The following is a 144,179-nucleotide window of genomic DNA, read 5'->3' on the forward strand; positions in this document are numbered from 1 at the left end:
CAGGAGCACACGGAGAAAACTGCCACAAGTTTTCTTTGATATCCTAAAAATACAAAAAAAATTAATAAAAAATTAAAAATAAACACAAAAAAAATTCAAACGTTCTGGCTTGTACTAGAACTCTATCTTTGCTCTTCAATGAGAAGTTCACAAGCTAGCAGAATGTTTGAATTTTTTTGTTTTTTATTTTTTATTTTTATTCATTTTTTTTTGTATTTTTATGATATCAAAGAAAACTTGTGGCGGTTTTCTCCGTGTGCTCCTGATTATTCTTATGAATATTTTGATGGATCATCCGTGTGCTTGCGATCATTCCTGCAGTTTCGGTCAAAGGTAAAGGTCACACCCATCCAAGATGGCCACCGTGACGTCGCAATTATAGATGGCGGACCGTGAGAAATCTGAGAAGCACTAGCAGGAAGGACGAACTTTTTTCTCCTTGCGATCGATAGTGAGCGTTCCGCATCCCGAATTAATGAAATAGATATTATTTACCTGGAAGCAACACGAGGCGACATCTGTTGACGACAGCCAGAACTACTTGCATCAATTTGCTTTGCATTAGATAACTTAACTCTCGCTGATGAAATATTTCAAAAACTCTATTTAAGAAATGGTTCCAATTGGAGAAAACTGACAGTTTGTATCTAACATTAGTCACCGAAGCTGCCATGGATCGTGGTTTATCTGCAGCTGAATCGGAAGGAAGCCGCTGTAGATACTGTGGCAAGGATTTTGCCATGAGAAGGAATGCTAGACGTCATGAGAAGAATGATTGTGCTAGAAATCCACTACGCAACATGTTAAGCTGTAATCGATGTAGCAGGTTGTTAACACGAATTGACGGCTTAAAAAGACATGGTAGAACATGTAAAGTCAAGACTACTTACGGCATAGAGGACACCGATGGAACCACTAGATTAAAGAAGAGTGATCTGCAATACGACAATAATTTTCCTTGTCCTGAGCGTGAATGTATTAGCTCACCCGATCGTGAGGAAGAACATAAATTGAAGGATGCTAATAGCTTCGGGAAGACTTAAACTAATGGAAGTATCAACACCGTGAAAAGTGAGAATACATTTAAGCCTATATTCTGTAGATCCTCCATTCTTTGTAAAAATGATGGACTCCTAAAATGGAAGCATGAAGACGATAAAGACACTTCGACATCATCGATAGCGAATTCATACGGTAATCTGGGTGAAGAGGATGTCTTTTACAGTGACTGTTACAGTGACTCTGAGGCTCTTGACAAAGGCATAGACTGTGATAAAGCACCTAGAGCTGGCAAGATCGAAGAATGTGGCGATGTCCTGAGACCGAAACGATGGAAACGTCGTGTTATAATAAATAAACCTGATAATGCTTATTATGATCACTGGGACGATTGTGATATTAACAGTATTTATAATAAACAAGCAAGTAAGATGGTGGTAGAAGAGATTGATTACACATCATGGAATGATCCAAACATATTGGTTGACCGGCTAAGACTTCTACATGGCTCGCTTTGTGCAGGAAACTATTCATGCATCAAAGAATTATCCTTCATACTCAAAGAACTGAGGAAAGCTGGCTACATACAATAATGGCTTCTTTTACTTGTAATTGTGTTATGTTGAGAAGTAATTAAATATTGAAAGTAAAAATTTAATGTTTTTATTTCTTGTATTCTGATTTCCAACTAAGCCTGTGTGTTTCCGCTACTGTATGTGTGATCATTCCGTTTCCTGTGTGTACTGTGTGTATACGTTTCGTTTCCTGTGTGTACTGTGTGTACGTTTCGTTTCCTGTGTGTACTGTGTGTAAGTTCCGTTTCCTGTTTGTACTGTGTGTACGTTCCGTTTCCTGTGTGTATACGTTTCGTTTCCTGTGTGTACTGTGTGTACGTTCCGTTTCCTGTGTGTACTGTGTGTACGTTCTGTTTCCTGTGTGTACTGTGTATACGTTCTGTTTCCTGTGTGTACTGTGTGTACGATCCGTTTCCTGTGTGTACTGTGTGTACGTTCCGTTTCCTGTGTGTACTGTTTGATCAATACATTTATTTCATGTAAACTGCATGTATTGTGCGTACATTGCGTACATTACGTGTTGGAGCTGATGGAGCTGTTGGAGCACTTGCAGCTAATGGACAATTGAAGCATAGGAGCAAAATGTAGATGGATCCGATGACGTGAATTGTAGCTCTTGGAGCCTGGCGTATATTGGAGAGATCGAATTATATTTTTTTTTCTATCAAATGATCCTCTTTTTTAATTTGTAGATTTGACTCTAGTATTATTGTAAATGGTTCTTGATTTGACTAGCGTATTATTCCATACGCTGCATGTATATAAGCGAGTCCTAGACAGCAGGTCGTTTAGTTTGTTACTGACGTCGGCGGCGTAAGGATCGTCTAGTTTGTTTTTTCTGGTGCATAAGTCGTGTAATTGCCTGTCCTTGAGACTTCGATGGCATCTTTACCGACTTTAACGTCGAACTCGGAGGTTGTACCATCATCTACGGGAACCTTTACGACAGCTACGACGGAGAAGGTGCAGATCCCGTTGGCAACGCCGATGACAACACTGGAGGAGACTTCATCAGACGCGATACCACCAGCAGAAGAGACTTTAATGCCGGTAGTGCTGGCTGTGCAGGAAAACTCGACGAACTTCGTTTCGCCCTCGATGGAGGCTTCAATGGATGCCGAATCGACAACAACTAACGAACATTGGTGCTGTTACTGTGACAAGATTTTCTCAAACAGCAGCAATGTTCGACGACACGAGAGGAGCGAATGTGCCAAGAACCTATATCGTAAAATGTTTGTTTGTGAGAAATGTCATAAGCAGTTTGCCAGAAAAGATAATATGAAAACGCACATGAAGGCATGCAAAGGTCCTGCTGTGCGGCAGAAAGTAAAGGTTTCGGCGCAACAACGATGCATCGATTTGCATTAGAGTATGCCTGGAAATGGTACTACTGTTGCAACGCCTGTAACTGGATCAGGTCTGAAAGGCTCGTCTTCATCATCATGGTATCCTTGCAGCTACTGTAATACGTCGTTCGCATTTTCCCATGATGCACGAAGACATGAGCGGAGCAAATGCACGAAGAATCCTTCTCGAATGAAGTTTCGCTGTGATGAGTGCCTTAAATGGTTTACACGAATTGACAGTTTTCGACATCATGCGAAAAAATGTAAAAGTGGAGTCTGTGCTCCTGCTGAACTACCTGCCGACATTTCGGCTTCTCGCTTAAATTGGAGACTCGTGAGCGTACAAGCAAAAATACAGATGTGCAGAAACCGATTGCTATGACGTCTGAACATGAAAATAAACCTAAGACTGTGTTCGGTGCATTACAAGTAAACGATAATGGCTTCTACTTGGCACAGTCTGCATTTTGTGGAACGTTGAGAGACTATTATTATCTAAATACGTTCGGTGAGTCGAAGGATATTTGTTCTTTCCTTGATGATATTAGACAGGACATAATCATTCAGCTTACTGATGACGTAGCAACAAACGGTACATTAAAATATAACTTGTGGTTGGACTGGCTATATGGAAAGCCCTATCCGTAAGATGACAAAGTGAAGAAGTGTGCATTCAAGACATCGGCTGCAGTAATTTACAGTTCTGACGATGTGAAGCAAACTGTTAAAAACGGTATCCAGAAACTCTGTCAAGAAGAGGAGAACTATGTCAGTAAAGGTTCTGGTTGGACTCTGTCTAGTATAAACCGATTGGAGCTAAGAATTAGTCATTTCAAACCGATGCGGAACTAAATGATTGATTATAAATGTGCTGGCTTTCGTAAGTGATCCTGTAGTAGAATAGAAATTATGTAATAAATATTTTGTTTGTAAAAGAACTTGTGGTGTTTAATTCCTCGAACCTGTTACTATTATGTTAAATTGATGTTATATTTAATTTTTTTCATCGTCCAGAATCGTACCAAGGGCCTAAGTCGATCTAATTAATCAGTACATTGATTGGAAATTTATTTAATGATTTCTGAACTTTTTCCTGAATCTCTAGCATTAAAATTATGAATTTCCAAGATGGTGGTGTTGATGGTTTATAGGATGATGGTGTCAGTAGAGGTTTTAAAGTCTCTTTAAGAATGTTGAACATGGTATAGTGAAATTATTATTTTTTTACATCAAATTAAACATTATTGCATCGATCGGGTATAGAACCGAGGACAGGAGCGGTTCGAATCAATATGTAAATTAATGAGTGATTTATTTAATGAATTTTGGAATTTTTCCCGAATTTATAGCTAAATAATTATGGATTTTCAAGATGGCCGCTAAATGACAAGATGGCGGAGGCACCTCGGTAATAAATGTTTACTGCACTCTAGCGGGTAAGAATTAAACTAACATGGCGTCAGCTCACTTTAGCCGACGATACAATTATGATGGCTTCCAGCAGACGAAGACAAGATGGCTGACATGACATCATACTAGTTGACCTTGTTATTGGTGGTGGTAGGTTAGTCTGTAGGTGACTTCCGTGGTGGAAGGATCGGTCGTCATATTTTTTTTTTCGCCCTTACCGGGTTCGAACCGAGGACTCTGAACTCCGTGTCGTAAAAGTATGTTTTTTAAATATTTTTTTATAAAATTTTATTAATTGAATTTTTATTAATTTAAAAATTTTTTGATTTCATTAAAATCGGATATTAAATTTAAAGATGGCGGGCGTAACGGAAATTGCAACGGTGACGTCATAATCCTATAAATGGCTTAACTGAGGCTGTAGACATGGATGCTTAAGCCAGTTTTAGTAATTTTCAGCCGCTGGGATTTTTGAGGACTAAAACGGGAATTTTTCCCTCGAAAACGGGAATTTTTCCCTCGAAAACGGGAATTTTTTTCTTAAAACGGGAAATTTTGAGTCATTTTCAGTCATTTTTGAGGAATTTTGAGGAATTTTTGCCGTCGTGACGTCACAAATCCAAGATGGCGGTCGGCTCCACAGGCTCCACAGCCTGAATCCTGTTTCATAACATACTATCCTATACTACTCGCAACCAAGCCATTTTCATCTTTCATTCTGCTTCCAGTCGTATCATCATTAAATTTATTAATACACATTCAGGTAATTAACCTTCTTCGATTTGTTCTCTTCGAAGCCCTGGACACTTTAATTTATTGACAATCCCTATTTCTCAATTTACAAGCCGGTCTGAGAACGATATATTTCGCCTTACCATGACACAGAATTCTCTAGTTATTGAGATCTTTTGGACCGAAAATGTTTTGTGGCTTTTTTCTATAAGTGGCTATTTTACGAGACTCGTCTACAGCGTTAATGTGTATACTCCACATGTTTTCGCATATGCTGCTGTCATGGAATCAATGTAAGCATTCACTTTTTCCACAGTTTGATAGATTCGAACTGCATCTCAGTCAGAAAACTCCCCTGTTAAAGATATTCTGCGACGTTCATTTAGTATTGGCATCTGATTGATAGTTAATTAACAAAATTATTTAACAAATCATTTAATTCACTATCGCTTCGTTGGCGCATATTTATAGTCCGCTCGGAAAATGAAACTTATGCTACAAATTAATTCTGTTGCAAAAAATATGGTTGTATAAACATCAATTATCTTTGACAGGAGGCAGTTCCATAATGTCATCAAAAAATAAGATGTTAACTCCGCCAATAGATAATTCTCAAATTCTCGTAGGAAACCATTGAAATTTCGTCAAAGAATAGCCAATATATATGGAACCACTTGCGTCTCTCTTATTGAATCTTCTGTCCAAACAAACGATATATTGTCATGGTAATGTCTTTTTCGATAGGAAGTAAGTAGTATGTAAATGGCGGACCGGGCACAGGGTTCAGGGTGAGATGCGAGGTGGCGACCGAGCTTTGACGTCACATCCATCTCTGACGTCACGGCGGCCAGTTTGGACTCCAAAATTTCTCAAATTTACTCAAAAATGACTCAAAATGACTCAAACATTCCTTTTTTGAGGAAAAAAAAAATTCGTTTTCTTACTCAAAAATTCAAAAATTAGGAATTCGTAAAACCTCAAAAAACTTTACCTTAGAAGGAACACAAATTCGTAAAATATGCTTATGCATCAATGTCTACAGCCTCCGATAACCCTCTGATGTCATCTAGGATTATGACGTCACCGTTGCAAATTACGTTACGGTCGCCATCTTGAAATTTTTTATTTATTATCCGTTTTTAATGAAAAAATTCTAAAATTCATAAACAAATTAAATATTCAAAATTTAAATAAATATTATTAAAACAACGCACTTAAGCTATGAAGCTCGGGGTCATTGGTTCGAATACAGCAATTAAAAAAATATACGTAATTAATTTTATTCAAGGTTACATTTAATAAGTGAATTTCTGCTACTAAATCAGCACTTACAATAATTTTATCAGGTGGAATCAAAAAATGAATCATTACTCAGTCAAATTTTAAGCTCTGAGACATCTGAGAAATACTAACAGGAATGACGAACTTCCTTCTCCTTGGTGTCTAGCGAAGACATCCTTCTTTTGCGAACGTTAGAGAGCATCCTGCATCCCACATAAAAAAAAATTAATAATATTTACCTTCAAGCAACACGTGGCGTCATATGTTGACAATAATTGGGACTACTTACAACAAGTTTTTTTGCATGAGATAAATTAACTCTCGCAGCTGAATGGAGTCCACGTCTGTTAGAGCCAAGTAGTCTCGTAGCCACGTAGCCTTGTGTCCTGGAAGTCTAGTAGTCCTGTAGCCTCGTAGCCACGTAGTATTTTGAGATTTTATGAATTCCTGATTTTTGAATTTTTTCTCGAAACGGAAATTTTTGAGTCATTTTGAGTTATTTTTGAGAAATTAAGAGGAATTTTGGAGTCCAAAATGGCCGCCGTGACGTGAGAGATGGATTTGACGTCAGAGCTTGGTTGGAACCTCGCACCTCACCCTGAACCCTGTGCCCGGTCCGTTATTTACATACTTACTAATGAAGTAAAAATACGGAATTAAGAGTCTTGCCAAATATATGTCGCGAAGCAACTCCGTCATAAATTAAACTTCCACATTTTTGGTTTGAGAAATACATGTGGCTAATTCATGTGGTACAGTAGCAACTCCCGCCGTATTAAATAAGTTTGAGGTGTAACATAACGTTTTAATAGTATTTGAGCATCAATTGATCGAAAATAATTCTGATGGAAAATCAACACGCCGTAGCATCTTTATATATATATATATTTCTTGTGTGCGTGTGTATGTCACTGAACTCCTCCTAGACGGCTGGACCGATTTTGATGAAATTTTGTGTGTGAGTTCACGGGGATTCGAGGATGGTTTAGATTCACAATTGGATATTTTATCTCGATTCTGAGTTAAGAAAAACTAAAAAAAAACACGCTTTAAAAGCAAAAATTGCAACGCATTATTAGAAGCCATTAAGTTTTGCTATTGTAAGGAACTAAGTAGAGTAAGAAAAAAATAAAGATCCTGACAGTTTATAGCGTCGCCATATTTGTTTCAATTTCAATACCCTTTTTGTATATTACAATTTAAATTGCAGAAAAAAAATCATGTTTCATAGCCACACAAATAGTGAGGATGGTTTAGATTCACAATTGGATATTTTATCTCGATTCTGAGTTAATAAAAACTAAAAAAACACGCTTTAAAAGCAAAAATTGCAACGCATTATTAGAAGCCATTAAGTTTTGCTATTGTAAGGAACTAAGTAGAGAGTAAGAAAAAAATAAAGATCCTGACAGTTTATAGTGTCGCCATATTTGTTTCAATTTTCAATACCCTTTTTGTATATTACAATTTAAATTGCAGAAAAAAATCATGTTTCATAGCCACACAAATAGTGAGTGTGTGTCATTTCTCTATGTCCACGAGGTCTCGCCGCGTCAATTTTCTCCTTGGAGCGAACCCGTCCGCTTAATTAAATAAACAGCTTTTATCGTTGAATGATTTCATGATTTATTTAATGAAAATATGCTCTCATAAAAAAATTAGTTAGATAGACATTCAATAGGTGTCTTTCTCTCACACACTCTCTCTCTCTGAAATGTATGTAGCTTGCTCGCGGGTCAGTAATGCAGACAATCTTTACATTCTAGCTCGAGACGGAAAAAACAGTAAATGTGGTTTACAAAGACATTTTAAGAAGTGTCTTCCCGTCATTACATTTGAAAGTAGAAACATATTTACTCAAAATTTAGGTAGTAACATATTTTTATTGCAAAGACTGAAATAGAGGTGAGAAAAATTATCATTTGTGAACATAAGAAAACCACTACAACTGTATCAACTGTTATGTTATAATGTTTAAATTTCTAAATGGTGCAAGATAATACAAAATTCCATGCGGAAAAAGTCGTGGGCAACAGATACGTATAGTTATAGGTGTGGGGCTATGCATGCTGATTTTTCATATACTGCATGGATGCGAACATGTAAGAATAATCTATCTTACTATAATCAAACAGTACTTTTTCTGTCTGTCTGTACGCGATTTTGATGAAATTTTGTGTGTGAGTTCACGGGAATTCGAGGATGGTTTAGATTCACAATTGGATATTTTATCTCGATTCTGAGTTAAGAAAAACTAAAAATACACGCTTTAAAAGCAAAAAAACTAAGCATTGTTGATAATTAGCCTCCATGGCAACGGGCTTTTGCATTGTTGTTGCCTTCTGCATAACCATGGGAAAGGTTTTTGGTAACGGCAGTGGCGTGCCCAAGAGGAGGGGTATGTATAATGAGAAGATACAAAATGTCCAGCGTAGAAATACTTACCGCCATATCCATATCTCACAAAAAGTACATTTGGGCAGGACAATGTCTGTCGGGTTCGCTAGAAAGATATATAGAGAGATAGAGATATAAATAGAAAGATAGAGAGAGTTATAGAGATATACATAGAGAGATAGAGAATTAGAGAGATGAAGAGAGATGCTTAGTATATGTTTAAAAAATTACAAAAAAAATTGATTGAGGCATTGCAACGCATGCCGGGCATTATCTAGTATTAAGTAAATTTTTGCATACGCACATGATACATCTGCAAAATCTTTAATGGCTCTTCGAAATTGTTCGTTTCTTAATATATGTCATGAACGGTAGGCTATTCATCTTAAATTTTGTAATCGACTGTCCCTTTATTCAGATGTTTCATTAAGCATCCTCTGTGAGGAATAATAACGTAATGCGCATAATTGTTGTGATCGCTGTTTGTCAGATTTTTTGGCTAGCCACACATGAATCAAATTTAAACGATTAAAACGTTCTTCTTCTGTTCCATAAGAAAATCGCTCGAATTTGACTAACATATGTCGATGAGCAACGGTGTTGAAAATCTAAAATTGTTAAATTATTACGCATCATGGTAAAGCGATGATCTCGATATTCTTGACTTTCGTTTCTTTATTTATTTAACACATAAACTCTCATACCCAACAATCTATATTCCTGCTCTTGTGTAATATCATTCTTATATCTTTAAATATTTATGTTTCTATTTTTGTGTTTCCATCTTTTATCTTCAGTTTAAACTAGCCGTTGTTTCCTCATTAGATTAGTGTATTTAAAAGGGCTACCCATTACTAAAAATGGTTTTAAAAAAAAGACTACAAAATACACATATGTATCTAATTGAAGTTCACTAAAAAGCAAAAAATAAATCTTTCACGCCAAATTAAAATTATTTTTTTTCCATTTATTGCAATTAGGAACTTATTGTTTAGTATGCAATTGTTAGGTAATTGTTTTATAATTTTGAAGTCGGTGCCTAGTATAACATAAAAAAAATTGTCTGTAAAGTCGGTTTACGGACGATAGTTTAACGTGACAACGTCATAACAAAACATTGATGAAATGATTGCATACTTTTATGAATAAAATTGAATCATTTTTATTTTAATAATAAAAGAATAAATACTTGAAATTATACTAGTAATCAGATTTTTAAAATGCACGAATAATGAACCTTTATTGCCCAAATTGTTGTTGTAATAAGCAATGAAAACCACATTAACTTTTCACTTCAGTTTATAAACAGTCGACGAAACAGTTCACGTGTAGATGACTTGTAATTAATTTTAAAAACTGGCGTTTAGCTATAAAGTTAAAAAAAAAATTATGAACAAGTTTTCTTATAAAAAACTGTAATCAAATATCTATCATCAATTATATGAATCACCATAATTTTTTATTCAATTGTAACATAACCTATTATTACTGCACTCGCCGACAGCGTAAAAAAACACAGCGTAACGGAACAATGAGCGTAACGGAACAATGTGCGTAATGGGACACTTTTTCGTGCGTGCAGCCGGCGTTTTCGATTTATTAGACGTTTTCACGTCAAAAAAAAGAGATTTTGTAACTTAATACACGTGATAGAAGTCAAACATCCCTGGTATTTCATACCTCAACTAATTATGTTTACTAATGATCTTCATATTTCTTTGGCCAAATACCTGTTCTCTTCCCTGTTCGCGTTAGAAAATTTACGCAAAAATGTTTCACGAAAATCTTTCATTAAATATCGGCATTTAAATTTTAATCTCATTGTACCCAAATATGTTTCAATTCAAAAGTACACTATAATTGTTATTGATAGTCACTAAATTTAAATTACTTTTTAAAATCATCTTTAATGCTAGTTAGGAAAGAACTTTCCCTGGGATCACAGTGGTTGTTAAGATTTCCAGACAGTGTCCCGTAATTAGCTCTGTAGTCGTTCAGTTAAGTTTGTATTTATGTTGGTTGTGTGTGTTTGTGATAAATAATGGATGCTATACCTAATGTTACGAAGTTAAAATTGAGAGTTAGTTTTTCAATTTTTTTTCTCATTACTGTTGAAAGTTAATCTTTTCTCTTGTTCGTGGCGCGGTTTCCCTCAGGCGCAGGTTGTGCAACATCAGCGAAGGCAGGTGGGTCTCCGCTGGGCTGGGAGGAATGCAAGCCTAGCGCGTGTTTGCCTTGCGTTTCAGCCCGGCCAGCTGACGTGCTGTTATGCTACCGGGCTGAGGAAATCCTGCGCAAGCCTAGCTTGCCTTTCTTTCGAGACCGGCTGAGGACGCATTTTCTGCGCACCCCTTCTGCGCATGCGACCGTCTGCTCCGCGAGTGTCGCAATCTGGCGGACGGGTTTGTGACTACGTGTGCATCTCAGTTGCCGCTGCGCCGCCGCCGGGCGGCCGGGTTAGTTTTGATAAACTTTTCGTGTTTGAAAACTTCACGTAAAACTTCACTTCAGGAAGTTTTCTCGTAGGAGTTTTTGGGACAAGGAATTTGTTTATAAGGGGCTCGAAATGTAACCTCGGGGCCGTAATCCCGAGACAGACTGCCCTGCTGCCCGGCCGCGTGGTAAACGATGATTTCTGGTGAGTGAAATGGCGTCCTGATGGCGTCTATGAAGGGTCAGGCATTTTTCACGAAAAAATCTAAACTCCTATTAGACTGCATCAAGGTATACCCACACCATCAGTTACCTTCTTCTGATTGGCGGCCGTCTGTGGGAGAAGTCGTTGCCTTAAAGAAACTCACACAATCATAAATAAAGACAAAGCTACGGTGTTTTAACTTTCAGGTAGTTTTGGAATCTTTTCGCGAAAAGTGCATGCTCCTACGTCTACGTCTTAGTTTTCCGCACAACGTGGCGTTCATAAATGTTAAATTTAATTTGTGCTCTGAATTTTTCCTTAAACAGTGTTGTTAACGTAACTTTTGAAAATGTCACCTTTAAAACTTTTAAGTTTAGTTAGTACTTAACTTTAATGGATCTCTATATTTTTTGATGTTGTGAACTCTATTTAGTTGTTCAGTCTCCTCATGGTGTTTCATTAAAATCTAGATAGTTAAATTTGGAATTGAAACCACCAAATCTGTTGCAAACTTCTTTATTACTTTAAGGAGAATAAATGTTCAGAATAAATTCACAATGAAAGTGCAGAATAAATAATGTCCTTACAGAGTCGAGATGGTGCAAAAACAACTGAAGTAGTAAATTAAAATTGTAATTTAATAATAACTTCAGTATTGTAAACTTTTGTTTTGATCGTAAGAAAACCACGTATTTCTTAGAATGTTGGTTAACTTACTCACGATGGTCTTGTGTAGTTTCCCTGATATGTGTATTTAATTAGTAAGGTGTGATAGTAATTTCAGCGCCCAGTGGTGAAAATTATTGTTTTGCTTGTACGGGCTGGTTAAAATGTTAATTTAAGAGGTGTATTAGTAGATTTTTTGTGATGAGGCCCTATTTATTTATTTTGTAGCAGGGAGGCTACTGATTATTCGGGAGGGGCAGGTAGGCTATTCTAGAATAAACAATAGGTCTACTGTTGCACACTATTTATTTACCCCGTCGAGTGCGCTAACAAATATGCATTTGTCTACAGCGCACAACAGCTTGCTGGTACTGAAAGGTAGACTGTAACTGGGTCTTCTTTCTTCCTCGCCCGCCTGCAGCGCCGCATGTGGAAGGGATGATAATACCCTTGGCATCCGAGCTAACAGGACTCCTGGAAGGTGCGCTGCATTCTAGCCCAGGGGTGTACACACACACCGACGGAACAACTCTTGCTGATAGCCGCGTGGTGGGCGTAGCGCGGTAGATGTGTTCGCGATGTACCACCACATATTTATGAGTTTTTTTAGGTTCTATTAATTTAGTGTTACGGTTGTTTGTGGATTGGAAATTATTTTAGTGACATGTTTCTTTACAGTATCCCTAATTCAGTGTTCTGGTACAAATATGCTCTTTTTACACGCTTTATATTAGCTTCACCTGTATGTTTGTTTGTATGTTTGTAACTGACTCCTTTGGGTGCGATTTTGACCCACTTTAAACGGCCAGATTTCATTCAAACTTTGTAGATTTATCGAGGACCGATGACAATACACTAATTTGATAAGATTATTCCATTAATCAATTTTCAAAATAAATTTTTTGTCAATTTATATAATTGGTAAAATGAAGCAAAGACGTATTTGTAAAGAAAACAATTTCGCTCATGTGCGAACTCTTTTCTTTCAGTTTGTCTTTGGCGCGATATAAACAAAGCCTACTAAATATTGTGACATTTAATTAAATGAAAAGTGAGAGTGGGTTATGATTATTGTGAACAATATACTTTCTTGAAGAGAATATTATCTATATTTTTAAAAATATGAAAAGAAAAAAAAAACCTAAAATAAGGGCTTTAAATGTTGTTTCTTTCGTTAAATAGAGAAATACAATTACGTCTGTGTTTCATTTTACCAATTAACCAATAGTGAAACATTAGTATAAAACATTTTCTGCAAATATTTCACGAAACATGGAAAAATTGAAGTTTGATTTTGCTGTGAAACCAACAGCAGATGGGAAATCAAACAACTTAATCCATAACCTCAATAGCTACACCCGATGGGCAGATTTTTGAAATTCCACTCGAACACCAACCTACAAATCTACACCAAGCAGTTACAAATACTCCAAACTATGCCAAGGTCAGTAACTCATTAAATAAAAGACATCAAACACGGAAAATATTGATAAGTTTTACAGATGATATATCAAAAACATATTTGGATAGAGAGCAAAGCTTACAGTTTAAGGAATTTTACCTGGAAGAAATTGAGGAAATAATTTTTAAAATAAGCTTAAAACAATAATAAATGAAAAATACTAGTATTATTGTGAAAAAGGCGTGGGGCGCTTTGTATCATATTTATCGTACATCGAGCGCCTGATGGTAGAGCAGCCGACATGTTATCGGAAGGCTCTGGGTTCGAATCCCAGTCCGGTCTATCCGAATTTTTCTCACATATTGTATACACTCTCATTGAGCAGGTCCTTTCCTCATCCTTTCTCAATCCTTATCCTTCCCAAAATTCCTGTTACGTAAATGTGGAACGCTTCACGTACGTAATAATTAATCCGTAACTCCCATCCTTTCCTGCATCACAGCATTAATTTCGTACAGTATGTAAGACTGGTCGATATCACTTGTTCGTCAATAACCTTATACCATTAAGTCCTACTGTAGCCTATATATTGATAACGTTTAAATTTTTGAATGGCTTCTAAAATCGAGATTTGACTAACAATACAGCTGTACACATGAATAATTTGTAAAATAATTACAGTTACTTATAGTTATCACGGAATTAATAGTAGATTAGAACAAATAACAGTTTAAAAAAATTAAACAACACGCTTTTATAAGTAAACAAAACTTAAAAGTAAAAAATTAACAAGAGTTTAAAAAACTAAAAAAACACGCTATTATAGAAAATCCAACTAAGAAATAGAAAATAAATTTTAATAAATTTAATTTAAAAATAGTGTAAAATAAAAAAAGTATTTTATTAAAAAAAAAGCATGGGGTGCTTTTAAAGATATTATCAACATGATAATCTTTCTACTCATATATGTCAGTAAAATAATTATAACTATTGACACCATGCACCCCACGGTTTTTTTAAAATAAAATACATTTTTATTATTTAACACTATTTTTAAATCAAATTTATTAAAATTTATTTTCTATTTTTTAGTTGGATTTTCTATAAAAGCGTGTTTTTTTAGTTTATTAAACTCTTATTTATTTTTTAATTATTATTTTTTAGTCAGTGTTACAAGAATCATAGCCTATCATACCCCCTTTTATTAAATTGAGTTGTGATAATAAATTTTGTTATAGCCTACTATGCACCGACTTCAAAATTATAAAACAAGTAATAATTACTTAATAAACAATAATCTTAAGTGAAAGTGGCTACGATATTTTTACATGTTTAAAAGAGATTTATGTTATAGTACTTAGCACACGCAATAATAAATGTGTAAGCTGGAAAAATATTTTAGATTTGACTTCTTATCAATACCGAAATATTACTGAAAAAAACGTATAAGTATAAATTAAATTAAAACACTTTTTGCACGGCCACATTGAAAAATAAAATTGATCAACACTTTAACTATATTTAGTTTACGAAGGGTTAAATTTTTGTTTTAAATAAAATTTATGTTTCATTAAACAGCAATGGCAAAATTTCAAGAGAAAATGTACATAAACTAGTATATGGTGTGATCTAGTGTTTATTTGCCACACTATTTATTATCATTGTGTGAATAAAATGTTTGGAAATTAAACAAGTAAAGGTATACTTAATATTAGCTTGGCCCAATATGAGGTTGCGTGCAGGAGGAAATATATAAAAAAACATCATGGTACTTAAGAAAACAGACATAGTTGTACTTAAATACTCAGCACATAAAAGCATGTGACACATTTTCAAAGCAAACTACAGCCATATAGTTCTTGAAACTAAACATAAGTTTATTAGGCCTAGATAGAGTTGCCAATACGACGGGCACATGAAATATCAATATTCTTTATCTTCAGAAATAAATTCAATTAAATTGCCAACAAACTCAGTTCAATAGAATATTTAAAACGGCATCTAAGGACTTCTGGCCTTGGGTGTGCTTATCTGTTTATTTCCAATGTTTGTTTATAAATGATCTAGACGTATATTTCTGAGAAAGCAATGTTAAAATATTAGCTCAAGGCTTCAAGTATAATTTCAATCACTTAGCATCCACGGGGTACGATACATAGTACTTTAATAAAGGTAGTGATACTAAAATTTGTGTTAACAGTTTCTGAATAGGTGTACCTGGAAGGATGATGCAATGGACCCACCTTATATCACTCGTAATTAGTCGTAGAAAGAGATAATACGTCAAACTTTGCGTGTTTCTCGCGATGAAAACACTTACACTAAGTAAGTGCCGACATACACTTTTAGTGCAAATTTATACTTTCGTCAGTTACAGCTGACGCGTAATCTGGTTCTTACTTAGAGGGAACTAACCGACTTTACTTTAACATTCCAAGAACCATCATGGTTGGTGCATACCAACCCCTTCAAACTTCAAATTGCCGCGCCACCAAAGCATCGACCAATCACATAATGGAATTCAATAATGTTTGTAAAACTCTTAAACAGTCATAAAATTCATAACATATTGTTAATAATATAATTAATATTTGAGCCAAACATCAGGAAATAAATAACTTATAGTGTTAGCAGCAGTATAAAATATGTTATTGCTCACATGTAAACAAACAAAATATTTTAATGGCTGGTTGCCTTAGCGACGGTAAAAATTAAAATGATTAATATAGTTTTAGTATTCTGAATACTGTTTAAGTACTTTTAATATAATACGAATCTCGGACACGGAATTTAACGCAGAATTCATAAAAAATATTGCCTTTATTGATTAATAAACAGGTAAAAAAAAAATATTCGCTTTTTAAACACCAGAATTTCTAGATGCGAATCACAACAAAATTTCCGGGCCCAACGCTTGAATTCGCTGCCTGAATCGTCAAAGTTCCTTTCCACCATCAAAGACAGAGAGCAGAGCAGAACGAAAAATCCGGAAATTTATATATATTAGAAAGGTCTCCGATAAAACCCCATTTTGGACCTGTTTTCGAGAAGAAATTTTACTTAAGTACTGCATATCTTGTTAAATATACCTAACCAGTTAAAACTATTAAGTTTCCGCACATGTTCAAATATACGCTTCTATGGAATTACTAAAGTATTCGCCTGAAACATTTAAAAACTCATATTCTACAATAAGTATATGTTTCTATATTATTTTTTTTATCAAACGACTGGAATGAATCCATAAATACTTCCTAAAAAAACTTTCAACTTACTACGCCCTGATTCAACATCTTACATAAAATTTGTATTAAAATAATTTAAAAACGTTTTTCTGTTACGAGATTTATGCCATGTCCCTTAAGGTTTAACAATCGCGCTCTACCGCCTTTCTTCTAAGCCTGTTTTAGAAATTAGAATGAAAATATCTGTAATTACCTTGTGTAACCAGTTTTAATAAGTTTTTAAAACATGGGATTACCTTTACCTATGAATAATTCAGTTTACCAAATATATTTCAGGGTTGTTTCAATATGAGAATTTTTTATTTGACACACCAATTCTTTTGGTTTCGTAAGAAATTTTTACGAAATTGCCTATATATGGGTTTATGTTACTACACGTGGGCACGCCATCTTTGCATCACAATTTAGTTTATAGACTTCCTTTTCATTTTAACGAAATTACTCATACTAAATGCCATATACTTAGCGATAAGGTTTTCACACATAAAACATAGTGTCAACTGTTTGCATAACTAAGAAACTGAATTAATATTTTTTCTTATACACCACTTTTTGGTGCAAGAAAGTTACGTCATGTATTAATTCTATGATATTTAATGTAATGTACCATTAGAAATATAAATTATGGTTTATTATTCATTTTTAAATATATTTAGCTATATAAAATAAAATTATTAATTTAAACTAAAATTTGGATTTTTCTTTCAAATTTGAGTTTTTACTTGTAATTTTTCATCAAAAGATTCTACAACAATTCCTTTATAAATAAAATCCGCATATTGAATATCATAGAAATCCACTTTTGCTATCCCTGATATAAGGGAATTAAATTAGCAATTTATAGTTTCGCTAGAAACACGCTGTTCCAATTCCTCCACGCAAGCAAGCCCATGGGAAACACAATTTTTTTCCCCGCCGAAGTACACTCAAAGCCGCAGGAATGTAGCGGATTGCTTCCGGAAATCAGCGACGCCGAGCAGATGTAATTAAAGCAACCACACCGAACTCTCGGAGGGCCAAAGTTTGGACAAACTAATTACGTTAAAGCCACAGCTCTTCCCGGTCGTAGCCGACACCGAGTCTGTCATGCTACCGTAGTCGCAACCTATCCCACAGAAGCACAGCGAAGATAGCGCCGCATATGCTAATATCCCATCGGATAGATCTTGTTAGGATTTAACAATATCTTTCTTTTCAACTATTTAAATGTATTCATGTGTATCAAAAAGGGCGTTAAAGAGTTTAAAACATCGATATTAGAAATAATTTATTGCTTTTTTAAATAATATAAACACATGAGACGATTTTTGATTATGATTACCTTGCAAAAATTTATAATTTAACTAACTAAAACACAACATTTTTCCCACTTTGAATTAAAAAATATAACATTATAAGTGACCATGCTAAACACTTCTTAATTTCATTATTAAAATATAAACTGCATCAAAAACAACTCGTAAGACATTTAGGATTTTTTATTATTGAATGTAATACAAGTTATGTTTACCAAATGAACGAATTTATTTGGATTTAAAAAAAGTAAATTTTTATTACATTACTGAAAATATTACATAAAAGCATGATTTTAATGTACGTTTGTATTTTATGGTAGTAAAAATGTCACAAAATTGGCAGATATTGTTCCTAAATATAGACTCAATCATAAAAATCAAAATTAATTGTTTATAAAATAATTTTATGTTATTTTAAGGAACACAAATCTCAGATTTTAACACTTCAAAGTTTTCAATAGATAGTTAATGTTCTGCGTTCTTTGAATGGTTCTTGCTATAGAAATGATTGAGTTAAGATGTTTGTTTGGGCATTTGCTATTGCTGGTTACACTGTGTGTAATAAAAAAATCTTAAGGAACAAAACATAAAAAATACAAAAAAATATGAAATAAAAACACATATAAAACCGTTTAAATATGCCGATGTCAAGAAATAAAAATCATAAGCACCACAGAAAAATTTGTAAAGGGGGGGGGGTTCGATAAAAAAAACATTACAGCACAGCCAGACGAAGTGTGCTAACACGACGAATGCCCTCTAGGATAGACTCCACAATTCCCTACGTATTCGGGCAAATGCCACATGCGCATTAGCTAATTAACTTCTGAGATCTGTCAACGAGAATTCTTCCGTTTCGAAACTTTTTTGGTTGAAGGTTTTTCACTGGCTCAAAGTCCTTAACAAAAACTGTGAGCAAATTACAGAAGTAATATGAAGGTACAGCTGTTTGGATCCTAGCATAGCGCGAAACGAATCCGCAAATTTTTCCGGTCTCTATCGGTTAGCAACCAGGAGAGTAAATAAATGCAAAAAACGACCGTGGACAACATAGTGTCGAACATAGGAACTTTACGATCATACCAAACATATAAAATGGACAACACAGCGACAACACAAAGAAGCGTAGGCGAACCCGGCGATGTGACAAAACATATATCCTGAACACCACAACGATGACAGGCACAGGCAAACACAATATGTTTCCTAAGACAACAGTTGCGACGTTTCGGGAACTAAGATCGGTTTCCCTCATAACGCACAAACAGACTGGTAGAGGACACTGTCGCCGATCCATCATACAACCATCCGGGGCATTTAGTGTGTGCGAGACGTGAAACCGAGGTTTCTATAACTCACTTGGTGCATAGTAATGCAGGTTTACCCCACAGTATTGTTAGAATCACTTGGATCAACAGGCGGGGTGCGTGTCTTGTGGGATAGGTTCGGCACACGGGCTTGTGTGTGCGCTGGCTTGTAGTGTAATGCTAGAAAAGTTACGTGTACCTGTAGTCGGCGGGGGAGAGAAGCTCCTCAACAGTTAGATCGGCTAACTGGCGTGATGCGGAGTCGTGATGGTGAGCTTTAGAGGCTTGTAAGTTTGTGGGAATTTCAAGTGACCAAAATTTAACTCGGGTGTGGCGTGTAGTGTAAAGCTGTGCGAGCTGCTCCAACGAGACCCCTATAACACAGGACAGGCATGGGTAGTTCGCCCATATGTGCATGTCACGGGTGACTCAGGCCGACACACGCTCAGGCATATAGACGACATTTTTTTTTTTTTTTTTTTTACTTGTTTGCTTGAATCCCTGAGCCTTCACTTGTGAAGAGTGCCGCCCAGAGATCCTTTGCAGTTTTGCTATGGAGTACCTAGTCCACTGGACTTTTACCTCCTGCCTATGGGTTGAATTTAATTACTTAGACTTGATTAATCTAACAATGGCATTTGCCAGCTTGCATTTGTTGGTTTACTCCTCGTGACAGAACTCCACTCCTTGAATGGAGGCTGCCACGAGTCCCTATACATATACTCTTATTTATTTAACCCAGTCTTTTTATTAAAGTTTTGCTTTATTTAACTTTTTTTTTGTGATTTTGCTTTATTACTTATTATTATTTACCCGATATGTTTACACCAATTTGGTGTGAGTTGCCCTGTCGTATGCTAACTTATTTCTAGTTTGGTTTGGAGTACATGCATAATAGATTTAATAACTTGTCCTATGCCTACCCCCCCCCCCCCGCCAAGGTAATCATTCGCCTAGAAGGGGCTTCCCTACTGGAATTTAATGGCAGCGTCATGACATACATTTTGAATTTCTCTGGGTTCACTCTATATATTGAGGGGCAGCTGCTTCCTTATGAATTACCCTACTAGGATTTTCTTGGCTTACTGGGGTGTTGTTTGTTCAATCTCCTTGATTTGATTTGTGTTTTGATTTCCTATTCTAATATTTCCTGTTAACCTGGAGGTTGTCACCTTTTTCTAGGTTCCCGGCAGGCCCCTCCGGCTAGCGTGGCGCTTGAGGGTGAAACTCACCACCGGCACTGGCCCTGCCGGGCAGTCCCTTACTTGGGTTATTTCCCCCAGGTCGCCCTTGATCTGCGTTGTGTGTCTAGTTTAGTGTGTTCTTGTCTCTATTGCTGTATACCCCCAATCTACGGACAGCAGGGTTTGGATGACCTTGTGTTTTCATGTAGAAGTTTTTTCTTCCTGCTTCTATCATTTCATTTATTGTTTGTATTTTAGCTTTTTGATGGAGTTCTTGATTTGTTGTTCCTCTCTTGCTTTGAAGTATGACTCTGAGGTATTTGTTTTGGGTTACTTGTAGAGGCGGAATGTGGTACTTTGCTGCCTTTCCCCATACCTCTGACCCATACATCATAGCAGTTCTTATGATGGCTGTATATAATAGTAGTTTAGTCTTCAGTTTGATGTTGCTTGACTTTATCAGTGGATATATCTTCCTCATTTTTCCTCTGGCTGCTAGTGCTGCTGTCTTTAGGTGGTGTTGCCATCTTAATTTTGAATCTAGGTATACTCCTAGGTATTTTGTTTCCTTTACTATTGGAACTGTTTTTTTGTACAGTTTAATTTGTTTGGTGTTAGGGGCTTTTCGCCTTGTGCATTCTATGATAGCACTTTTTGTGGGGTTAACTTTGTTAGCCCACATTTCCCAGTACTCTTCTAATTTCTTTATGTGTCTTTGTACCAGCATTCTTGCAAATGAGGTGCTTTTGTCTTTTGCATATAGGACCGTGTCATCAACATATATGGTGATGTTGGTGCCCTCTTCTTTCGGGATGTCTCTAGTGTAGAATGCATATAGGAAAGGTGAAAGAGCTCCGTCTTGTGGGACCCCTGCCTGGATGTTTCTACTTGCTGATTTCTGCCCTTCTAGCACTACGACACTGGAACACAGGTGGTATTTATACCTTCGATCTCTCTCTTTGTTTGGCCAATGACAGACGAGCAGCCCTCTGATTGGCTGTGCACCTGAGAGCTAATGTTATTGGTTGGTGTCTTGCTGCTAAGGTAGATGGTTGACTATAAGTATTTGTGGTTACTTAGTTTCAGTCTTAATTTAAGTTTACTATGTTTATTTTTTAAATTGAATGCATTGTTGACTGACAACATTCCTATTGCTGACAATAAATGCTTTTTCTTTTATTTTCCTTTTTATTGGTCGTTTTTCCTTTATGTGTAGAGGAGCATTGTCCCAAAGTAGTTTATGACGGTAGTCCCAGGCATGTTCGTCAAGTCTGGAGTTTTGTGTTTCACCCATCTTTATATTGTTTTTTGTTCTTTAATATGCGTTGCAAGGGCTCGGCCAGTTTCTCCTATGTATGTGCATTCTTATTCACAGGCTATCAGATAAACACAGTTCTGACATAGAAAATTATCTTAAATGATTTTCTCTGTTGATCATGATGGAATTTGCCATGAAAACTGTTCTTAGTTCACGTTTGTACCCCAATCGTCTTATTTTTTCAGTAATGCTACAAAACCAATTGGTTTTTCAGAAGAATATTGTTGAATGTTGACTGTGGGTGGTCGTAGCCATGTTGTTTTAGATTCCAGATGGATAGCTTGGAGTTCATCTTCTAAGTGATTTTGTTTATCACTAACTAATTTTTCGTCAAAGAATATTACCCCAGCTCGGACAATAATAGAGTTAATAATGTCTGTTGCAGTACTTGTTGGTTAGTTATAGTTGAAGTTCAGGTATTGGTCTATATGTGTCGGTTACTTTTAAACCTTATTGGTGGTTTTACTTTTTTCTCTGTAGACTAGAACATCTAGGGAAGGAAGGATTCCTTCGGTTTCTGTTTTCCATGTGAACTGCATAGAAGGCCAGAGTGAAATAATGCAATTGGAAAACTCCTCTGACTTTTCGGGTTCATTTTGCGAGACAATAAGAGTGTCGTCAGCATAGCGAAGCAAGATTTTAGGTGAGTTGTTAATTGTGTTTAATGCTTCCTGCTCGAAACTTTCCATAAAATAATGGACATAAAAGTAGAGCATGAAGAACCCATTGCCGTTACATCTGTTTGTTTGTAGCATTTTTATTTGAATTGGGAATACATTGTGGTAACACAAACGGAGATATGATTGATGAGAAACAATTATATTAATTATAATTATATGTTTTATATTATGTAATTATATAATTAAATATATAGTAAAATAATTTTAGCAATTTAAGTTTGATTTAATCCTCCAATAGCTCTATAAATAACTGATAAAACTATTGCACTGTCCCATTTAATTACAATTGTATGGATAATTTTTAACATTAAAATAATTTAGCAGTGATAAATTTACGACTTGGAATATATGTTATATGTATTTTTATACCTAAGTTAGTATATGATGACTTGTGTAACTTAAATATCCCGTTAAAATGAATTTGGAAGACTGGTGGATCTTTTAGTTTCATAAGGCTGAACAAAAAGGGCGTGATTTCGTCTAGATATAGCTTAGTACCTCTATGTTTATTTAACTCTTAATTAATTTCACATTAAAATTATAACATTTGATGAATTAATCGACAACTATATTAAAATTATTAAATCATACTAAAATATATTAAAATTACATAATTTTAAGAATGGGCCAGCCCTAATTAGAAAATTATCATTTTGTTTCATTCGACATAATTAAAACAAAATCAGAAACATTAAACATGTTAAGTTTTACAATCTCAGCATTACCGCTTAGAGCGATTAAAGTCCCGGAAGAAAATTTTTCTGGTGTTTCTATCATTTCAACTCCGCGATCGAATGGTTATTCTGAATACATAAAAACCTGGAGGACTGGAGGTTTGACGTTTGCTGGGCGAAGTTAAGCTGTTAACATGGCGTCTGGGCGCCTTAATCGTCCTTTTTGCTGGAGGGAGGACTCGAGGGTGGTGTTGTTAGGTGCGCATCCGGAACTTGGACCCTGTCTAAGAACTAGCCTGAATAAAACACTTTTAGAACTAGTTCACAGACAGTTAGCAAAATAGGCTGAAAATGACCACTAAAACGATGATAGTCGGACAATAACGTTTGTCAAAAACTCACCCTAGAGGGAGATGGCTTCTAGTGTCAGCCAGGGTGCGGAGATCGCGAACACATGGTTGTGGAAGTTTCCATAATTTAAAATGATTAATGAAGCATGACTATTTCTACGAGGTGACTAATTATTAATTACAAAAAAGCTGTAGGGACCTCTTCCGTTGCCTAGCTGAGTACATTTTTGTACAACGATCGGAGTAAAGTCTTGTTGTGCGGAATACCGGCGATACGGTGTGGTCTGTCTGCACACGCGGTGCGAAATATCTTCGGGGCGGAAAAGTCTCGTAATTAAAACGACGAAGTCAATCAAAAAAAGGGGGAGAATTCGGCTTCTGGTAGCGAAAGGTACCGAAGATTTCCGAGGGGGTGGTCAATAAATACTGATTTCGATATCTCGAAGTTGGTGGTACTGGCCGATGTCAGCACGACCTACTGAGAGGTGTCCGAAACAAGGAGAGATCGACTCGCGTATCTCTCGCACGAGATGAATAGAGCTTATGGAGGGAACTAGTGCAGCGCTCTGGTGGTTTGAAATGAACTACGGGGCACTGTATGTTGCGTGAGGCGCCCGGGGGTAGGCGTTTAGCGGGAGTTCAAACACCTAGGGGAAATACCTCGCAAATATGCCACGACAGGGCAGAGGCGGTACATTCGCAGACCGATAGACGTCAAATGTATTCAGCCCTGGGTTGATTACCGGCCAGTGAACTGGGGCTGGTTCCATTGAAAGGCTGGAGTGATGTGGTGGGGTGTAAACTGCCGTGCTGTGAGAACTAAGCCAGAGACGTGCCGAAACGTAAGTTAAGACGACCCGCGGGTGTGCCTGAAATCGCTCGCGTAAGGCTGGCTCTCAGAACCTAGCTGCTCTAATAGCTTGCTGGACATAGCACTTCTTGTCACGGCTCGGAGGAGAATTACAGGTGACGGCCGTGCGTCAAAGCGAGAATAAGGCGAGCACACAGTCTGACTTACACTGGGTCGGCAAAATAAGATTTAGTGCTGGGAAAAGATTGGGGAGACTGGCTTGACAAAGATTAAACGGGAGTGTACAGAGAGCGGAAAAAGTTTAAGATTTGTAGCTGCAAATATTACTGTCAAAATTATTAATTTTTAAATTTCAAATTTAGAATTGTGCCAAAAATACTCATTGGCCGCACATTTGTACTCATCCAATTACATAAAAACTGTTTTTAATAAACTAAGAACTGTATGTTACAGAAAACTAGACTACTAACATTAACTTTTATGTTGCTTAAAATTTCTTGCATGTTACAAATAAATATCACACCAAATGTATTTTTCAGGTATTGCTATCACATATAATATACAGAATATAAAAATTTCTTACTTTGACTGATTCTAAGGTAGCACTTACTTTGGATAACGTTTTTACTTACAAAAAAACTGTTTCACGTCAAAAGAAAAACTTAACTTCATATCGTAATTAAATGAAATACGAAAATGTAGATATCACAGCAGTAGTGTGTAAATGGAGGTACTGGCACAGGCGTTAAGCAGTGGATTGTGATTGTCGGTCCACCATATTGGATTGTGACGTCACAATGGCCATCTTGGATGAGCGTAATGGGACACATCGTAACGGGACACAGCGTTACGGGACAAGTAGATAACGGCGGTCATCATCGATACGCCATCTTTAAATCAAGCGCCCCACTCATTATGATGAAATTTTCGTCTCTGTCGCCATATTGATTTCTTCTGTTCCGCTGGAGGCCGCCATCTAGGATACCGTCTACTTTGTTTCTGTTGTTTGTTCCTAGATAGCTCCAGCGTCGCTCTTGATTGTTTTCTGTTCCACTGGAGGCCGCCATCTTGGATACCGTCGACTTTGTTTCTGTTGTTTGTTCCTAGATAGCGCCAGCGGCGCTCTTGATTTTTTTTCCTGTTCCACTGGAGACCGCCATCTTGGATACCGTCGACTTTGTTTCTGTTGTTTGTTCCTAGATAGGGCCAGCGTCGCTCTGTCTCATCACATAATGTCGATGTTCCATTACCTACCATAGCTATTATGATCCTTATCGACATATTAAATTTAAATTTTTATGCAAAATACATTGGAAGCGCTGTGATTCGAACCAGCGCAGCTCTGATCGCTAGGTTGGAAAACATACGCCTCTAACCGCTCGGCTATCGAGACATTTACCAGAAAAAAATAACATGCATATTCAAACTTGAATTTTTTTTTAATTTTAAGAAATAATAGCACTACCTGTTCGAGACAGAACCGCCATCTTGGATTATGAGGTCAGCGTTGCAATTCCGTTACGAACGCAATCTTTAAAATCTGCAATTTCTATGTTAGAAAATCGGGAAATTATTTTAAAATCAAAAAAATAAAAATAAAAGAATTGAATAGTAAAAATTTAATAAAATAGGTTTTGTTTCGTCCAGCCGTCTCGGTTGAGTACAATGCCATCCTTACAATTTACGTTACGACCGCCATATTAGATACTATTAATGTTGCAATCATCGTTATGGTCACCATCTTAAAATATTTTTATGTTAAAAAATCGGGAAAAATTCCACAATTCATCAAAAAGTTAACTTATAAGAATACTGATTGATTAAATCGATTTCCGTCCTTGGTTCAAATCCGCTAAGAGCAAAAAAAAAATCAACAAATCTTTCCTACACAGAAGCCACCTACAGACTGACCTACCACCAATACCAAGGTATACATCGTCAGCTGGTATGACGTCATGTCCGCCATCTTGTCTTCGTCCGCTAGAGACCGTCATGTTGTTTTCGTATGCTACAGTGTGCTAGCAACATGTTAGTATAATTTTCTGTTCACCATACCTTTAACTTCGTCTGTTGGCATTGAACTTTGACATTAACCTTTAACTTTAACCTTGACCTTGAACTTAACCTTGACCTTGAACTTTGACATTGACCTTGAACTTTGACCTTGACCTTGAACTTTGACCTTGACCTTGAAATTTGTCCTTGGCCTTGAAATTTGACTTTGTCCTTGACGACCATCATAGATCTGACATTTTATGTTCAGTATATTTAACCAGGAGCTACTGCCTGCTAGTGGTCATTGCCACCATCTTGTTTTCGTCTGCTGGAGGACACCATCTTGTGTGTACTCGTCTTACCATCATGCTAGTTTTATTCTAACCTGGTACAGTGCAGTAATTATTATTACTGAGGTGCCCGCCACCTTAAAATTTGGGCGCCATCTGGAAATTATGTAATTATTTAGCTAGAAATGCGGGAAATATCCCAAAAGTCTTCGAAAATATCAATTATTAATATACAAATTGAATCAATGGATTCCTGTCCACGGTTCGATTCTTGACCAGTGATAGTTGTAACTATTTATTAAATAAATTTTAGGTTCTGTTTTCTATTACCTTTCGCGGAGTTTATTAATTATTTACTCTACGAAAATCAACTCAAGACAATATTCCTGACCAACGAATTAAATACAATGCCGATTAGCCTAACATGAAAGTCTAATTTTTCATTAATCTAAATAACATATAAGCCGTTCATGTTCAAAGTCACACATGCAGGCCAATTGTCTTCAGACCATGAGGCCGAGTCATGTCAATATCAGACGTATAGGCTAGTCATTTCAGTACTGCATGACCTTCTCCGTCGTAACCTAATTATATTGAATAAGCCCATCGTGATTATTTTTAGACATACTTAAAGTCCTAGTGACCTTGAAAAATATTTTAGTAACACCAAGAGGTTTTGAACTAGTAAATATTCAGTCACTACAAATTGTACTACGCACAAATAACAAAAAGGAAGCACTGTCCACGAAATGGCAGCACATTTGGAAGCTCTGACAACGAAAAGGCAGCACATTTAGAAGCACCGACAACGCAAAGGCAGTACCATCAACGAAAAGGCAGCACATTTGGAAGCACCGACAACGAAAAGGCAGCACCGTCAACGAAAATGCAGCACATTTAGAAGCACCACCAATGAAAAGGCAGCTCCTTTGAAAGCACCGCCATCGAAAAGGCAGCTCATTTGGAAGCACCGTCAACGAATAGGCAGCACATTTGGAAGCACCGTCAACGAAAAGGCAGCACATTTGGAAGCACCGTCATCGAAAAGGCAGCACAACTGGAAGCACCGACAACGAAAAGGCAGCACATTTGGAAGCACCGTCAACGAAAAAGCAGCACCATCAACGAAAAGGCAGCACTTTTGGAAGTACCGACAAGGAAAAGGCAGCACCGTCAACGAAAATGCAGCACATTTAGAAGCCCCACCAACGAAAATGCAGCTCATTTGGAAGCACCGCCAACGAAAAGGCAGCTCATTTGGTAGCACCGTCAACGAAAAGGCAGTACATTTGAAAGCACCGTCAACGAAAAGGCAGCCCCGTCAACGAAAAGGCAACACATTTGGAAGCACCACCAACGAAAAGGCAGCTCATTTGGAAGCACCGCCAACGAAAAGGCAGCTCATTTGGAAGCACCGTCAATGAAAAGGCAGCACATTTGGGAAGCACCGCCACCGAAAAGGCAGCACATTTGGAAGCACTGTCAACGAAAAGGCAGCACATTTGGATGCACCGCCAACGAAAAGGCTGCACCGTCAACGAAAAAACAGCTTAATTGGAGTAACCGACAACGAAAAGGCAGCACCATCACCGAAAAAGAAGCACATTTGGAAGCACAAGTTAGGAGAACTTAGTCTTAGTTAGAAATCAGAATACAAGAAATAAATACATTAAATTTTTATAATTGTAATTATTTATTTCTTTGCATTATACAAATGCAAGTAAAACAAGCCATTTTTGTATGTAGCCAGCTTTTCTCAGTTCTTTGAGTATGAAGGATATTTCTTTGATGCACGAATAGTTTCCTGCACAAAGCCAGCCATGTAGAAGTCTTAGCCGGTCAACCAATATGTTTGGATCTTTCCATGATGTGTAATCAATCTCTTCTACCACCATCTTATTTGCTTGTTTATTATATTATGATCTCTGGTGTCTTCCGTTTTAACACCAACCTCAGGGTAACTTTCACTATCGAGACAGTGATCATCACAAGTTTGATCCGATATATTTAATATATCACGATGTTTCCATCGTTTCGGTCTCACGACACCGCCACAGTCTTAGATCTTGCCTGCTTTAATTGCTTCATCACAGTCTATGCCTTTGTCAACAGCCTCAGCTTCGCTGTAGCTATCAATGTAGAAGGCAACATATTCACCCAGATTACCGTAAGAATTTGATGTCGATGATTTCGAAGTGTCTTCATCGTCTTCATGCTTCCTTTTTAGGAGTCCATTATTTTTTCAAAGTAGGAAAGATCTACTTGAATTTTGCTGGAATGTATTCTCACTTTTTACGTTAAGAATTCTACCATTTTCTTCATTCTTCCATAAATCATGAACGTCCTTCATTTTAAGTTCTTTGTCGAGATCGGAAGAGCCGCGAACATAATCTCTCCCAATACAAGGAAAATTATTGCCGGAAGGCAGATCACTCTTCCTTAGCCTAGTAGAGGCATCGTTGTCCTCTAGCTTGAACGCAGGCTTGCGAGCCGCGCAAGCGACTTGCTACATCGAACACAACTTATCATATTACGTAGTGGATTTTTAACACAGTCATTCTTCTCGTGTGTTCTTCCATTCTTTCTCAAGATAAATTCTTTGCTGCAAAACTTACACCTGTGTCCTTTCGAGACAGCAACAGACAACGAATAAGGATTCATATTATTTACTGAGACTATTGTCAGATGCAAACTGAATGAATTAAATTAGATACATTACTTCAATAGATTTTTTTTAATATTTCATCAGCAAGAATTAAGTTACCTCATACAAAAGAAATTGCTACATGTGGTCTTGATTATTAGCATGAGATGTCGCCACGTGTTGTGTTAAGTCATAATTTATTTAGTTCTTTTATGTGGTATGCGGAATGCTCACTAACGATCGCAAAACAAGGATGGCTTTGCTAGACATCAAGGAGAAGGAAGTTCGTCTTGCATGTTAGTGCTCCACGGATGTCTTATGGCATATTATTTGACTGAGTAATGGATGCTTAATTTATTTCCACCTGGTAAAAAAAATTGCAAGTGCTGATTTAGTAACAGAAATTCTCGAATTACTCTAAATAACATGTCATGGCTCATTAGGTAAAAAATCCATTATGCAGAGAACGGTTTCTCAGAATAGACAGAAGCACTTGAAGAAACCAAAGGAATAATCAGGAGTACACGGAGAATACCATCATAATATTGACAAAAATAATAGGGATAAATATACTGAACATAAAATGTCGGATCTATGATGGTCGTCAAGGACAAAGTCAAATTTCAAGGCCAAGGACAAATTTCAAGGTCAAGGTCAAAGTTCAAGGTCAAGGTCAAAGTTCAAGGTCAAGAACAAAGTTCTAGGTCAAGGTCAAAATTCAAGGTAAAGGTCAAATTTCAAGGACAAGGTCAAAGTTCAAGGTAAAAATCAAATGCAAGGTCAAGGTTAAAGTTCAAGGTCAAGGTCAAAGTTCAAGGTTAATGCCAAAGTTCAATACCAACAGACGAGATTAAAGGTATGGTGTACAGAAAATTATACTAACATGTCGCTAGCACACTCTAGCAGACGAAAACAAGATGACGGTCTCCAGCGGACGAAGACAAGATGGCGAACATGACGTCATACCAGCTGACGATGTATACCTTGGTATTGGTGGTAGGTCAGTCTGTAGGTCGCTTCTGTGTAGGAAAGTTCTGTTATTTTTTTTTTGCTCTTAGCGGATTCTAACCAAGGACGGAAATCGATCTAATCAATCAGTATTCTAATAAGTTAACTTTTTGATGAATTTTGGAATTTTTCCCGATTTTCTAACATAAAAATTACGAGTTTTCAAAATGGCATCTAAATTTCAAGATGGCGACCATAGCGATTATTGCAACATTAATAGGATCCAATATGGCGGTCGTAACATAAAGTGTAAGGATGGCATCGTACTCAACCGAGATGGCTGGATGATACGAACATGCATCATTTATATAATCCAAGATGGCGACTGTAACGAACAGTGCAACAGTGGTTTTTAAGTAATATTTTATTAAATTTTTATTATTCAATTCGATTACTTAATTTTTTTTATGATTTTTAACTTTTTTCCCGATTTTCTAACATATAAAATTGCGGATTTTAAATATTGCGGGCGTAACGGAAATTGCAACGGTGACCTCATAATCCGAGATAGCAGTTCTGTCTCGAACAGGTAGTGCTATTATTACTTAAAATTAAAAAAAAAAAATCAAGTCCGAATATGCATGTATTTTTTTTATATACCTTATTTAATTCTCAGTCTGGTAAATGTCTCGATAGCCGAGCGGTTAAAGGCGTATGTTTTCCAACCTAGCGATCAGAGCTGTGCTGGTTCGAATCACAGCGCTTCCAATGTATTTTGCATAAAAAATTAAATTTAATATGTCGATAAGGATCATAATAGCTACGGTAGGTAATGGAACATCGACATGTGATGAGTCAGAGCGACGCTGGCTCTATCTAGGAACAAAAACAGAAACAAAGTCGACGGTATCCAAGATGGCGGCCTCCAGTGGAACAGAAATAAAATCAAGAGCACCGCTGGCGCTATCTAGGAACAAACAACAGAAACAAAGTCGACGGTATCCAAGATGGCGGCCTCCAGTGGAACAGAAACAAATCAAGAGCGACGCTGGCGCTATCTAGGAACAAACAACAGAAACAAAGTAGACGGTATCCAAGATGGCGGCCTCCAGCGGAACTGAAAAAAATCAATATGGCGACAGAGACGAAAATTTCATCATAATGAGTGGGCCGCTCGATTTAAAGATTGTGGATCCAAGTTGACCGCCGTTATCTACTTGTCCCGTTATTCTGTGTCCCGTTACGCTGTGTCCCGTTCGCTCATCCAAGATGGCCTTCGTGTCGTCACAATCCAAGATGGCGGACCGACAGTCACAATCCACCGCCTGACGCCTGTGCCAGTACCGACATTTACACACTACTCACAGCGTATTTTTTTTTTAAAAAATGTAATAACAACCATGTTCTACCAAATATACTCAACCTTAATTAATGCTTTAACTACATTGGTAAACTCCTTTACCAATGTCACTGCACGGCCTTGTTGCATTGACCGTACCTATATCAGGGCCACCACTAGTTGTGAAAGCACTAGCACCGGCAGCGAACTATCGTTCCGTTTTATTAATCATTTACAAATTTTCTTTCCAGCTTAAACAAACGGTATTCAGTGCTCAGGGTGTTTACATATAATTCACAAACCGCTCAATGTTTCTGAAATGTGACTGCAAACAAACATAATTGAAGAGCAATTGCACTTCTCTGAGCACAAATTTAATTTCATTATTTTGTTTCAGAGATTATTTTTGGACAGTGAACAAAGTTTGAATGCGTGTCACGTTCGTTTTTAGACGTAAAGATTTTTGTACAGAATATTATCAGAAAAATTGGGACAAGCAGAGACCATTTACATGTAACATCCTAACATAAAATCATAAGGTAATCTCTTAAAGTCACATATAGGCGAGTAACCGTTACAAAGACTGCAGGTTTATTTGATGACTGTCACGTAGAGTCGACCTTATCGTCACAGCGATTTTAGACCTCGCCAGCCTAGCCAGGTAAAGGGATATCGCGGTAAATATACAGAAACGGCATTTAAAGCAAAGTAATTAAAAAAAACAACTAAAATTCGGTCATGGGGACTGTCGACAGAAGCAAAAACTTAAAATTTTGTTTTTAAATGTGTAATAGGAAATCATTTCTACGTCAAATGTACGCCAGAAAATGATTTTGGTATTAAATCACTAACATGTCGGTAATGCGAACCCATAAGTTTTGCCCCTACCATTAATAACTTTAAAACTAGAAGAAATGCAGTTTTTTTATTGAAAGAATAAAAAATTATTAACTAAAATCAACAAATAATAATAATCAAAATTTTCTCTAATAAAGCAATTACATGACATTTGAAGAAATTCACATCCTAAATAGATTTAAAAAAAAAGATGAAACATAACCTCAACTTAACGACCTAAAAACATCCAATACTCGCAATATGTACCACACAATAACTTTAAAATTTCCTTGGAAAATAAAGATAAAATTAAAAACTTGTGTCTTTAAAATATAATAAATTAAGTTTTATCCTTGAAATATAAAAAAATTAACACGTCACGTAACCATGTCGATGACGACTTACATTAATTTACTCCCTATCCAAACCTTCGTATAGAAGTTTTCACTTCAAAAAAGAAATCATGATCAAGCGAAAGGAGACCTGGACGACAAGAGACCTATGCAAAAGGCAACAACCGAGCGACTAGCGCTGTCCAGCAGATGGGCGAGTCTGCGAGAGGCTCAGCGCTATCAAGGGCCCGGGGCTTGTCGCAGCGCATGGTGAATTATGTATGCGGAGAGGCGGCGCCATTACCTGCCGGGCGCTCTCAACAGGTGCGCGCAGCCCGCCTCCCACGTACCTGCTGCTGGTGCGTCCCATCGGGGACAGGGTGCAGCCGAGTCAGCAGGCAAGCCGGCCACTGGCTTTACTCTCAAACTAGATACATTTTGCTCATTTGAACAGCATGCCTCAAAAAATGTTTCTTTAAAACAAAATAAAAATCACTATTAAAGTCTACATTGCACCAGAACCAACGTTTGACTTTAAAGTAGTTTTTTAAATGTAATATTAGTTAAAATTTTACATTTTAAAGATAAAAATTTTAATATAATAACTTTATAGATTTAAGGGTTATATATAAATAGGCCTATGTATGTTTTTTTAAGTAAGCTACAAATTTTTAACGAATTCAACACCTACTGGAGTGATAAAGGGATAAAAATGGTTTTCGCATAATGGTAAATTTTTTACGCTAATCAAGAAATATATGTTGAGTAAAAATAATAAATACACCCAAATAACCAAATAAAATTTTACAGTTTTACGAATTTAATCCTCTAATAGGTGAAAAAGGTGAATATATTTTTTAATAGTTTACTAATGATATTTCCGAAGCTAACGAAGCAAAAAAAAATGTATTGGTTACACTTATTTAAATTCATTGGGAAGTAATGAATTAACTAACTTGTTATAATATTTAATTACTTTCTTAAAATAGATTAAAGGGGCAAATGAAATACGAAAATAATTTCAATCAATCAATAGACAGTTTTATGTGGTAGCTAAATTGTTTTTAACGATTTTTAGAACTGTCCGTATTTTTAAGGAAATATTTTTAAATTTCAAATAACAGCCAAAATTACATTAGCAGCTTACTGGCGGTTAATAAATGGCAAAATTTAGCAACTTATAAGACCTTTTAAACATATTAAATTATTTAAATATGTTTCGGTGGTACTTTTGCCACCGCAACGTTTACCCGTCCTTCCCGAGATTGTATCTTTTTAACCCCGCTTACCACCCGTCATACAACCAAGCATTTCCAGTTGCATAACTATTAGAGAAAGATGTGCTGCGCTAGTATGAGACCGGGTCATGTACTCGAGTAATGTGACCAGCAAGTATTCCGTTGCGATATTTGGCATGTGACTCCTCTAGTAAGATATGATGGGCAAGTCTAGCGCAATGTATTTCTTATGGGACTACGACTTGATGGCTTGATGGATTGTTGGCTTCTCAAACGTCAGGATTCGGTCAATTTTAGGCGTGTTCGCTTCTTAATGACTACGGTCAGGAAGTCGGCGGCAATTTTAGATGACTCCGCATACACCATCTTGGAATTCACAAAACTTGAAAATTTGTAATTATTTAGCTAGAAATTAAAAAAAAATTCTAAAAATCATCAAAAAATTCCCTTTTTAAAATGAAAATATTGATTATATTGGTTTTTGTCCTTACTTAATACTTGCTCATGTGCCGGAAATTAGGCATTTCGTCACCTTTTTTTAATTTTTGTTCTATAATTTTAAAATTTTGGGATTTCTTATTTTTTTTAATTTATCTGGTTGTTAATGGGGATGATTTACTTTTTGTTAGGCTGGTGAACGCCACGGATTTAAACTTTGTGCCAGTGGACCGAAGCCCCTTCCCAGGGGGCCAATCTGATATTTTGCTGTCTAATGTGGACATGGTCAGCCCGGTTGAAATTCCTCTCGCCTGCAGTCACGTCCCGAGTTTGTAATTTTAATTCCCTGCATGACCAAAACTGCTTTGAGCAGCTCCTGGGCTGCAAGCTGCTACCTTGCAGAGGCCTGCTGAGAACAGCATGTCTCGTCACGAAGCAGTCTCCAGTGGAGCTGCGTTCCCACCTTAGTGGCTATTTCTGCCCCCCCCCCTTCCTCACTCTCCACCCCACTTTAGTTCTGAGAAATCAAGCTAGGAGCAGTGACCGGACGGGACGATGACCTGATGCAAAACCTTCTCCCTGGTCCGACAGACACATCCCCGACATCTAGCGGAGGAAAATGTAACCGCGGGCCTGGTCGCCAGCGTGCAGAGCTTACCCTCATGACACCTGGTAGCAAGTCAGCTCACCACCTTAAGTAGTTCCCCCTTACGCCGCTAGAAAGCAGCGTCGCGGTGCCATAAGGCACTATGCTTTCTTCTCGCGGCCTGTAGAACTCGATTGTTCGTTGCCTTTGTTTCGGTCCGGTAGAGAGCGCGCATATCGTTTTCTTGTCACGCCCGCCTCGGACTCCTTCGGAAATCTTCGGCTTAGGACCGAACCTTCCCCCTCCTTCCTAGGGCTTGAGCACCCGTTTTAATTAGAAGTATTGTCCGCCACCGCGGGCACTTAGTTCTCTGAGCTCGGCTACTGACCACGTGTTCTCGGCGTCCTCTGCGCTAAGAGGCTTATCGCGGGAACGGCGATTTTCGGTTGCACAAAGATGTAGTCAGTTGCTTAAGGTATGTGATCCCATTTGTACAGTAGCCAGGCAGAGGTAGTTTTTAGAAAAGTCATGCGTAGTTAAATTTTTTTTAATTTATATTTAATTCCAAAAATTCTGGTTTCCTTCGCGCATCCGCGGATTCTCGGTGCGCGTCATCCTAATGTCGGCGCGAGACATCTCGCGAGCCCTGTTTACACACCCTGTTTGGTGAGTAATACTTTTTTTCCCCCAAATTCCCGTTGTTGGCTTTCGTGCCAACTGTGTATGACTGTCTGGACGAAGGTCTAATTCGTTTTGAATTTGGGCTGTGTTTCAGACAGGGTCGAAGTTACGGAGGGAGAAATTGCCCCCGCATGATCTTCGGGACCTCCAGCTGATCCCCCCCCCCCCCTTGTTAGAAGAGTTTGGCCGGCAGTCCGAGGTCATCCTGAAAAGACCCGGGTGATATGAGATATATTTTTTTTTACTTAAATAGAAGGAACTAAAACAAAGATACCAGCGAGCAGTGTTTTAAGGACGTCATCCTCAAGAATCTGGGAAATCGAGGAAACATATATATATATATATATGTAATCGTTGGGAGCTATATTTGAAATTTTGTTAATGTATTAGTTTGATTGTTTGGTTGTAATATGTATTGTTTTAAATAATGCCGGGGCGCCCCTTTTAATTTTGATAATTACTAAGATTTTTATTGTCAGGTATTAATAATGCGAACATAAAATTCCTTAATAATAAACTAGGAAAACTTATAGACCAAGCTACCGATTTTGTAAATTTATTTATCAAATACCTTCTTCATTGTAAAAATCCACGAACTCCCAAGTTCCTAGTGTGCAGGGAGTGTAAATTTTGTCTTGTTCACCGTCTCGTGCCCCCTCTGGTGATTAAGGTAATATTTTCTTAATATTTTGCCCTGCAGTTTCCAAGGACTTTTTGTTTAATTTAAAATAATAATAAATTTGGGCATGAGGGGCGTATCAATTGGTAGCAGAGCATGGTTTGGTCTATAGGCATAACTATATCGAGTAGGCATACCTAAAATAAAAAATAATAAATTTAGATAAAAATAAATTAATTAAATTTTGTGATAGCAATTTTGTAATAATAACATTTGAACTGATCGCTGGTTCACCCGGTAGTTATATTGCTTTTCAATTTTAAAATTTATTTTGAGTTTTACGTCCCACTGTGATTGTGTTTGCGCGCGGTGAGACACCGCGCGGCACCGTCCCGTCGGCGCTACATCCGTGGAGGCAGCGTGCCTTTTCAGGCGCGTGTGTCATTCTCCCTGTCATCCTCTTCACCCCTCCTCTTCACGCCTCACCGGCTGTAGGAGGCAAGGTCATGTCGTTGCCCCCGTGTCCGGCAGCGAAACAATGCGTTGCAATCTAGTTTGTTCCTCACGGCCGACAGTGCCCTGAGTTTGTCTAAATTCCTCCTTTTATCTGTGTTTTTTTTTATAACACATCCGCCTGCAAACCAGGAAATCTTCGTGAAAAACAGATCATCGAAGTCCTTTCGGACATTATGGTATTTTTTGTCTCTCGGCGTCTTGCGCGCGCCGACGTGTTATCTCTTCTCTACTCCACCCACGTACCATGTGTTTTGTAAACAAACTACCCATGCTTTGTATGTCCTAATGATATAATTTTTTATGTCACAAAACAAGCACTATAAATAATCTATACTGCATTAATTCTAGCAGCAAAGTATTTTCTTAATCTAGGGAAACGTAAATTATAACATAATCTGTTTATATAACTTAAAATAATATTAACAATACAAATAATATGATAATATAAACCTTTCATTTTAGCTAAAGTCAAGAAACTTCGATTGTTTACTATTTCTAAGTATCTTAAAATTAACGATTAAGTATTTTAATAATACATAAAATAAATCTAAAAAAGGGTCCATTCATTAAGTAACATAAAATAAGAATATGCTCATAAGTAATTTTAACAAGTACTCTAACCCTATTGCATCGTTCACAAGCAACGTGAATATACTTCGACGTACCATTTCATTGTGTTAGTACACACATCCATGTGCCTAGCTTTGGTTTAGATTTATTTAGTGATCACCCAACGAGAGGTGCAATCACTCGTGCCTTTAAGGAAAGGTTACTGAATTAAATTGTTTATATACACGGGTTGAATCGCCAATACTTTTTACGCTAGCCATGAGGTGAGGAATTTATTGTAAGATAAGTACTATACCTTTTTTTAACATCGAGTTTTCTATAAGCAATTTACCAATTAATTTAAGAATGTAAGGTAAACTATAAATGATATTTTTGTAATTATGAATTTTGAGTAAACAATTTATTAAATTTTATATATTTTTTGGATCGGTGTTAATTTCCTTTTATAAGGTGGTGTACAGCTATGTATTTAAAACATCTAATTTTTTTTCCATTATCCATTCTTCATCCAAATTCGTTGATCTTTCGGGTTTCGAACACGAACTAACTCAGGGGTGAAATTCCCTCGTAGGTCTCTCTGCTTCAGCCTGGTGGTCTGATCAACCGTCAGAGCTTGAACATATTGAGCCTATGTAAGTTAATAGATGTAGGTATCCGGGACCGAGGTGTACTTCGCTTTTTAAGCAAGTATTAAATTCATATATTTCTTCTGATCCATCGTCAGATTGTGCAGAGCTATGACTCAATGCCTTCGACTTCTTATGGACAGCGAAACAATTATGTACAGGGGTTATATTCCCAATTTAGATTGTAAGTTACGGGTTACCATACCCATTTACAGGGGTTACAGTCCCCATTAGTCACTGAGTGCTCAAGGACGCATTTCCCTTGTTTCGGCCTCAGTGCTTTTCGGCCTCCCTCACAGCGCCCATTTTGTGTTCCTACACGATATCCAAAATCTGAGATCAACGGGATGAATTTCATTTAATTAATATAACAACGGCATAAATAGTTGTAAGCTTACAGGTACTTTAAGGTTAAGCTTGAACTTTAATTTTTTATTTATTAAATGATTTTAGGGATTTATTTTAAATAATTCAAACCAAGTTCAAATGGAACCTATTTAGTTATCAACCTTGTGTTTGACTCATAAAGTGTTACAGTCAAAGGACATGGAATTAATTCGGCTTCTATTACAAGTAGTAGGGCAACAGACATATTTTTTATCTTTTCTTTTAGCTCATTAATAATAATAAAATCAAGCGTATCATAATACGTATTCCCCTTAAATTAAGCAGCTATGAGGTGACTAGTCTCATTTTAATATTTAAGGTAATCCCGAGAGTGGTGAAATACTTTTAACCCCCAACGAGAGGTCCACTGAATTAATTTGGGTTTGTTTAAGCATCCCGTTTCTAGGCTAGCACATTCAAGGTAATTTAAGATATTTTAATTTTTAATTTTTTTTACTTACGTAACTTCAGTCTTTAAGAAGCTAATCGACGCAAAGAGTTGTAATTTTTTTACTTAGTAATACCTCTCTGATGGGTTTTGTTTTTTGAATCTTTATGAATTTTGTTCCAAGATTTTATATATTTAATTTCTGATTACGTTCCTTTTTTTTTTAATAACCATAATTCGTAAAGTAAGCAAGAATAATGTTTGTTGTGTTTTTTTTTACTGATGTTGCATTAGTACTTTTACATGTTTATTTCTTTATTTTCCTTGTACGTAAATGTGATGTACAGTGACGTACATAGAGTCTGAGCACTAAAGCTGTCACATCTAGCCATTTTTCGATTTTTTTTGCATTCTACCCCAAAGTTGTATTTCTTTTACATCGTTATCGATGAGATTGTTTATTTAAGTAAGAGCTACGTGACTTACAGACGGCAAACTGGTTTCTTTTATGTGTTTTTCTAAAATAGGAGCTAGGTCAAGCTAGCCAACGAGCGGCGCAAAAGTTAGGGTCCTCTGAGCCAACGAGCCATGACCAGGTCCTCTGAGTGAAAAATCTCATGACCATTTTCGAGTGTTCTTTGGGTTACATTCCCACCACTCATCTTTGGACGGCCTAAGTTCAAACCCCCTCTCAGGCAGTGCGAATCCTATCAGCAGTCATGGAAGATCTAACCGCTGCATTATAATTTATCCCTTTTGATTTATAATTGTTGGTTTATTGAATTTTACATTTCTTTAAATAATTTAAATTTGAGTGCGAAGAGTCGTTCATTTATCGTTTTGTTTGAAGAATACTTTTAAATAATAAATATTAGTTAATAATAATAAACATTAGAGTGGTATGCGCTGAAATTTCTTAATTTATCGAATATTTAATATTTTTAAATCCATTTATTCCTATGGAACGTTGATATTTTGGCGTTTTCATCCCCAATAATTTTAAATTTCGCCAAGGGAATTCCACCCTTAGGTCCTGTGTCACTCTGGGAGAGAGGTTCTGTTTCGCCTTCGGACAAGCAGCAAATTTGACCGTCTTCCCCATCGCCTGACTGTGCAGGGCTGAGTCCCAATGCCTTCGGCTTCATATGGAAAGACTATTTTCAGGGGTACACAAATACCCACCTTTCATAACTGGCACCCGACGGACCAAGTTCCGGTTCCGGCCCAGTGTTTTCGGCCCGCCTCACAGCGCCCATGTTTAGAGTTTTGTCACGTGACATCATTCCCAACATCTGAGATCAACTTTCCGAATTACATCATTCACCGTTAAGGGTGATTTAGACAATTATAATACACCTTCGATTTGATCAACATAATTTTTTGTAAGTAGTAGGATAAAGGCGGACCTGGTACTAGTTTTACTGAGAAGTGAAAGTGTTTTTTTTTTTATTTCCCTATATGCTCCGCATTCAAGCGGGGGAGTATGTGCCGGAAATTAGGCATTTCGTCACCTTTTTTTAATTTTTGTTCTATAATTTTAAAATTTTGGGATTACTTATTTTTTTTTAATTTATCTGGTTGTTAATGGGGATGATTTACTTTTTGTTAGGCTGGTGTACGCCACAGATTTAAACCTTGTGCCAGTGGACCGAATCCCCTTCCCAGGGGGCCAATCTGATATTTTGCTGTCTAATGTGGACATGGTCAGCCCGGTTGAAATTTTTCACGACTGCAGTCACATCCCGAGTTTGTAATTTTAATTCCCTGCATGACCAAAACTGCTTTGAGCAGCTCCTGGGCTGCAAGCTGCTACCTTGTAGAGGCCTGCTGAGAATAGCATGTCTCGTCATGAAGCAGTCTCCAGTGGAGCTGCGTTCCCACCTTAGTGGCTATTTCTGCCCCCCCCCCCTTCCTCAATCTCCACCTCACTTTAGTTCTGAGAAATCAAGCTAGGAGCAGTGACCGGACGGGACGATGACCTGATGCAAAACCTTCTCCCTGGTCCGACAGACACATCCCCGACATCTAGCGGAGGAAAATGTAACCGCGGGCCTGGTCGCCAGCGTGCAGAGCTTACCCTCATGACACCTGGTGGCAAGTCAGCTCACCACCTTAAGTAGTTCCCCCTTACGCCGCTAGAAAGCAGCGTCGCGGTGCCATAAGGCACTATGCTTTCTTCTCGCGGCCTGTAGAAGTCGATTGTTCGTTGCCTTCATTTCGGTCCAGTAGAGAGCGCGCATGTCGTGTTCTTGTCACGCCCGCCTCGGACTCCTTCGGAAATCTTCGGCTTAGAACCAAACCTTCCCCCTCCTTCCTAGGGCTTGAGCGCCCGTTTTAATTAGAAGTCTTGTCCGCCACCGCGGGCACTTAGTTCTCTGAGCTCGGCTACTGACCACGTGTTCTCGGCGTCCTCTGCGCTAAGAGGCTTATCGCTGGAACGGCGATTTTCGGTTGCACAAAGATGTAGTCAGTTGCTTAAGGGATGTGATCCCATTTGTACAGTAGCCAGGCTTAGGTAGTTTTTAGAAAAGTCATGCGTAGTTAAATTTTTTTTTATTTATATTTAATTCCAAAAATTCTGGTTTTCTTCGCGCATCCGCGGATTCTCGGTGCGCGTCATCCTGATGTCGGCGCGAGACATCTCGCGAGCCCTGTTTCCACACCCTGTTTGGTGAGTAATCCTTTTTTTTCCCCCAAATTCCCGTTGTTGGGTTTCGTGCCAACTGTGTATGAATGTCTGGACGAAGGTCTAATTCGTTTTGAATTTGGGCTGTGTTTCAGACAGGGTCGAAGTTACGGAGGGCGAAATTGCCCCCGCATGATCTTCGGGACCTCCAGCTGATGGCCCCCCCCCCTTCCTTGTTAGAAGAGTTTGGCCGGCAGTCCGAGGTCATCTTGGAAAGACCTGGGTGATATGAGATGTATATATTTTTTTTACTTAAATAGAAGGAACTATAACAAAGATACCAGCGAGCAGTGTTTTAAGGACGTCATCCTCAAGAATCTGGGAAATCGAGGAAACTTATATATATATATATATATACTAGCTGACCAGGCCACGCGTTGCTGTGGCTAAAGTTTTTGTTGTATTACATTATAGTAAACAATCTAAGAGGAACAATAAGAGAATGTGTAATATGGTGATCTCCTTATTTGACTTTCTACTACTATAACCCTTTAGTACAATGAAATTATTTACGAACAAAGACGAAAATGTTGATGTTGGTATACAAATTCACTGGATTGAGATTTGAAGGGGAAGTACGTTGAACACAATTAATTAAAATGGTCTTACACTTGATATTAAGCAGAAATCAATAGGTACAAAATAAAAATTTATCAGATTTAATATTTCCATTTAATTTTATAACAAATATAAGTATATTACAGTATAATACAGTAAATAACATGTTACGCTTAAACTCATGAATGAGGTAGGCAAGGCAGACAGTCTTAAACTTTTAAACATTAATATCTATTTTTTTGAATTATAAATACTTTCAATTTCAATTTAATTTAACACCAATCGGTGCACAATGTTTTTGGTTAACCTGTATTTAGCTAACACAAATAGATTCGACGGTTTCCCAACACGTGAACACGCAACATATAGTTGCCCATGAGAAAAACATGGATTTTTCAAATCTAAACCACAAATGGACATTGTTTGACCTTGAGATTTATTTATAGACATGGCGAAAGCTACACGAATTGGAAACTGTAGCCTTTTGAAGGGTATGGTAGAATCTGATGGTATCATCGGAATACGTGGCAGCAGGACCACTTTTCCTTTAAACTTCCCAGCCAAAATGGTTGCTTCAAGAATGTTTCCGGTGATCTTTTTGATGACCAAACGCGTACCGTTACATAATTGAGGTGGATTCAAATTACGGGGGAGAATAATAGGGGAACCAATCTTTAATCGAAGATTATGTGGTGGCATTCCAGGGATATCTAATGAATTTAAAAATTCAATCGGAAAATTTACACTTTCATTTTCATCAACAACAGTATCGATTGATTTAAAAGACATCAGATCGCCTGGTAACAACTGTTGTATCTGGAAGTTAATTTCGTCAACATCAACGTTTTTGGCTGCCAAGATCGCCCGTTGACTAAGCCATTCATGATTTAAATAATTATTCTGTATATCCGGGAAAATACTCTGAATCAATTCATTTTTATCCTGAACAACAGTGCAAAAATTGTCTGGTAGTTTAATGCATTGCGTATTTGGTTGCAGTTCTATTTTACCGTTCCCAATATCTAGTAGTTGTTCGGAAAATATTTGTGCTGATGGATCATTTTGCAATTGTACTCGTATATTTATGGTCAATCGAAGTGTTTCAACACTTCACCATAAGAATGATTGTTTCAAACATGCATTAATCTCATCCGCGAAAGTAGAGCGAGGTATAACTGGTAAGGTCTGCCGGAAGTCACCAGACAAAAGTAAGATAGCACCACCGAAAACTTTATTATTGCTGTTTAAATCTTGCATAGTTCTGTTTAATGCTTCAAGTGAATATTTGTGTGCCATTGTGCACTCATCCCAAATTATTATCGAACTCTTCCGCAACACTACAGCTATTCCACTATTCTTTTTGATGTTACACATTGCATCTGGTTTATCATGAACGTCCAATGGCAGCTTGAATGTTGAATGTGCTGTTCGTCCACCATCCAGTAAAGTAGCCGCAATGCCTGACGATGCTACTGCTAATGCGATTTTTTGTTGCGACCGTATTTTGGCAAGAATCAACGATATTAAAAATGTCTTACCGGTTCCACCGGGTGCATCCAAGAAAAAAAAAAACCGCCTTGTTCAGCAAAAACAGCCAGCATAATCCGATCATAAATAATTTTTTGTTCTGCTGTCAGTAATGGTTCACTGTTCATGATAATTGTTGCTAAACTTCCATGGTCATATTGATTTTCTCGTTGTAAATCGGTATTGACTAAGTCGGTGGCTGGACGATTAGGTGATGGCATACCATAATGATTAAGTGGTAAATTTGAAATAAGAACACATAAATCCTCGATCAAGACCAATGCTTCATTGTACATCTCTGGTGTATAATCTATGTTTTGGCATTGATTTGTTTGTCTAATTCGGTGCAAGATGTCTTCTGTCATACAATTTTTATATTTTTCCCACAAAGTTTGTGCTTGCGAGGGATAACATGTCGTCAAAATAATTGCAAACAACTGACGAATTTTATTCGGTGTTGATGTCAACGCAGCATCAGCAAGCGTTAAGTCCCAATGGTTATCGTCTTCTAGCAATTGCAGTTCACGACATGCATCCTGGTATGTATTGAATACTCGACCATTAACTGTTCGTAAAAATTCAAAAGACGTTGGTCGGGGAACATTCACCAATAACAAACGTAAATAGAAGCACTCACGTTGCTTTGGATGTACCGTGAAAAGTCTCCCCAATGTCTTAGCTTTGAATATGCCTGTAATGGAAGGATGTGGTTTTCCTTGTTTCCGTGGCTCCCATTTTTTACTGGATTTGTTCCATGTGAAATAACGTGGAACATCACCATACACCAATGTCTTCGCGAATTGGCCAAAAACATCAGGTTTTTTACACAATGTAAAAAATTCAGTTAGAGTCGTTTTCGGAGCTTCGAACGCTCTTTGGAGAACATTTTCTTCAGTGAAGTATACACGTTGACCGTTTTCAAGATGTATTGCCAGATGTTGGACAGCAGGATCTCTTTCGTGGATGGGAAAGCTGAGAATATGCCAAATAGCTTCATTGCTGCTAATGTATCTGCCCATTTGGTATCGTGCTATTTCGTCATTTTTATTTATGTTTTGTACTTCAAATATGGCCAAATCACTGCCTTTGTTTACATATTTACAAATATACTTAATTGATTTAACAGAACTGCAAAGCTCAACATTGATATGAGCTTTGTAAGTTTTTGAAAGTAGTGCTGAGTATGGTACCACCCACTGATTATCAAACTCAACTTGATTTGGAAAGTTCGGCAGTCGCATTGTAAATGTGTGGCCACCATTCTCAGTACTTCTGCGGCGATACATTGGATAACCATCAATATCCGTGATCGTGTCATTCGTATGCGGCTTTGGGAAGTTTTTTTTTACATTTTCCATTTTCCATGCACGGTGACGTCATGTTGAAAGCACCGCATGGCCCATGGATCATGTGTTTGGTGACAATATCAAATAATTCTTGATCAATTAATGGGTCTGGAATTTCGGCTGAAATTATTTGATCGATTTCTTCAGGATGGATTCTATCTTTAAGCCAAACCAAAATGTGGGCATGAGGCAAACCTCGCTTTTGCCACTCTATCGTATACAGCCAACAACGTGTGATACCAAAAATTGAATATTTAACAATAAAATCAATTAAGGATTTCAATTTTTGTTTAAACACACGTGCAGTTAAATCATGACGATGAATGGCTTGTTGTCCTGGTAATAGTAAAGTTTGTATCTCTTCCCAATTCGGATTACATGTGAATGTAATAAATAAATCCGGTCGGCCGTAATGACGTACGTAAGTCATCGCATCTTGTATGTATTCCTGCATGTTCCGTGGACTGCCGATGTAGCTTGAAGGTAAAATGAAAGCATTACCGATGTCATTGGGATTTAAATTTCCATCGATGTTTCCAGCAACAGCATCTCGTAAGTGAATATATTCTTCCGATCGTAGTTTTGCCTGGTTGAATCGAAGGAATCGCAAGCTTTCGCTTTCGACCTTAGCATACATATCAACAATGTATTGATGGAACAGCTGACGATATCGAAGGATATAATTGTCTTGATGTTGTCTAACCATTATTCGGTGTGCGTAGTAGTTCATTGAGCTAACTTTATTATTTCTGTAATCACCTAAAAAAATAAAAAATAAAATGCAATACGAAATTAAAATCTATACATACAGTAAGAAAGTAAATAGATAATTGTCAAACTTACCGGTATTTGGATCATACTGTTTGATATTAAGGTGATATTCATTTTGTCCTTGCCAAAATATCAATGGATATTGTAGTGCATCATATGAACGGTGTAGATCCGAAATCGTACTGACAGTGTTGTCTCGCCGTGTAATTTTTATAGATCTTTTGTCAACTGGATCACCAACCATGATAACAGCAACCTCATCAACAGTTGGAGCGTTGAATCTACCAGCATGTTCACCTAATGGTACTTTGTCGGCTTTTATGACGATTTGATATTTGTCATTTTGCAGTCGTGGCGAAACTCTTTTGATCAATTGAATTAGTTGATTGTGATCTTCTAAAAAATTTTCCAATAATATCACAATTGCTCTTTCCTCTGCTTGTTCAATAAAATTATACAGGCACCAAGTCGTCACGCGCTCTTCACAATCGCCCATAAAATAAATTTGAAGAAATTTCGGATTGTTATCAGGCATTGGCATCAGTGATCCGATTTTATGGTACACCTGGCCTTGAATTTTGAATGTAGTTTCAAAATTACGTCCATCGGATGCACGATCGCAAATTTTAGTTGCCCCAAATGACGTCATTTGGAAGCAAGTATTAAATTTGCGTATCTTACGCAAAAATAATTTGGAATCACATGAATTGCCAGTAAGAAGGGATAATAAAGGCTCCGGCGGAGCGGGTAGAGGTGACAGCACAACTTTTCCTGATGCGCAGCACATGCCGGCTGCTTCATTCCGAAATTTCAATGCCTGACAATATTGACATACTTTATCCATTCCACCGAGAGCAATTTTTGAATGCGCTGAGTAGTTAATATCTAGTGCATATTCAAAGGCAAGCCGAACGAATGATGCACGTGTTAATGAGCGGCTGATCCGTTGCCTTTGTCGATCTAGTACTCGAACTGTAGCTATGTTTCGTTTTCGTGCCGCTCTTGTTCTCGTAATATTCTGTTGCAGACGTTCGTCACGCTGTTCTTGAGATTCTTGTGCACGACTTTCTGCAGTCCTGATTCTTTGAGCTGCATTTCTTGTTTCGATTTGTTCTGGTAATTGCTGAGCTCTTTCAACACGTTTGCGTCGTGACCCTTTGCTGCTCGCGTTGTTGAGGTTAGATTTTTTCGGTGGCATTTGACTGAAAATAATAATTTAAACGTTTAAATATTAGAAAGAGGAACTGAAAAACATGTTATCATAGCACATTGAAATAATAAGTGCAAAATAATTTTCAATGGAGGTTAAATAAAAATAATATAAAAATTTTTGTACAATTATTGAAAAAGTGTGGGGAGCTTTGTGCCATTTTCTCATTGATATATTAATTAACTTTTATAAAACTATGTGATATTACTTACATGTATAAATTGAAATTATTGTTCCTGTGCTCCTACTGTGGCTATGTCTCGTTCTCCTGCTGCTCTTGTTCTTATGATATTCTCTTGAAGACGTTCGTTACACTGTTCTTGAGATTCTTGTGTATGACCTTCTGCTGTCCTGATTCTTTGAGCTGGATTTCTTGATTCAATTTGTTCTGCCAACTGATGGGCTCTTTTAATACGTTTGCGTCGTGCCTCTCTGGTGCTCGCGTTGTTGAGGTTAGATTTTTTCCATGGCATTTGACTGAAAATAATAAATTAATCGTTTAAATATTTGAAAATATAAATTGAAAATCATTCTAATTAACTTTTATAATTATGTGATAATACTGAAATGTACATATTTAAATTATAGAGTTTAAATAATAATTTCAATAAGAATTGAAAATCTAATTTAATCGTTTAAATATAAGAAAAAAAATCTGAAAAACTTGTTATCATAGCACATTGAAATAATAAGTGCTAAATATTTTTTAATAGAGGTTAAATAAAAACAATAAAAAAATTATTTGTACAACTATTGAAAAAGTGTAGGAAATTGTGTATCATTTTTGCATTGACATTTTAATTAAATTTTATAATTATGTGATAATACTTACATACATATATTCAAATTAAATTATAAAGTTTTGATCAATGAAGCACAAATAAGTAAAAAACAGGATTAATTTCACTGTATTATCTTCATTATAATATGAATTCAATTTACACTTCAGTCTAAGTAACATGCTAACACCAAAAATTTAAAAAGTAGCTTATATGACACGTTCGTAGATTTACCATAGCAGCGCCATCTATTGATTACTTACTCAACCCAGTCGAAAGGTATCGACATCTGTTAGAATCATTTGGAGTTAACAGATAATAGTGACTGTCAAATAATAACAGACAAATAAATAGCAATAAATTAAAATTGCGACTATAATTTGAGATTTAAACTATCCTATCTCTCAAGTTGGATCGAACTGCACATGGTGTGCGAATTTTATAATAATCGGTTAAGTGGTTTAAAAGTCCATTGAGGACAAACATTGTGACACGAGATTTATATATATTAAAATGTAATCGTTGGGAGCTATATTTAAAATTTTGTTAATGTATTCGTTCGATTGTTTGGTTGTAATATGTATTGTTTTAAATAATGCCGGGGCGCCCCTTTTCATTTTGTTAATTACTAAGATTTTTATTGTCAGGTATAAATAATGCGAACATAAAATTCCTTAATAATAAACTAGGAAAACCTATAGACCAAGCTACCGATTTTGTGTATTTATTTATCAAATACCTTCTTCATTGTAAAAATCCACGAACTCCCAAGTTCCTAGTGTGCAGGGAGTGTAAATTTTGTCTTGTTCACCGTCTCGTGCACCCTCTGGTGATTAAGGTAATATTTTCTTAATATTATGCCCTGCAGTTTCCAAGGACTTTTTGATTAATTTAAAATAATAATAAATTTGGGCACGAGGGGCGTATCACTCAATGCAAAAATTGTAATTTCTGGTAAAAAAAAATTATTTAATAAAATATTGTGAGATAAACCTAAAAAAAAGTATCAATTCCCCATCTACCAGCCGCTAATTGAATCAATAAGTTCTTGTCCTTGGTTAGATCCTTGCTTGATACAGAAAATGTAATTATAGGTAAAAAAAAATTAAAAAATCGTGAAAAATCCTAACATAGCCTACGCTTAAATTCCTCATCCACCAGCAGCCAGTAAACTCTCGATGCAATCCTGGCCACTATCTAGGAAATTCGTAATCTTTTAGCTAGATATTCAGAAAAAAATCATTTGTTAAAAGAATGATTAGTTCTTTAGATTACTGTCCATTGTTTGATTCTTGCTCGATGAAAAAAATATATAAATTCCAGTAAAATTATTTATCTACTTTTATTTAATTTTGATATGACACGTTCGAGGATAAAAAAGAAACAAAATAACTAAAAAAAAATTCTTTCATAAATTCTACATGTACAAAATTCTAAAAATTGAAAGAGTTTCTCGAAGTTTACAGTTTTCTCAAAGAGCGAAGCAAGTCTTATGCATGCCTTCAAATCGATTATATCGTAGTATTATTTATTAATAACAGACAACTGTTACGATATCTGCCATGTTGTTGTGCCGTAAATTAGGGATTTAGGCACTCTTTATTTAAAATTTTGTAATCTTAAATATTTTTGGAAATTTTTTTTTTTACTCATCTTATTTCTATACGGCCAGGCCATCAGCCTCTGTTCTCAGAGGCGAGCAGATTTTCTTTCCCAGCCTAATGCTAGCTTAGCGTTCTGGCTAATATTTATCCCGCCCCCAGGCACGTCGGAGGCCGGCAACTATTTCTTCACGTGACTTCTTTTGCCTACAGCAGCTTGTGAAGCAGTGCAGAGCCCTGCTAACTCTGTCACGAATCGGTATAAGGTTCACTAGCAGCAAGACACGACAGGAGGATCCCGTGGGCCTTGTGTACCACAGACCATGCGTTTTTGAAGCCATCCCCCCCCCCCTGCTCGCCCACCCTTTCTTCTCAGAAGTGAAGCTAGGAGCGACGACCGCGCGGGGACGTTAACAGAATTCAAGGCCATCTCAGGCTTGACAGCCGCAGTTACGATTCTGGACTTTAACGACATCTAGCGACGGCTGTGGTCACTAACGCCACTTGTGGGCGTCGGCAGCGCAGACTCTACCACGCTCGCGCGGAGGTAAAGACAACCTTTCTCCCCCTTATGTCTCAGGCCGCTAGGTGGCACCTCTGGTTACTCCATTACCCCCTAGCTTGACACTCTCGTTGGTCACTAGTCGATTTATTAGTACTTCTTCTCGCCACCAGAAGATAGCGCCTCAGTCGCGCAGTCACTCCAGTAAGATCTAATTTTTTTATGCCGGACACCTTCGGGTGGGCTCGGTAATTTTCGGCTCAGAGCCTACCCCCCTCCCATTCTCTAGAGACCCTGCGATTATGATATACTGGTGATATCCCGCTCTGAAGGGACTTCGGTGCGCGCCTCCTGACTGACTGGTACCTTCGGTAACTGCGATCTTCGGCGAATCATCGACATCGCATCGTATATTATGTATTCTTCTCAGACTAGAGGGATGAAATCCCGATCTAAAATTAAACGCAACCAGTCAGTAGTTTAGTTAAAATTAGAGAGACTTAGTATTTTATATATATATATATATATATATATATATATATATATATATATATATTTAATTAATCATGATGACTTCCGTGTCTACCGGGACTCGTGCTTCGGGTTTTCGGAGACGAGACGCCCCCTCCTGAGCGCCAGGACCAACACCCTGTTTTGACAGGGTTCCAAGTTTGGGGCAACCAAAATCCTCTGCCAGAACTTCTGTAGTCGGTTCCTGAGCAGAATCCACCATCTTTAGGCCTACTACCTCGACCACCGTCAACCTACAGCCCCGGGTGATACCCGCTTCATTCCATTATTTTCTTGGCGAACTCAAAAATAGTGTAACCCAGTTAAGACAGCGGACAGTAAAAGCAGTTCGAGGAGAGGAAATTGATATAATGTTTTGCAAGGACTATATGTACAACCTGTAAAGTTAGCGACATTAATTTCATTCATGTTTTTAAATATTGTTATCTTTGTTATACATTCAGGGCCGGCCCGATCATAAATAAGTTAAAGGATATTTATAATATAATAAGTGTAATTGTGTGGAATTTATGTAAGATCACTTATCAATGAAAATCAAATGTTACAAACAAAAAATTTAATCTATAAAAAAAGTAAGATCAATGATTAATAAAATAAGGAATTCTATAGACGTAACTGTTGTTTTTAATTAGTTAATCTATAATAACGATCCCTTTTCTCCCAGGTGTTTGTAAGGAGTCTCTAAATTTTCTTTGTTTACTCCTAGTGTCGCCTCTGTTGTTGACTTTTATAGCTATTAATTGTGGACCCCAGTATTCAGAGTTTCCAAATCTTTTTACCTTCTTATTTAATTATTCTTTAAGACACTTGGGGTATTACATTGTCGGTGGTCTTAGACGCGGTCTTGGAAATACGTAATAACTAACCTACATATTCAGGAAAAAATCTCTAATAAAATAAAAAAGTTACATATTAAAATAATAATAATGTTTGTAGATTTTTGTCATTGGTTCGATTCGCGACTAATGATAAGAGTTTCATAATCAATCTCGCTACGAGAAACAACTCTTTACAAGATACTGAAGTAATACATTCGCTGTCGCAAAGTATTTTTGACCTGAAAACGTCTTTAAAATTGCTTCCATAGTGGGAGGCAATTCAAAAAACAGAATGATAACAAAATCGGGGTATAAAGTTTGGTGTTGCATATCTATTACCTCCATACAAAATTCAATTAGGTACACCATTGGATAGCTTAAGGAACAAATAATTGGTTACGCTAAGTGAGGACTGTGATGCATCGCGCGCGGTTGACGGGGGAAGTGCCGCCATTTTGAGATCATTTTGCTGTGTTTAGAGTATTTTATTTTGTGTAACTTAAGACTCGAAGAATCTACGACGTTCGTTGGTTTTTCAATTGTCAGCTATCATCAAAATCGATTGATTGCATATATAAAACATTAGTGTCAATTAGTTACAGTGAATATATGTGTTATAATAAAAATATATTATCAATAATATATAATGTCGGCCTATACGCTTCAAAAAGCCAAATCAAAATACAGAGATCGTATACGGTTGAAACGGTCTTCCCAAAAGCAAAGGCCTACCAATAAAACACCATATGACCAAGTGAAGCAGTGCCGGGAACGTAACAGAATGAATGCGGCCGAGGGTATCAACGACGGTGGCAGTACATCTGCAGCTGGGGCGGTTGAAAATAGGCAAGTGGATGATGAAATCGCTTCTATATCGACGCCGGACTGTGTAGGCATCGATTGTATACGATCGTCGATTATGAAGACACATTGGGCAGCAGCTAGTGCACGTTTCACTTCGACGTTTGTCAACTATCCATTTGGACATAAGTGTGATGTGTGTAATCATCTAAGGTTTCTGCACTCATTAAAGCCAACAAAAGGAAAATATCACCTGTTACGTTCACCTATTCACGTACAACACATGGCCGTGTTCATGTCACAACCACACCCCATTTTTTTTAATACTTGGAATACCTTCAAACTAGATCTTCTTCTTTTCTAAGTGTCTTCTAACCACGAGACCAGGTCTTGTACAATGTGAGCATTATAGTCCAAAAGTCTCCGAACCACACAGCCTTCGCCGATAGCAAATATATATATTTTAAGCAGTCAAGAACATTTCTTTGAACCGTCAGACTTAAAGTAACGATAAAATGAATTACATGATATTATACCAACGTAACATGTTTTACGCTTACTTAAGGACTAAGAATCACTGAAAAAGGTTTCATTAAGATCAAGATATTTTTAACTAGTAAATATTTGTAAACGAGTGTGCACGCACTTGCTGCGGAAACACATAAGGAAACTCGTGGCAAGTCCTTCGTCCAAGTGGTCGAGCCTTCAAGAGGGGCTTCTTAAGGACCTCCTGGTACCTGCACCCGCCAACGAAGACCAAGTCAAGAGCTGTAAGGGAAGGATAGTGCTACTCGGCGGGCGAGCGGGCGCTGGACAACACCTCGCTGCAAACCCGGGATTCATATTTCTCCTATAGGACTTTGTGTCTAGGGGCCACTTTCGAAAAACCCCAGTTTCAGAGAGGGATTAATGATTCTAGTAATTTGTTAACGTCATCTATGTACTTATATATATTTTTTGTTTGGTTTAAAGAGGCACTTTGACAACATTGTGTAGTATTATTTTCAGTCACTGCATCATGATAATTCACCAGTTTATTTAACTTTTTTTTTCTGGTAAATTTTTTAGGTGAGAATTTTAAACTGAATAATTGTTCGAAACAAAGTTTGACGTGGAAGGTGGTTTTCATTGCTGTGGCTCCCACGACCAAGTCACATTAGTGTTTTGAACATTAGCGACCATGAAGCAAAATAATCTGATTTCTTTTAGACAGTCTTGTTATAATATTTGTTAGTGACAAAAGATAAATATTTAACAGATATTTTTGAACTATACTTTCAAATATTTTTAAAGCCTTAATCTCCTGTTATGCTCATAATTAATTCTTTTTCTTACCTGATTGTCAACATTATTTATTTTCGAGCGAGTCGTGTATACAACAGGATAATTCTATATAAAAATAAGAGAACATGTGTTCGTTAAAAAAACCTATTGTGATTTTTGTGGGTTTGATTTAATTGTTAATAAATACGACTTAATCAGGGCAGTTTTGGGGTTCATTCGGTTTAAATTTCTGGTTGTTGCTCGTGGGAGGGGGGATGAAACAAGTTTTTAAGGTTAAAAGTAACTTAATCGAAATGAGCCAAAGATCAAAGCAAGGACATGCATTTATTGAGTCAATCAAAATGTTATAATATATTTTTTAAAATTATTTTAATTTTTAATTATTTTTTCTTACTTATACTTTAATAACAATTATTTTGAAGATGGTGGCCAATATAACATTAATAGCATACTGGTGGCTCGCTGGTATAGGAGGAATTTAAGCCACTTTGAGGATTTTTCACGACACCAAACTTACTAAGTACTTATTCTAAGCCTAAATAACCTTTTTCACATAAACCAAGTATTGAAACGAGGGCAGTAGTCTATAGAATCAAACAACATATTTATTGGTACATTTTTTTAATAAGTTTTGTAATTCTGTACGGAATTTGTATGTAAATATTAACGAAATTTCAATATGGAAGCCTGGATGCTCATGATCTGGTAACTGGCGTTACTGCACTATAGAAGGTATGAGTTAAACCTAGATGGCGACAGCGCACTCTAGGAGACGATGTCTGCAATACGTGTAGTTAGTGCTTCTAGTCGTAAGCATTAAAAACAAAGGTGTCTGCAGCGTACTCTATGAGACGTAGTTTATTATACGTGACACTAAACGTTCTATTAGCAACTATTAAAAAATGTGCTGCCAACTAGTATTTTGGGCACAATTCAAAATGTGAATTTCTGAAAAATTATGTCGCCAGTCGTTCCAATACTGCAAGAACTTGAACTTTTTCCGCCTCCTGTACACTCCCATTTAATATTTGTCAGACCTGTCTCTTCAAATTTTCCCAACATAAATATAATTTGCCGATTATCTAATGACCCAGCAAGTAGCCTACTATCGTCTTATCCCTACCTTTGTGCACGTACGCCGCCTGTAATTCCCCTCCGATTCGCGACAAGAACTGCTATGCCCTGCAAGCTATCAGGGCAGGCTGTTTCTAAGACCTCGCCTGACGAGAACACTCCATGGCTTGATCTCGAGTCATTTTCACCAACGTTCAGTCACGCCTCCGGGCTCAGCAGAGTCTCGTTCCCACTGTCATCGCAGTTCCCCCGCCCCCAATTCACATATTTTTCCTGGGAACACTGCCCAGATCACTGACCGGCCACTAACCCTGGTCAGGATCGGCCTGTCCCAAGGTCTCCACACTAGTCCGAGAATGACTGCCTATGCACTCTAGCGGCAGAGTTGCGAATTAATTACCCTGGGTGTTTGAACGTCCTCTAAACGCCTGCCTCCTGACGTCTCCCACAGCAAACAGTAACCCGTAGTTCATTCCCAGGCCACCAGACTGTTGGACTTGTTCCCTCCATAAGCCCAATGCTTTAGTAGTCGCCTCGTGTGAGTCGATCTCTACTTGGTTCAGACACACCTTAGTAGGTTGCGCTGACATCGGCCTGTACCATCAACTTCGAGATATCGAAGTAATTATTTCTCGACAAGCCCCTCGGTAATATTTGGAACCTTTCGGTCCGGAAGCCAAAGCCTCCCCTCTTTCTTTTGATTGCCGTCGTCTTTTAATTACGAGTCGTGGCCTTCCCAAGCTGACTCCGCGCCGTGACTCCAGACGGACCACACCGCATCGTCGGCATCAACACTTCACTCCGGTCGTTGTTTAAAGATGTAATCAGCTAGGCAAGGGATGTGATACCTACAACTCTAGTATTAAGTAATTAGTCAGTCTGCATACCTCGTAGATGTATTCATGCTTTGGTAAATATATTTTATTATAATTTCTATACTTTGGAATCATGGAAACGTCCGCGACAACCGCGTGTTTGCGAGCTCCGCACCCTGGCTGACGCTGGAAGCCATCTCCCTGTATGGTGAGTTCTTGATAACCTTTATTCCCCGAACATCATCGTGGTTAGAAGGCATTTTGTGCCTACTTTGCCAACTGTCTGTAAACCAGTTATGAACATATTGTTTTCGGATCTGTTCACAGACAGGGTCCAAGGGCCGGATCAAGTTCCAAGAGTCGGATGCGGACAAAGAACACCGCCCTCGAGTCCTCCCTCCAGCAATCAGGACGACTAAGGCACCCTGACGGCTCGTTAGCAGCCCAACTTCGGCCAGCAATCGTCAAACCTCCAGTCCTTTAGTTTTTATTATATCTTCCGAATAGCATTAAATCACGACGCTGAGAAGATCGGAATAATATAAATTTTTCTTTTGGGACTTTAATTGCTGTAAGAGTGCTGGGATTGTGAATATTGTTGCTGATTATATTTTAATAAGGTTAAATTATGAAGGGTAATTTTCTATATACGGCCGGTTCGTCCTTTTGATAATGTAATTTATAATCAATGTTAACATAATTTAATTATATGATATGTAAATATTTGTCAATTAATTCATCAAATATCATCTTATTGTAAAATAGTTAAATAAACATAGAGGTACGTATCTATAGACGAAATCATTATTTTGCCTTTTGAAACCAAAAGATCCACTAATTACACAAGTCATCAAGATAAAGTGAAGTGTGACAAAATGATAACATAACTGGGGTTTACTCTGTTATTACGGAAGTGTAACAAAACGAATATTGTGGTTTAGCTTCCAACATAAACTGCTATTATTAAAACAATTACAATTCGGAATGTAAGTTATTTATATATATCTTAAATAATTCTTCGTGTGGTATAGGTCTCCATGGCCGCATAGTCAACAGCATATGTTTTCCATACCAGAGCACCTCGCGTTCAACGTATTCTGTACGAAAAAATTATTTGAATAAGATCCTAATGGTCATAACAACACTGATAGGTAATATAATATCGAACTTTCATGCATTAGACAAAGCAACTCTGGCACACTCTAGGAACAAGCAGCAGAAACCAAGATGGTGACCTCTATTAGATAAAAAAAAATTATGGGGGACATTACGTAATCCCAAATGGCACCGTCCAGCTGACGATAACAAAATGGTGGCCCCCAGCAAATGAAAACAATTGGCGACACCAGTAGAATAAAACATTATGGCAGTTATGACATCATGAAGCAAGATTGTGGATTGCAAAATGGTAGCTGTGACGTCATTATTTAAAGGGTGTAATAAAAATGGCGGAATAAAATTTGACAGAATTAAAAATGGCAGAACCAAGTTGGTGGCCGTGACTCCAGAACAAAAATATTGATATCGGCAACTCCGGCACCTCCCCTGCAACCCTGGGACGGAAAATTCATTTGCATACACCTTTCTTCAGTAATTGTTAAAAGAGCTACAGTACAGTCACTTACAACGTTATAACTTAGTTTACCGTATTAATAGTTTGTAAAAAGTTTTTTTTTAAATTTGTGAACTCTTTATTTTAACACAGATTTAGTTGGATATAGAATGCTTTAAAACTATACCATCACATAACTATAGTATATTATTTCAACAAAATATATTTATTTAAAGCTCATATGTTTTAATAAGTAAAGACACGAAATAATGTTTTATATATTTGTTACACATATTTTATTAAATTTAATTTTTAAGATAACTTGACTTATGTTGAATTAATAAAACTAATCGAATAAAAGCGTTTCCTAAGCAATAATCTTTGCACCAATGTTTTTCTTTAATTTTACGAAAATTATATTCAAAAAGTAGGCCTCATTTCAGTTAACCATTGTTAAGCACTGATTTATTCTGGGTTTTTAAACCAATTACGCTTACAAAGTATCTGCAAATTATTGAAGAACTCTTAAAATATTTTAATCAATAAAGATAGGCTTTTTTATTTAAGGAATTGAAATATTTTAAAAATCTCATTGAACAATATATATGTTTATGCTTTCGGCTGCTTGGATTTTTAGAAGATCAATTTTTTAAAAGTTTCTGAGCAAGTAATTTTTTTTATATTAAGCTGGTCAAACAATTTCCAATAAGTATTTTGTTACAAACATAATTCAAAATGTCATGAGATGAGATATAAATGAAAATGTAACTTCTATACTTCCATTAGGTATGTTTATAATAATAATTGGTTATATTTTATGTAATAAATTTTACTGAAGATGTTTCAATTTTAAATACAAAAGTCAAATGAAGAGCTTGATGGACATACGCTATGAAATTCCTTAAAATAAAGCAAATGAAATGTCAATAAATGAAAATAGTGAACATTCATACACTCAAGCACGTTATATTTACCGTTATAAATATAATCTTAGAAAAATATTTGCGTAAAGTAATAAGCAAATGATTAATTTTGTTTGGTTACTTCTTGGGCAAAAACATTTTTAAACTGTGAATTTAATAAGTTCGTTAAAATTTACAGCTCTGAAAAGCAGTTTGGGGACCGTTTGAGCAGCCACATTCATAAAAAAATTAAATTTGTCATAAATAAATTATTATCTAAATAATGCTTCCTGTATAGTATATATTTTAACATTTATGTAAAATTATAATATTTGTCCCCTAAATAATCATATACGTCTTTGCAACTGTTGTTAAAAAAACTTTCAAGTCGTCTTTAATACGTTAGAATGATTTTGTTTAGTATAAATATTTACATTAAGTTTTAAGATACCAACACTTTTGGTGAGCTAAAAATTGTTTTAATTGGCACTTAAATTGTACAATGTGTTTAGTGGTTCTTATTTTACGCTTATCATTAATAATAAGGTAATACCTTTTAGTTTTCTTAAAGGAAACACGAAGTAACTAAAAAAATACATTTATTATTTTTTATTGCATTTAAAATTAATTGGGAAATAACTCGATGTTCCCCTAACCTTCTTTACGGTCAAAGAAATTTTTAACTAAGGAATAATCTCTACTTAAATTAATACTTTTAATAGATTCGGCATAACGTCACTTATCGTTAATCGCTTCTACTACATTAAAAAATTGAATCAAAATTGACAACGCTTGACTTGTTTTGACAAGCTGAAAAGTTTGTGTCTTTCATATAATATATATTTTTTTGTTTTCAATTTTTTATTTACGAAATGGTTATCTTTAAAAGTAATCCTTCTGTATGTAAAATGTACGTGGAGTAGTATTCAAATGACATATATTTAGGCTAGTGTTCTAGTATGCATTTGGCGTCCTGGATTTACATGTCAGTATTTTAAACTGTTTGTAGGTTTTTGAAGCCAATCACCATAATGAAGATCCTATTTCCTAAATCATGTACGCATACAATTATGATATTTAAATCTTGCTTAAAGCTAATATTATTTTGTCTGACATAAAAGTGACATTTCTGTAAAATGATTCCATGGATTTTTACTGGAGTTATGTAAAATTTGAAAAATAAAAGGTGGAAAGTTGTATAAATGGCGTGGCTATGTTTTTCTTTTTTAATTAATAAAAAATTGTTGGTTTTGAGCCACACTTCAACTAGCACTTCGAGCGGCAAAAAATATCACGGCACGGGGTCTGCTCTTTCTCCGCCGCGAGTGAAGGAAGTGAGCTGTAAAGAAGCGAGCAAAGAACCAACATTTGAATGCTTGGCTCTTGCAGCTTGTTTGCCGAGCTGTTGTGTATTGTTGACGCAAGAGACTGAGATAGTGGGTAGGTGGTCTGGACGGCGAAGGAAGGGGGGTGGTAGAAGTGCAAACAACTCCGTTCCTACAGTCAACTTCCTTCTTCTGTTTCGACGCATCTTCCAGCAACCCTTCGGCCTTGACGCCACAAGATCAAATATGTCATCACTGCCCCCAAAGAAAGGGAATTTGCGAAACGTGGAATTCCTGAAAGTAAATTTTGAAAACAGCGCAGTTTAATTGCATGATTTAAAAAAACAGCATTTTAGCTTGTTCAGATCAAACTAATAATTTTATCATTTACATAAGTTGGTCAGAATTTGTGGACTAATTTGTGAATTTGCGACGACGTGCGTCGAATTAAGTTTTGATGTGTGTTGATTTGTGTGTGGATATAATTTAACAAATGCATAGAGAATGCATATGTGAATTTTATGTTAATTTGAGTTTTGATTTATGGGGATTGGTGCATTTATTGTTTTGTAGTGGAGATACCTTGAGTGCGCTCAAAGTAAGTCATAACTTTCCTAAGTGAAGAGGAAGTTATGCTGCATGTTGTGATTGGTGATTATTTAGTTTGGAGATAGTTGATGAATTTCCATTTAATTTTCCCTTAATCTCAAAGACTAAAAACTTAGAACAGAGTACAATTCTACAGACTACTTAGAACAATTAAATAATGAAAATACAAGGTAAATTTTTGTTCTACGACAAAACTACATAACAACGTTAAGATATTAATGTAATTTGACGATTTTCCTGTAGTCCTGATCTGACTGTAATTTTATCATATCATTACACATCTTTTCATAGTAACCAACCCACTAATCCCTGCTAAATATTTTATAGTAAGAGTGTATTTCAACAACTATGATATGATGGCTGTAATTGGATATATGGGTTTGTGTACATCCTGATATAAAAGCCAAATGATGATGACCAAATTGCCGTGAGTGGGCACTGTGCCGTAAATTAGAGGTTTAGGCACGTTTATTTAAAATTTTGTGATCTGAAATATTTTGGAAATATTATTATTTTTTTTTCTCTCATCTTATTTTCTTTACGGCCAGGCCCTCAGCCTCTGTTCTCAGAGGCGAACTGATTTTCTTTCCCAGCCTCATGCTAGGCTAGCATTCTGGCTAACATTTCTCCCGCCTCCAGGCACGTCGGAGCCGGTAACGTTATTTCTTCGCGGGTCTTCTTTTGCCTATAGCAGCTTGTGAAGCAGTGCTGAGCCCTGCTAACTCTGTCACGAATCGGTATAAGGTTCACTAGCAGCAAGACACGACAGGAGGATCCCGTGGGCCTTGTGTCCCACAGACCATGCGTTTTTTGAAGCCACCCCCGCCTGCTCACCCACCCTCTCTTCTCAGAAGTGGCTAGGAGCGACGACCGCTCGAGTGCGTTAACCGAATTCAAGGCCATCTCAGGCTTGGCAGCCGCAGTTACGATTCTGCACCTTAACGACACCTAGCGACGGCTGTGGTAACTAATGCCACTGGTGAGGCGTCGGCAGCGCCGACACTACCGCGCTCGCGCGGAGGTAACGACAACCTCTCCCCTCCTTATGTCTCAGGCCGCTAGGTGGCACCACTGGTTACTCCATTAACCCCCTAGCTTGACACTCTCGTCGGTCACTAGTCGATTTATTAGTACTTCCTCTCGCCACCAAAAGATAGCGCCTCAGTCGCGCAGTCACTCCAGTAAGATCTATTTTTTTTTATGCCAGACACCTTCGGGTGGACTCGGTAATTTTCGGCTCAGAGCCTACCCCCCCTCCCATTCTCTAGAGACCCCGCGCTTATGATATCCTGGTGAGATCCCGCTCTGAACTTACTTCGGTGCGCGCCTCCTGACTGACTGGTACCGTTTGTATCTGCGATCTTCTGCGAATCATCGACATCGTATATTATGTAGTCTTCTCAGACTAAAGGGATGGAGTCCCTAACTAAAATTATTAACCAGTCAGTAGTTTAGTTGAAAGTACCTAGAGAAACTTAGTATTTTTTTTATATTTTTTTTTTAATTTAATCATGATGACTTCCGTGGCTACCGCGAATCGTGGTTCGAGTTTGCGGAGACGAGACGCCCTCTCCTGAGCGCCAGGACCAACACCCTGTTTTGGTAAGTCTTGACGTCATCCCCCCCCCCTTTAATTTCCCTCTATTGGCCTTTTGCGCCATTTAAGCATACTGTCTGGAAACAGGTCTAATTCTTTGGAATTTGGACTTTTGTTTCAGACAGGGTTCCAAGTTTGGGGCAACCAAAATCCTCTGCCAGAACCTCTGGAGTCGGTTCCTGCGCAGTATCCAACATCATTAGGCCTACTACCTTGATCACCGTCTACCTACAGCCCCGGGTGATACCCGCATAATTCTATCTTTTTATTCACGAACCCAAGATTAGTGTAACCCAGTTAAGACAGCGGACAGTAAAAGGCAGTTCGAGGAGAAGAAATTTATATTATGTTTTGGAAGGACTATATGTACAAACTTTAAAGTTACCAATGTTAATTTCAGTCTTGTTGTTAAATATTTTAATTTTTGTTATACATTAAGGGCCGGCTCTATCGTAAATAACATTAAGGAATATCATATAATAAGTGTAATTGTGAGTTATGTAAATAAGATCACTTATCAATGAAAAACAGTCTTTACTAAGGAAAATTTAATCCATCAAAAAAAAAGAACAATGATTAATAAAATAAGGAAGTCTATAGACGTAACAGTTGTTTTTATTTATTTAATATATAATAACGATCCTTTTACTCCCAAGTATTCGTAGGGAGTCTCTAAATTTTCTTTGTTTACTTCTAGTGTCGCCTCTGTTGTTGACTTTTATAGTTATTAATTGAGGGCCTCAGTAATCAAAGCTTCCAAATCTTTTAACCTTATTATTTCATTATTCTTTAAGACACTTGGGGTATTACAAAATGGTAGCAGAGCGTGGTTACGTCTATAGGCATACCTAATTTGAAAGGTCATACCTAAAATTAAAATTAAAAAAAAAAAATTGAATAAAAAAAATTTTTGTTTATATTTTTTTGTCACATAGAATCTTTTTGTAGTAAGTAATTTGTGAACTGTCCGCTGATACACAGAGTAGCTAAATTGACCCTTGAATTTTAAAATTATCTTAAGTTTTGTGTGTTTACATTTGAGCGCGCACTGTGAGCAGCTGGCTGGCTGCCCGCCCACGCGACTCAGCCCGCGCGCGTGGCTTATCAACAGAGACGTGTCCGCTGGACAAGATACTCCCTCCCCCCCACACCCCTAGTTAAAGGCGCTGCGCGCCAAGGTCAGTCCTGCCGGCTGACGAGACGTTCCTTGTAGGTACCCCGTTGTGCAAGCTAACCTGACAGCTTGTTACCCCCGAGTACACTGTTCATTTCCCGACGCGCGTAGTAATTATAATAATAAATTATGAAGGCACATACTTCCCACGCAATAAAGCAATTGTTTTAATCATAAGCTAGATTTAAGTGTATACCTAAGTTTAAAGTTTAAGAGATAATTTTAAGAGGGTATTGTTTTGTTTTGTGTAATACTATGAATCCGGACAGGATGATTACTCCGGAGCTATTACTAGTAGATGAACTAAGTTACGAGTTGCAGTTGCGTAATTTACCAACTACTGGAAATGCGCAAGAGCTGCGAAAGAGGCTTCGAGCCGCAGTACGTGATAAGTTACCTACCTCAGTACATAATCTAAATTTATAAATACTCGAGGAATTCAACATAGCTTGCTCCAAATTTTACGACATAGCTGCTTTCGTAAGTTATTCAGATGTGGAAGAGAATTTGCCCAATGTAAAGCGACACATTATGCGATTAGAGCATGTCACCAGACGACTGGAAAATCTTGTGGTACTTTCCGCAGATGTGCTCAATGGTGTTTATCGAACAGAGCTAAATCGTTGTCTGCAACAGACAAACGCCTTCCAAATTAAATTGAAAGCTAGGGCAGCCCAATTAGAAACTCAACAGGACCTCCGGGCCAACATTGCCCAGGCAGAAAACCTAGGAATGGAAACACTAGGAAATGTAGAGAGTGGAAATCCGGAATTTCCTCAGGAAATAAGGCAACCCGACACACAAGTATCTTTGTGTCAAACAAGGCAGGTTCCGCCCATTTCATCAACATCAACATCTCAATCACTCATCACAGTTCCAACCCCTCCCATCCCAGCAGCCACCATTCAAATTCCCTCAGGCATACATGCTTCTACAGCTCCCATCACCAGTGTCACATTTTCCGGTAACTTGCCTACAAATCCACATCCTTTAACACAGCAAAATTTGTTTTTCCCATTCGCCACAAACCAGCCATATTTTAATCCATATTCCCAGTTTCATTCTTTATTGACATCCGGGCAAGGAACTCCGATCCCTACCATCCCCACCGCGCAAATGGCACATCCTTCACCCCCACCTCCGCCATCAACGCAGAATCAACCAGAAACAACATTACCAGTTACGCCAAGGGCGGCTGAGTATAGCTGTTATGGGAAAATTGCCCATCCAGTCGAGAGATTACTTGTTGGTTTTCCCGAAACAAGTGGTCTTGACCCAGATAAATTAATCGAATTCATAAGGCACTTACTTAAAATCAGACAGAAAGGGGGCATTCCTGACAAACAGTTGTTGGAGATAGTTTTTCCCTACACCCAACCACCACTGAGTGAAAGAACGAGTCAAGCCATAGAAAATAGTTACTCTTTTGACAAATACCACGAAGAAATTTTGAATTTTTTTATACCTGCCAGACTTTTGACAAATTACCGTTTGGAATGGTACAACAGGCTACAGCGAAGTAATGAAGCATTGCCACACTATGTAGCATCAATCAGAGAAGCCGCGGCGGTTCTCAGATTGGGCGTATCAGAGAGCGAAATAGTTAGTTGCATAGTAGACGGACTAAATCAGGCAGAGCGCTCACGCGCTGTTTTCCAGGCTAGGCCACGGAGTTTTGTAGAACTAGATCAACTCTGTATACAGGCCATGAGTTACGAATATGCAGACACTCAGAGAAACAGGGCAGCGAAGTCCGTGGATAAGCATGATTCTCAGGCAGAAACTGCAAATAGTTTTCCATACACGAAACAACAAAATAGCCACCCACAACAGAAAACAAACTACTACAGAAATAATAAGTATAATTCAAACAAGAACATACAACAACAAACACCTTTCTGTAATTATTGCAAGCAAACAGGACATTACATTGAGCAATGTAACCACAAAAATTTCAAACCAAATTTCAACAAGGCAAAAAACGCGTAAGGCGGTGGCCAGGCAAATTTCTACCTGGTCCACCTAAAACTTCATCCGAGAGGAATTTTTCAGTGCATAATGTGCATACTAACGAATCACAACAACAAAACAAAAATCAACAAAGGCATAACGCAGGAAAACAAAAACACAAGAAAAATAAACGAAAGAAATACACAGAAAAACACAGGAAACACAAGCAGAAGATTATAACACAGCAAATTAATCATGAAGAAAATTCTGAGAAATTCACAAGAGTTTGCAAAACATGTGTCAGCCTGACTAACAAGGGAAAACGTAAGTGTCACAACATTTTCGGTCACGTCCGAACTGTAGTACCATACACTAAAGCAATGTTTGGCAAAAATCAAATTATTGGTCTGATTGATACAGGAGCTACTCGTAGTTTTATTTCAGGCGATTTGTTTAGGGAATTACAGAAGAACAAGCAGGTTCTGAAAACAGAAGTCACGGATGTGCGCTGTTTTACTGCAGCGGACGAACCAATTAGTATATCTAAAGTGGCTATAGTGAAAATCAGGATAGAATTATTCACTTGGAATTTCCCTTTTCTTGTGGCAGAAAACTTAGCCACGCAGCTTATTCTAGGCTCCGACTTCATCGCTAAAACAGGTATTTTGATTGATCTACAAGCAGGAAGTTTTGTATTTAAATTTAATAAAAATCTTGTCATATCATTCGTGGAACCTGAAAATAAAAGGTCAGGACAAGTTACTAATGTTTCTACCAACACTGACGAGAGAAATTCTTTGTCCCTGGATCATCTCGAGCCCAGTAAACAAGTTGCTATTCGAGATTTGTGTAATGAATTTTCAGATGTGCTAACTAAGAAATTAGGTCGAACTAACCTGATTGAATATCAAATTGAATTGACTGATACCACGCCAGTCAAAAGTCACCCTTATCAACTTTTAGGTCCTAAAATGGAGATTATGAGAAAACACGTACAGAAAATGTTAGATAATAAGGTAATAGAACCTTCTAATTCTCCTTTCAGTTCACCTGCATTTCTAGTACCCAAGGGCACGGAACAACGTTTCGTCACTGATTATCGAAAACTGAACAAACAGATTAAAATACCGCAAACACCCCTCCCAGATTTGAACTCAGCCTTTCATTGGTTTAGTAAGGCCAGGTATTTCAGTGTGTTCGATCTCAATTCGGCGTACCATCAGATCCCACTCACGCAAGACTCAAAACCTATTACCGCATTTTGCGTACCTTGGAATCTTTACCAGTATAATGTGGTACCTTTTGGCTTGGCTACAGGTGCTCAAGTACTCACACGACTTCTTGAACAAGTAGTAGGAGATTTTAAATTTAAATTTGTTTACAATTATTTGGATGATCTTGTAATTTATTCAGAAAGTTTTGAGGAACACATCCAGCATCTGACTCTTGTCCTTGAAAGACTGCGCAAGGCAGGCCTCACTGTAAATACAAAAAAGGTAAAATTTGCTGCTTCCGAAATATCTTTTCTTGGACATTTGGTATCACACAAAGGTGTTACAATTGATCCAGAACGAACACAGGTGATCAGGGAATTCAAACCACCTAAAGACACAAAGGGCATAGCTCGTTTTATTGGCATGGCTAATTTTTATGCCAAATACATACCAAATTTCGCCGAGCATGCGGCACCTTTGAATGCATTACGTAAGAAAAATACACAATATATTTGGGGTCCTGAACAAGACAAGGCATTTAATTTCTTGAAAGAAGCCATAGCGAATCCACCTGTTCTGCGCATGGCAGATTTTAGTAAACCCTTTATTTTACAAACAGACGCCTCAAGTGTTGCTATAGGGGCGGTATTGTCTCAGGAAATAGATGGCGCCAGGCAACCCATTGCCTTCGCCTCACGTACATTAACTTTTCAGGAAAGGAAAGCATCTTCAGTGTATGAATTGGAATGTTTAGCAGTAGTTTTTGGTATTGATAAATTCCGACAGTTTCTGGAACATAGGGAATTTCTATTGGAAACTGATAATCAGGCACTCGCCTGGCTGTTAGCTCACCCTAAACAATTAGGAAAACTTGGAAGGTGGATCACCAAAATTTCTTCTCTCAAATTTAATATTCAACATATTCGCGGTACTCAAAACATTGTGGCTGACACACTTTCTCGAATGTTCGAGAACCCCTCCGAAACAATATCTCAGGAGGAACCTCAGATTTCGTGTCAGGCACTCCTAACCGATTTCCCCTTAGCTTTTCAGGACATACAAACACATCAACAAGCCGACCCATATTTGGCAAAAATAATTGAACAAGTTAAAGCGGGTACAGCTCCGAAATTTTATAAGTTAGCTAAAGGTCTCCTACAAAAACGTACACAACAGTCAAGGCACTTTAAAATTGTTCTTCCACAAATCTGCGTGATATGATTTTCACATATTACCATAGTTCACCTCTCGGTGCCCATTTAGGTATTTATAAAACCATTTAAGGTATCCGACGCCATTTTATTTGGGAAGGAATGCACCGGGACATTACACAGCGAGTTAAGTTATGTAAGCTATGTGCACTAAGTAAACCTGCACAAAATACACAGTACGGTTTTCTTGCCTCAGAAGTAGCCGAAAGACCTATGCAAAAACTTTTTATTGATTTTGTAGGGCCGTTTCCTCGATCCAAATCCGGACACTCTATGCTTCTTGTGGCCATAGATGCCTTTTCGAAATTTGTTTGGCTTATTCCACTCCGTAAGGCTACAGCTGACACCACTGTGCGTGCATTACAAAATCATATTTTTAAAACTTCAGGATTACCGAACATAATTGTATCTGACAACGGAACACAGTTTACATCCAGAACTTTCAAGAACATGTGTTTCTCGCATGGTATACAGCATGTGACGACATCGCCATACTACCCTAAACCCTCGCACGCGGAGAGATTTAATAGAAATCTTCGTTCGGCGCTCATAGCGTTCCACGCGAATGCGCAGGAAAAATGGGACAGTAATTTGGTGTGGTTACAGATGGCATTTAATTATGCCCGACATGAAGGACACAAATCCACCCCATTTGAGATTATGTTTACTTATAAGCCCAACACACCCCTTTCCAATCTTTGGTCTCTCGAAGACCTACTGCCGGATGATCCCAAGGACATCACGGAGATTTGGAGAAAGGCGCGTAGGAATTTAAATTGGGCTCACCAAACAAGTCAGAGAAGGTACAATAAGTACCGCTCCCCTAACCCCTACAGGGTAGGTGACACGGTAATGTGCAAAGCACACCCGCAGAGTAAGGGCATCGATAAGCGATCGGCCAAGTTATCGTATCGCTGGACTGGACCATTACAGATCCAACGGTTTCTAACCCCAGTGACTGTGAGTCTAGCCGACCCCAGTTCCGGAGAGTATGTGACACGAGCGCACATCTCCCACCTTAAGAAAGCGCATCCGAATTTAAAATAGGAGCGATTACTTTCTCTAAGCCTTGGCATGCCAGATATATATATTTAAGACTCAATAAGGAGTTTAACTGAAGAATACAAAACCTAGGTAGTAACATTAAGTAACAATAAAAATCCATGGTACTAGTTTGTAAGAAAACTTAATATAAGGTGTTAGTTTAAGTGGCCACTTAAGTTAATAATTTTATTTAAGATAATGAATTTAATCATGTTAGTCATTAAGAATGTGCACATTAGTTCATAAGAGTGTTTAATATTTTTTTTGTGTTTTAGCATGTAAGTAGTAGGATACAGGCGAACCTGGTAACTCGTCCTACTGAAGTTTTTGGTTTCTTGTTTTTGCTTTCCCCTAAGCTCCGCTTTAACGCGGGGGAGTATGTGCCGTAAATTAGAGGTTTAGGCACGTTTATTTAAAATTTTGTGATCTGAAATATTTTGGAAATATTATTATTTTTTTTTCTCTCATCTTATTTTCTTTACGGCCAGGCCCTCAGCCTCTGTTCTCAGAGGCGAACTGATTTTCTTTCCCAGCCTCATGCTAGGCTAGCATTCTGGCTAACATTTCTCCCGCCTCCAGGCACGTCGGAGCCGGTAACGTTATTTCTTCGCGGGTCTTCTTTTGCCTATAGCAGCTTGTGAAGCAGTGCTGAGCCCTGCTAACTCTGTCACGAATCGGTATAAGGTTCACTAGCAGCAAGACACGACAGGAGGATCCCGTGGGCCTTGTGTCCCACAGACCATGCGTTTTTTGAAGCCACCCCCGCCTGCTCACCCACCCTCTCTTCTCAGAAGTGGCTAGGAGCGACGACCGCTCGAGTGCGTTAACCGAATTCAAGGCCATCTCAGGCTTGGCAGCCGCAGTTACGATTCTGCACCTTAACGACACCTAGCGACGGCTGTGGTAACTAATGCCACTGGTGAGGCGTCGGCAGCGCCGACACTACCGCGCTCGCGCGGAGGTAACGACAACCTCTCCCCTCCTTATGTCTCAGGCCGCTAGGTGGCACCACTGGTTACTCCATTAACCCCCTAGCTTGACACTCTCGTCGGTCACTAGTCGATTTATTAGTACTTCCTCTCGCCACCAAAAGATAGCGCCTCAGTCGCGCAGTCACTCCAGTAAGATCTATTTTTTTTTATGCCAGACACCTTCGGGTGGACTCGGTAATTTTCGGCTCAGAGCCTACCCCCCCTCCCATTCTCTAGAGACCCCGCGCTTATGATATCCTGGTGAGATCCCGCTCTGAACTTACTTCGGTGCGCGCCTCCTGACTGACTGGTACCGTTTGTATCTGCGATCTTCTGCGAATCATCGACATCGTATATTATGTAGTCTTCTCAGACTAAAGGGATGGAGTCCCTAGGTAAAATTATTAACCAGTCAGTAGTTTAGTTGAAAGTACCTAGAGAAACTTAGTATTTTTTTTATATTTTTTTTTTAATTTAATCATGATGACTTCCGTGGCTACCGCGAATCGTGGTTCGAGTTTGCGGAGACGAGACGTCCTCTCCTGAGCGCCAGGACCAACACCCTGTTTTGGTAAGTCTTGACGTCATCCCCCCCCCCTTTTAATTTCCCTCTATTGGCCTTTTGCGCCATTTAAGCATACTGTCTGGAAACAGGTCTAATTCTTTGGAATTTGGACTTTTGTTTCAGACAGGGTTCCAAGTTTGGGGCAACCAAAATCCTCTGCCAGAACCTCTGGAGTCGGTTCCTGCGCAGTATCCAACATCATTAGGCCTACTACCTTGATCACCGTCTACCTACAGCCCCGGGTGATACCCGCATAATTCTATCTTTTTATTCACGAACCCAAGATTAGTGTAACCCAGTTAAGACAGCGGACAGTAAAAGGCAGTTCGAGGAGAAGAAATTTATATTATGTTTTGGAAGGACTATATGTACAAACTTTAAAGTTACCAATGTTAATTTCAGTCTTGTTGTTAAATATTTTAATTTTTGTTATACATTAAGGGCCGGCTCTATCGTAAATAACGTTAAGGAATATCATATAATAAGTGTAATTGTGAGTTATGTAAATAAGATCACTTATCAATGAAAAACAGTCTTTACTAAGGAAAATTTAATCCATCAAAAAAAAAGAACAATGATTAATAAAATAAGGAAGTCTATAGACGTAACAGTTGTTTTTATTTATTTAATATATAATAACGATCCTTTTACTCCCAAGTATTCGTAGGGAGTCTCTAAATTTTCTTTGTTTACTTCTAGTGTCGCCTCTGTTGTTGACTTTTATAGTTATTAATTGAGGGCCTCAGTAATCAAAGCTTCCAAATCTTTTAACCTTATTATTTCATTATTCTTTAAGACACTTGGGGTATTACAGCACATATTTGTGGTTAATGAGCGTATGTGTAGCCAAGTAGACTGCTGAAGGTGAGTTTGGAGCTGAATAATTCTCACCTTGTGGTCGTATAATGCCATGTTTAGGCAACTGTGTGAAGACGAAAGATTGTGGCCTGATCGTGTGCTGTTAATTAAATGTATAAAAACATGCAAATATGAGTGTGAAGATTTTCAGTGTTGCTAAGTAGGAAGCAGAATGTCACAATCTAGTTACACGTTGGTGACAATGGCTATAGCAATTAGTGTATGTTGGTGGTTTAACGTCTTTTTGTATAAATTATGATGGTTAAATGTTTGTTGAGTATAACTGATCTAGGTCTTTATCTTCATAAATGTATCGTTTATACTCTTGCAAATTAGTGTTTAATATGCATCATGTGTACCAAGTTATTTAATCGGAAGTCCTTCGTGTTTGGGATAAATTTTTCTTTAGTGATATTAAAAAGTTTAATGGTATGAGTAAATAATACAGACTAAAACTATTTATATGTCAATAAGCATAACAGAACGATCTCTGAAAGCTACGTATGGAAACGGCTATCCAACATACTTGCATTGAGTATTTAAGTAAGTGTAAATCGGCCAGGCAAATGCATTAAGTATAACTTCATATAATCCAAAAAATATATTTGCCTTGAAAAGTGTTGGAAGTATGTTTCTATAGAAGTTTGGTGGTTCGGGCACCTTTGGTCTCTAGTCATATATTTTGGCATACTATGTTTTATTTTGCAGTAGGCCTAATATTCGTATATTTGTATACTCGTATAGTTTTCTATAGCATGTGTAATTCAAAATTATATATATTTTAAAGGTGTGCGAAATATTTTGAGTGTTGCATTGGAAGGTGATATTTTTATCTTTGAAGGTACTCTTTGGTAGAATTAAGATATATGAGAACATAAGGAGTAGTGGATGTTGAATTTTAATAATTTTTAGTAATTTTTTCTTGACATGCAGCCAGGAGTCTCAACATTTATGTTATGTATAAACTTATATTAAAGGAAAACGGATTTTTTTACTGAACGGATTTGGATGAGATTTGGCATACAGCTAGCTCATAACCTGGATTAGCACACAGGCTACATATTACTATGAAATTCCATCCTTAATGGAGTGAAAAAGGGGTAAATTAATTTTATAATAGAAAAAATAGACATACAAACGGTGAGTGGTTTTATTTATCTATGCCCGCCACAAGATCATATAGTAAGTTCTAGCAAGTTCCTATCCTTCTCCTTGGTGAAATTTGTTCGGTTAGTCGAGCTCGTGGCGGCTAGTGAAATAACGACGTTAGTAACAGTTTAGTTCAGAAATTCATAAATAGATGGCGTTGCCTTGAATTTTTAACGTGCTATCGTTTGTTGCGTCCGTCACGTCTTGCCTACGGTTTGCGAAAGTTTGTGAGTGAGTGTGTGTGTTTTTTACTTCTACATGCTGTATTAACACTTAGGTTTCTTTTTATCTAGAAAAAAAATTGGCTGTTCCTTTGGGATGATCAACGTCACTAAAATGTCTTTAAAATGTGACTGCCTAGCATTTGATGTAGAGGTTTGTCATAACCCGTTTTGAAATACATAACTAAATACCCTCATCGAGTAAAAATAAGAATGTTCCTGCAGGATAGTATAATCACTCTCTGTAACAGCATAGGCCAGGAAGATTATATACATGAAACTAGGTGCCGCTGACAATCTTTAAAACATACAATTGCTTTAATTCACGAGTCAATCTGAGGTGCTGAAGGTTTTCTTCGAGTGCCGATGGATGGCACCAAGCTACATTTCTAGGATTTCGGTTATTTTCTTTTGGGATATGTTTGTGTTATCTCTTTGTCATGTGGTTTTGGATGAAGCTGATTTTGTTACTTATCGATTTGTTTGCAGGTTATAAGTAAACGTAATTAGTGAATTGAATTTATTTGTTATCGTGACTCGCAAACGCAAGTGTAATCTTCCGCAGATCTCTCGCCAACAGCTGGAGCTGGAAGGCGGCCAGACAGCGAGGCAGTGGCTTCGCGCAGAGCAGCTGCTCGGGCGAAGGGAAGCTCGGCGCAGGCGCAGGCCCGAGCAGCCCTCAGCGTCTCAGCGCGCCTCTGGGACGGCAGAAGAGGCGGGTGCGCGCCGACAAGTTACTGCTCAACGACAAGCTCAGCGTCGGCAAACATTTGCAAGGAACAAGTGGGGTGTTTCTCAAACATGTGCTTCTGACTATGATCAAACTTTAGACTGTAGTCACCACAGACTCAACAAAATTTACAGAATGAATAATGCATGCAGATTTAGTGGGGCACCAAAATGAAAGGAAGAACCGACGGGAATGTGTTGCTTTGGGGACAAAGTAGCGTTTCCCAAGTTGGAAGAGCCTGTTGATTCTTTAAAAGAACTATATTCTGATGAACTGTAGAATTCTTTTAATCACGTGTTAAGGGCGCACTGTCTCATACAGTAACAGTATCGCTGGAATATGTGTGAGAAATATCTTCCAATAAAGCTGTTTTGATAATTGAATTTTGTACTTTTTATTTTGTTTTAGTTATATCGTAAAAACTGCAATACATGCAATAGTCAATCTAAGTGTTGTTACAGTCTAAATTCCAAGTTTAACAAAAAAACTCGAGCAGAGCATCAACTTTCCTTACGTTATTATGTTATTAAACATTTGAGTCGCAGTAAAGAAGTGCAATTTGTGTTAGCCTACATACTTTTGTAAGTTTTAAAAATTAAATTTAAAATTTTATTTTTCTTAAACTAAAAATATATACCCTCATAATAATACACAAAATTAAAAGCTCAAACAGTTGACACCGTTTGTTAGAATCGGGGGGGAAACAATATAAGTAACACGTGAGTTTATACGAAGTTTAGTAGAAAAAATATTTCCATGTTTCTCTCTTTAAGACTGTGGCACAATAAGGAGTATAAAAGGAAATCCTTATCTGTGTCTATTTTCTTTTAATTTATTGCGAAAAATTATATTATCAGAATTTCTATAAAGTTTTTCTTTTAAATAAACGCAAACCTTCCCAGTTTGTTTAAAATATCGTTAGGTGCTGGTCTGTTTGTAAAAGACATCAACATATTTGAAAAGGCAAACAAAAATTTTTCATAATATTTTATCAATTATCAACGTTAAAACGTTATCTTTCATTTTATTCCATTCCAAAATTATACATTATTTTTGTTTGTGTTCAATCTATTTTTATTTTATGTGTTCTAAATAAGTGAAGCATTTTTATCGGTACCAGTAGAAGTTCTTATCATTTAGCTTAAACTGATAGATTGCAATATTGCATACCGGTTTCTTAAAAGGTCCTGTAAACCTCCAAATTATGTCACGCCAAAACAGAAATCTTTTCATGACTTTCACCAGTTGTTATAAGTTTATTACTTTTTACTTTCAAAATTTTATTATTTTCACAAATGGAACGTTTACAAAATTCAAGTTATAAAAAAATATATATATTGACATTTTTTAGGCTAACGAAATTTTTATGTTTTAAATTGTACAATTAAATAATACGATTTAAATATGTAGCTTACCTACACGCCCCTTGAAAATAAAAAATAACTTTTATCTCACTTTAAGAAATTACATTTTATCAACATTAAATAAACATAGTTTTTTTAAGTTTTTAAAAATTACCACAGTTTTTAAATTTACTCTCAACATATTAAAAACCAAAGTTTTATCAAATGAAACCAATTAAAGGTTTTTCTGTTGCTTTGGCTGCTTATAAAATTACATTATTACATTAACGACGTGATGATATTGTTGCTTCAAACACAAAAACGAGGCTCTAACATTGTTTTTTTTTCTTTTCTTGCTTAATGTACTTATATGTAATAAAAAAATATATAAAAATAGAAGTATATTATTAATAAATAATAAAAGCACTGGCCAGATATTTATTTAATTAGAACTAGAATATCTAAATAGGCTAGCATGATTTTTCAAAAGCTACCATATTTGTGATTGTAACCTGAAAAACACAAAATATAAAGAAATTGAATTCCCGAATTTGACGAACTCGTACAATGATACAAAAATAAGTAGAACTACATTCAAAGTACAAATAAGTCTTCGGTGTTTTTGAAGGCTTAATTAATTTTCGCATACAGTTTTCTTGGTCTCGACTCCTAAACTCGATTCCCAGAGGATGGTTCTCATTTCCAGCCCGCTGGCTCGCCGGAGCTACTCTGCATGCATGCATTTGCCCTCCAGCCAGCCGCGAGCTCCCGCAGGAGAACTCCTCGCTCCTTCATCCTGTCCTGACGGGGCTAATTGATCGATACATCCCCTGTCGACCTCTCGGCTCCGGGGGGCCGGCATATACATGCGCGCGTATATACAGTGCATACCTGAGCGCGGTTCCAAGTGCGAGTGCGTGTACGGGAAACCACTGCCTTGTGTCCTTATAAAAATAGATCTCCTCCCCAAACAAGAAATTTTGGCGAGTCCCTTAAAAAATGAATAGTATTTTTGTCCTTAATGAAAATTGCTTGAAATATGTATTATTCTCATACCTACAAAACAAATTATATTAAAAACGTCTCTTCTCACAAATTTGATGTATGTTTGACTGTTGTGTATTCTTTTATGCGTTGTCAGTTCATTCGTTTCTGATAATAATATGGTTTCTTTACATTAATGCTGTACTTATTTTTAAAACACAACTGTCAAACTGCTATTAATATATACCTAAATAATTAATATTAATGTTAATGACAGTGGTAGTTTATTATTAGATTAATAAATTCAAAAAAATATAAAAATTTTTGAAACAAAAAGTTTTGCTTAAATAACCCAAGTTTTTTATGAATAATATCAAATTTTCGATGTTATTGTTAAAAAATTATTACTTATAATTATAGACCTGCAAAATTCGCGGATTCATTCGGTGATAGGCTAGAATTCAAACACATATACCTCTTAGATAACTTTGCTATTGGCTTACTGTTCATCTGGACGAATCTCAACCAGTTATAAACCATCAACAAAGAAGAATCTAATCACAGACACATCAGCTGAGACGACTTACAAGTCGGCAGCCAATGAACTTGCGTTATTTGCCAGAGTGTATAGGGGTATGTGCTGTCTATCCTGAAGGCCATCGAAACCGCGAATTTTGCAGGTATCTACTTATAATAAACTGGTTAAAAAATATAATTTTTTTTATTTTTCTGTTAAATTGTTATTATTGTTAAATTTTATAAAACTTAGTATTTAATAATCAATTTACATGTCAGCATTACATAAATACATCAAAAATAGTTCAATGTTTAATTTTAAGCGGATCACACTAAATAAAAATGTAAAGTAACATTAACAAAGCATAAAACTATGTTATTTTTGTTAGTACCTAGTCGAAGTAACTTTTTTTTTCAGTCAATAATGGATACTCCTACATAATTTTTATTTATACACCTTTAAACTCGTATCTTTGTTGCATTAAGATAATACATTAAACCACTTTTTAAATTCAAAACTTTGCTACAACAAACTTTATAACGGAGATGTTTATGAAACATACAATCTGTACATTATTTATGGTACCTAATATTATGTTTTATTATCATTAAGAGTTCGGAAATGCCAACATCTAATCTCAATTTGCGAGCAATCCAACTGTGGTTTAACATGCTATGCAACGTTCTAAAAAAATTCAAATCAGCACTGTTACCAATTCTTGGAGTATAAAGTCCCTTTTAAAAAAAATGTATTTCTATTCTACAATAATAACACTCCCGTGCTGTCAAAAACACTGAAATTTTTTTCCCGGCCATTTCAATGTTTTAGAATCAGATAAAAAATTTGTTTTACTACGCGGCAACGTTTCCAGGCCTTTTTCGCCAGACAAAAGGCATTAACGCGCTGTCGGCAGCAAGCGCCGCCGCGGCCTGTCCTCGGCTCTCCATTAGGAGCCTGGGCCTCGAGGGGAGGGCATCAGGTTTCTTGACACCGCGCCGGCGAGATTAATTGAATCTGCCCGCCCTGGACGCCGGCTCTCTGGGGGCGGCGGTGAGGAGTTTCCCAGTTTCCCCGGCGCCCAGGGAATCACATGCAGTTGTACCAGGCGCCGTCTCACCCTCCCTCCTCCGCCGCCATCGCCCGGCCGCAAAGTGTCCCCCATTCGCGCGAAGCACCCGCCCAGCCGACCAATTAAGAGGCAGCTCGCCTCTTCCTGCCGGCGCAGAGACATTCCCACCTGAGTGGTTCAACTCTCCCTGTTTTCCCTGTGCAGTGTCGCTCTTCATCTGCGCCCGCCGCCCTTGGAGTATTGCCCGCGCGCTGTTATGCGCGGGCTACCAGAGTGACGCGTGGACATTAACTTCTTAATTTTACTATAGCAAATGGAACTAACATTTCAATTTCAGGTGGACGTTAAATTAACTTATGGCTACATTTATACAATTAAAAACATTTTAGCTATGAAAACTTATAAAACACAATTTAAAAAAATATACATTCAATAAAAATTAATATCTATAAAATTTTAATTTAATTTTTTTTTAAGTTTTCATTTTCTTATTCAAACGATATTAAATAATATGAGGAAGAAGTCTATAAAATTCACATAAATTTGAAATTAAATTACAGTAAAATTTAATTTAATTTTTGACTGGGTCAGTAAGTTATATTTGTTATATTTCAGCTTTGTAACAATTACAGAATATACAACTTGCCACGTAAGACTGTTTTAATGATTACAAAGTTTAAATTTTATACGATTCCCTGGAATAAAGGCCAGTTCTATGCGAGCCCATAGATTCTTCTGGGTACATGTAGGGGAGACCGGGGCAAGTTGGCACAATTTTAGAAAATTTATTTTTTAAAGATATGATATTAACAAACATTAAAGTTTTGTGTCGTTAACAAAAATAATGGACATTAAAGCACATATTGCAATTACTAGATTTAAGTAAATTTTAATATGAAGTTTTCAAAACAACTTTTATTGAAGTAAAGACAAGCGTGCCAACGTGCCCCACTATTGGGGCAAGTTGGCACAACACACAAATATCAAAAGATTGTAATAAATAACCTGAAAATATAAAATAACCCATAACAATATATCAATATAAAATAAACACAAAAATAAAAGTTAACTAACTTGTTTCTTTGAACAATATACGTCCGTAAACAAGATAATTTTCATAACATTTTCTTGCATCTGAAACACACATAACATATAGTGTCACCAGAAATGCAGTCTTCTTGTGCCCATTTATGATACTTGGTACACTGCACCCATTCTTGGCTGCATTCTGAATTGCTAAATGCTCCTAAGTAGGAAATACAAAGGCCATCCTCATCTTCACCATCACTTTCCAAAGGAGAAGAGCATTTTGGAATGCAAATTTTCTTCGAAGTGCAATCCAAAGGAAAGAGGTTCTTTGGCGGTTTACCGTTTCTTAAACGGCCTTCTTTCTTTTTCTATGCAGATTCTTGTTCCTCTGCCAAAGCCCTCTTTATTGGAGTGTCTGTCAAAATTGCTGATTTCCTTTTCTTTCGGCCTTTGCCAGTTTCTTTTCTTGGTCTTGCTTTGGCGAATGGCCTTACCAAATCTGGGGAAGGATACGAAGTCTGGGCAGTAGGTAATGGGGACGAATAAATATGAGTAGGTAGATGTTGATGGTATGTTCTCAAAAGGCATACAAAGGGTTGTCAAGATATATTAAATAAATTAAAACAAATTTTTGTAGGCTTACTTTCCATAGCATAGCTAAATTGCACCCAGGGCAAAGATGCAGGAACATTCGCCAGATGCTGTAATGGTTGTGCTGCCATAGTCTGTGGTGGTGCTGCTATAGGCTGTGGTGGTGCTGCCATAGGCTTTGGTGGTGCTGCCATAGTCTGTGGTGGTGCTGCCATAGTCTGTGGTGGTGCTGCCATAGTCTGTGGTGGTGCTGCCATAGGCTGTGGTGGTGCTGCCATAGTCTGTGGTGGTGCTGCTATAGGCTGTGGTGGTGCTGCCATAGGCTGTGGTGGTGCTGCCATAGTCTGTGGTGGTGCTGCCATAGTCTGTGGTGGTGCTGCATTAGGTTGTGGGGATGTAAGAGGATGTGGTGATGCTGGCCCAGATAGTGAATGTTTATTTATAATAATTAGCGCAATATCTAGCCAGTGTCCTATATGGTATACCGAAATCTCGAGCTGCTCCCCTTATTGAACGGTTCGTTCTTTTTACAGCAAGTAAAGCTGCTTCCATTGTTTCAGCTGACACTTGGCCCCTGGTAGTCTTCTCCTTGTATGTACGCACCATTGTGAAATCTTAGGAACAAACAAACAGTTATTTTTATAATTCATCCTCATTTTTTGTAATCAATAATGAATAGACTAGTTGTAAAATATAGCAAATGTATTATAAATATTAAAAACATTTATTATTTGTATTATTAATATTGCATAAACATTATCGGGATTTAAAAATGGGCTGTTAATAAATTTTTGAGTTATGGGGCACGTTGGCACAGAGTGCCAACCTACCCCTAATTCATTGTTTACTTGGTTGTTGTTTCCTTGGTTACTTCTTTATATTACCCTCAATAAAACTACAGAACAAAATTAACTCTTCTTGATAGCTGAAATCAAACCTTAAACAGTTGTCGTTAAAATGAATATATATACAAAAAATTACGTTATGTATGCAATGCTATTTAGGATTTAAAATTAAAATGAAATTTTACTTACAAGTTTAATAAATACAAACAGGTCTCTCTTCCGCTGAAGAAGTCACATTTTTCAGTACCGTCAACGGAGGGACAAGACACTCGACTGACGCACCTCGCGTAGTACTGGTGGTGCTTTACTGCGTCTGTTTAGAGAACTATAGCGACTGTGCCAACGTGCCCCTGATGCAAACCTGCCCCGGTCTCCCCTACATAAAATATTGAACCTAGATGACTAAAAATAGTAACTTATACAAAGTAAAAATTATTAGTTAATCCTGATTTATAGATTTTTTCCTTTTCTCCAAAACCATTAGTATTTAAAATCATCAGTACGCATTTTAATAAACTAGAAGGAATCAACCGTTCCTTTGTAGACAATTAAGTTACTTAAAGCTTTTTTTCATGTTTATTATTCCTAAAAAATTTATAATTTTCACAAGAAACTACGTATTTGTGTCTTCAAACATTATAAATAAATCATTTTTTTTTTAATATAATTACACTACTTAAATTTTCAGTTTTGTTAAACGAAATATCATAATAAAAACGAAAATCTATCAATTACTTGAACTTTTGGAATGTAAGCTTTAATGATAAATTTTAAATAACTTTACCAGAGTTTGTTTGGATTTATTTAGGAAAAAATGGTTAAAACTTAAGAGGACATCTGTATCGGTATTCCAATCAAAATTACGGTAGATATCAGAAGTCTAAGACCACGGGTTTATTTAATATAAAATTACCCTATTTTAAATTACTTTCTTATATTTTCATGAAAATTTTGTAAACATTGCAGATATATATATACCCCGAAAGCATTACGATACGACATTTATTTTTCAAGGTATATATATATATATTTTAAATTTACTGTGCTTATTTTAAAAAACATCATTATTAACTATAAAATATATTGTAGCCCTAAATATTTAACTAGTAGCTTTATTTCAGTATTGCTTTTTTCACAATATTGTGAGAAGTGTAAGATCATTTGAAAAAAAATGTGTTTAACAAGATTTTGACATGTTCGTCAGCAGACTGTTCTTATCCTGGTGTAAAACTCTCATAACTTGTAAGTCAGTAACCATGGTGCGTGTGTTAGAGAGGCATATATCAATATTAAGCAAACATACCTTATTATAAATACAAATATTATTTACAAAATTTCATTTATGTGTAACCTTTTTAATGCATGTGTTTTTAAATTTTAAAAAATGGAGCTTGTAATAAATACGTACTGTTGTGGACAGAATTGAGAAGTGGTTCGATATGCGTAAATAGGATCACGGAATTAAACTTTCATTGATGAAGACACTAATAAGTCAGTGTTTGGTGAGCACTGCAAGCTAATAACTTTCTGTTTTATTGCTGCTCATTAATTTTTTTTTATTCTGTCAACCCAGCTATTGTCTTTTTTGTTTCTATTTCGTAAATTGAAAATTAGCATTTGTTGTGCTGATTGCCACACTATTTAATTTAAATTGATTTTGTTTTAATGTTACATAATAGACTTATGTATAAATAAATATTAAAGATCCAGAGGCAATCCAATTACAGAACAGTATAGGCAGCTTAAACTCCATTGTCCCTTCGAAAAAATCACTTCCAAAAGAATAAACGAATACAAGCTAAAGGCTAAACAGTTGTTTGGTTCAAGATGCGCATTGACTTTCTATGAAACATTTGAAATATTTTTACACAATGAAGCATTGTACTTGAAAAAAATTAAACTATTATAAAAACCTTTCTGGCATCCTTTATACATGAAAGCTCTATGCGCTAAAACAAATTATTAATGAATACTGCTAATCAAATGAAATAAATAATACATGTTTATATTAAATCGTCATGTTTGGATTCATCAACTTCAAGTAACGATGAAACAGATAATGCACTGATAAATATTTCAAATTATGTAAACACTAGTCTGACATCCCTCGATTTATCGCCCTTTAAATTTAAATACTTTTGTGGTAGAGATGTTGAAGTATTAAAAATTTTAAAATAATTCATGCAAAAGAGACTATTTAAGGAACATTTCGCTGCTGTTATAGATAAGCTTCATTGCAAGTTGATGGAGCCTTGTCCAAGTAAATAATGTGCAGATTGTTTGAATTACAACCAACCGATCACAGAATTGAATCAAAATTTACACATAACACCAGTATAAACTAACAAATTCAAATTCTGATTTTAGAATGGAAGAATTTAATGTTTTCAGAATATTTCGCAAAAGTTCTAGACAAACTTAAATAAGACAATGCAATATTAAATATGACAAGTAGCAAACGATGAAAGAGTATCACAGAAAATGTTGCTAAAAAAACGGACAATATTTTTAGAAGACGACAATTCTACTCGAATATGCCCTATAAAAAGATAATATTTTTAAATGGTCTAAAAATTTTTTGGATACTGTGATGCTAAATCTTGTATAATTTAAAATAAAAGCACATTAAAAACTAAATGCTACAGAAATAGGATTCTACAAAATGTGCCAATTACGACCCAAACAATGTGTAATGTTGGTTAATCAGTCAGTGCGTAGTACAATACAGCGAGATGTGAAGCTCACGAGGGCGTGCAGAAGTCAGTGTGAAATGGGTAGCTGTTCTTTACACGCCCGTCACTTCGTCCCGCTGTCTCGCCCACTCCAGTTAGTCGGACACACAAGTAGGCAGGTAAGCATTCAAATAAGACTGATGAAACCCAGACGCTTTAGAGACTTCCTGCTGTGGAACCTCCTTCTATGGGTCAGTCGGCCGCTGAACAGATATTAAAAGTTAAAAACTTATTTTGCATTAATGAGTATAACTACATCATCTACAAAGTGATTTTGGAGGTCTCCAAGAATAGGATAAACTTTGAGATTATAAGATCCACAAAGGAAAATTTAACTCTTTTCAATGACTTATGATAGTCAATATGTATATATATTTGCTTCCAAAAACTGGTAAAATTATTATATTTAAAAATAAGTAGTCAAATTAAAGATAATATTGAAACTAATATAATAATCCAGTCCCTTGTTACTGCAGCATGGTTTGGCCAGGTAGGCGATGCATTAAATCCCTAATGAAAAATCCTGAAAAAAGTATATATTTCGTTAAAAATAGGTAATAAAAATTTGCGTTGAAGACATTTTTCTGAAATATTAGAAGCCAACTGTAAAAAAAACATACTACAGTCAGTTTTTAAACTTAGCAATTTGTGCATCCTCCACAAAATGTTGATTTAGAATGCCATGATTCAGCACGTTGTCTAGCTTAAGTGCACAGCTGTAGGACATAAAACTTGGAAGTATTTACGTGAATCACTTCTGTGTTAGTCACATCTTTCCACACACGGGGTTATAGTGCCATTAATGTTTCAGTTATGCTATAAAAACTTTGCAAATCGTCCTCAAATACATCTGGCAACATTCGGCGCAAGTTAAAAACAAAACCAAAAGGGTTGAGTTGGAGCCACTGATTCTATAATGTTATAAAACTGTATCCATCGGTCTGTTTGTTTGTTTGAACATCACGAGAAAACAACTGAACCAATTTTGATAAAATATTTTGTGTTTAAAAGCTTATATTTTGATTTAAATTGTGGTGTACATTTTATCTCGTTTCAATGACGGGAGCCGGAGATATTAAATAAAAAACACATTTTTGCATATATGTTTCCTATCCTAATTGGCGACACCCGTACGCTAAATTATATTTGTGGCTTACTACCGAACTAACAGCCCTAATAAGAGTTTAGTTTTGAATTTCCTTAATAGATGGTGTTGCCAGGAAAGTGAAATGAACTATAGCTTGGTGCGTCCATCACGTCTTTGTTTGTTCGAGCATCAAGAAAAAACTACTGGACCAATTTTTATGAAACCTTTCGTGTTTAAATGCTTATTATTATACTTAAAAACATGTAGAAATTGTATCTTTCTAGAACACGAGCGTCGCTTGAAAGAAATTATAGTAAAGGTTGTATTGAAACAAACCTGGCGTCAAAGATAGTTGAAATGTTCTATAAAGAATTACGAACGAGGCTGTATCTTTTTAACACAATTTTACTAGCTTCACTTGTAACTTACTTTGTAATCAAATCTTGAAAGTCGATTTTAACCTACTTCTGTCGTATCGATTTGAAACTTTGCGAGTATATGTAATGCGGATGACGATACAATACTTGTATCTCTATTACCTAAAGGGGTAAAAACTCGATACATTCGAGCTATAGGCAAAAACCACTCATTTCAAGTTATGTGCAATAACCATGCTTTTTGTGTATCTATGAGGTCAGGGCATGGAAAATTCGCCAGCGCTCGAACACCCCCCTCCCCAATCCCCCGTCAAGAGGTCAACACCCAAAATAAGAACATTTAAAAAATACATTTTCTTCCCATTTGGAGTGTTTCCGATCCAAGAGGCTGGGGCATGGTGTAAAATGTGCTCGGGTTTCGATTCACCCCCCCCCCCTACCCTCAACCTGCGCGAAGGGTGGTAATTTGCTCCTGATTTTATGAAAGTCAGGAGAATTTAAGTATGTTGATTTTGACGTACTGCCGAGGACTTCGGGCACCATCGGACCCCTTCACGGGATGGTTTCAATAAACCCCCGAATTTTCGGTACATCAAGAGGAATTTATTAAAAATAATTCAATGTGAACTAAAAAGTTCAAAATAAAATTATATTTTAAAACCTAAGAAAAACTCTTTCATTGTTCCACTAAACAACAATTTTAAAAATATTTTTAAAAATTTGTGTAACAGCTATATAATGACCTTCAACTCTGTATAAATAGTTTTATATAAGCTTAAAATAAGAATAATGTAATAAACAATACAATAATTTTAACTAACATAATGACTTTGTTCTTAATAATAGCCATTAGTGGTAGAAAATTTGAACAAGTGTTATCAAGCGTGCCTCTCTCTCTTCTTTAATTTTTATATTTACTATCCTAACGAATATACATTAATAATAGAAAATTTAAGGCAACTGATATAAAGCTACACACGCTATTTTAATTTATATAAATATATTGATTTTTTTATTTTTGGTATCTTATTTCAAGCTTATTAAAAATTACTTTTACAGATTAATAGTTCAGTCTGTTGCTATTGAAATAATTACTTAGAATAAATGATTTTTAATGTTTAGTTCATAAAACAAAGAAAACTATTTTTTTTTAGATTTTTTAAATATAATTTTACTCTATTTTTAAAACTAAAAGTTGAATTTCAATAGATAGTTTTTTTAAGATTTTCACTAAGTTATAAAAGTAGCAGTTGTTTTTACGACACGCATCACCTAGAACTGAAAACCATGAACACCTTGCAAAAAATTACTACGAGACTACTAGATTTATTGCATTGTGCTGTTTCATGACTGTCCCACGCACAGAAAGTGTTTTGTTTTTATTATAAATAACATTTTTATAAATTATTATTATTATTTATTGACATTTTTATGTTTTGCTCTATTGTTGTGTATTTGGACATATCTACGACTACCATACTCTATGGCGTAGCCCAAGTGACTTTGAAGCTCAATTAGCAAGACCCCTCTAGGGCAGGGGTCGGCAACCTGCGGCTCGCGAGCCACATGCGGCTCTTTGGATGTTAAGCTGCGGCTCTTTAATTCCGTGCCAGAAATACTGCATCACCAGGTCATTTATACAGAAAATATTTATTTTTATTCCAAACCAGTAGTAAGCCTGGTTTTTTTTCCACGGTTGTTATATTTTATTAACATTTTGAAGGCTGCCGACGTAATATTACGTCATTGTGTGTTTTGGTAAAAATGCGATCGACGCAATATTACTGCGCAAATTTATTTATTCAAGTACTGTTTATTGTTGGCAAGAAAAATTTTTGTGGCTCTTTAAATACTTTGAAATTTTGTAAATTGTCGTTTTTGGCTCTTCCGACTCAAAAGGTTGCCGACCCCTGCTCTAGGGAGCAATTGACTTAAACGGAAAATTGAACTTTTTATACATAATTTGCATAACAAAACTTTCATTGCTGAAAAATCAAGTTTTAAATTTAAGACATTTTAGCATATTAAGTTGTATTTTTAAGTGTCTGTATTTTGTTTTGATGTGGTAATTAAGTCAACGAACTTTGTGTCTCGGCCAATGAGAGGCCATGTTACTTAAAATAAGCGTCATTACATAAATTAACGGAAAAAGTCTTGGAATCACGACGGCGTTGGCTAGATAGCCTGGGTTTCAATCCCCTTAAAAATCAGAAATATCTACGAGCTAAGTAGATCATCCTATTACAAGCATGTTTTAAATCGTCGTTTGAGTTTTAATTACATGTTATTTAAATAGGGAACGTCCTATATGACGTGTAATTAGGAGTGAATTACCGTGAGTAAATTACCTACTCATGATGCTATCCTGAATGAACTGTTTTCTGCATACACGTATTTTAATTTTGCCGACGGACATATAAACATTGATTTTGTGCCTTCATTGTAATAGTTATGTTTCTGTTATACACAGTTACGGTGAAATGGTGAAAGGCCAATATTTTTTCCAACAAGTATTGGTTTTTATGAGTTTTATTTGTTAAATATTTATACCATTTGACAATAACATTCTAAAAATTTTAATATTATATAAATCATAGTAACCTCCAATTCACTCGTGCGATTCCTGAAATAAAGTTCTTAAGCACTTTATTTTTTTCTATAAAATAAATACAAATTACTAAATCAAATTGTTTCAAGCAGAAATTCAAATACAATTTGTTCCTTCCATCATATAGTTAATTAACACTATAAATTTGTCTCTTGCGTTTGATTTTCCATCCATTCGTTCGTCAAAGACTTGTAGTTTTTAATAAAAAGTAACTCTAAAATTTAGTGTAAACAAGTCATAGTTATTTTGTGCATGTAAATATGAAATCCTCAAAACATGTTCTAAAAATTATTGAATCATTGTTTGATAAATAATAGAATTAATTGATTGTTTGTGGATGATATGTTTTGCCATATATGTATATTTCAAAATAGTATTTAAAACAAAATTGATATTTTCAAATCAGTTAAATCGCGGTTTATTCATATTCTTCTGTTCTCTTTGCTTATATTTAAAATCATTAAAACTAATGTAAAAATTTTACTATGTTTGTGTACGAAACGTGAGTGGGCTTGTAAAAAAAATAATACTTTTAAAAAGGTTTAATTCAAATAATATTTTTAATTTAAATGGGTTATATAACAATAATACATATTTATTTTGCTCATGATAGTATCAGACTAAGGAATTAAAAAACAATGGCCACGGCTTATTTTTTGAGAGGATCGTTGGCTCCAATATATTTTACTGAGTAGTTATTTAGTCAACATTCCACGTGGTCTAAACTCACGAATGGCCGAATCTACAATTGTTAAGCTGGTAGAAACCTTTAACACCGGTCATATGCGCGATATTCCCTTCATGTAAACTCTATTCGTTTTGACTTCTGGGCGCTATAAAACCTCATATTAAATATCCCTCCAATGTAAAATGAACAAATAATTCACTGCATAGTGTAAAACATGCCGTAAAATATATTTTATTGTTGTTATAGCTGAACACTTGTATAGCTATTTATAATAATTCCGTCTCTCTTTTATTGGCGCAGTTAAAGTTTTTTTTTTTTTTTTTTGCTCTCATTTCCCAGTTCACTCTTAATCTTTTTAGGAACGTAAACTCTTATTTTGTTTTTTATTTGAAGTATAATCTTTGCTCTTGCAGTTAAAACTGGCATTAATGTGATAAAATAATTTTAAAGTCTAAAGACGGACCTATAGTACGAACCGAAAGTACTCTTAGTGATATTATTCCATTTATAACATTTTATTTTCGCATGATAATCAAATCATGTCAATTTCATTCGTATTTTCATGTATATTCTCTGAAGGCTCCCATTATTACAATTGTGTTCAGTGTTTTGAATTATGAGGAAAAAAAATTCTTTATTATAGTGAAAATATTTTATAACAAATTCAAAATTTCTAAATGCAAATAAGTGGAAATACACAAATATTTTATGCTGTGATGTTAAAAAATAATTAAGGTTAACGTAAATGCTTTTAATTTTTCTGAATTACGGTTATTTTCCCGCTGTGTAGGGAACAAACTGTTTCGGCGTGCCGCAACGTAAACACAGTTTCTGTGTTCGCTCACTAGAATGCGCAAAGGGTGTTGTTGACTGAAGGTGGCCTGACAGGTAGCAGACGACACCGCGCTGTTGCCGCCCCGTTCACAGCTGACGGGAACAGAAGCACGAACGAATATCACACAGCGTTTACTTATCGCTTGATTAGCTACTAAGAGTAGTATGTACTTCGTATGTGTAAAGAACACCATTTAAATATTATCCACAAAGGTTCGTTTGGACTTTCGTATGTATATTGTTTTAATTATATTCCTTTGTATAATGAAGTCATGGAATTAAATGTGATAAATTAATAAAAAATTACTTTAAAGTTTGTAAATGTGGCAATCTATTATTTAGTAGTGTTCAATACATAACAGATGACCAAATATTTAAACATTTAACAACTTACTGGAAATACTTTATTTAGGAAATAATAATATATAGTAATTTTACCTCAAATAATTTTTTATATTGCAAATGATATTTTGTAAATAAGAAAATGTCAGAAATGTTTCATATATGCCACAAATACTTTGTTACACAAAAATTGATATTTTTAAGCTCTATAATACATATTACTAACAGCTAACTAAGACATATACTGACTGCTATATTTCTGATGTGAGAGTTACAAGTAGTAGGGATTTTGCGGTGATGACTTATCGTAGCCCACCGACAAGTTCAACAATCAGGAGTGTATCTTTGGAGGGGGGTGGGGCCATTAAAGTAAGAATTCCGACAAGTGAAAGAATTTTTGCAGTTTTTACGTCGCCATGTTTGTTACAACTGTGAGTTTCCATTGAAAAACATCAATTATTTACTTCATTGCTTCCCGTAGTTTTATCATTCAAGTGACTGTTTTAAATGTAAAGTTTTACTTCCAGCGCATGTTAAAAAATACTCAATTTGTGAAAGGAACACTATACCCATTAAAAAAAGTAAAGTTGTGCCTATAACAAATTGAAATTTCAAGCCAATTATTTTTATCGCGATTTGTTTTTTAATGTTATGTTTATTCCTTTATTTTATTTATGTGTGCGCAGAATAGTTTTGCCTCTCCATTTACTGATTGAGAAACAAATCTCCGGTGAAACGTTCAAAGATATATATTCCCGGATGCCCGAAGGTTGCCTCACCTCTCTGTTCTTGTTTACCCAAGTCCGGGAATGTATTTGTTGGGCCGGGAAGCGGCCGAACATCTTGGAGGGAATCGTAAATTGACCTGCCATCGATTTTACATTTCCCACGGCTTTTCTTTGCGAGCAGCGCTTTCCCTCACCCTTAACTAACCATCATTTTCCTTTCTACGAGCAGTCTCTTCAGTTTATACTTCCTTATAGTATTAACAGTAGGGGTCTGCTCGCAATTATTCCAAACCCTCCAGAGTGGATGCAGGGGTGTGTAGGGGAAGACTATTAGTAAAAGGATTTCAGGCCAAGTTCTTCAGTTCTAATTTCCCACTGTTATCCAAGAACATTGTGCCTGCAGATCCAGCGAAACTTGTCCTGAAAACACCCGCTGTCACTTCGCATCACCCAAACTCTTTCCCCCCCCCCCCCCGCCCCTCTCCCGAAATTGTTCATTTTCATTTTGTTTCGAGTTGCCGGTGTTTCATTCTCCTCGTCCACATTTCCAATTCAATTAAATAGATACCAGCCGGCTCTGAAAATTCGTCGGCGAAACGGCAAATTTATCAACTTGGCGTCTGTTTACAAACCGCTTCTCGCCTTTGTCGCCACTGTTGGCGCAGCTGGTCCTCTTCTACCCCCTCCCTCACCAACCCCCGGCACCACACTTATCCGAGCGCAGCTCCCGTGGCAACTCTGCATCCCGGTCTTCGCCAAGAGCCTTGCTACACATTCGGTTACAAATCAATATTTTTATATGCATTTATATTCATAATATGCAAACACAAATATTTTGGTAAGCAAATTTCAGCATCTTTTACTTACCAAAATATTTTTTTAATTATCATAATATTGTTATAATTTAATTATTATAATGTTGTGTGGATGTTCATAACATGACTCCTAATCACTCCTTGTTTATAGGGCATGCATTCTGAGATGTAATAAAATGGAAACACTATTGTTCATGTTAACGTTTGAACGTAATTATTTTTGTTTTTGTTGCTAAATCGAAAACATCTATTTATACAAATAATTTAAAATATTATATGTATAGGTAAGTTTTTTAACAGCATTATATATTTTTTAGAGAGTAGTTAATTTCATAAGTAAATGTTTGCTAAACTTTTTAAATTGAAAAGAAAAATATGTACAAATTTATATTCCTACACCAGCATATAAAATAATATTATTACACTCGCAAAAAGATATATCCTCACTTTTTAAATATAGGATGGTATATTTGTTTGCTGGATAAAAAATATATGTAGGCCTATATAATTTTTTTAAAAATATTATAAGTGATCAAGATACATACAATTCATACGTGGTCAAAAAGATAAATAAAATTATTAAATTGATTTTTTTTAACATTCTTCTCTTGTATATCTACAATTTAAGATCTAAATAGGCATGCGAAATTTCATAAGAAAAAAGGATTACAAATATTTCTGAAGCTTGAGTAAAAGTTAACAAATAAATAAAACAAAAAAAAAATATTATTTTGTACTTTGAATAATCTATACAAGGAAAACTATGCATTTAAAAAAATAAAGTTGTTTTACTCATGTATTTTTTTTCTATCAGAAAAGAAAATTATTTACAGGGATGAAATTGGTTTGGTATCGGAAATAAATGTCCACTTTATGAGATTAAAAAAATATATTTAACCATCAGTAAAAATAAAATGATTTATTTTTGTCAAAAGAATTCACACAATATCACATGGTAAAAAAGTTATTATTTTCTGCTTATTAAAAAGGTAACCTGTCTATCCTAACCTGCAAATCGTACTATACTGTCGATCGTATCTGTTTCCTGCTAATTGTATCATATTTTATCCGGCAATCGTATCCTGACTATCTTATTCTATAGTATCCTGCCAATTGTATCTTACCATATTATACAGTATCCTGCCGATTGTAGTCCAATATTTCATATCGTTTCATGTAGATAATATCCTACCATAGATATCCTAGATATTGTATCCTATGTTACACTATTAATTGTATCCTGTTGCTTCCTACAAATCTTGTCATCTTTATCGTATCCTACCTTATACTATCGTATCCTACCAATCATATACTGCGACATAATGCTACAATTATTTTATATCGTATCCTGTTGTATCCTTTCAAAAATATCTGGTCGATTGTATCCCACCATATCATATCGTATCGTACCTACCGTATCCTGTCTCTATTGTATCCTACCAATTAATATCATACACTGTCAATCGTATCTTATCTCATTCAGTTGAACGCATCCTACCTAGTTGAATGTGTGTCCAAATTATCATCAAATTCATGAAATGTGTGAAGTCAAGTATATAGTCAAGACTGAATAGTTAATGGTCATATAGTAAGCGTAAAACATATTTCAGGGATGAAACACGCTTAGTTAGTTGGCCAATAAGATTGCAATAGGTTGTACTTGTACTTAAGGTCTAGTAGTTCGGAGAATATTTTATTGTCTGCATGAAATATGTCATGACCTGATTGAAAGTCATTTCATGTGTAGAAAAAGGTCTGGTGCAAAGACACTTGGCGTAAATGCTTAAATTGGAAATACTTGTAGTCATAAGGTGCACCAATACAGTCTCCATGGTATGTATAATGAAATTGAGTAGCATTTTTATTCAGTCATGCAGAGAGTCCTTATTGCATTGAGGATGATTATGTGTAATAATTATGTTTGATCTTAAATAACGTTTTTGCATCGAACAATAATCATACCAAGGACGGAAATGTATTTCGTATTTAATAAACTAATAGGTTTATGTAAATAGGTACCTACATTTTCCAGAAATTTTTAGTAGGTATTTCCGTATTTTCAATATGGAATCTTAGATGAAGTCATCGGCTTACTGGTGTGTGGTAAGAAGCTTTGAAGCCAATTTGAGGTTGATATTTCATTATTTTTTTTAATTATTAATATTTTGTGCATAAATAATTTTTTTTGCGTCGACCAATGATCTCACCAAGGACATAAATCGATCGAAACTATCACCAAATAAATAGGTGATTTTGCTGGTGATTTTTAGAATTATTTCTGAATTTCTAGGTTAATAATGACCAATTTTCAACACATTGGCCAAGATGGCCGGAAATATGGCGGATTCAACAATAGCAGACAAAATGGTTATATATATTATAGTACACTCCAGCTGACGAAAACAAGATGGCAAACCTAAGATGGTTTTGCCATGACGTTATAGTGTGAAAGGAATTTTTTTTTGGGAGGGGGGGAGGTAGTTGCCTGATAACCTGCGTGAAGGAAGGACATGCCACAATCTGTTTTACAGTTATTGCATACACCTGGAATCGAAATGAGGACTACGGGCTAGATGTCATATATGATTTGTTATGGATAATTTTTCATAGTAAATTTTCTTTAGTTTTTGTGTATAAATAGAAACAGGGTTTCAAATAACACAGAATTTGTCATATTTTAGACATGGTACGGGTTAAAATTTCATATTCAGGCTAATGGCTTAAATTAAAATTTTTAACTTTTTGAATTGAAGTCTTTTGAGAACATTTGCCCCTCTGGCATGTTTTTGGAAAAGAAAAGAAAGGTTATTTCCTATAAATCGGTATTTTACCCAATAAATATAAACATTTGAAGTAAATTGGAGGAATTTTCAATCGTTTTGGGCAATTTTATGAAAATGTTTTCAAAAAATCCAAGATGGCGGAGGACACCACGACACTACAACCTTGAACCTGCGCACTGACCTACTAACAGTGTTGTTAAAAGTAACCGGAAAAAGTAATTGGGCACAATTACAATTACTGTGGTGACAATATAACTAATTACAAGTAAAAATTACTTTACACAGAAGTAATCAGTAAAATTACAATTAAAATTAGGTACTTTCCGCTACCATTTTAAAACTGACTTACGATAGAATTTTTTTACACACTGTTACATTAATATACATACATATATGTTTTGTTTAAAAATGATTTCATGTAATGATTAAATTTATTATCTCTAATTAAATAAATAATATTTGAGGACAAACTTGCTTGAATAACATCAAAAGACTTCATTCAAGTAGCTACTTGTAATAAAAGTAACACTCTTTAAATTTTGGAATTGGCCTTACAAAACAATTACAATCGTGAAAATACAGTAGCTAATGTCAGTAAATAGTGTAAAAAACAATGTTAATACATATCATTAATAAAATTCATTATCTAGTTTGCTTACCGTGCATACGATCGTAGCACTACAAGCGTAAAATTATAAACTTTACTAATTCAAAAATGTATGTACTCTTGTTCTGAATTGTATTCATTATACGTTCCGAGAATAAAAGTAACGGCAAGTAAATATAAAGTATACATTATCTTAATGTATCGATTAAAATTAATGTTATGTATTCCGATTGCAAGTACAACGAATTACATTTTTTAAATGTAACTCGTTACAAGTAGGCTATAAATTACTTGAAAAGTAATCGTAACAAGTAATCCGATTACTTGTAATTCGTTACTTAACAACACTGCCTACTAATACATACTACAAGTAACCTCGCTGTTTACTTTAATTGAAGTTGCTTATTTTATATCACGAAAAATATATTCTTTCTTTGAAATTGGACTCATTCTGGTCTTTTTTCCCTTTTGAATTGGTATTTAATGATTAAATCTATAATTCGATGTTATATGCCACAATAAAATTTTATTATTTGAATTATTTTTGCAATGGGGAAGACTGACATACGCCATTGCTTTTTGACATCGGTTTATTTTGGCTCGTTATTCTGCATGTTTGTGTATTCATATTTTTTGTACATTATTGTGGTTTCACTGTGACAAACAGTGAGAAACAGCAGTGCTGTTTAACGTTAAAATGTTTTAAATCATATTCTTCATCTGGTCTACAACGCTATTTTGAAGACGGAAACATAGACAAAACCAAAGTTTGGACATTGGGGAATAAACCAGCAATGGCGCACAAGTGAGGAGATTAAAAGCAATTGTGTGTAGCGATTTAGGTACTCGAAGAAAACTGACATTAGGATTGCCCGACCGAGATTCGAACCTAGTTGGTCTGGAATGCATTGCTTACCACTACTCCGCCTCTGCTACATCACTGTTGGTTGTATTTCCTCGAAAGTCAATGATGTTATATGTCCAATCTCATTTATACTCTTAATGGCTTATTTATCTGAAACTCCAACTGTCCTCTTACCAGCTTAACATTTTTATCAATAATATTTCTAGTATTTCCATGTGTTTATATAAAACTTAATAATTCCGACGCAAATATAATTATAATCATCTTTTCACCTTTATTTTATCTTGCTACTAATAAGTATTGTATTTTTGATGCAGTCAGCCCTAGCTATGGTTATTCTTCAGTTTATATGAATGTTTGGTGTTTATTTTTCTAAAGCACTCGGTGTTCTCTACAGTCTTCCGTTACTGGTTTATAACTCTAATTTTTGTGATCGTTAAAAAGTTTTCTCTCTTTGATTTCGCAATAACCTACTGCGTCTGTTAGTCCCTCATGCTCATAAATTACTTTTACTTAGGCCAATCGCTTTTATATTTTTTATAAGTTAATTGCATATTCCATAGTTACTGTATTGTATACTAAAAACTATACATTTGTTTTGGCATTGAAAGATTTTATTTTGTTAGCCATTATAAAATTTTCTTAAAAGCGTTGGAGGTAAATAAAACTTCATTTTTTAATTATTATCTCATTTTGATGTTGTCTTGTGATCTTAATATGTTGGGCATTTAGTGGTCATATGAAATATTACCAAAAATGTATATTTTTATAAATAATTTTGAAAAAAAAATTAAAGTAAGTTTTTCTATAATGGATCGTCCATTAATCACGTGATGTTCGAAAAGGGGGGGGGGGGGGGTGTCGGATAAAATCACGAAATATCACAATGGGGGAGGGGGGTGTAGAGAGATATCACGTGTATTTATTTTTTCGCGCGAGATCTACTAAACCGAAAAGCGACGCGTGACCTTGACTCGCCGTAGCCAGGCAACAATATCCCCGCCCGCCGCAACATGAACCACCCGGCTCGGCTTGCCAGTCGCCAGTAAGACTGTGATTTTGGCGCCGAATACACGCGTAAATCACATATAAGCCTTTCCTTTATTATTTTTATGCTAGTGAGAATAAACGTGCAACCTTAATATGTGTCTGGACATTTTTATCACTGTGCTTAATTTTCCAGAATTTAATTAGATTATACCTATATTTAAAGATAATATTCAGAATTTTTGAAAAATATTTTGTACCAAAAAAAATACACGTGATTTATGGGGGGGGGGGGGGGGTAAGTCTGAAACCTCACCACAAATCACTAGGGGGGAGGGGGGGGTTAAAAATTTGCTAAAATAAATTACATTATTTATGGACGACCCCTAAAAACTATAAAGAAGAATAGTTCAAAAAATTAAGTGACATTTTCTAACTCTTTTTTGTCACCAAATAATAATTTCATTTCTGGGAGTCGGACGATGAATTTATGGTAGTAGGACGTTGCATGACTGATAGTACCACGATGTATTGAATGAGCGATAGAAGATTTGTCAACATTTCGGGTTCAATGTTTTGGTTTTCGCTTGAGGAAATCTCTCTATAGTGCTCAGGACTGGGGGTTGTGTAGCACTGCGTCTGAACACTGAAATCCACAATTAAAACTCTTGACCTTGAGGATATAAAATATCAATGTGTTCCTAACTGTGGCGTTGTCTGGGTCACTGAGAACTGAGCAATCATGATCCTTCATCAAATTTATATACTTAGCAATGTTTTACAGTTTCTATGGCTTTTTTCTATAGCTTGAACTTTATTTAAAAATATTATTTAATTTTCAATATTATTATTTTTACACTATTCACAGTAATGGTCTAAACTTGCTTGGTATTCAATGCTGTCTACTTGCAAGTGGAACAACACACATAATGCAGTTCTAATCGTCGGTATTGCCGACACGACTCTGAGAGGCTTACAGCAGACACGGACAGGGATCCGCATATGCAGATGTCTCGGACCGCGCCTGCAACTCGGCATCAGCCGCTGCGGCCCGCCTTTGTGGGTATTACAGCCTGTCGGGGGAGGGGGTGTGTGGCGAGGTTCGGGGGCACCGAGTCCCATCACGCGGGGGTTAATAGCCCGGTATCTCCTTCCCTCGCCCCTGACCCACCTGTTCTACATCATTAATCGGGTGGAAATCGCGTTTGTATGCGAGCCCGGACGGAGTGGGCAGTGAGGAGTAGGTTATACATCCGAGCACGTGAGGGCGGCCGCGCCCCACCAGGCCTTCTCTCGTTCCCGAGCTCTCGTGAATGATAACCCGCCCTCCCCTCCGGCGGTAATCCCATTACTGCAGCTCGCGTCAACCCCCAGCCATCTCCCCCTCGCCCGGGCGGCGGACCAGCGAGGCATCGCTACGTGTCTGTCCGGCCGAGCCTTTCTGGTGCGCGGCAGAGGAAGACATTTACGAGCGCCCGAAAGGTTGGCGTGGCACCTCGGCTGGGAGGCGGGCAACTTGTCGGTCACGTGCGGGACTTGACACAACGCCGCTGCTCTCCCCGGTCAGCTCCGATCCTTGCGGCTCCCTCCTCCCCAGGCGTACCACCTGTCAAACCTACCCCCACGTGCCACCTTTATGGCGCGACGCCCCATCTCTCTCGCGCGCTGTTGTTCCTCCTGGTCGGCCCTTTGTTCCCGCCTTTCTAGGCCCTGATTTCGCTGCTTTCTGATCCACGTGCTTCAGCTCCCACAACAGATTATATTTCACTTACGCTTATTGGGACCTGAATACAAGCAGGTGAAAAACACCATCAAAATTTTTTTTTTATTTCTGCACATATTTTCACGTTGTGTAAGAACTTATAAACCGGTTCTCGTTTTTGTGTTGGAAACGCTATTTGAAACACTTCGTGTGGTTATCAGCGAGAACCTTTTTGAGTAATATGTTTGAAGTGATCCTAAAGAATTGTTTTTTTAAACTGTAGAGCAAAGTATCAGGAAAAAAATAGTTTATGCTTGTATAGAGTCACAATTTTTTTCCCGCACAAGTTATAAATATAAAGTGCTTTTTAAAAAACCAGAGATGTTAAATTCATTAAATTATCACCACAATGCACAATTAAATACCCTTCTTTTATAGGTATCTAATATTTGTTATCATGTACATTATTTTTTTCTATCTTCAATAAGTAACCGACTTTATTCTATACAGACAGAGCGCGTAGCCTATGCATGTAATGGGTTGGCCATAAAAAATACATTGTTTATTTTCTTATCAGAAACTGAGTTAAGGCTCGCTTTGTTATTTTTCTCTTTTTATTTATATTTCCTTTTTTGCTTAAGTCATGACATCTTAATATGTTTTTGTTTGAACAAAACGTCATTATTTCTTAACTTAATTTTTCTCAGTAAAAATATATTTTTCCACTTTTAGTTTAACTCAAATACTTGTGGCCAAACATTCTTTGCATTTATGTTCTCTCTCGGTTTCTTTAATATTATATTATGTTAAAAAAATTTATTTTCGTAAAAAAACTTCGCTATGGCATCTATTTTAAAGAGCGAAGTTTTTATTTTTATTTGCTCTTTTATTTTTGATAGCGAGATACATAATTTAAAAAACTTTTTTTTATGTTAATGGATGCTTGTGACACAACTTTTTTTAATGAATAAACGTAACTGGGCGGAAATTTGCTCATTACAACATAATTTTGACTATTGCTAAGGAATTGTGATAAAAATATTATAATATTGGTATTTTCATTTTTATGTCGTGGAAACTGCAAAGTGGAAAGTGGAAAATAATAAATTTTAAGAATTTATAGAACGTTTATTGTAATTATATGATTCAGTTAAATTTACCGTTATTTCACTCCACTAATGGTTTGAGCTATATTTCTTTTATTCATAATACATACCATAGAGGTGTTGATACTTCAGAGCACAAACGAATGATCTTATTAATAAAATACTTCATTGATATTACATACATAAATTTGTACTTTACCTGAAAATAATAAATCGAATATGTTCATGTTTTTGAATGGCAAAGTAACATTTTTCAACAAAGTTGATTCCACCCAGTCTTTGTAAATACACTATTAATTGGCGTATAAAATTATGTATTTACTTTTCTGTTTTTAATCTGATGATATTAATAAAAATCATAATATATTATATGATTTTATTATATTTCAAGTAATGAGAAAAAAAAATTTTCTTATAATAAATTATATGGCATTTACCATTGTCATAAAAATTTACGTGGTTGTATTTGTGTGATCGAGTTAAGCGATGATAAATAACAAATTACAATTGATGAAAATGTATAAATTATAAAAAATGAGCCTTAACAATTGTAAGTATTCAGTACATTTAGTTATTGAACCGTGTATAATTAAAAAATATAAAAAAATACTGTTTTTTTTGTTTTAAAATTTTGGTTGTAAAAAGGCATTTAATTGAAAGTTAAATATTTCGGATATATCAAATTTATTTAAACAACAAAAAATGTAAAGGAAATACTGACTCTCGTGTTCAAAGCGATATTTCCAATAATCAGTTATCAAACGTGTCTTCGGGCATTGTGTAAAAGGTTTGTTATACTCTCCAGCAGTTAACACGTGATCATACGATCAATATACATAGAAAACTTCAGTAATGCAATTGAGATTATGTATCTCCACTACATATAACATAAAGTTACTCATATTTGCAACAATAAAACCTAACAGTCGTTCGTTTTATACTGGCGTTAGTTAATTTGAAAAAAAAGTAGAAAATTTATTTATAAAAAATATGTTTCTTTATTCAACCAGTAATTTGAATATTATTATATACTTGCTTTTACCCGCGGCTTTGCTCGCGTTATGTTCTTAAAGATCAAAGATAAATGTAAAGAAAATAAAATAAAATGGTAATTTTTTTTTATTGCGTGACTGGAATCATCAGTATTTAAAAATTCTAATATCCTATTTAGCTTAAAAAACTGAAAACATGCTTTATTGCAATATGTTTAAATTAAACATTAATCCTCACATTTTAAAAAGTTCAAAGTATTAACGAAGAAAAAAATTTATTAATTAATATTCTGCCCCAATTGTGTGATCCGAAGCATATTTCCATTACACAGTCGAGGAGCATCTACATTTCATATAAGCGTAACTTGTAACCCTACATTTAGTTTCATTTGAAGTTTATGTGAGGGTACACCCGAAAGTTCAAGTGAATTTAAAAACTCCGAAGGATATGAAGTGCTTTGTTCTGTATCCATGATTGTATCTATTGCACCTCTTTTAAAATATGTGTTGATTTTATTAACGATATAAATTTGTTGGCGCCAATATTGCTCTTGCGTACAACCACCGATCACTATTCAAATTTTGCTGCACGTCCGGGAAAACTTAAGTAATTATATCCACATAATTTTCACTAAATTACAAAATTCTCTTGAAAGTACAATATAACTTTCAGTATCAATGTCCAAACAATAATCACCGAACAAAATAGACACCACACCTCAAAAATTTAAAAAAGTTAAAGTATTTCTTGGCGGTGACAGAAAAATAAAATTGAATAGTAAATTGACCACTGGTTTACTTATTGAAACACCAGATGGCGTTAATGTCATTCAAATTACTCAAACTCGCAGTCAGACGATCATACATTCAAACATCATCTTTTTTGCCCTTTGGAAAAAATTTTTTTTTTTCTTTCATTAAAATGTATCCTATGTTACTTCTAATACCTCCAAGAAAATGTGTACAAAGTACACATTTAGTGGAATAAAAATATATTAAATAATTTCAAAACTTTAAAAATTAAATATATTAAATAAAAAAACTTTTAAGATGTGTAGTGGCTGGCGAAGAGTAGAGGTCATGATCCGTAGAATATATTCTTTATATACGCAGTACATACAATAAAATTCCTTTTAAGACGTGCCTATATATAAAAAAGTGTCACCTTGTATGTTTGTTTGTTATAATATTCTATATAATTTGATTCAATCTAGTTCGACAATAATATTTGTCATTAAGAGACTTTTAAGTTATTTTAAACAGTAAACGTTATATGAATCATGCAGTAAGGAAACATTTTTAAAAGACAAATTGTTTTAAAAAATTTTAATTGCATGAATTGAGCAAAACATACTATCAGTTTTTGCATTATTTTATGTTACAAGATTAAGAATAATTTTCATTTAAATATTTTACAAAGTGATTTTAACCAAGGGCATAAATGTTATCTAAGAATTTTATTTAAAAATACGGAATGTTTATTCTTGTTATCTTTGCTCACTGATGTATGGAAAGTCATTGAATTTTAAATGGATAAACCACTATATGCTATTTTTTAAGTTATTTCGCGTAAAAACGTGTTGAAAACAATTGTGATAAATATGGATATATATATAAAGTCGAACTAGATTTAATCAAATTATATCGAACACTGTAAGAAGCAAACATACAAGGAAACAAGGGGACCAGTTTTTATACATAGGCACGTCTTCATATATATATATATATATATACGATTCGGGATTACCTATTGATGGCAACTTGGTGGCCATTTCTAATATTCAATTTCATAAAAATTATTAACAAATACCTCAAAATTCCCGAAAAATTTAATAGAAATTTTCTATTTGCAGGGAAAAAAACTGTTGTGAGGGAAAATTTCTTGTTTCATAATCCAAAAATTCCAGAGGCTTTAATTATCCCTAGTGAGGCTTAGATCTCACATTTACAAGACTTTAATATCCTCTGAAGGGAGCATAAGACTTTGAATTCAGTCGCCATCTTGGATGAATTAAAGTCTGCCATTTTAAAAATCCGTAATTATTAAGATAAAATTCAGTAGAAATTGCAAACTTCATAAAAAATTTAATTAAAATTTTTAATAAAACAACTTCCGCCATTTTGAATTTTTTTCCGCCATATTTAAACACCATATATATTATGCTAGGTTGTCGAGAAATAATTAATAATTAAAAAAATTACTTAGTAAAATTTTAGCCAAAAATTTATAAAAGGTACTCAGTTCGAACCCGGCGTGATCATTCGATTACCAACAAAATTACAATCCAAATTATGATATAATTTCTACCTTACTAAAGGAACACTTGCAAAAGTAAGTAAATAAAAATTTTGTTCTGCATTGGCTTCAACTGACTAATTCTCAGCTCCAAATGAATTACTGAAGACAGAGATCAGCAAGATCTTTTACTTAACTAGTCTCCCTCTTCTTGACACAGGTTATCGATACTGTGTTTAACAAACTGCTTTACATCGTCAGAATGGTAAATGAGAGTATTCGTAGTATGAAAGCGCACTTCTTCTCTTGGTCCTCAGACGGATGCGGTTTAACATATACACAGTCCAGCCGCAAGTTAAATTTTATATGTTCCTACATTGGTAATTCATTAGTAAGCTGATTAAAATTGTTATAATTGATATCATCAATAAAACTCGTCACTAAATGAATTAAGATAGGTAATAGTAGTCTTTCAAAATTCCACGAAATTCAGAGTTCACCAAATAAAATTCCACTTCACCTTAACTGTAATGCACCGAGCACAGCCTTGGGTTCATTTTAATGTCCAAGGTGGCATCGCAAACGTTGCTGCCCATCTGCTCGTGTGCTTGTACGCAAACGAGTCTCTTACCTAAATATAGGAGTCGAAATGTCTTCAGGTAGTTACAGTAGGCACACGAACTTAATATTAACAGTTTATCGAATGTCGTCTCAAATTGTTAATACGAGTAAACTACGCATGACACTCATCACAGCGATACTTCATACGAGAAATAGGCCTATTCTTCATGCATTTACACCTCTCGTGTGTTCGTGCATCCTGGACAAATGCAAACGACATATCACATTAGCCGCAAGGATGTCTAGTTGAAAAAGATGATCATTTCAGGCTCGAGCTGGATGCTGATGTAACTGTTGTTATACCAATGCCCGGTGTACCCATAAGCACGTCGATACATCGCTGTTGTAAAGAAACCTTTACTTCCCACCAAACATCAGGGCCTTTGCATGTCTTCAAGTGTCTTTTAAACATATAATATTTGTATATTGCTTTCGATCCTTTTTGCAGCTAATCATTTGGCGAGAAAGCTTCTTAGAATTGTATCTCTTCTCTTGTTGACGTACATTACTGTTATTCGAGAAAATCATGTCACAGTAACGACATCGATGCTTGGAAGACGCTGATGCTCCTTCAGTGGACATATTTATGCTAGCGATACTGAATCCATTTAACTGGCGAAACGTCATTCATATACATTTAATCTGGAGTCAGCATATGACTTAGAATCTCTTCTGCTGGTGAAACAATGGCTGTTGAATGATCCTTTAATGTTGTTTGACACCAAAATGGCCGCCGTGACGATATAATCTAAGATGGCGTAAGTAACGTCAGAGGTCGTTTTACAATACAGGCAGCCTAAGCCTGGATCCTTTTGCCGGACCGACATTTGTACATTTCTAACAAATACATTTTACCGAGGATCTAATATTTTTAAACTTAACAAATTTTTTAATTTTTTTAGAACTGATAATAAAAATTAAAAAATTTCAATTTCAAAGTTAAATGTCTTGTCATTTATGAATATCTTATTAATGTGTGGGTACTTAATATGACCAAATTAATGCAAAATAATAATATACATGTCCATGAATGAAAGTATTTTTTCACGAGGCAAAAGGAACTGTTGAATACGAAGGATATGTAATTGTTTTAAAATTTTAACAAACGTAAGTTCATACAGCTAAAAGATATATTTTATACTGAGTACATATATTAGGAATGTCAAAAAATCCTTTTTTAATGCCCTAATAAATTTTATGGCCAACCATTAAAGAAACAAACACTGAACACAGAAACGAATGGTAAATGATAATAAATATTTTTTTGTTAGACTTTTGAATAATTTATTTTAGTACACTATTAAAACCTTATTTTCAAAAATTTTATATTTCTTGAATTAAAGTTATATTTATACTATTGAAATTATTCCGAGATAGTACCAACGTTTGGTAATAAACGAAAACCAGAATTATTCTTTGCTTTGGTTTTGTATTTACTTAAATTTCAAACGAAATATTTTTAATCGTTTCACAATATTATCATATTAGCAAAACTATTTTAACTTAATTCATCACTAATTATATAATATCACGATAATTTGCATTATTCCATAAATTGCATCAGAAATTATTTTTAACACATAGAAAAACTTGAATATCAATAGATAATGTTTATTCTCCGTGCAATTTATAAAAACTTTTTTTTTAAATTAAGTTTACATTTTCATAATATTTGTTAACAATCATTCGCGTAATAAATATAAACATTAACACTGTAAATTTAAGTAGAAAACCTTTAAACGTTTGAATAAAGTGACAACATACAAAAGCAATGAAAAGGTGATGAATGTCTCGTGAGAAAGTTTAAATATTCGGTGATAAAGTATTGGAAATATCCCAGATTAATGCAAGCTGTAAATCACTTCGGACTCCTTTCTTCACAGTACCGCGAAAATACAGATAAGCTCCCTATTCAGTCAACCTTTTGACAAACGTCCATTGAAAAACGTTTAAAAATTATATTTCGAAAGAAACGTATATTAATTTTTCTACAAATGCATTTACAAGGAATACAGTTTTAGAAGTTTTGGTATATTGATGTCAGTTGCATGAATAAATATACAAGTACTACCTATTGTATTATAAATTACCTTGGAAAAAGTTAAAATCATTATAAATATAAAAATGTAATTAAAATGTATAAAATATTAACAATAGCTCGGCCCCCAAAATAGGTGGGATGAAAAAGTTTAAATATTTAAAATTTACCTTAAAATTTGTTTGAAATAATATGATTATAGTTTTGCGCTTTTATAATTTTTTCTAATCTACCAAAGTTCCCAAATCCTTACAAAGTTTCCATAAAATAACAATAGTAAAAATATATTAAAAGTTTACAGGGATTCTATAATAAATTATACATATTATATAATAAAATATATTTGTATAAATATTATAATTACTAAATATATGCAATTAAATACTATTTATACTTAAGAACATAATCTGTATTGTCACTCAAATAATTATGTTACGCATCTTGTGGTAAATATGTGTAATAAATGTATAGAATAATTGTAAAACGTTATTTGCAAGATACATATTTCTTTATTATCATTTGTACATAAAATACTGTCTGTTTTTTTTTTTTTTTTTTTTAGTTTTTAATGAACAGACACATAGACCATAGGTTCTTAAGAAAAACTATCACCTAATTTTCGTTAAAAGTTAATTTTTATATTTTTTTTTGTTCACAAAATAATAACTTTAAAAAGGTTTTTTTAAATTGAAATTTCACTTCCGTAGACGTATAAAATTTTAAAAGTCTTCTTTTTAGTTATCCTACAAAGTCAAATTTATTTTAAATTATTTATAAATATGTTCATTAGTTTTTAATAACTTTATTAAATATGTGTAACTCTTGAGTTAATTATGCATTATTTGTTACAATGTTTTTAGAATTTATTCATAATATAATACGAACTCTTGTGTTCCACATTGAAAGAACGTTAAGTTAATTATACGTTTTTCTTTCCCAAGTTATGCCCTAGAGAATATGTCGTCAGCGATACTTGACTGTATTTACAGAAACATAATTCGAAAATAAAATCTGTTAATTTATGTATGTGGAAAACATTTACTATCATACTACATTTAAAAAAGAGAAATTTGGGAATCTATTTTTATTTTTACTGTATTTTTTTATGGAGCATTAATCAGTTAATTTAAATGTGCCATTTATTTAATTTTTAATGACATATTGAAAATATAAATTTCAAATACAAGGTTAATTGTTTGATCAAATTAAAATTATTTCGTGATCATATTATTTATCGACAGGTAAACATTTATTCACGGAGTTTTTAATAGTAAAAATCCAATATAAAAATTAGATATTAAACTAGCAATTATTCAAAGAGTAGAAATTTTCTACATATAACGGGTTACTAATTTAATTGCAATTCTATTTAAGATTAAAACGTGTACTTTTGTTTGAAAAGAAAATTTTTTCCCTCTGGCAGCAAATTATTTGTTTTGAATGCTTCCTGCGAACGTAATTTTAAATGAACAGATTTCGCTTGGAACGGAAATCAAATATTTTTTTTAACTAGCGAATAAATGTTCAGTTACATGAACAATTTATTGCTTTCCGAACGAAACATTGCCACCAGAACCCACAAATAAAAAGACAAATTGGTTGCAGCTGCCTGGCGCTGTGAGAGTGAAATTCATATATTATTCCGTGATTTAAACACGTGTTGTGATTACTAATTTATCCCGCTTCATTCATTTCATAAAACCTTATCGGTGATGTAGCCACGAAAGGTTTTTAACTGAGCCTTTTCATAAAAAATGCAATCTCGTTTTTTTTGGCAGGCCAGGGAATATATCTTTAAAATAATTTAAGCAGACAGTAAAACAATAACAGATATTAAACACTGAAAATGAGAATCGTGTATTAAATTTATCTTGCACCACTTTTTTTTTTGTTAAACGTTTTTAAATTTGGTGATATTCAATTCATCAAAAATATATTTTATTCTCTAGCTAAATAATATGATGTGTATGTACCTTCACTGACTTGATACATTACTGTTCAGGCAACATTAGTTATTAAAAATTAAAAGCTGCATAAAGTGTTCAATCAAAAGCATAAAATTTAAGCTGAAATAAATGAAGAAAAATAAAAAATTGCGTCAGGTAAACATAGAAAAAATATGTTCGCTAGAAATAAATAACCCATGTTGATTTCACAAAGTGTCCTACAACACATATTCCGTGGTGCCGCATGTAAGGGATACATTAAAACCAGCTTCAGAAAATAAATCTTAATTTATATATGTATTAAACAAGAAATTAAATTACACCGTTTTCCAAGAATGGTCGTCGTTCCTCGGTCACTGGTCCTGTGGTTATACACAGGCCTTCACGTTCATCATTGTTTTCGCCTCCAGATTCTTTCTTTAGCGGTATCTGAAAACCAATGTCTATAAAAACCACCCGCATGCGATGTGAGATCTAAAGACAAACGTTACTGTAGAAATTAGCTTTAAAGGAGTGCGTGTTCTCTAAGAAGTGACCACGCATATAGTGAAACGTGCTTGCGTATGAATAACTAAAAGGGGCAATCATTTTGAGAATATGTTGTGAAAACATGTTTTTTTTAGTGGTTTCATTGATAACAATGTTATAAATGTCTTAGTCTTGTTTGTATCTAAGTAAAATTTAGCTTTATAAAATACATGGTTTGAATTGAAGGTATTTGCTATTGTTATTGTTATTTCAATCTCTCTCTATAAGTACTAATATTTCAAGCCAAAATTTGTTAGTGCCAAATAAATTTACGAGCATTAGGATGGTGTCTAAACTAAACTTAATCCACGGCAGCAATCGGGTTAGGAACCAAAAGGGTGACATTTCCTCATGTTCAGACTTTCTACCGAAGAGATCCTGATTTGTTTTCTGGTTTAATGGGGGACTTTGATGACCCACTGTTGGAAGTCTCATTGTTAGATCTCATTCCAGCGCACTTGAGGGAATACAGCAGAATCCTGCCGGAAACCGTTATACTAAACAATGACACTTAACAGAACGTTTATTTTAACGCATATTTATTTATTTAGTTTTTATTTCTGAAGCTTTTGAGCAAGTTTGTGGAGCAGCAAGGCACTGGAATTGCATAACCTAGTGGATCTAGATTTAATATACGGGTTCATCCTTTCTAAATTATATTTTACTCTTAATTGGTACTTTATTGTCCTTGACTAAGTTCATGGTTGATTTATTTTACAACCTTCCTTTTTTATTGACTGTTGCCTTTTTAAAGTGCCACACAATCTATGAAATGCTAGGCCTAACTCAAACAAAAAATTCTTTGATGACTTCACATTTCTAATAACTTATCTCTATAGTGTGCAGTACTGAAGATAACATTAACATGATTTTAATTTATAATGGAAATAAAAGAGAACAGCATTATCTTATATGCATGTCTTAGTGTTTGATAATAACAAAATGCGTATTTCGCTTAATGAGGAGTCAGTGTTTTTAACTGCCACGTATCTACACGTACGTCGTTTGATTTCCAGCAACTCTGTTCGGAAACGTCATTAAAGCCCGAATGTCGCTCTGACGCCCGAACTAGAACCAGTTTTCTAATATACACGTGATCTGAGTCGGCGGGAGACCCCCGCGAGTTATGGCCCATAAACCCCGCACATAGCCATAAACCCCATCTAGTGGGGCGCGAATTTCCCCAACTTCTGGGACGCACACGCCTTCTGGCGGTCATATTACCACGCTACCGGCACGCGTATGAAAGGATCAGTGAATGGGTGAAATATCTCACAGCCCATAAGTAAATATACTGACTTATTAGTATATTTACATAAGCAAATACTGCTTCGTCACTGTCATTATAAAAAAATATTTTCTTTTAACTGTTTAACAACAAATATTAATTGTCTTGTTGAACATAACGGCAATGGAGTACAGAACCTAATACATTGTTTGTCCTTGTTCTCTTAGAAGTTACGTCAAAAAAAAAAATTTAGATGAAATTTCAATACGATTGATTTCTGTTTTTTTTTTTACTTTTGAACGCATTACTTTTAGGTACCTACTGAAAAAGGCATGAGTAAGGCTTCTAAGAAAACGCAAATCATTGATTTATTCTCTTACATGAGGCAAAATGTTACAAATGTTTTATAAATTATCTAAACATTTATATTTGCACTTTTTAAAGTTAATAATGGTAAATATATTATTATAAATCAATTATAAATCTTATATTTTTAAGACAAAAAAATAATAGAAAATTTATAGTAGTTTCAAATTGTTATTACCGTTACTTTTTAAAAACCATCATCAAAAATGTTTTACATATGTCTGATTGTTGAAACTTAGAAACACATTTATTTCTTCCACAGGACCACAACCTAGTTACTGTAGTAAAAAAAATACCTACAGGGGCCATGAAAGTCGTAGAAAACCTGAGTACACCATATAATGTTATTAAGGCGAATTCACACTGGACCAATATCAACACATGACACACCTCCTATCATGCTGTATCCGCCTCTCTGGCCACTTTCTTATCTTCAGGGAGGTATAAAGCGTACATGGAGGTAAAGTATGTTACTACATATTTCTAATGCATTTTCACTTTAGTACATTTTCTTTTTTTAAACATTAGGTTAGTAACCGAATAACATTTCTTACAGCATGTGCATAAATTTTTATTAATTTTTAACTTTGAAATTATATTTATGTTGATGAAATAGAATTTATTAAATTATAGATATAAATTTCGTGTACTTACTAACTTGTAAGCGTGTGAAACGCTGACATAAATTAATATTATCTGTGAGGAATATATGATTGTTTTCGAGTACGGTAACTCCCGTGAGAAGATCAACTATATAATGCCAACGCAGTGAATATTCTTATAAAATATATAGTATATAATTCATTGTTTTAATCTAAAGAGATACTGCCCAGTATAATTTATTGACAGCTGAAGACATGTGTTGTTATACGTCTACAAATTAACGAATGAAGACTTAACCTCCCGTTGTCTCTGAAGTCGTAAGAACACCAGGGGTCAAATGGAGTAGCGGAGACATGCCAGTGCTGTGAGACATGTGATTTACTGGGGAAAAAAGTAACTACTCAGCGACAGAGAGTCTTCCCACTCGCTAAGAGTTATGATGTCTTACCCCGCTGCGTGGCGAGTTATATAACCATGCAACTATCACTGCGATTTGGACAACCCTTGATTCTTCGGGTTTTGTCTGGTAGGAGTTATTTGATAATTACTTAGTCAGTTGAAAAATCTCGAGCCATTTTGTATCTAACATTTTAAAATTATTTTAGATTCTACAAATTTGAGTTTTAAGTATTTATCTGATCATTTATTAATTTGTAGGGATAATTTCAGCATTTAAAGTAATTGATCATGCCTTTTAGCAAACGCAATACTATAAAAATATAAAATTGTAGACTACAAATTAAAAAAAAAACTTTTACGTGTGGAAATATTTTTGTTGTATTTTTAAATTCATTAGCACTGTGTTTAAAAAAACTGTTACAAATTGGAAAATTATTTATTGTTCAGGAAGCTCTATTGAATCAAGATTACATTTTTATTCATTTATTTAGGTATAATTACATTTTGATATAACACGGAAAACTGAAGGTATCGAATTTATTAGCAATGGGGAAATCACATTAACGCATGCTTTGTTATGTGGAAAGGAACATACATAACATCTGATACGTAATTTAATAACTACAGACCGGATAAAATTCATAAACTACTGAAATATGGAAAAAAAAGTGTTTTCAGGTGGCCAGAATGAAAAAAAAAATATGTACTCTTATCGAAAGAAAAAACATTTAAGAATTAAACTATCTTAAAAAGATATTTTATAAGTTAAGCTTAAAAAATCATTAAATTTTAAACGCAAAGCTAAATGCTTTTAAACAAAATAAGTATGAATGTTATATTTTTAAAACATTTCCTCAATTATTTCAAACAATCTAATAAATAGACAGCATTATAAAACAATCTAAGAAGTGTTATTTAAAAGTGATGTTTTAAATAGTTTTTACTTTACAACAGAATAATATTAATTGTAAGAATAAAAATATGTATGGTGAACACAAAGTACATAATTGTCCTAAAATAACTGAAAGATTCTCCAATATTTCTTCATTATGTTCAAAATGGTTTTAACTTTTTTGGTTAAATAAAGGTAAAAATGTAATGTATCGCTGCTGTGAAGCATAAATGTTACAAGTGTCGGACAGCTAAAATATCATCCCGTGCATTAAGCGTTCACGCATGAACCACTCCAGATTGCAGTGACATGAATTAAACAGTAATTGCGTATTGACAGAAACCGGATTTAATAACTTCTGGTCCAATTATTTTGCTTCTCTCCCCATTATACTAATCGATTAATTCGTATCGCTTTATTCTAGAAATTGTATTATTGAAATCGTATTTCTTATAGTCAAATTTTTAGGTACTTCTTTCATTGAACCTAAAATAAATAGTTTCAGTTGGAAATATAGGTATACATTTTATTGAATAATATTAAATTTTGCACTACTTTTCTTTTGAAATACATTAAAAACTTATTGATAAGAATTCTAACATGATTCTTTTATTCGGCTGGGTCAGCAAGGAATTTACAAAAAGAAAAATATTCATCTGTGATACAAAACCAGTTATTTGGTTAAAATTTAACTTAATACTGAGAATTCCATATTATGAATATTAACTAGTTCGAAATATATTACCATGAATCGAAAGAGGTCGCGAAGCATTAAATTAATTATTATACTTAAAAAAAATATTTTTAATAGGGAACATTTTTAACATTAGTACTAAACACATGGTCGCTTAAACTTAAATAATTTATAAAGTTACAAAGCAGAAAAAAATTTAAAGAGAATATGTTATATTTACCTTTAAGGCCTATTAATGTTTTAAAAATACATACGTAATAATAATGGAAAAAATACCAAGCAAATGCCAAAAAATTAAATAATGCAATATTATTTTAGGTACGGAGATAAATTAAGCTTTATATTCACGAATAATTTCTTTTAACAAAAAATAAATTCATGTGTTTTAACCCTCCGTGGACCGTCCTCAAAAAATAATTTCAAATAAACTAAATATGCAGCTTGAATTATTACTTAGATATAAAAGTAAAGTATGTATTTTTTTGTAAATTCCCAGTTTTCTAAATAAACATTCACCGCTTTCCACATAGTTGTGATGGTGGGTAGACCTAGTTCTATCATCAATACTAAGGTAGTAGGGTGCAAGAGGCTGTGTCTTTGTTTTTATTTTTTAGTTTAATTTTAGACACGTTTTCCCGATAATCTTCATGGCAACCGCTATTTAATTTTTTATGCTTCATTGGTCTCCATCGCAACAGATATTTTACTATCGATGTAATATTCGTCTACTGGCAACAGCTATTGCATTGTTGATGCTTCCTAGCGAAATTTTTATTCTTTTAAATGCTACAGGATAACTGTTGCATCGCTTTAAACTGATGGTTGGCTTGCCGATATTTTGCTGAATATCGTAGAAAATTTTGTAATGACATGAAACTCTATATTAAACGCCTACAGTATTTCATCATTTGACAAATCAAAACGAAGTACGGTATTTATACCGCGAATACCTTTAATTAAAAAATTATGCCCTTAATTTTCAAATGTTTACATTTCGCTTATCGTTTGATTATCAAAAATCTATCAAACAGACACTATTGATATCATATCATAATAAATTCTCACTCGTGCAACGCCGGGTATTAGAGTTATTGTTCGTTTAAAAAATCCAAATTTTAAGGCCCTTAAAAAACCTTTGAATCCGATATTTATTTCGGTCATTTTTAGACAGTTTTAGACAACTTTATTCATGAAAGGACATTCAAAATCTGATTTATAATTTTCATTATTTTTAAATAAGACTCGTCAGTGGCGAACCCACAAGTAGGGGCTGTATAACGAGCAGTGCGAGTGTGTTCTGCCTGTAGACTGCCGTAGCGATGCGCGGGCGCATCAGTTTGTGCATTTATATGCACACACAAACACACACATACACACATATATACCTATAGTAAATTTGTGTAATAGTACAATACCCTGCATCTTAATTTAACTCCAAGGTAACTTTAGAATAGCTTAGTTTTTTTAGACATAAATCTTTTAAAATGGATTCTGGGTGGTAATAAAATATATATTTCCCTAAAACTTTAAGACTATCCATCAATTAGTAGATAAACAATAAAAAAACGGGTTAACGCTAGCATGTATGCTACACCTTTGAGCGATCAAATATTTAATTGTGTAAACAATTAATAATATTGACAACAAAATATAACATCTGTTTCAGTAAATTACAAACGCACTGAGATTAACAAAACCACCACAAGAATAACGATTCACCTGAGTGTTGTCATTTTTAAACGCCTGCTAACGAAGCACCGTTATCTGATTTAAAATCTTGGAATGGCCTTTAAACGTAGCTTTAAGTAATTAATAATGACTTTTCAGTAAGACCTCCTCGTGTAAGGACATTATGAGAAAATAAACACTAAAATATTTCACTGTCATAAAATTTTTAATAAATATAAGTATATGAAATTACAAAGAATATAAATTAAATTACAAAAGACCAAGTGGTAGCGAAACAAACTGAACTCTTTCAAAACTTAGTTTAAATTTTCTATAACAAAGTATTTTTATATATGTATGTTATAGGAAGTATTAAATTTTAATATATATGCTTCAACAATTTATTTCTAAGCCAATAAGGGCTTTTGAACAAAAAATAATAATTTTTATAGTTATTCCAATAAAATGCTTTTTAAAGAATAAATTTTATGAATATATAAATTTTTATTAAATTTAAAGTGAAATGCATAATCTCAAAAAAATCATAATCTAAAGCATTATAAATATATCTTTAAGGAATGGTGTAAATATTTATGTACATTATTTGAGTAATGTATCAAGTCATTGTTAAGCACATCCTTAAAAAAGCTTTTTATAGTTTAACACTGAAACATTTTTTGAAAAAAATAATCTGTACATAATATTAAAATGCTGTTTAATAAACTTACACCTATTTTGTAAATTATCATTTATCCTAATTGTTTCGAAGAATGTATTTTACAATTATTAATTAATTTTTATATGGAAAAATAAGTAAACATAGGTATAGCGTTTCCATGACAGAACATCTGAAAACTTCAAACATACTTGCTGGAATATTTATATTATCATATTAAAGTTTTTTGTTAATATATAAACAAAAAGTCACATCCAATCGACGAAACAAGTTTTTTTTTTGTATTTTGCAGACTTTTAATGCTCCGCAGAACAAAGTGAATTCGAAATAAAACTCAAACTAAAACAGGAGAATTTAATTCCAAGTGTTTATTCACTAGAGAATATTAAGTTTACGTAAAGGATGCGATAGGGCGATGCTGAATAGGCGTCACGTCGCTGGCACTCCGGAACTTCTAGGTGCACCCCCCCCCCCCCTCGCCATGTCTTCCGCGCCTCGGAGAAAAACTGACCCTCCGACTGCTTGGATCGTCGCGAGGAAAGTTTAAGTAGACGTTGTCTTTGTATTCCCGTCAGTTCGCCCTCTTCGGCGGAGGGGAAAACCTCGTTCGGTATGCATCATCCATTTCAAGTTGACGAGCTGGCATCCTTTCGCCGACATCACTATTGCTGGAAAGGATCTTGGGAGTCCTTCCGAGGCACAATGGGCTGGAGGCGCTTCTTCAGATGGGTCGTGGGAGGTTCGGGACGAGGAGAAGGCAGCCGTACGTATTTGATTCTCGGGGAAGGAGAACGGAACACAGCTCCTACCTTACCTTCTCTTCTTTTACCTTTTGCACCTCGCAAGAAAACACACACACACATCTGTCACAAGAGCAGCATTTGATGCTTCTCCTTCCGAGTACATATCTGTGTTCTGCGGATCTCGAATACCCTTCGTGCCACCCGTCGAAAGGAAGAGATCAAACTTGGTATTCTCACTGCGTCTTCAGTTGTATTGTTACGAGCGATGCCCGTAGATGCCGGCTCCAAGTATAACCAAATACATTTATTTGAAGAGAACTGTTCTGCACTGAGGCTTCATATTACAGATTTTAAAGTTAAATATATATTAGATAATATATTTTATTTATAATAATTCCGGGATCCGGATGTTACGTTCAGAGTAATGATTTGTTTACCTAAATTATTTATGTATTTTTTTTAAATTAAGTTGGCTAAATCACGAACATTTTATTAAAAAAATCGTCTTGCAAAATTATAAATAAATATTTATAACGTCTTTTAATGTATATACCCTACAAAGTCAAATTGAGTTCAACAATTGTTGGAGCAGTGGCGTAGCGTGGGTGGGGCGGAGGGGGCGGCCCGCCCCGGGCGGCAGCCCGCGGGGGCGGGTCGCCGGTGAAGCGGGTTGAGATCTGATCTATGATTCATTCATTACATGTGCCACACACACACTATAATGTTCCATTTTTATCTAAAATTTTGCGCACCAACTATTTTTTAATATTTATTTAAAAGAAAAACTGCGAAATCACTGACAGAGCTCTTTATAACGTTTGTTTGTTTACATACGAACGGCAACATCGCATCACGCCGCGCCGCCCGGCGCGCGCGAGCCGAGTTGAGTGATACTCCTTATTATGTTAATTACTCATACAAAATCTTTTGTTTCACGCATCGGCCCGTGTCGATGCCTCTCTTTCGCACTCATTGAATTTAGTACTACGCATTGTACTGTAAAGTTTGACCTTAACCCAGGGAAAACCAACAACTTCCGCAAACCGGGACACAGTAAAACTCCTATATTGCCCCGTACCGCGAGCGCAGGTAAACCCAAAAAAATATTAAAACCCAAACTAATAGCACGCTTAAAAATACTAATAAGGTTGCGAACAGTGAGAGGAGGCAGCAAGTTAAAAAGACGCAAAATTTATATGACAACATTTAATATATATATATATATATAGCCTATATATATATATAATAAAATCGTTTCATCACAAATCGGCGCATCCATCATAAAATGCATACCCTATTACTACTTATAAAAAAATAGCTATATAATAATAAAAAGGCATTAAAAATATATAAGAACATATTAATACAAATATTAATACAAATATAGATACGCACCGGGCGTATCACCGCTGTAAATACCATTTAACATAGGCGAAATCTAGCAAAAAATTGACACACCTTAACATGCAAATAAATATACCAAAAATTTAGCAAATTACAAATTATGGGTTTACAAGCTCTTCTCAGTTAAGTCATTTTCTAACGGTCGATGCCTTTTTTCTTCTAGGTCTGGCAGGGATTGGGTGAAACACGCTGAACGTAAAATCCCAGTTTCAGTTTTATTAGTCCGTTAATTTAAATCCCAAAAATCCACAAATTATAGTTTCGCACCAGGGGTCAAAGGGGTCAACGGGGCAGTGGCACGGCTGGCACTTACTTGCTTTTTGACGTCGTGATGTCTGGTCACCAAATACACTCGTTTGCTCACGAGTGTTTTTAATGGCAAACCCTTGCCATTATACGTTACCGTAGCTGCAGGTAATTGTACGGATATGACGAATTCTTCGCCATACCGTCTTGGAGTTTATTTCGGCGCACATAATTCATCCTTGGAAAATCCTCGCGATATTCACACACGCCTCACCAACCACTCGCGTTCATCGTACCAAAGCGTTCTAAATTATATAAATAAACCCCGTTCATATTCAAAAAGGAACACACGTATACAGTTACTTCGATGTGGAACCATCACCATGGCCAACCCGCGTTTTACTTCACGTGCGCGCCCGCCTGGGCCTACCAGGCGACTCCGCTCGCCCGTCTCACCTGACGTCACACAATCAGCTGTTCTGCTCGCGCGCCGTCTAGCGCAGCGATTACCAACATATTCGGTAGTGTCCTCGAACTTTCCAGACCAATTTAATAACTTAAAATCTTAAACTTTAAAATAATAAGACTAAACAAGAATTACAAATTTCTTTTTTAAAACAACATATAACAAACTTAAATCCAAAATTTCTCGTATTACCAGGGCATCCGAAAGATTAATAAAATACGTTAACCATTTCTGCCAACATAAACATTATCAAAGGTAGCAGCTGTAGCACACATGCTACAGTACTGATCTTTGTTTGTTTTAGTGCATCGTGAAGTACCGTTACGCAATCACGCTTTACTCGTATGTTTGTTTCGCGAGGGTTTCGGATACGGAACGAAAGTCATTTTGATTGTGTTTCGATCTTTTAAATACTGTTGAATCTTCTAAAACTAAACATTTAGAACTTTACCCAATCTTTGAACTAGTTTTTGAAAATGAAAAGAGTCAAAGAAAGCGGTGCGGAATTCCGCAAAAAAAAAAAAAAAAAAAAAAGGCTAAGAAAGAAGCAGATGCGAAGTCTCAAGGTGCATTACTAATATTTTAGTTCCAGTTCTGGTCCGAAAGCCACGTTAACGTCTTCGGTGGCATCCTGCAGCAGCGGAAGTGATTCCAGTGTAAGTAGGTATATGATTCCTCCATCTAGAATCATGCATGGCCTAGAATTACCCCAGTTATTTATTATTATTATTTATTTATTGTTTACAAAAGTTACAAAAATTTCTTACATTAGTCTCGCAAAACCTATTTACCTAGGTTTGTCTGCGAGTACGGAGTCACACTCGTTCATTAAATCTTATTCACTTAAAATTGCTCTAATAGCTGTTTGAACATTGATTATTGTTTAAAAAGTATGGAGTATATTAACATAAATTACATTGAGTTAAGGTACATCTTTATAAGTTTACGACTGAATTTTGTCCTGCTACTTGAATTTAAAACTTCAATAGGAGATGTTTTATAAATCTAGTAGTAGTCTAGGAATATATATATATTTGTTTTTGTATAACTTGATTATTTATGGTACCTGTCATACAAAGAAAACATAATTTTTAATTTATCTGAAAAATGGCACCAACGATTTTTCTCAAATTTCTCGTCATTTTATATTTTAATAACATCTATAACATGGCTTACTCAGTCAGTTTTTACCGGGAAACTCTAAAAAAGGTTGCTGCCATACAAAATCAATTTTGTTTGTAAATTTTCCTATAAGCCCGGCAAACCGCGCCGTCACCAAAACCACTTTTGTTTTGTGATAGATAAAATACTTATTTGAAATTCGAACGTGTCCTCCGGCCAATATTCATGGGAATACATAACTTATTTTACAGGTACAAAAAGAAGACGTACCTGCCGTCGCAGTTGGAAGTAGTTCTGGTCCCACCACAGAGCAGGGTCAAGACCAAGTCGACTCATCAAAAGTACCTCAAGCATCTAGTCATAAGCCTGCAGAAAAAGTGAATGTTGCCAAAGAAGACATAATTGAAATCGTGCCTTCTGCTCCTGCCGAAATCAAAGATGTGAATCTCGACGATGTAGGTTGCTGGCCTTCTCCTATGACCGACGAAGTAAGAACGCTTCTAGTACGTCGCGGATCTGACTCAGTACAGCACATCGATTCCAAATTTGCCGATATTGTTCGCTCAGGGACTTCAACGAAAGGCGGTACCCGAAAACTAACCAAAGAGTGGTTCTACAAACCATTATCTAACGGTGAAAAGGTTCTCCGAACATGGATGGTGTACTCGCCTTTGAAGCAATCCTTGTATTGTTTTTCTTGCAAGCTGTTTGGCAGTTCCGGCTCTAGCTTCGCATCTGAAGAAGGATTCAACAAATGGTGGAAGCTAAATCCAAGAATAGGAGACCATGAAAATAGCCTGGGCCATGAACAGAGCTTCTTGAAATGGAAGGAGTTGGAAGTTCATCTGAACTGTAAAGCAACCATCGATCAGAAACAACAAGAAGTTTTCGAAAGTGAGGAGAAGAAGTGGAGGGATGTACTGTACAGATTGCTGAATATTATCCAGTTCTTAGCCAAACAGAATCTGGCCTTCAGAGGACATCGAGAAGACATTCGAGGAGATGATAGTGGCAATCGCGGGAACTTTCTGGAGTTAGTGCACCTCCTAGCTAAATACGAACCTCTTCTAATGGAACACCTGACAAAGATAAAGCTGGGAGCAAGACTCTCAGTTTCGTATCTATCTCCAGAAACCCAGAATGAATTTATAAACTTACTGGGACAGCAAGTTCGATCCACCATCATCCGTCGTATTCAAGAAGCTAAATATTATTACGTAATCTTCGACAGTACACCAGACATCTCCTACAATGACCAAATGAGCAAAGTTCTGCGATACATACATATCGAAGGAGAAAAAGTCGCCGTGGTAGAATCTTTCATTGACTTCTTCGAACCAAAAGGAAAAAATGCAGAAGATCTCAGCAACGATATAATCGCGAAGATAACATCAGACGGACTGGACATACAGAATATGAGAGGACAGGCTTATGACAATGCTGACACAATTTCAGGGATCCACAATGGAGTTCAAGCCCGGATTAAAGCACTGAATCCGAAAGCTATATTCGTTGCATGCACAAACCACTCACTAAAATTGGCTGGGGTACACGCTGCTTCTGAATCAGTGGATTCCGTGACGTTTTTTGGACCTCTGGAGAAGCTGTTTGCCTTCTTTTCCGCATCAACTGTTCGATGGAACGCTTTGGTTGCCGTCACAGGTCAAGCAGTAAAACGAGTCACTGAAACGCGCTGGAGCGCTAGACATGTAGCTGTCAAGATGCTTAAAAATAAGTTTGAGGTAGTTCTTGAGGTACTGGAACAATTTACAGATTCATCTCAAACTTCCGAAACAAGATCGGGAGCCATTCTTCTCCTGACAGCCATGCAGTAATTTAACTTCCTAACTTTTCTTGGCTTTTGGGCTGCAGTGCTACCTGAAGTAGATGACGCACAGATTTACCTGCAGCAACGAGGACTAAGTGTGGATAAGTGTGCTCAGAAACTCTGCGCTTTGAAAACCCTCTTAGTGGAAAGTATAGACCGTTTCGTGCAAGAAGCAATTGACTTTGCTAAGACTCTCTGCGAAAAACTCGGAATCGAACTCAAAACGAGAAGAATTCGCAGGAAAAAACGCATGCATGGCGATGAATCTTCTGAAGATGCAGCTTTGTCTCACGAACAGGAAATCCGTCGAGAGATTATCGCATCATTCGACAAGTTCATTCAAGAAATGACGACTCGATTCCAGCAAATTCAAGAAATATCGGACAAGTCAGCCAGCGAAACTTTTGGACAGCAAGTTCAAGTGTGATCTTTCCCATGTATTAGAAGACATCGACAAGGACGAGTTTCAGATGGAGCGGAAGCGTCTTCAGCAGTTTGTTGTTGTTGCCTGTTCTGAATCAGAGGAAGATATAAGTGGTAAAGGACCACTGGAGCTCCTCCAGTTCATTCAAAAACTGAATCTCGGAATTTCGGTTCCAAATATAGTCATCTTGATTCGTATATATTTGACTTTGGCGATTAGTGTTGCAAGTTGTGAGAGAAGTTTTTCGAAGTTGAAGCTAATAAAAAATTACCTCAGGTCTTCTATGAGCTCCGTTAGACTATCAAACTTGGCTATATTGTCGATTGAACAAGAATTGGCTGCTAATATTGATTTAGACAAAGTTATTTCTGACTTCGCTGCTCATAAGGCCCGTAGAATCCGCTTGTAAAACCGCTCATCCTATTTTAACTTCAATAAAAGGTATCTCATTGCATGTGAAATTTAATTTTAACTAAGCACCTATAGAATGGGGGCGGCAAAATGGGTCTCCCGCCCCAGGCGCCGAGATGGCACGCTACGCCACTGTGTTGGAGCCAAAGACTATTCGAGCCCAAGACTTTTGGAGCCCATGACTTTTATAATTAATTACTTTTGGAGCCGAAGACTGTTGGAGCCAAAGAATTTGGATACAAAGACAGTTCCAACTACATAATATTGGAGTTAAAGCCTGTTGGAGCTGATGATTTTTGGAGCCATTGATTTTTGGCCTAACGACTGTTGGATACAAAGACCGTTGATGTTAAAAAGTTGGAGGTATCGTAGCTTATTGTAAATTGATGAACGCATCATGCTGAGTAATATTTTCGTGAATATTTACATCATTTTCTTTAAATGCGTGTAGTCAAGCATGTATCATCGTATCCTACTGATTAGATCGTATCTCACTGGCGAGATCGTATCCCTGTGGCGAGATCTTATTCGTGTGATGATATCGTATTCCTGTGGAGAGATCGGATCCCAGTGCCGAATACCTTAGATGAGATCGTCGACCTGTGGCAAGATCGTATCATTTTGACCACATCGTATCTCTGTGACAAGATCGTATCCTTGTTCCGTATCATTCCAATGAGATTGTTTCCCTGCGACGTTTTCATATGTCTGTTATGAAATTTTATTCCTGTTATCAGATCTTTTCTTACTTTTTTTCGTCTAAAGCTGCATCCTTTTAGTTAAATGTGATTCCATTTTGACAAATATGGTTTCTTTTTTAATGTGTCTTCTGTTTTTGAATGTTTTTTTTAAACACAGTTTTCCTCGTGGATCGTAGACATTTGGTCATACGACTGACATTAAACATGACCTGTTTAAAATTTTGGTCGGGTATTGATGAGATATAAATCTTGGTTGGGAGACACTTGGCCTATACACATAACATTGTACATTACCTGGCCTCGTGGTTCAGAAATGCTTGGCTTATACGCAAAAATACATATTTCCTACCGTCTGGATGCACCTGGCTACCAAACTGGAGGTGGTATGACCAACTAGTGGACATGCGTTCCTGGAAACTGCATAGACGTGTCTGGCCACAGACTTCGCGTGATAGCCTCACCAACCGACTGGACGCGCGTACCTGGCCAACCAACTGACATGCATTGCTTACATCAAGACGTGGCTGGTCACCGATTACGTGCCTGGCCACTGAAAAGACTTGCCTGACCACAAATTGGATGCTCCTTGCCATCTACTGGAGGTGCGTATATTGGCCACTGAATAGGTGTGCCTAGCCAACGACTGGATGTGACTGGCCACCGACTGGGCATACCTTGTCAACCTGCTAGACGTGTCTGTCCAACCGACTGCATGTGCGTGCCTGGCCAAACGATTGGCGTGCATAGCTTACATCAAGACATGACTGCTCACCGATTACGTGCCTGACCACAGAAAAGACTTTATTAACCACCTATTGGATGTGCCTTGCCATCTACTAGAGGTGGGTTTTGACCATTGAATAATCGTGCCTACCCACTGATTGGATATACCTAGCCACCAATTTGACGTGACTGGTTAACCGATTGTAATGTGGATATGCCCTGAAAACACAAGCCAATGCATGCAAAGGACTTGTTCTGCCATCTAAGAAGACTGTAGACTAATACAGAAAAGATTGTGATTTTTTTTGACCTTGTAATAGGGAATAATTTCTGTAATAAATTTTTATTTGTAATTTTGTCTGTTTTTCTCGAACCTGTCATATTTTTAGTAATTTTCATCAAAATATATTTTATTGTATTAAGCAGCGATTAAACCAAGCACTGTAACCGATCGAGTCAACCGGTAAATTATTAAGAGATATTTTAAATAAACACTGGAATTTTCCCCGAATTTCAAGTTAAATAATAACGAATTTACAATATGGTGGCCAAGACGGCCAACAAGCTGGCGGGCACCCTGGCAATAAATGATGCCTGCATTCTAGTGGATAAAAATTAAACTAATTTGGCTGCAGTGCCCTCTAGCAGGCAAAGAAAAAAACAATATCGGTTACAATACGGCGACCTCCAGCAGATGGAAAAAAGATGGCCACCATGACGTCATACTGGATTATGTTATATCTGCCTTGGAATTAATGTTGTGAGGGCAGTCTGCATGTGGCTTCCGTAGAGGCAGATTCTGTCACCATTTTTAATCGAATGTCCTCACCAGATTCAAAACCGAGAATTCCATGTCATAATAGAGTTTTTTAATTATAATTTTATTTATAATTTTTGTTATTTTTTATTTACCTTTTTAATGAATATAAAAGCCGTTTATCCACATGGTGGCCGTAACGAAAAGTGCAATGTCTCTATAACCAAAGATGGCGGGTGAGTAAAGAGAAAGATTTTTTAATAAAATTTCATTTAAATATAATAACAAATATTTAACTATTTTTATTAATAAATTCATTTTGTGTTCTTGCCGGGAATCTAATTGAAGACTTAAATGAGTTAAGAAACTAAAAATTTTAAGTAAACATTTTTTTTTTATAATTTTTGAAATTTTATCGAATTTTTTGTCAAAAATTAGAGAATTTCGAGGTAATGGTGAAGGTGAAGGTCTTAAACCAGAGACTTGGTTTTTTGGTATTTTTAGGAATGTAAGCCTCTAAGAGAAAAGTTAATCCTACGTGAGTAAAATTAGGCCTCTCTGAGGAAAAGTGAGCCTCCGGAATTTTTTGAATGGAAAAACCGAAAATTTAGCCTAAAGTCGGGAATTTTCCCCTTGAAAAAAGGAAATTTACTTGAATTTTGGGGAATTTTGAGGAATTTTGAGGAAATTTGACAAAAAAAATGGTCACCGTGACGTCATAATCCAAGATAACAGTCGGCACTTAGGCACCTCAGCCTTAAACCTGTGCCAGTATTGGCTATTACAAACTACTGTGTTGGATAGCTAATGTTAGGATATATGTCGTTATTGAATTCCTGATACATAATAATAAACTAGCTGCAGTACCCGGCTTTGCCCGGGCTGAACACCGGGTGATATGTTGTCCGCGAGTTACAGCAAAATGGATAGCGATATGTCCAGTGTGTGAGACATTAAGAAATCACACATAATTACTCTTTGTGTATCTGTGACCTATGATTTTCTGTTTACCCATGGCGATCGGTTGAAAGGTTTAGAAGTTGATGCGCTACAGCGCCATCTAGCGGCGAGTTACAAAAAAAATGGATAGCATAAGAACCTTGTTCATGATAAAAACACTTCGATGTGCCAACTTTCATGGCGATCGGTCAAACGGTTTAAGAGTTTAATGACGTCATACATGCCAACATCCAATTATACATATTCTTATATTTCGAAATTTTGGGGCTTTCACTTTGGTTGAAAGTGGATGTTCAGGACCTCCAATGGTTTGGCACAACTCCATCTCGAAAGAAATATTTGAAATTGCTGAAATTTTCGATATTTTGGGGCTTTGTCCCCAGAGGTGTAGGGGTGATTTTGAGGACCCTGAATGGAAGGGAAACACTAAAAATCGAAAGAGAATGATTTTTGAAATTTTCTAAATTTTGGGGCTTTGACCTCTGCGAAGGGTGATGTTGAGGACCCCGAATGGCTCGTAAACACTCCAAATCGAAAGAGAATAGATTTTCGAAATTATGGGAATTTTTTTTATTATTGTGTCTTTGACTCCTTGTGGGGGGAGGATAGTTTGAGGACCCCGAATGGCTCGGAAACACTCCAAATAGTAAAAAAGTATACTTAAATTTAAGAAATTTTTGAAATTATTCGTAATTATGGGGTTTTGCACTCCCCCTTCCCTAAAAATTGGGTGATAAGTCGACTTTGGGTAAAAGTTCCACCATGCCCCGGACACTTTAGTTCGTAATGACGTAATTTTAATACAATTTCCTCCAATTTTTCGAAATTTTGTGGCTTTCACGTTTGTGGAAGGGAGGAGGGTGGAGGTTCAGGATCTGGAAAGTTTAGGAATACTCCTTCTCGAAACAAATTGTATTTGAAATTCCTAAAATTATCGAAATTTTGGGGCTTTTTCCCAGAGGGTGGCGGGGTGTTCGAGGACCCTGAATGGCTCGAACACACTTAAAATCGAAAGAGAAAGATTTTTAAAAATTTTTAAAACTTTCGAAATTTTGGGGTTTTAACTACCTGAGGGGTTGGGGGGGGGGGGATGATATTGAGGACCCCGAATGTCAAGGAAAGAAACACTCCAAATCTAAATAGATATAAAGGAATATAAGAATGTAGGCTTTTACTGTACTCCTATCTACCATAATATCAATATTGACAAATATGAAAACTTATTACCTACCTAACAATAAATTTCTAAATAAATTAATAAATAACTCTAAGTTTAAGAATTTACGTACATACATAATATTAAACTTAAAACTATACACACACACAAAAAAAAAGGATGTTAGAGAAACAAATTTTTATTTGTCATAATGTTTAAAACATTTGTAGGATTTGTTTATAATATGTAAAACTGTGGTGGAAATATTCCGCTTATCCAAAGGAGTATAGAAATTAATAGAGATATCACTCCCTGTACATACCACAAATCTTTGAATTAAGTAAAAAAAAAAAACCGCAGTCCAAAATGAAACAAAAAGTATAAATAAAAACTAATTTGACAAAAAAGTTTATACAACTGGAATGAAAATGTTAACATCCGCCTGAAATTTAATAGAAGTAGTTAAGAATATATATATAATAAATTAAATGAAATTAAAACATACATAAATAAAATTATCTCACACTCAACCAAACATAATATTTAATATAAAATAAAGGAAGATGGCAATTACACTTAACTATTCTAATTAATAAAAAAATCAACTTTCCTGAAATAGTAAAATTTTAATTTTTCAACAATATATTACATAATTGATAAATATTTCTGGTTTTCGGTCTCAGCAGCCCTAAGACTCATGACGCTCAGCAGATAAATTATAAACACTAAACCAAACTCCTTGCAAATAAGTAGGTACTGTAAAAAAATAACAATATTGACAAATTGAAAATGTTGGTAGGCCCTACCAACGTATGAATAAATTTCGAAGAAATTTATAAGTTTAAGAATTTATGTACCTACATAATATTTAACTTGAAACTATCAACACAAATAAAACCTAACAATGTTAGTGAAACTAATTTTTTTTATTTGTCATAATACCTAAAATACGTTTGTTTCCAAAATGAAACGAAGTATAAATAATGACTAATTTGACAAAAAAAAAATTGTACAACTCGAATGACATTGAAAACATACACGTGAAATTTAAAAGAACTATGAGTGCCCTAGGTAGGGAGAAAAAATATATATAGAAGAAAAAAAATTTAAAAAATGGGTGCGTGTACTTAGGTACGCGCATGAGAAGTAATACTTCTTTGGCATCATTAAAATATAGTTTTTAATTGCATGCAAAAATATTGCGTGGAGTCCCTCCCATAGAGGTATAATAGGTAGAGGGAGCGTTGGCAATACCATGACATGTATAACTGTGTGGTCAACACCTATCACGTGACTTAAGGATAATTTGAGCGGGAATTCAAAGTTTGTTTCAGATTCGTAATTACAAAAGCATGAACGTAACGATTCTGTAGGCGTTCGCTGATCATCAAATGAGAGTATTTATACCTTTGGGAGTGTAAGATGTGCTATTCAGAGAAAATATTTTACCAAACATGGATTTTATCTAAATAAGGCTGGAAAATACTTGAGTGAAAAATTCAGCAAAGTAGTTAAACAGTTACTTAAGAAGGAAGATGATGTTCCTCTTTATTTTAATGATAATTTAATGATTGTTCCAAAAAACTTGTAAACGTACATGTGTTTTTGTTTTTAAATTGTAATACATATTATACAAAAAATATTATAACTTTTAAATAGGTTAGTGAGTAACTGGGTTGATTCTACAAAAAAAAATTCAAATAGAAACCACTTTTTATAATAATTTTGAAATTATGAGTACAATAAATTGTTCCTAGGATAAGTTAAATAATATTACTCTTAATTTAATTAATCAAAATGTTAGAGGTGCTGTCACCCACCTCTCTGTGAGGGATAGCAGGGAGCACCTAGCAGGGTCACTGGCAAATAGATGTAATATATTTTTTTTTCAGTTAACTTTGATTTTATTTTGTGAGGTGATTTAATGTGAATTATATGGTGGAAAGTACTCACAAAAAATTGCTAAATTTTCTTTTCTTAACGTACAGTATGATCAATGTGGTAATTTTCCAAATAGAATAACATTCTCAACAGCAACAGCTATTGGTAATATATTTAAGAATAACTAAAAATTATCATTAATTTAGTACAGGAGCTACTTTAAATGGTCAGTCTGAACATGATCCACAGGTTTTGAGCATAAATTATAATTTAAGTAATGTAAATAAGTCTATAACAAAAGTTAGATTTAAACAAATATATGACAGCTCTCTTAAACTACTATAATTTTCTTTAGTCAAAATCTTGGAAGCCTTTAATGTTTGAATCTGAGTCTTACACACTTTATAACAATTTTCAAAAGATTGTATTATTTCCTTTCAATGCTTGTTGCCCCATAAAATACTGTAGTACTCCCAAAAAATCTATAAATCAAAATGCATGGCAGGGCCGTAGCCAGGATTTTGTGAAGGGGGGGCGGGGGTTCCGTTTTGTGAAATGGGAGGGTGGTCCAGTTTTTCATGAAAAGGGGGGTGGGTGGGTTAAGTTTTGTTAACATTTTTTTCATTGAGTTAAATAAAACTCTGTCACACTAACATCTTAGGAAACAATTCACTTATAGAAGTCCATTACTTACACACATAAATTAAAGTAGTGATTTTGCTAGAGAAAAGACAGCTAAACATTTTATATTTTGGATTTGTGTGCGAAGAGGGGGGAGGGATGCATTGTTGTAGGCCACTATGATGATTACAATAATACTTTCAAATTAATCCCTGTGTAACCTTATGTATTGCTTATAATTTTCTTATTTTGATTTCACTGGTTCTTACTGTTTTAAAACACTGAAGGGCGAAAAGGGGGGGGGGGTTCTGTAACCTCCCCCCCCCCCGGCTTAATCACTGTCCATGGTTAACAAAGGGTATAGCTTAATCTTGTCAAGTTAAAAGAGACATATCTAAAATCTAGAAATACGGGTCTCCTTGAAGATATAATTTATTATAAAAAATATAGTAAAAATTTAAAAAATTAAACATATAAATTAAAATGAAAAAGTAAAAACATTAACAACTCTTCAAATAAAATCAAGACACCTATAGTAAGACCTTAAAAATCTACATTTCATATACAAATGAAACTCTGTCTTACCTGATGTGTGTGTGTGTATATATAAAAATAATTTTTATTTATTTATTTATTTTCGTCCATCTGAACATACAGACATTTGCACAAATGGTATAGGACACATCAAGAAATATAATTTAACATACAAACAGTAAAAGTTAAATAAACCAAAAATCCAGACATGGGAAAAAAATAATAAAACTGGTGTTACAGGTACATATAGAGCTTCTAAAGCTAAAATTTTAAATTTGACAGTTGACACAAGTTTAACACCAAATGGTTGCAGAAACATTAATACAAGTAGAAGTATAGGCTTGATACAATAATACAATTGTATACAGTTAGGCCCTACAGTTAAAACAGTAGTAGTACAGTTACAATTATATATTTTACAATACAAATAAAACATATCTTAACATAACTACATGCATAAAGTTAAAGTAGTAATACAATAGAGACAAATATTGTACAATATATGAATTACGAATTACAGTAAACTCCCTATTATCCGCGCATGCTACGAAAAAATACAGCACATATGTAAATCTGTATTTTATTACAAGTGAGCAAATTTGAACTCTACTGACGAGTGTATTGTGTGCAGTATACAGTAAAACACCACAGGCGAGCCCAGTGCGAAGGCGCAGATGAATCACGAAGCGGCTTTGCAACACATCGTCGGACTGCTTCACTAATTAGAGGAAAAAGACGACGATGCGCAGTTGGCTGAAAAACTTATGTTTCGGAAATTCAATCAAGAATTAAGAAAAGATGTTTCCAAAGTAAGAAACAAAAGCAAGTGACTGATTTTTTTTTTTCAAAAAGTTGTAAATTTTAAGAGTTGTGCTTTTTAATGTCTAATGAAGTACGTACAGTATGTACCTACTGTATCCTTGTTACGAAGTAAGTAATGAGCACTTTTATGTTTACATCAGTGAAATGTATTGTATGTGAATTATTCAGTAAAATACTTCAATTTTAGCATTATTTAATAATTCTTTCTGTAAATTGTAACTTTTACTGTAAATAAATTTTTAGAATATTAAGTTGAAATTAATATTTCCTTTTTTGTTTCCCTTTTTCGGCTCTTTTGCGGATTATCCGCGATTTTCACTATCCGCTGTGGCTCTGCCACTTAATTTCGCGGATAATCGGGAGTGAACTGTATCTCGTAAACATTGAAATTGTATTTATAAATAATCAAAAATAAAAGTAGGTATAAAGTGGAAGTTAAGGTTGTTCTATTTATATAGTCTGCTGTGGAGTAGTAGCATTCTTGAAGTAGCAAGTTAAAAACTTTTTTTTTAAATTGTTGAAAAAAAATTATTTCCTTAATGTTCTGCGGTAGATTGTTGAATAATTTAGCTCCTTTAAAATTCACTGTAATAAATACAAGGGCGCCCATACCCATGGTCAGGGGAGGGCCATGCTCCCCTCACCCTAGCTTTCAGGAAAAGAAAAAAAATTTTAGGTGTTTTTTAAGGATTTTTGGCAAATTTTAGTAATTTTTGGCACTTTTTAAAGGTCTAACCCCCCCCCCCCCCCCTAAACCTACGGGCGCCCTTAAATATATTTCCACGTGTACGTTTTTTTTATGCCTTGTATTGTGTGTGTGTATCTGTGAATTAGTTTTGTATGAATTGTGCATATTTTTATAATTGATTTATTCTACATCCAGTGAGACTTGTACTACAAATAGATTTATGGAAAGTAATACAAATAAATAAAATAATATTGCTTTGTGTAACTGTTGCATTACTGTGATGCAAAAGTTATATTATGACTTTAGACCGAACTTACTGATTAATGTAAAGGCTAGTGCTTAATGCATTGCAATTTCGTAGTGGTTTTGTTGTAAACTTCTTCACAGTCTTTTTTTCTCATCCTCAGTGCATTACACTTATTTCTGTGGTTCTTTAGTCCATTTTTTACAATAGCAAGAAACTTTTTGGCCTTCCTCGGAGACTGAATATCCTGTTCATTAAAGTCACCAATGTAATGGTATCTTTGAAAAACATAACTGGTGCCACCTGTTGAGAGCACAACAACTAATGAAAAAATATTCAACACACAATTTGAACACAAAACTCACATCTCGATCAAATAACACAAAACAGACACTACACAGAAGTGACATTTATTAAATATATTTTTATATGATAGTTGACACCATCTGGTAAAACATTACAGGAGTTAAATTGACTAATTTTCATTCATTGTAGCAAGGACAGTGAGAAAATAGAATTTATTATATAATGATAATCATGAATTTAGCACACAAGTTTAGAACGCCATTAGTGGACATAATAAAGGATAATGTACTGTGAAGGAGGATAGAGTGGAAGAAGAGGGGATGGCAACCAGTCAGTCCACAACCCAATTGCGTGCCACAGATACAGGGGTGCCCACAATTTCAGGGGGAGGGGGGTGGTTTAAAGACGAGAAAAATGTATATATTATTTACATAATTATAGCTTCTAATGTGAAAATACGTTTCTGGTGCTTTGATAATTGAAAGGGATCTTGTAAATCAAATTGCAACCCCGCACTTTCCTCAACAAAAGCAGTTTGGCATCTGTCGGTTCAGGATGGAAATATTACCTGATATGACCAAAATTATTATTAGAAAATCAGTTTTAATTAATGCAAAATGTGATAAAATATAATACTAAAAACTTATTATATTATAAAATATTTGAGTAAATCATTGAGAAGATGGCATAAAAAATTTCGGGGGGGGGGGAGAAATTAGGTTGGGGGGGGGGTGAGTCATAGTGTTTGAGGGGGGTGGGCACCTCTGACAGATAGATAGTTTTTTATGCATAATTCTACAAAACATATGAAGTCACACTCTATGAAATCAGTATAGGCTAACGTGTGTGCATTAAAACACTACTATCATAAGCCTACTCATAAAGAAAGTCATAAATAAAATATCAATAGTGCACCAGTTTTGTTAAATAATTTCACTGTATCAATTGTGGATGTAATACTAATTGATAAGCATAGTATAGTATTTACTCTAGGTGTAAAGTCATAATGAAAGTTAAAATGCCTTTAAAAATTTACAACTGCAACTTCCAAGACTCACTCAAACTAAGGTTGTAGTAGTAGTGGGTATCCTACATCATCACCAACTGAAATTTGAGTCACATGTCAATAAGGAAGTTAAACAAAAACAGTAAGTAAAATTAATTTGTGGTACCTAGTTATAGTAACGTTGGTTTGGTGGATGTATTGGAATTTGAGAGAAAATACATTACCAAACATGGCTGGAAAAAACTTGTTAATCGAAAAAATCTCTTTATTTTAAGGATAATTTAATTAATGTTCCAAAAACTTGTAAATGTATGTTCTTTGTTTTTAAATTGTAACACATTAGTTCTTGAGTCCACCAGACTTTTAAAACATATAATGCATTATAATACTTTAACTGTGTCTTAATTAGGCTTTCAAAAGAATAAATCTACTGATAATGCAATATTTAAACTAACCACGGAAATCTAAACTCTAAATAATCATTAACATGTTATTAGAATTTTTATGACCTACCTAAGGCTTTATTGTGTAAATCATGAAATCCTTATTGAAAAACTGGAATACTATAGAATAAGAAATAATTTCAATAATTTACTTAAATCATACCTTAATTCTAGAATACAAATTGTAATTACAAAAGATAACTTGACAGGAACAAATTCAACTTCTAATACTGGGATCATTTACCATGGAGTTCTCAAAGGATCTGTTCGTGTCTGTTTATTTATATAATTATTACTCTTTTATGTACATTTGTACTAATTTATCCTATACATCTTTAGGTATACTCTTATATTGTTTTGTATGTTGTATCTTACTTATCTGTCTTACCTATTTGATGTTATATATATAATTTTATTATAATTGACTTATTTTACATCCAATGAGACTTGTACTCCAAATTTATTTAGGAATTTAATAAAACTAATATAAAAAAATATTGCTTTGTGTAGGCCTAGAACTTACTAAAATAGAATAGATAGTTTACAACATTGTGCTGCATTATTATATCAATGTATAACAATGCTGCATTCAATTAACTATCCGGAGATCACTAGCCGAAATGAATTACACACCAAGTGGATGCAATACTTTGTTGCACATTTAGGTGAAATATGATTATAAATTTGTTAAGTGATGTATTTCTTTACCTTCTGCCTCTGTTGACACATACGTTTCGGACGAGTATGTCGCCTTTGTCGTATCTCGGACATAACCTTGTTTACTTCTCTTTCCATTAGTGTCGTGACATTCCTCTACACACAACCGTTTGACTGGTTTCCTCGGGTTTGGAGTGGTAAGCAAATGCGGAGGGAAATCTAAAATTGTGGGAACTGCAGTTTTCTTTAGCCATGTACCACCAAACTTCACTCTATCGAAGCACTCGTCTTCGAAATGTTCGGAACATATTTTTGTCGCCGAAGTTGCTTTGAAATCTTGTCGCCTTACTTTGATTTCCCCCAACCTTCTACGGTTTTCGTCCTTCGGAAAACTGAAAAAGATTAAAATTTAGAGATAAAAAGCCAATTATAGCTCTCAAGTACCAAACACCAGCGTACTTTTAATGCTAATATTCACGTAAATAAGCATATTTACCTGTGAAAACTTAGTGGCCTTCCTTTATGACTTGCATCCAAACGCACAGCAATACAGAACCATTTTCAAAAATTAGCACATAACACGTATTTTCGCCCCGATGCGATATGTCAACAACAGCAATCGTCCTTAAGTCACGTGTTTTTCGAGCCAACCATGTTGAACACGCATTTGTGACGTCACGCTCTCTCTACCCATATTACCTCTATGGTCCCTCCGCGCGGAAGAAGTGAGACTTCGTAATGTGGATATGAAAATAGGAAGGGGTAGAAATTGATTTTTAGTGAAATCATATTGTATCAAATCAAACTAAAAAATTAAAGGAAATAAATTTGTACCGATTCATAGATTGATCTTCAGAGAGAGAGAGAGAGAGAGAGAGAGAGACACCTATTGAATGTCAATAAAACTAACTTTTTTATGAGAGCAGATTTTCATGAAATAAATCATGAAATTATTCAACGATAAAAGCTGTTTATTTAATTAAGCGGACGGTTTCGCCCAAAGGAGAAAATTGACGCGGTGAGACCTCGTGGACATAGAGAAATGACACACACTCACTATTTATGTGTCTATGAAACATGATTTTTTTCTGCAATTTAAATTGTAATATACAAAAACGGTATTGAAAATTGAAACAAATATGGCGACAGTACAAACTGTCAAGATCTTTATTTTTTCTTACTCTTTTCTTAGTTCCTTACAATAGCAAAACGTTACGTAATGGCTTGAAAGCTATTGCTCGGCAGACATAGAGGAATGACACTAACAGTTTGTATTTCTATGACACACATTACATAAAATTAAGAAATATTTTTTTAACACTTTTAAAATTTATTTTTTTAGACAAAAGATAGCCTATGTCCATCCCCAGGATATAATATATCTCCTTGCCCAATTTTATTACGATCCGTCCAGCCGTTCAGCCGGGAAAAGGTAACAAACAAACAGACAAACAGACAGACAGACAGACAGACAGACAGAGTTACTTTCGCATTTATATTATTAGTAAGGATAGTGTTAAGGGGACTGGGAATTATGAAATTGTTTAAAAAAAAACATTTTTTATGTTTTTGCAGATTATTTTTCTTCAGAACGTTAGCTTTAAAATGATATATTACACTAAGGGTAAATACTAAAATAATTTAGCTAAAAATAATAATTTAATAGTTGTGATTTTCAGGAAAAACCTTCAAAGTACGAAAACAATTACAAAATTCAATGTTCAATAACTTTATATTTTAAAATGCTATTATATTGGGACTTTTATAGACTGAAAGATATTTATTCCCTCTTTCGATTTTGATATTGGAAACCATGTTGAGGCTGTTGTTTGTTTTTTTATAGCAGCTAATACACACTAGTATTTTCAAGTAAAATTTTCAACTGTTTTAGGTGTTTTTACATTTTGTATATTTTCAGAGTCCTTCTTTATGGTTTAAAATGACTAAAAGTAAGAAACTCTTCAAAAAGAGGACAAATGTAGGCAAACAAAAGCCTATAGTAGTGTGTGAGCCACATGGTGTTGATGTTATGAATGAACCAGTTGAGGTTAGTTCCAACAATGAAGTGCTTCAGTGTTCATCTGAGAAGAAACTCAGTGTAAATATTTACAACACATTTGAAAATAACTGTGACTCAAATGAAATTATTAATTTATCTGTTTTACAAGAAGCTATTCAGAAGTTTGTTGTCTGTAAAAGTTGCAGTGGCATTGTTTCTCTATGTTCAAAGAGAGGTGTTGGTCTTGCCTGTGAAATAGTTTTGCATTGTAGTGTGTGTGAGGAGAAACTAGAGTTTTCTAATAGTAAGAAATATCATTATTCTACAGAAAATAAAAAAGTAAGTTATGATGAAATTAATTTGAGACTGGTTTATGGGTTACGTAGTATTGGGAAAGGAGGAAGAGCTGGCGAGAAGCTTTGTAGTGCCCTGAACTTACCCAAACTTCCATCGAAGTTTCAACGCTATGTAAGCATTTTAGGTTCTGCTGTAGAAGAAGTATGCAAAGACTCAATGAAATCAGCTATGGAAGAAGCAGTGGCACAAAATAATAATGATCGTGATTTGACAGTTGCCCTTGATGGCTCGTGGCATCGTAGAGGGCATGTTTCACTGCATGGTGTTGTAACATGTACGAGTGTTGATACTGGTAAAGTTATAGATGTAGACATTTTATCAAAGCACTGTACATGCAAGGATAAACTAAATGGTCAGCATGAAGAAGCATGCACTGCAAACTACAAAGGCACTAGCGGTGGCATGGAGGTTTCTGGTGTTGTAAACATTTTCAATCGATCCATATCACAGTACAATGTACGATATACAAACTATTTAGGTGATGGTGATTGCAAGGGACACAAAGCTGTTCTTCAGGCTGCCCCTTATGGCGATAAAACAGTATCAAAATTAGAATGCTTAGGGCATGTACAAAAGAGGATGGGTACTAGGTTGAAAAATTTGAAAATCAAATTGCAGGGAAAGAAACTAGAAGATGGCAAAGTTTTTGGTGGCCGAGGACGAGTTACTGATTCAGCTATAGCGGACATTCAAAAATATTATGGTTTGGCAATAAGAAGAAATTCAAATAATCTTCAAGGAATGAGAGAGAGTGTATGGGCAGAGTATTTCCATTTACTATCATCGGATGAAGACCCCCAGCAGTGGCGAGGCGTGAGGTTTACATGAGGGAAAGCAACAACTCTGTTCACCCCAAAACACGGTTGTGAGGAGGGGGGGTCGGGGTCCGGGGGCCCTCCCCCGGGAAAATATGGATTTAAAGGTACAAAAGGGTGCTATTTAAGTAGTTTTCTTAACTGAACATTGACTATTCCACAGGTAGAAAAATTGACATTTTTTTAAATTATAAACTATTTTTGAAAAATAATAATGTTTGGCATACATTATTCTGATAATAAAATACATACTCTACATTATTTATATACTAAGTGGGAGTGTAGTATCATCGATATCTGGTACAAAATATATAAACAGACAACACATGGCAAAGTAAGTACTTAAAATAAAGAGAAGAAGCTCATAAAAATGTACTAAAATAGTAAAAATTAAATGTTGGTATTTTTTGTACCAACACAAAATAAACTATCTTCATACGTGATCATAAACTCTGTTAACTGGTACGTGGTTATTCACAGTCACTCCAGCGAGATTGCAACTCTCGAGCTAGGATCCCGTATCCGCCACCCGCGGGACGCGGTCGGTAGCAGTTGGCACTGCTAGGCCGCCTCCCGTACGCCCACATATCCCAATAGGGCGCAGGGAACTCCCAGCTAACAGCCCGCGAAAGAAATGCGCGCGCCCTGAGAGACGACCGCCGACTGAAACGCGATCTCGCCACCTGCCCTGCCGAACTGTGGCGGACATAGCCGAAGCAGTCGGCGGAAGAATTCCACCGTCTGCTTCGGCCATGTTCGCTTGAGTTCGGCAAGAAAGCGCTACCTTCGTAGCTTCTACCACGTGTTTTTACAGCCAATCCCCTCCTCGATCCTTTGTACCATGCCACCCCCCTTCCGAAAGGAAACTGCTGCGGCAGCCTTCCTGCTGAAAGCGGTCCTACCAGCGCTTCTAAACCTAGCAACGCTTCTAAAACAGCATGTTTTGTGTGTCGACGAGTTCTTTTCTTATAGCGCACAGCGCACAGTATTGGGTCCCAAGAAGATAATGTAAAAAATACGTACACCTAACTGCACGAGCCAAAGTAAAATACTATTCTGAATAAAATATTTATTTAAAAAATACATTGTCTGCAAACTGCCTGGGCAAGCACTGCTTGCCTTGCTTGCCCTGACGAGACGCCACTGACCCCCAGCATGGACTCTGTCCTAAGGGTTCAGAAAGTTGGTGTAAATATCAGCGTGCAAAGAGTAAAGGAGAATGTTATAAACATGCTGATCACTTTTACCTTCCTCGTGTCGTGGTTGAAGAAATGAAACCCATATTTAGAGATCTAAGTGAGCCCGAGTTGCTGAAGAAATGTTTACATGGATGGACACAAAATCCAAATGAGAGTGTAAACAGTGTTATCTGGAACAGATTTCCCAAAACTACATTTGTTGGTTTCCGTACCTTGCATTTTGGAGTGTGCGATGCTGTTGCATCATTCAATGATGGAAATTTGGTGGTGTGTCATGTGTATGAAAGATTGGGTTTCCCTCCTGGTAAAAATTGTGTGGAAGCAATGAAGAGACTAGACAGCTACAGAATAGACGAAGCAAAGCGTGTGGTGAAAAATATTGAAATGAAAGCCAGGCATAAGAGGAATGCAGCAAAACGGAAGTTGGAGGATCTGTATGAGCAGCAAGAAGACCCGGATGAGCCATCATATGGAGCTGGAATGTATTAGAATGTTAAGTGAGATTGTATTGTATACAGTATTTACTTTAAATGCATTTTTCTCAAAATAAAAATTTTCTCTGCAAATGCCCCTTTTTCTCAGGAACTATTCGAGATAGAATAATGAAACTTGGAACATAAATTGCTAGTATGATTATGCGAATTTTAACACAAGATTATTTTTCTAAAATAATTAGAAAAAATGTTATTGCAAAAAAATTTGATAAAATTTTGTAAAAAAAATTTTAAAATGCTAAATATTTCCCCCCCCAATTATACCACAACACAATACAATTTCCATATGTCTATTCCATAAATAAGACTTCATGAATACGTAAAAAAAATTTCAACATGCTGTGACAAAAGGATCCTGAGAAAATGGGACATTAAGATGCTAACTTTAACACTGTCAAGATAGGGCATTCCCGGTCCCCTTAAGGTAAATGTTGCATTGGAGAGCTAGTTACTAAAACTTCATTTCTTGGCCGCCACATAAGTTAAATAGTAATTTTGAAATAATATTTTACTATATATATTAAACTTTAGTGTCAACACGATTTATAATTGTATTTATAACTCAGAAATATATATATATATATATAATTTTTGCAAGTAAATATTTTTAACTATGTGTCGTCTGTCATCTGCAAATCTCTCCCGCAATCTATTATCGGCCGCGCCAAACATACCTACACTGTAAAAAAAAATGTTTGATTTTTCACATAACCTTTGTATCAGCAGTTTTGCCACCAACGTTACTGTAAATTAACATATACATGTCTAGCGGTACTTTTACTTTGATATCAAGTAAAAATACTACCAAAAGTGTAAAGGTAGAATTGCTATGCTTTGGTAAACATGTCTTTGCTGTTTGTGTTTTTTTACTTTGTAATATATAAATCCTACAGTGTTAGTAAATTTGACTTCACCTTTGTGTAAATTTACAATAAAAATTAACATGATTATTACTTCTACTTCCAAAAAATTTTAACTTTTGTAACATACAAGAAACTATAATGCTGATTCGTAAAACATTACAAAATTAGAAATAAAATTTCACTTATTCCAAACAAATATTTAAAAATATATATGTATTTTACAAATTTCCAAATCAGCACAGCTGTAAGAAAATTGATGGAGATTCAAAAAATTAAAATGTTATAATTATGAAAAGTTTTATTACAAAAATAAGTGAGCGATAATTGCAGTTCTCGACATAATGAGTAAACATCTAACCTTGGCAACAAATTCGTGTGTTCTCATGTTGTTCATGTAACAAATAATCTTATAATATGAAACTCAGACACGAAATATAAAGTAAAATTTTGTTTAAATAATGCTTAGTGTGATAAATATATTGATTAATAAAATATTGGCCTTTCAAGTAAATTACATAGATTGAATCACATACATTTTTTCTGCGTTCGCCGCTAAAATTCGCTAGCTACCTGAATGGTAAACGTTGCTTGCCACCATTACCCGCCAATTGAAGCACAAAACAATTGGAAATTATAAACTAGAAAAAACGGTTTCTTTAAAAGGGAATAATTCTTGATAAAATGAAAATCCCCGGCTTTGTTACTGATTTTTATAAGTAAATTTTATTAAACTACTTTCCATCTTGTTAAAAATTCATTCAAAAGTTAATACTATAAATTATCCGGACACATTAGGAATTATTCTTCTATTGCATTTTTAAAATATTAACATAAGACAAAATAAAAAACTATTATAACACTAAGCATATTTTTAATATATATATATATATATATTTTACTTAAATACTGAAATCGTTCTGTAAATAATTACTACAAACAAGCATTAATCTAATTGAACTTATTCAATATAACTATTATATAATGTTATTTATTATAATGTTATTAAATAAGTGATAATTTGGATGCGAGTACTTCTGTACGCGCGTAAGCAGTAATACATACATGGTGTAATTTAAAATTAACTTCAGTTTAGCATGCAAATTATAAATGGAAATAAAATATTAAAATGTTTTCATTGAAATTATAAATACGTTTGGTAAAATATAAATTTAATCAAATAAAATATTCCGTGAAATGGCCTACCATACATAGTCAATGGACTCAAGAAGTGGCGCCTAATACCGCTAGAAGGCAGTTAATGTTAATGCGATCTAGACAATAATTGTGTTTCAATTTGTTGTGCTCGTCGCCAGCTAAACCCAGAGAGTAAATTCATGTACGCGATCTGGACTTAGTAGGTGTTTACCAATTGACGACCTGTTCCCTCGATAATTATTTACAGTTCCTTTAATGTGTATTTACCGAGCAAGTGTAACGTAATTTGGTATGTATTATCATAGAAATATGATTATTTGTAAACATAACCTTTTTCCTTATTAAATTCTTATAAAAAAATAATAACTCATTGGTGCCACGTGCTTCATAAATGCAACTTCACACATAACAGTGATAGGACGTTTTTAGGCAATCTAAAATTTGAAACACCCGCAATCATGCGTTGAAAGTAGATTTTTACTAGTGTCTCTACATTCTTCAATGGAATATGAGAAATAATTAAAGGGTTTATAATAGCTAAAAATTATCAATAAGCCTATTGGAAATACCTATACATATCGTTACAAATTTAATGCTTACACAGGATCCAAACTCAGAGTTGAAAGTTTAGAGATGCAAATTATGAGTTACAAAAGTACACGAAATATGCCAAAGTTTGAGAAAGTGTTTAAACGGTTACAATATTAGTTCAAGTTATATGAAATCATACGCTTTTGCCGCCTTGAGTAACCGCCATCAGTAACCCCCTGCCATCGAGCAATATACGTGTATCTCACCATACAGCGATCACTCACCGTCTCTCTCTCTCTATCCCCCCCCCCGCCCACGGCAGCGTTAGGAAGTTATGCAAACGCGCAACGCGGGAAACTCTCTAAGAAGTATTACTTGCAAATTGTCTAGATTTGAGACTTGAACCACTGCCCTTGCGGATAAGAAGCGAGCGCCCTATGGCAGAGCTACCGAGTACGCTAACATAATACAAGGAGAATATGTTTTGTAAGGAGTGTAATGCTAGATTTCTTAGGTAATTCTAAACTACAAATTACTTTTTTTATGCCTTTTTCCGTTGACCAAAGATATGTCGGGCTAGTTTCACTATCATAAAGTTTTTCATTTGGCATACCAATATTTGTGGTACCTATGTCCCGTAATGTTAACGAAAGTGACTATATAAGTTTTTAGGTTTCTTTAAATGGGTCCACCATCTTTGTGTCACATTTCTGTTCATCGACTTCCGTTCCAGTTTCACGAAGTAACTCCCACCTAAGAACATATACCGAGAGCTAAGATGTTTACACATCAATTATAAAGCAAAATAATAGAAAAACTCAGTACACCAAACTATTTTTTTAACTAACACTTTGAATACACTCCTTTATGAGACTGAACATTTCCGTCTCCAAGATATGTCGGACGTCCACTTTAGGTGAGTCACCGTATTCCATGGACGAATCCAGTAGTTGAGCATTCACAATCCTTGAAACATGAATCCAATAAACGTGTTTACTCCAGAACAATTTTTATTTTTATTTCAGTTAAATGATCAAGTTAACATTTTTATCATTCTTAAAATGTACAAGCGAATTATAAAATATACGTAATCATGGTCATAAGTCCACCGTCTTTACCTGTCGATCAACATGCGCACTAATTTCTTGGTCAGTTTTAGAAATACCACGTTCATAACCTAATATACATTAAATATAGTCATGTCATTTTGAATTGCAAAATACATTTTATCTTTTTGCAGTCCCTTGGTATTAATAGATATACTCCGACAAAAATTTACCTAAGCAATGACGTATGCGTGAACAACAAGTACAGTGTACAGACTAAAAAATTAACACTGATTAATTTAACATTTTCAATTTAAATTTCATCATACAAATAAATTGGTTCGTTTAATACATTTACTAAAATAATGAATTAAATTTTATATATTTTAACCAAAGCATAATTTTATTTTCTACAAACATTTGTGTAAAATTACACAAATATGACTATATTTTACAAACTAACACGACAAAAAGGATAATTAAAAAACCTCTATAAATACGCTATTTTATAATTTTTTACCATGTACTACTGCTAGGCGTGTTCACACGAGTATTTATCGTGATTTACTAAGTGTGAGTGTATTTTTTTAATAACTTGTTCGAAAAGAATTTGACTGGACAAGTTTCATATTTTTCCTGGCCATGGTCGACAATTTAAGGAAAGAAAAATGTCACGAGTCTTTTAGTACTCGCCAATGATGTATAAAATCTTAAAATCTGTAACGAGCAAATTCATGTGTTATTATGTTTCAATTAAATATATGATACGAAGTTTGGTCACGAAATTTAACTTAGAAATCTTAAAAATAATGCAGAGCATTATAAATGTACGCAATTTGTGTTCTCTACTACATCTCCGGACGAGGATCACACGTAGATTTCGTAACCGCCGATAAAATAAACTGCCAGAGCAGCTACATCGAATATAGAATCACATTTACGTTCTTTGACATCCGCCGCATTAACGAGATCACGCCAACAAATTGCCATACACCGAGAGCTAAAATTATAAAAGTGAAGTTTTAAAAGGGCTAGGACCTACAGGGGGTGGAAAGTGAACATAATACCACTAGAATCATTATTTAAAAATATCACATATTGTTCTCTTTCTCCCTCTACCAGCAAATCAGATGAGTTGGCATGTCCCTAAATTATTCAAATGTTACGTATTAACAAATTTTTTTCATTACTAATTTTAAAATAAATATTGAAAGTATGTGTTATAATTGAGCTTTTTTTACAAATTAAAAAATAATATAAGTATGTTCTTAAGGACACAAGCTAGAAATTATTCTTATGTGTCATTACTAAAATGTGATTAGATTGTAGTTATTATAAATATCATAACATTCTTGCATTGACACTTAAAATAACTTTACTTACTAACAATGTTCCAATCAACAATCAATACTTACTTCTTTGAAATGAAGGTAATGTATTCTTACAATATCAGCTTAGTATACACAGTACCAACCTTACAAAACCGTAACATTATTTATGAAAAGCTTGCCACTGTGGAATAACCATGTATTTAAATGTTTAAGGATTTGTTGCATTCTGCAGGCGATCACCAATCGGGCTGGGATTTTTCACCTTTTGCAATGCTATGTGAACTTCATAATGAAATTTGAAGAGGATTCAGTACGATTTGAAGCCGAAGCTCATGAACAATAGGTAAAGTTATGAGGAACTTAGCAGACAGCATGTTTAAATTTGTATTTAATTTTTTAAGTGACCACATTTTCAAATGACAACTGAATTTCAAAAATTAAAATAAGGTTGAGTGAATTTTAGTGTAAATAATTTTGTTTGATTAGTTTCAGTTAAGTAATTACCAAAGTCATAATTTTTTCATTAAGCAGCATTACGTCTTTAACACACACTAGGGAACGACCTAACAAATAGGTAAAAATTATTTGGTAGTTATTACTTTTTAACTAATATTTCAACATCCACTTTATTATCTTAATATATATTATTATTTCATGTAATTTCTTTTCCACTCATTGTGGGTAAAAGTTTGAGACATCGTACAAAATGTGTTGGGCCTAAGTGTTTAACTTTAGTTGAAAATTTTTATTCAATATATAAATTTTGCTCATTATATATGAAACATTATTATTATACGTATATTTATTCACCTCATATTATGTTGTATTTGAGGAAATATGTTCAAAGATTAAGGATGTAAATAAGTGATATTACCTACAGTAAATATGTAAATTATGCCTTATTTACACTGCAAATATTTTTCAATTATAAAACAATTAAAAAAAACACTTTTTAATACTTTAGAGTTAAATATTTGAAAATTTATGAAATGTAATTTTTTTGTGTTTGTTATTTACAGCCGAAATGTTAAACTGTTGTTGAACGCAACAGGAAAATGACTGTTTGTTACCGATCCACGCGCCTCAGCAGGGCAGTCGGAGCCGGGGTCACGCAGGCAATCGGCGCGGCCGACCCTCGCCTGAGGCGCCGCAAGAGACGACGCCCTTGGGACAGTCCTCACACCTCCTCCTCGCCGGCCCTCGCGGGTGTTCGATCCAGTCCCTCTCCCACCAACCCAGCCATTTCCCGGTTCCTCCCGGAGCAGAAGGCAGCACGGACTCGATCAAGCGATTCTTCTCCCGGAGAAGGAAAGGCGACGAAAGTAGAATGTCAACCAAGTGCTGAAGGATTCCCCCTCCCCTTCCCCTTGTCAAAACCGAGTTAGGCTGCTTGTTTCTGTGATCCTGCGGCACATAATGATCCTATTGTAAAAGCTCCTTTGGGTTGTGCCAATATGCCAAAGTTTATGGATTTTTTTTTTCATTTGATATATATTATACCTAGAGACCGGAAAAAACCGCGGATTCTTTCCACGATATACTAGAATCCAAACAACTGTACATTTATATTGCTTCTGTGATTGGCTTACAGTTGATCTGAATGACTTTTAGCCAATGGGAAACCTTCAACCAAAAAGGTATCGAATCGCAAGCGTCCCAGTTGACAAGTGTCACGAGTCAGTAGCCAATCAGCAAGTGGCATTTTCCTGAGTATGTAGAGGGTTGTGGAGTCTATCCTAGAGGTCATCGAAAGCGCGAATTTTTCCAGTCTCTAATTATACCTTTTACCTGCTACCATGCGGCATTCTTAGGTAGTCACGAAAAACGTACCAGCCATATATGTAAATGTTCTTGCTTAATCATAAAATTTGTACGCGACAAAAACAAATTAAAAGCTATTAATAAAAATCTCAAAGACGCGTTAGTTTATAATTTTTTAGATTTGTTGCACACATATAAATATAATTTAACAGTAGTAAGAGTAAGCGTTGAGCTAGAATGCTATATAAAGTTTTACTTAGACAGAAAATAATGCTTAAGAAGTCACACTTATATGGCCAAGGACAATGTAAACAAGAGTTTTATAAATATTAAACAATATTTTCAATTAATAAATACATGGAAACTATGGAACCTTGACAAATATAAATCAGACTGTCCATTAGTTCTAGTTCGAAAACATTTGATCGCGATGTAAAATAAAAGTTTATTTACACACCTTGGTAAGGCTACATAAAACATTTTTTTTTTCTGAATAGTGCCCGTTTTCGGAAAAGTCTCCAAGGGTGAGTATTTCAGACTACACGACAACCATACATCTCTTGAAAGTATATTGTTTAATGTAGCAACTTTAATGACTCAATATTCAAATGTTTTTAAACTTGTGACTCATATGCGAAAGAAAGGACACGTTGCGTACACACATCCAAATCCAATTTATGGCTCACATTCAATTATTTAATTTACAAAACCAATATCACAAAACTTATTTTCCCGGATTTTACGCAACACCTTTATCGAAAAAAGGAGGTGTTTGTGATTGCTATTTGTTAATAAAATAGTAACATTTGTAAAAAACACAAATATCAATAGTGAAAAAACCTCAGTTGTTTAAATTTTGTAGTTCTTGAATTGTTCAAATGGTTAAGCGTTTGAATCAACTAAATTAAATTTAAAACTATTCGGCGTATTTTCCTTCTATAAATATTTGATTCCAGATAGGAAGCGAAATTTTTTAATTTTATATGGTAGGTAGTGAGGGCGTACGTGCAAATAATCAAGACCGTTTTTAATTGAATTTGAATTCATTGAATTGATTGCATTTTTATCCATTCGCAAACATAAAGGAACATTTAAAATAAATAACAACGAACGAATTTTCAAAAAAAAAAAAACAAGCACCCATATATTATCAAAAACCTTTCACCATTCGTAGCCGCACATAAGTGTATAGGGAAGTGAATGTAATGTTTACCAATTAATTTATAAATGTGACACAATAACAACATACAATTAAATATAATTTAAAATAAATAAATGATAACTTGTGGACGAAGGTTTCGCAAAAAATATTTTTCGTATTTGAATAAGTAACATTCATTTTGGCTTTATTTAATAACTATATTTAAATTATTTATTTTTATAGAATTTTACGAAACCCTTCAAACATATATATTTTATAAATTTTGGTTAAGTTTAAGAAAATATGACTTAAATTTTACATTTTGGCGGCTTCTGACCCTGCGTGTCAGCTGTTTAGCTGAGAGACAACCGCTAGCTTGTATCTGTGGCATCACGGGAACCAGCTTGGATGGTTTCAATCTCCAATAATCTTGACCTTTGACCTAGACACCGGCCACCAACGTGAATTACATATTATCCACCATATTTGACTCAAGCATCTTCAATTATTAACAATTCCAGAACATTCTTCCACCTAGGAAAACTTTTGATTTTATTTTACTAGGTAATGCCATCTTGGTTTTATCTGCTGCAGACTTCATTTTATTTTATTTTGCTGTAGGCTGTCAACGTATTTTTTTCAACTAAAAATTCACATATTAATTTATGTTTTTTTTTTCTGGAGTATTCCAGTACCTATCTCATGCACGTAAGGGCGAGTTTTCATTTCATACTTTAATTGATATGAACGTTATAGGTTCTCGGTATTTAAAATTAGTCAGAATCAAGACAGACCCCGCAGACTGTATCACCAAGACTAACGAAGGTGTATTAAATGTCACCGAAAAACACAATTTGTCAACACGAAGATGACTGCGGATTTCTACTGTTACTTAATCCTGTGTTAAGTACACTCGATGGCCTCATAGGTACTAGGAAAGGTACAATGCGGGGAGTCGACACTTCGAATAATGACCGCAAGCAGTTGGAGGAAGTTTGACGACTCAATGCCAGAAAATAATTCATCGCCATGGGTAAACATATCTTTGTTGGTCTTAAATTACGGCCAAACAAATTACTTCGAGGTACGAGAAAAAAAGGCGAATCAAAGATCCAACTTTTTTGGCCTGTACTATATCAAGCTAATTTAGATTTAATAAGTTTTGAAAATAAGCTCATGCCTACGTATGTTCATGCGAGAAAATTTACTGTGAAAAAATACTTATGAGTGTAACATAATTAATTTAGACACGTTGGTAAGCATACGCATACACTTTTAACGCAACATTAAGTTGTGAAAAAAGGTTAAATATTGCGACTGTTTAGGTAATTTGAGACCACCACCACAACCAGAATGGTACCTCATTCAGAATGCACTTTAATCCTTTTTAAGACCAAACAGTCACTTAGCTAAGCAAATTGGTATACAATTAAGCCCAATCTTTCTTTTTAGAAATAAATAAAATGCCTAAGTCCTTTTCGAATTTAAAAGCAATTTCTGTAGCACTACACTTACCAGGTCGTAGATAAGAGCTGCGGGCTGTCATTTAAAGCCTCTAGATCATTAAGAAGAATGGGACTGGCATATTTTCCAACTACAACATGGTACTGAATATTAAAAATGGTCTGTGCAATACGTTTCTCAAAAATAGAGAGGACCACTCGATAGGTACATGATCTTATTAAAAAAAACTTAT

At 35.4% G+C, this 144,179-nt stretch overlaps 1 long non-coding RNA gene across 1 annotated transcript; it reads left to right on the forward strand.

The window, feature by feature from the left end:
* Positions 1–11,084: 11,084 nt before the first annotated feature.
* On the forward strand, positions 11,085–72,505 carry LOC134534420 (uncharacterized). Its single transcript, XR_010075490.1, has 3 exons — positions 11,085–11,381; positions 12,399–12,528; positions 71,958–72,505. It is a non-coding gene; the product is annotated as an uncharacterized LOC134534420 (long non-coding RNA).
* The last annotated feature ends 71,674 nt before the right edge of the window (positions 72,506–144,179 follow it).

This window comes from Bacillus rossius, chromosome 7, assembly GCF_032445375.1.
Source record: "Bacillus rossius redtenbacheri isolate Brsri chromosome 7, Brsri_v3, whole genome shotgun sequence".
Lineage (NCBI taxonomy): Eukaryota > Metazoa > Arthropoda > Insecta > Phasmatodea > Bacillidae > Bacillus > Bacillus rossius.